This window comes from Rhinichthys klamathensis, unplaced genomic scaffold, assembly GCF_029890125.1.
Source record: "Rhinichthys klamathensis goyatoka isolate OS25496 unplaced genomic scaffold, OSU_Roscu_1.1 h1tg000121l_1, whole genome shotgun sequence".
Taxonomy (NCBI): Eukaryota; Metazoa; Chordata; class Actinopteri; order Cypriniformes; family Leuciscidae; genus Rhinichthys; species Rhinichthys klamathensis.
This window is the reverse complement of record NW_026606658.1, coordinates 6,858,763-7,001,632: the sequence shown is the minus strand read 5'-3', so window position 1 is coordinate 7,001,632 and position 142,870 is coordinate 6,858,763. Positions and strand designations below refer to the sequence as shown.

General features: G+C 37.9%; 13 protein-coding genes across 23 annotated transcripts in view; 5 read left to right on the top strand and 8 right to left on the bottom strand.

Moving 5' to 3' along the window:
- The window catches only part of gabrz (gamma-aminobutyric acid type A receptor subunit zeta), an 18,899-nt gene extending 17,472 nt beyond the window's left edge, over window positions 1-1,427 (bottom strand). The window contains exon 1 of the mRNA XM_056255756.1: window positions 1,358-1,427. Within this exon, the coding sequence (XP_056111731.1) occupies window positions 1,358-1,410 (53 nt within the window). The 5' untranslated portion in view covers window positions 1,411-1,427. The remainder of the gene's footprint in view (window positions 1-1,357) is intronic.
- A 37,129-nt stretch (window positions 1,428-38,556) lies between these two features.
- valopb (vertebrate ancient long opsin b) lies at window positions 38,557-45,184 on the bottom strand. The gene is made up of 5 exons (XM_056255757.1): window positions 44,379-45,184; window positions 43,287-43,497; window positions 42,518-42,635; window positions 42,076-42,315; window positions 38,557-38,898 (listed from the first exon to the last, which is right to left on the bottom strand). The coding sequence occupies exons 1-5, from the start codon at window positions 44,746-44,748 to the stop codon at window positions 38,638-38,640; spliced, it is 1,200 nt and encodes a 399-aa protein (XP_056111732.1). The 5' UTR covers window positions 44,749-45,184; the 3' UTR covers window positions 38,557-38,637.
- Window positions 45,185-48,462: 3,278 nt separating this feature from the next.
- Window positions 48,463-49,834, bottom strand: gall (galanin-like). Its single transcript, XM_056255767.1, has 6 exons — window positions 49,549-49,834; window positions 49,236-49,319; window positions 49,110-49,164; window positions 48,932-49,015; window positions 48,717-48,770; window positions 48,463-48,619 (listed from the first exon to the last, which is right to left on the bottom strand). The coding sequence occupies exons 2-6, from the start codon at window positions 49,317-49,319 to the stop codon at window positions 48,561-48,563; spliced, it is 336 nt and encodes a 111-aa protein (XP_056111742.1). The 5' UTR covers window positions 49,549-49,834; the 3' UTR covers window positions 48,463-48,560.
- A 769-nt stretch (window positions 49,835-50,603) lies between these two features.
- Window positions 50,604-58,825, top strand: cd37 (CD37 molecule). The gene is made up of 9 exons (XM_056255376.1): window positions 50,604-50,786; window positions 51,399-51,466; window positions 51,670-51,733; window positions 51,836-51,966; window positions 52,207-52,444; window positions 54,335-54,444; window positions 56,048-57,186; window positions 58,223-58,354; window positions 58,573-58,825. The coding sequence occupies exons 2-7, from the start codon at window positions 51,401-51,403 to the stop codon at window positions 56,117-56,119; spliced, it is 681 nt and encodes a 226-aa protein (XP_056111351.1). The 5' UTR covers window positions 50,604-50,786; window positions 51,399-51,400; the 3' UTR covers window positions 56,120-57,186; window positions 58,223-58,354; window positions 58,573-58,825.
- Window positions 58,826-59,996: 1,171 nt separating this feature from the next.
- Window positions 59,997-61,029, bottom strand: gjz1 (gap junction protein zeta 1). The gene has a single exon (XM_056255760.1). It carries the CDS (start codon window positions 60,906-60,908, stop codon window positions 60,204-60,206), a length of 705 nt encoding a protein of 234 aa, XP_056111735.1. The 5' UTR covers window positions 60,909-61,029; the 3' UTR covers window positions 59,997-60,203.
- Window positions 61,030-62,193: 1,164 nt separating this feature from the next.
- Window positions 62,194-65,342, bottom strand: znf668 (zinc finger protein 668). The gene is made up of 2 exons (XM_056255752.1): window positions 65,202-65,342; window positions 62,194-64,301 (listed from the first exon to the last, which is right to left on the bottom strand). The coding sequence occupies exon 2, from the start codon at window positions 64,289-64,291 to the stop codon at window positions 62,345-62,347; it is 1,947 nt and encodes a 648-aa protein (XP_056111727.1). The 5' UTR covers window positions 64,292-64,301; window positions 65,202-65,342; the 3' UTR covers window positions 62,194-62,344.
- znf646 (zinc finger protein 646) lies at window positions 65,336-74,653 on the top strand. Of its 2 annotated transcripts, none has more exons than XM_056255744.1 (4): window positions 65,336-65,461; window positions 68,037-70,873; window positions 70,996-72,078; window positions 72,178-74,653. In XM_056255744.1, the coding sequence occupies exons 2-4, from the start codon at window positions 68,250-68,252 to the stop codon at window positions 73,076-73,078; spliced, it is 4,608 nt and encodes a 1,535-aa protein (XP_056111719.1). In that variant the 5' UTR covers window positions 65,336-65,461; window positions 68,037-68,249; the 3' UTR covers window positions 73,079-74,653. The 2 variants fall into 2 exon arrangements, with proteins under 2 accessions (XP_056111719.1, XP_056111718.1); XM_056255743.1 differs by lacking the exon at window positions 65,336-65,461 and adding an exon at window positions 65,912-66,063.
- A 6,943-nt stretch (window positions 74,654-81,596) lies between these two features.
- On the bottom strand, window positions 81,597-95,912 carry rnf40 (ring finger protein 40). Of its 4 annotated transcripts, none has more exons than XM_056255747.1 (20): window positions 95,886-95,912; window positions 94,646-94,789; window positions 93,225-93,392; window positions 92,761-93,079; window positions 90,135-90,332; window positions 89,871-89,992; window positions 89,171-89,317; window positions 88,760-88,834; window positions 88,299-88,418; window positions 88,036-88,215; window positions 87,808-87,943; window positions 87,392-87,513; window positions 86,198-86,460; window positions 85,688-85,805; window positions 85,434-85,586; window positions 85,105-85,317; window positions 84,066-84,191; window positions 83,794-83,934; window positions 83,586-83,687; window positions 81,597-82,532 (listed from the first exon to the last, which is right to left on the bottom strand). In XM_056255747.1, exons 1-20 carry the CDS (start codon window positions 95,895-95,897, stop codon window positions 82,356-82,358), a joined length of 3,036 nt encoding a protein of 1,011 aa, XP_056111722.1. In that variant the 5' UTR covers window positions 95,898-95,912; the 3' UTR covers window positions 81,597-82,355. The 4 variants fall into 4 exon arrangements, with proteins under 4 accessions (XP_056111722.1, XP_056111723.1, XP_056111720.1 ...); XM_056255748.1 differs by lacking the exon at window positions 95,886-95,912 and adding an exon at window positions 95,741-95,784; XM_056255745.1 differs by lacking the exon at window positions 95,886-95,912 and adding an exon at window positions 95,042-95,065.
- A 367-nt stretch (window positions 95,913-96,279) lies between these two features.
- On the top strand, window positions 96,280-101,876 carry cfap119 (cilia and flagella associated protein 119). The gene is made up of 9 exons (XM_056255759.1): window positions 96,280-96,353; window positions 96,459-96,493; window positions 96,608-96,673; window positions 97,441-97,607; window positions 97,713-97,783; window positions 99,185-99,301; window positions 99,410-99,485; window positions 100,385-100,501; window positions 101,322-101,876. The coding sequence occupies exons 1-9, from the start codon at window positions 96,330-96,332 to the stop codon at window positions 101,480-101,482; spliced, it is 834 nt and encodes a 277-aa protein (XP_056111734.1). The 5' UTR covers window positions 96,280-96,329; the 3' UTR covers window positions 101,483-101,876.
- Window positions 101,877-102,268: 392 nt separating this feature from the next.
- phkg2 (phosphorylase kinase, gamma 2 (testis)) lies at window positions 102,269-107,624 on the bottom strand. Its single transcript, XM_056255758.1, has 10 exons — window positions 107,473-107,624; window positions 105,091-105,194; window positions 104,833-105,008; window positions 104,693-104,747; window positions 104,555-104,620; window positions 104,297-104,460; window positions 104,104-104,194; window positions 103,854-104,007; window positions 103,287-103,412; window positions 102,269-102,533 (listed from the first exon to the last, which is right to left on the bottom strand). The coding sequence occupies exons 2-10, from the start codon at window positions 105,183-105,185 to the stop codon at window positions 102,288-102,290; spliced, it is 1,173 nt and encodes a 390-aa protein (XP_056111733.1). The 5' UTR covers window positions 105,186-105,194; window positions 107,473-107,624; the 3' UTR covers window positions 102,269-102,287.
- A 1,146-nt stretch (window positions 107,625-108,770) lies between these two features.
- On the top strand, window positions 108,771-114,206 carry cbx1b (chromobox homolog 1b (HP1 beta homolog Drosophila)). Of its 5 annotated transcripts, none has more exons than XM_056255763.1 (6): window positions 108,788-108,870; window positions 109,350-109,416; window positions 110,220-110,394; window positions 110,564-110,714; window positions 110,861-110,955; window positions 113,812-114,206. In XM_056255763.1, the coding sequence occupies exons 2-6, from the start codon at window positions 109,371-109,373 to the stop codon at window positions 113,954-113,956; spliced, it is 612 nt and encodes a 203-aa protein (XP_056111738.1). In that variant the 5' UTR covers window positions 108,788-108,870; window positions 109,350-109,370; the 3' UTR covers window positions 113,957-114,206. The 5 variants fall into 5 exon arrangements, with proteins under 5 accessions (XP_056111741.1, XP_056111738.1, XP_056111737.1 ...); XM_056255762.1 differs by having other exon boundaries at window positions 108,790-108,870; window positions 109,331-109,416; XM_056255761.1 differs by lacking the exon at window positions 108,788-108,870 and adding an exon at window positions 109,131-109,218 and having other exon boundaries at window positions 109,331-109,416.
- An 8,756-nt stretch (window positions 114,207-122,962) lies between these two features.
- nfe2l1b (nfe2 like bZIP transcription factor 1b) lies at window positions 122,963-129,068 on the bottom strand. 3 transcript variants are annotated; one of them, XM_056255749.1, is made up of 6 exons: window positions 128,871-129,068; window positions 127,228-127,981; window positions 126,365-126,592; window positions 126,108-126,197; window positions 125,864-126,022; window positions 122,963-125,353 (listed from the first exon to the last, which is right to left on the bottom strand). In XM_056255749.1, the coding sequence occupies exons 2-6, from the start codon at window positions 127,777-127,779 to the stop codon at window positions 123,980-123,982; spliced, it is 2,403 nt and encodes an 800-aa protein (XP_056111724.1). In that variant the 5' UTR covers window positions 127,780-127,981; window positions 128,871-129,068; the 3' UTR covers window positions 122,963-123,979. The 3 variants fall into 3 exon arrangements, with proteins under 3 accessions (XP_056111724.1, XP_056111725.1, XP_056111726.1); XM_056255750.1 differs by lacking the exon at window positions 128,871-129,068 and adding an exon at window positions 128,317-128,540; XM_056255751.1 differs by lacking the exon at window positions 126,365-126,592.
- A 2,099-nt stretch (window positions 129,069-131,167) lies between these two features.
- On the top strand, window positions 131,168-136,111 carry si:ch211-194k22.8 (uncharacterized). Its single transcript, XM_056255374.1, has 7 exons — window positions 131,168-131,585; window positions 131,704-131,799; window positions 133,083-133,148; window positions 133,250-133,355; window positions 133,439-133,695; window positions 135,667-135,853; window positions 135,945-136,111. The coding sequence occupies exons 1-7, from the start codon at window positions 131,499-131,501 to the stop codon at window positions 136,109-136,111; spliced, it is 966 nt and encodes a 321-aa protein (XP_056111349.1). The 5' UTR covers window positions 131,168-131,498.
- Window positions 136,112-142,870: the final 6,759 nt, after the last annotated feature.

Below are 142,870 nucleotides of genomic sequence, written 5' to 3'. Positions count from 1 at the left end.
GGTTTCATCGACATGTAACCATGGAGGTCAATGTTCATGCATTTATTCCATGTTGCAGAAGTACAGAACGAGCAGCTTTTGCAGCTATAGGTTTCAATATATATATTTTTTGGGGGGGCTGGGAAGTAAGTTTTGAGTTCTGAAAGTTACAATATGATTTCACAGTACCTCAAGCTCTTTTACCTCAAAAGATCAAGGAACATATTTATGACATGACCCCTTTAAACACTATTGGTTCTGAATAGACCTCATTTAGACCAGGAGTATTAGATTTCAACAAACAAAAACGTTAAGGCCCTTTGCGAGACTAAGCCTTCAATAGAGCATCCTATCTTCATGTGCTAAGCACTAAGAACCCAAAGAGGAGGTATTGCTCTTGTTGTTGTGGTTTAGTCTGTTATGTGATAGAAGCTGAATGCCAAGCCAAACTATATGTACACCCACTAAATTCTCCCATCTTGCCAGGAAGAGAGACTGGAGATTGGAGAGGAAAGGAGGACAGGAAGGGGGTGGGTAAAAGCAGATGGTGAGGTGAATTGATGTTGGCACGCTTCCTCAACATCTCCCTTTGATCTTTTGCAGAGTCGTCCTGACCAGCAAGGTCCTATACATCTTCCCATCAAATTTCAAAGGTCATGCCAGAATACCAGCATCGATGATGAGATGCATATCTCATTAAATGGAATCTGCCTGAACTTTCATTGAACATGGCTGAGCGACGGCAGTTCCAGTAAATCAATGTCTTGTTTCTACACTGTCACTAATCGTGTTAGCATTGCAGCTACTGTACTGCTGCATGGAAAGATAAGCTCAAACAGGCAAAATAGAGAGGAGACACGATACGAGGGCTGGTATTTCTATCTGTAACCCGTACATTGACTCCGACGGTCTCATTCAGGCTTACCCAAAAGTCTACATGGATTAGCTATAATTCCATCCTTCCTTTAGCTACACCTTTCACCGAGCCCACATAATCTGGTGTGAATGGATACTTAAGGCATGTAGTCTTTCATTTGCTGCCAAAAGAGTAAAACCTAAATTATACAGGCTTGTCATTTCGGCATGGACGTCACTCTGAAAGCTTATCACCCGTGAGAACTTGTTGACAAAAATGGGTTTTCCGCCTCGGCTTTCCTGGGAGCGTCGAGAAATGCCATGTTTCTCAACTTTACAAAGTTACTACTGAAGTTAATGCACATCCTATTCTCTAGTTTTTGAGAAACAAATAAATTAAGGGGGAACAACACAGAAAGCAATAAACACTGTACACCCCAGTCATATTCAGCTTGCCACATCACAATAATGAGTGTACGAATAGCAAAAGTGAGTTTGAAGAAAGCCACCAGGAGTTTCTTACCTGCTGATGAAAAGGAGGAGGAGCAAAGAGCCCACAAAGCTACACAAATGCATGGCTGCTTGAGAGTTACGCGTCCCACTGAGAAATGAGAGATAAAAAAAAATGGAGAGATTATGTAGAGATTCAACAGATTTGTACATAGAGATTAAGCATTACTGACAAATTTTGCAGTTAGCATAAGCGCTCAACATTTTAGCTTAATGATGAGCCAGGAAAAATTAGGACAGGTTTTCTCAATCCTAAGTGTGTTTAGAGACTGTTAACAAAATCTAACCCTTACTCAAGTTTTGACTGAAGCTATAAGGCAATACCATTAAAAAAGATTTCAAAATGCTATCAATAATTTACATCACAGCATACTTTGAGAAAAAAAAAATTGACTAGCTAACCAATTGAGATATACAGTGGGGAGAACAAGTATTTGATACACTGCCAACTTTGCATGTTTTCCTACTTACAAAGCATGTAGAAATCTGTAATTTTTAGGTACTCTTCAACTGTGAGTGACAGAATCTAAATCAAAATCCAGAAAATCACATTGTATGATTTTTAATTAATTAATTTGCATTTTATTGCATGACATAAGTATTTGATACATCAGAAAAGCAGACCTTAATATTTGGTACAGAAACCTTTGTTTGCAATTACAGAGATCATACGTTTCCTGTAGTTCTTGACCAGGTTTGCACACACTGCAGCAGGGATTTTGGCCCACTCCTCCATACAGACCTTCTCCAGATCCTTCAGGTTTCGGAGCTGTCGCTGGGCAATACGGACTTTCAGCTCCCTCCAAAGATTTTCTATTGGGTTCAGGTCTGGAACCTGGCTAGGCTAGGCCACTCCAGGACCTTGAGATGCTTCTTACGGAGCCACTCCTTAGTTGCCCTGGCTGTGTGTTTCGGGTCATTCTCATGCTGGAAGACCCAGCCACGACCCATCTTCAATGCTCTTACTGAGGGAAGGAGGTTGTTGGCCAAGATCTCACGATACATGGCCCCATCCATCCTCCCCTCAATATGGTGCAGTCGTCCTGTCCCCTTTGCAGAAAAGCATCCCCAAAAAATGATGTTTCCACCTCCATGCTTCACGGTTGGGATGGTGTTCTTGGGGCTGTACTCATCCTTCTTCTTCCTCCAAACACAGCGAGTGGAGTTTAGACCAAAAAGCTCTATTTTTGTCTCATCAGACCACATGACCTTCTCCCATTCCTCCTCTGGATCATTAAAACTTCAGACGGGCCTGGACATGCGCTGGCTTGAGCAGGGGGACCTTGTGTGTGCTGCAGGATTTTAATCCATGACGGCTTAGTGTGTTACTAATGGTTTTCTTTGAGACTGTGGTCCCAGCTCTCTTCAGGTCATTGACCAGGTCCTGCCGTGTAGTTCTGGGCTGATCCCTCACCTTCCTCATGATCATTGATGCCCCACGAGGTGAGATCTTGCATGTAGCCCCAGACCGAGGGAGATTGACCGTCATCTTGAACTTCTTTCATTTTCTAATGGTTGCGCTAACTGTTGTTGCCTTCTCACCAAGCTGCTTGCTTATTGTCCTGTAGCCCATCCCAGCCTTGTGCAGGACTACAATTTTATCCCTGATGTCCTTACACAGCTCTCTGGTCTTGGCCATTGTGGAGAAGTTGGAGTCTGTTTGATTGAGTGTGTGGACAGGTGTCTTTGGTAACGGGTTCAAACAGGTGCAGTTAATACAGGTAATGAGTGGAGAACAGGAGGGCTGCTTAAAGAGAAACTAACAGGTCTGTGAGAGCTGGAATTCTTACTGGTTGGTAGGTGATCAAATATTTATGTCATGCAATAAAATGCAAATTAATTACTTAAAAATCATACAACGTGATTTTCTGGATTTTTGTTTTGTTTTACCCATGATAAAAATGACAGACTTCTACATGCTTTGTAAGTGGGAAAACCTGCAAAATCGGAAGTGTATCAATACTTGTTCTCCCCACTGTATATGGAAAAATGTAGTGAAAATAGCCAATTTAAATCATTTCCAATACTTATGAATGATTTATGAAACTTTCATACAGTTTGTCCTGTGAAATCCTTAACCTCAGACCTGTCTCTGTAATTGACCCTTGAAAAGATGCATTCTGATGCATATAATCCCAGAACACATAGTGAAATAATCCCTCAAAGATGTCTCTGAGAACAGATTTACTGATGGTGACATAAAACTCGATAGATACGGTGCATTTTTCCAGGGAATTATGTAAAACCACTTAAGCTATGAGACCACCAACTACGCAAAGACGACAAGATACAACAGTATAAGTAGTATTTAGGTTTTAAAATGATTCTCAATTCCCTCATTCTTGAATACTTTCCAGTTGGCTCTGAGCCGATCTGCCTGGTAAATACAATATTTATCTGGCACTATATTTCATAGATACTTTTTATCTTCTCAATGTCTATTTTGAGCCTTGATGGCAAAAAATTGTCTGTGATTCTTTGCTCAGTCTTCCAGCACCATTGCAATCTGTGTGCAGCTGCGACGATGAGTTTGAGACAACAGACGTCTGCCCTGCAGCATGTGTTCATACACATACAATGTGCAGGAAGATGTAAAAATGCTTAAATTTGAATTGCACGGGTAGTGCTTCAAAGTACTTAAAGCGGGCATCGTGTCATGTTGACATGGCCAAACAAACACAAAACTGTCATATTGTTAACATGAAAAAGGAAAATCTGTTCTTGACCCAGATTAATACATTGTTTTTTTTTTTACACAGATCAACACAAGCAAAAAAACACAAACACTGAGATGTAATACTCTTCTATTCTGCCTGTCAGTGCTATTGAATCCCGATTGCTCCACATACTGCAACTCATCTAACAGAACATTTAATTTCATTATTTATTATTTTAACACTCCTGTCTCTTTTCTACTCATCGGCTCTTCATGATGGTTTGTGGTGGAGGTGGGTAGCAGAATAAGTACCACTGTACAAAAGTACAAAATAGGTTTTCTGTAACAAATTTTGAAAGGTAAAAAAAACTTGATTCCACACAACTGAAACACACTTAAAATATCTTCTTTTATGCACAGAAGAAAGAAAAGCATACAGGGTTGGAACATCATGAGGGTGAATAAATAATGACAGAATTATTTTTAAGTGAACTTGCCCTTTCATTTTTGTAAGCACAAGTCATCAGAAGTTGACACATCCTTACAAGGAGAAAATATTGATGTCTCCAGGCTTATTTGTCCCCGCATACATGAAACATGCAGCATTCCCCCAGCTCCCCATTGCTAAAGCTGTTCTATCTAATTCCTATACCCTCGTGGTTTGTGACTCAGTGGCTGCTTGAAGGATCCTGGTCTTAAGACTGAGATGTAACTCATTTAGAGTGACAGATGACATCTTCAATGAGGTCTGGACCTTGATAGGGAAGACTCCGCGGGAAGGTTACACTGCGGACTTGTTTAATAACCTTACCAGGAAACCCAAAAAGCCTGAAGCTGGGAATGCTTTGGTGGTTATGGGTATTGGATATCCGTGCTACAGATATACTGTTCAGTCCTCTTGACTTTCTCATGTAATATACACTACCATTCAAACATTTTTTTTTCTCATGCTCACTAGGCTGCATTTATTTGATAAAAAAAATACTGTATAACATGTAAACTGTATTTCTGTGATGGTAAAGCAAAATTTTCAGCATCATTACCCCAGACTTCAGTGTCATGTGATCCTTCAGAAATCATTCTAATATGCTGATTTGGTGCTCAAGAAACATGTCCTACTATTATCAATGTTGAAAATGGTTGTGCTGCTTAATAATTTTATGGAAACTGTGATCATTTTTCTAGGATTATTTGATGAATAGAAAGTTCAAAAGAAAATCATTTATTTAAAATAAAAATCTTTTGTAACATTAAAAAACATTTTTGATCAATTGAATGTGTCCTTGCTGAATAAAAGTATATATTTTTATTATTAAAAAAAATCAAACTGATCCCAAACCTTTAAACACTGGAATAATTAAAAGACTTAACGGCTGTCTGACATTGCTAAGCTACATCCATCTAAAAAGCAAAGAGCCTCAGCTATTTTTCTTTATTGCACACCTTCTTGCTATATTGACTTCAAACACCAGATATCTCAGTGAGAATCTAGGTCAGTGAATGACTGAGTTCTGTCTCTTGCAACGGCAGGGTCCAATTACTGTTCTTTGACAAACTGAAAAATATCTCCACGAGAACCTTCTGAATTAATCATGAAAGCAAAACAGGAGCATTACGTGAAGCATTTTATTTTTAAAGCCTTTCTTAGCCTTTTAATTTACTAAAAAGCCATATTTCTTTTTTGCTGTTCATTTGTGTGCATGATGTAGCAGGGAAAACATCTCATCTTTCCACTTAGAATATTGTAAATAATAAAATATGAATGTGGAAGAGAGAGAGAGTTTGTGCACAGGGTAAATGTGATCGTCCTGCCTTTGATAGAGATTATCTGGGCATCTCATGGCACCCAAGATAAACCGCTTTCAACACAACTGATCATTTACCAGCTAAAAGAGCTCATGAGAAATGCTGATTTGAAAACCAATGGAGAGCTTAGCCTTAAGCCATCAGCTAATCACAAGATAGAAATCTGGACAGTTTCTCAAAGTTTTTCAGGCCACAGTCTATAGTAATGTATGGCAACAGACACCAATAAGTCATTATGTCACTTGAGGACGTCAGAATAATCTCAATTCAAGGGCCTTAACTTAACTTAAAGGGTAGTAAAACACAGCCCGATCTCACGGCAATTCGTACGAATTTTACGAGGTGGCTAATTCGTACTAATTCATACGACCTCACTCGAAATTCGTACGATTTTTGCTAATTCGTACATATTTTACGAGTTACCAAATTCGTATAAATTCGTACGAATGACCTACCCCTGACCCCGCCCCTAAACCTACCCATCACGTGGGTTTAGACAAATCGTACAAATTCGTACGAGTGAGGTCGTATGAATTGGTACGAATTAGCCAGCTTTTAATCACTCGTACGAATTTGTACGAATTGGTCGTGAGATAGCGTTGTAAAACATCATAAAAGTAATCCTTGTGACTCCAGTGGTTTAACCTCAATTTTGTTTGTGCAAAAAAACAAACATAAATTACAATTTTATTTACAAAATATTAAGCTCCGACGTACGTTTACACAACAAAGTCTGCTCTTGCATCAACACAGCACTCTTGCGTCGTCTTGCTGTAGTGAATGTGAGTTAGAGATTAATATTTAGTAAATAAAGTGGTATATTATGTTGTTGTTGTTGTTGTTGTTGTTGTTGTTGTTGTTGTTTTGCACAAAGTACTCGCGTCGCTTCATAAAATTGAGGTTAAACAACTGCCGTCACATGGATTATTTTAATGATGTATTTACTACCTTTCTGGGCCTTGAAATTGGTAGTCTGTCTATGGAGGGACAGAAAGTTCTCAGATTTAATTAAAAAGATCTTCATTTGTTTTCTGAAGATCAATGAATGTCTTATGGGTTTGGAAGGACATGAGGGTGAATATGACAGAAATCTTTGGGTGAACTAACCCTTTAACTCTATGCCATCTTTAACCCGTTGATATTCAATATCCGTCTCAACGCACATCACTTTGATGCTAAGTCAATCTTTGAGTGCCATATCACATGATTTTTACTAAAATACAATAAACTAAGGAAATGAAGCATGGTGGTCTATGAAACAGGGCATACAAATATTACATATTTAATAAATTATTAATCATGATGATATTTTACTTTAATATTCATTGTATTGAACAGTACGTCTAAATGCAAGCAAAAGACATGGATCTAATTGCACTTATAATGCTCTGAAACATTAAAGGCAATCTTCACCAAAACAGAGTTAGATTATCTTCAGACCATCCCTGTCAAAAGTTATTTTGTATTCAAAACTGTTTACATGCACTGACATTGAACTTTTTTTTACCAATAAATTGTAATGATCATGGGCTACTCTTTATATCACACCATAGATGTATAGTAAATTTCACAATTACAAAAAATTGCATTGAATTAAACATATAAATCTGAGAAAGACTGAATAGTTGCATATATAGGCTATTTTCTTATAAAACGTAGCCTATAGGCCTATTTAAAACGTGTATCAGATGTTAATTAGAATCTGATAACCTTATCACACAAACATTACCATGAACTGATTTTTATTGATAACCATTTGTGCCTGCATTTAAATAAATCGTGGTCATATTTTTTTGTTCCCTAAAACTTCCTAAAGGTTTAAATTTGACGATCTGTCACAGTGGGAAGTCGTTATAAATACAAACACAATATGCACAATCGACATGTGGAACTATTCACAATTCACATTAATTATAAAACGCATTTTATTTTTACAGTAACACATATTGTCCTCTATTAGGCTATATAGAAAAGCGGGTTTAAAACTGTTTACAGTCTTCTAATCTTACACTATTAATGAATCAACAAGCAAAGGATTTAAACAACAAACATGCGACTTTTCGTTTTTTTTTTTTTTTTTTTCAAAGAGTAAACTATAGCCAATAATACATCCATCATACAGTCCCGACTTTGTAGCTATGTTATCAAACATCAAAATATTTCATTCAAATTCATAAACGTAGCCTACATCATAATATGACTCACTGCGTACTTACATTTGAAAGCCGGGCAATCATTTGCATTTCCCAAACGCTTATAATATCGAATCACTCATCTACATATGTTGTATCGGTTGTAAGTCCGAGCCATTTAGTTCTGTGAAAAGAAAGACGTGACTTTAAGCGGTTTTCAAGGCACTGGAATCCGTCAGTGATGCGCAACTATCACAGCAGTCAGTCTAAACTACTGGTTGCATAGACACATTCTGCGCTGTGTGCTCATAGGAGAAGAGCCTATCAGTGATAGACTGACGATTCAGTGCTGATTGGAGGGAACAGGAAATGACATCTCACATGTTTGGAAATATACATTGAATCACAGTGGCATGCAATTATCACATAGGCACACTCACATCATATAGGCTACTACTAATCTCTAGGCTATTTTAGCCTATGCCACATGCATGCAGGCAAACCCTGTCTGTCATTGCTTTCTTTATATGTCATGTCACTTTGACCATGAGGTTATTTCTTTCTAGGCATGAAATTCTATTTTCACATGCTCGCCCACTTCTGGCAAATAAGAAATGTTTGACATTGCATCATACATAGATTATGCCATAGCACTCCATGGAATAATCAAGTGCAGAAATGCATTCGCTTCTTCTAGCGGGTTGTTAGAGACTGGATTCTGCAATTTCGGGGTAAGCTCCAGTTCCAGCACCCACGGAACTGGCAGGTCTTTATAATAAACCCGCTTACTGCTGTTCTCCAACATTTAACTGCCAACAGGCACGGATCTGATTGCAAGAGATTTCCTTTTGAAACTGATGGATTTGAAAATGTGTGCAGATCATTGTACTTTTGGCTGTAGGCTGTTGAAGTTTAAAGGAAGTTAGTTAACTAAAGCTAAAAATAAAATCTCAGAACTTATTTGTTGAAAACAGTGATGACTCTGATCTATCTTCATCAAGCACCTGCAAGTCAGTTGGTGCTAAAGCTAATTGACTGCATGCGCATCAGCATGTTGCCTGTCAGATCAAACATTACACAAGATACATTCAAATAGGATCCTCCCACATGGCTGCAGAATAAAAATTGTTTCAGGGTTGCATGCCAAACGCTGTTCCTGTCCAAAAAATTGTCTCTGCTCGCTCATGCAACTACAAGCATTGAAGGCTTCCCGCAACACTCCCACTCAAGACATTTAAATATGTCCTTTAGTGTAGCAGAGAATTGTGAACCCATGAAGGATTTAATTCATTATTCAAAATAAAGCGTGACTTGAGACAAAATGTATACTACATTAAAATAGACGAGACATTAATCGTGTAAATTTTCTGGGTGGCGAAATAAACAAAGCTAATTGCTTTGACATTCTCATACAGAAGAGAATTCTCGTAACAAAGAATTCAAATCTGGTCATAGTTGCATGTTGAATATGCAAGAACACATAAATCGTACTAAACCACAGTGGCATGGATTAGATTTGCCAGTCTTTGTTTTTGTACATAAAAAAAATGATAACCAAAAAGGTGTGTAACATAGGCCTATGTTCTGTTTTAGTTTAGTTTCATTGTGTTTTGGTTCTGTTTTCCCTGTTCGAGGGTACGTTTCTCAAAAGCATCGTTAGCCAACTATGGTTGCAAGTTCTGTCGTTATCAGCATAGTTCAACAAATCTGTGTTTCCCAAAAATATAGTTCCAATGAATATTCGCAAACAGCATCGCAAGCTGTGGTTAGAAGCATAGTTTTTATGACATGTGGACTCCTTATCGTGAGCAAAATAAGCAAGCTGACATTCAGTACAATCTATATCTTTTATTTAGAATATATACAAATGTCATTTACGTCGTTTAGTTTGTCGAGAGATTTAATGCACAGGTTTTGAAGCTTAATCTGTTGATTCTAAAGCGTATTTATATTACCTTTATGTATTTATTCATTTAAACTATGCGTAAAAATAATTGATAAACTAAAATTGTACGTGTGATCGATTAATAATTACATAAATATCTAAATCATACAAAATTATTATTCTAAATAAGTGTTACTAAAAGGTTTTTAACCCTTTTGTCTTTAAATATAATTTGCCATGTAGTGACCTTTAATTTGGAGTAGAAACAGGTGGAGTGACTTTATCCTTTGTTCACAGCTGATTGGTCCAATTTTGGTTATATTCAACCCGATCTCACGACCAATTCGTCCGAATTTGACGAGTGATTAAAAGATGGCTAATTCGTAACAATTCGTACGACCTCACTCGTACGAATTAATACGATTTTTGCTAAAACGTACATATTTGACGAGTTGCCCAATTCGTATGAATTCGTACGAATGACCTACCCCTGACCCCGCCCCTAAACCTACCCATCACGTGGGTTTAGACAAATCGTACAAATTCGTACGAATGAGGTCGTACGAATTGTTACGAATTAGCCATCTTTTAATCACTCGTCAAATTTGGACGAATTGGTCGTGAGATAGCGTTGTTATATTAGTTACCAATGATCGCGCGCGCGATCTCGACAATCGACTACTGTGGACTTCGAACGAAAACAGGAAGTAAATACAGGTATGTGAGCTGGCTGAATTAACATCATTTTTATTAATATCTTTCACATCTACTGCAGTCAGATTGACCGTGGTCACTCTTAATAACACCACTCACATGGCTGTGCACTTATAATGACAAATCAAGGATGTTAAGAGGCTAAAAGCAGGTTTAAAACTTGCCCCATTGAAGTCAACAGGGTGCGAATTTTAAAAAGAGGATAACACGGTGTAGGCAACACCGATTTTTGTCGTTTTTGTCTGTACTGACAGCACTCCAAATGTACAAAAAAATGAGCTCAATGTTAAAATTGACCGGAGTTCTCCTTTAACCTGTCCCGGACCAGGTTAGCCGTGGAGCGTAAGTTACTATGGCGATGAACACTGCAAAAAGCCAAACCACTTGCATAGTGCCTAAAACCCAGGGTTGGCGCAAACTAAACTGAAACATAGCTGGCTAGCCCCTAAACCGGCTTCTGTAGTAATTTTGCATTAACTATATATTTTTAAGGGTTTCTTGAAATAACAGCAAATCCACAATAATCTGCCACTGTTTTGAAACTATGTCCAAATAATTTTTCCAACATTACCAAATATTTGTTTCTTGGTTGCAATTTATTAAAAATTGTATCTTATCACTTTTTACTGTGTATAAGTGAACAGTGGTTGACGTGCTGTTTACAAGCAAATTTGTTCAACTTGAAAACAGTGAAAAAGCTAAATAAAAATATCTCATATACAGCACTTTCCGGAGAGAGGCAAGCTGTCAAGCGGATGCTTACTGCCAAATTCAAACTTATAAATGTGACTAAAAAGACATGTACAATGAATGTTTTATTCAAATGCCTCTTGCATTGCTGCCTGATGTCAGGCTATACACACTGCTTTTTTAAGTTTAAATTGGCTGCAAGTAGTCCACTGGGACAGTTCCTCATTTTGTTTGATAAATCTTTAATTGTAGGAAGCCATGCCTTCTGTTAAGTTGAACCTGGGCCTAATTATAACTAATTATAGTAAGCATTAATAATTGATTTCACATTTTATACAATTATATAAAACATGTAATTACACACAAGTACTGTTTACTGTTGTTTCAGTGATTTCACTTGAATTGCACACACTTTTTTAAATAATTCAGCTGAATAAAAAGTTAAAGGGCATGACGTACCCATTTTAAATTGCCAAAAATATACAGATTGTTTGCCTTGTGCAAGAGCTGATGTCATGTGAAGACACATGGGACACTAATTGAAAAAACGATGAGCCAAAGTAAAAGAAGTGGGGAAAGGGGGGAAATACGATTACTGTAATAGCAAAAGGAAACTGAGGCAACAACTGTATGAATTATTAACTGTCCCTGGTTGAGACCTGTCAAGAAGAAAGTGAAAGAGAGGAGGGAGAGAAATGGTGTTTAAAACTCAGCTCAGGCTTGCTAACATTGCTCTGTCGACACATACAACACTCTATTGCCATCATCTTGACATGGCAAGACCGGTCTCTAACATTGTAAGCTCATAGGAAGCTTAAAGGTAATCTGTCAGGCACTTAAAAATCTAGTGCCACCCACTCTTGTCCCAGCAGCTTCATGGAACGATGCACTCGATTTGCCATTCTCTTGACAAAATGTCTGCGTCATCCCTGTTGCTGTCTGTCTCCTCGAACCACACAGGGCAGTTCCCTTCATTGTGGGGGACAGGAGTTCTTGTGTATGTTGAAGTTTTAGAGCCTGATGCCCGTGGCTGAGCGGATAGACTGCGGAGCGCGACTCGAGAGCACCATATGGTAAAGCCTCAAGCCCAGTACTGACATGTATAGGGCAAAAACACTCTGGACTTACATAAGGATGTGACAAAGCGAGTGCCCTCAGTTGGGCCTTTGAGTAATATGAATCAGGAGAGGGCATGAGGTTTCAGGAGAATCTGGTGCCAGCATGCTGTCGACTGGCAGCCGTGCCCACTGCCACCACAGCGCCTGATGACAGCATGCAATATGCACGAGCCCTGCCTCATTCTCTGGCCGGTTCCCTGGGGGGGTGAGCTTATGAAGCGATTTATATACAACGCTACACTGGTTCCACAAATACTTCACAACAACAAACTCACTGCAAAAGGGAAACTGATGTGATATGTTGTCATCGATGCTTGGAAATGTTTCTCCTCATTCTGTCATTAAATGGTGAAGAACAATGTCTCAAAAAGCAGGAGGGGAGGAGGATGTTTATAGCTCAGCATAAAACCATTGAAAAATCAGCCATTTCCTCTACTATTTCCTTTTCCTCATTCTTTAACAGATCAATTTTTATGGGCTAATCTATACACCATTAAATTTCACACTAAATCAAAGCAAAGTGGTCATTGTGCCACCGGGGCCAAGCCGAAATACTCTAGAATATTCTAAAATAATTGCAACACAATAGCAATGTTAAAAACAAAAGAAAAGTCACTAGCCCTAGGCTCTGTAAAGAGCAAACAAAAAAAAAATCAGGGGATTTGTCTTCACTTTTTTAAGGCCATGTTTACACGGAAACGATCTGAAGAGAAAACGCAAAAGTGGCGTTTCGTTTTCACTTTTTATTCTGCGTTTAGACGAGCGTTATGGGGGGGGAAATCTGCGTGCATATGGAGACGCAAAAGTGTTAGAAATGCGATGTAGTATGCACTCCAGGCGGCTAGGTGGCAATGTGAAGCACTGCCACACAACAACAACAAGTCCGTGCGCCTGCGTACAACCTTCCTTCTACTTCTCTCCCTAGTAGCGCGAAATTGAAAAGACTCTTGGACGTTTATCAGAGCTGCTAGGGCAACTTGAAGGTCCGACGTATGGAAATAATCCGACATGTTGGTTGTTATTTTCCTGTACTGGCGCATGCCTGTGACGTAAATGCGTACGCGACGAGAGCCGCCATGAGCAGATTTGCGTTTTTACCCGTTTAGACGGAAACGCGACGGTGGAGCGTTTTTAAGATTTCCACTTTGGAGGGTGGTTTCACTTTTTTGCGTTTTTAAGCCCCAAAAACGCCGTCGCCGTGTAAACGAAAGGCACATCCGATAAAATATTATTACGTTTTCACCCGGAATCGTTTTCGTGTAAACAGGGCCTAAGTTAACCCCCTGGGGTCGGCTATCGCGCCGGCGCGATAGGCAGACTTTTTTTCTTATCAGTGCAAAAGAGACTCAAAATACTCTGTTGATTTTAATCTTACATGTAAGTGTTATACATCAGTCGATCCTGTTTAGTGTATATTATTTTTCTGTATACTCACAATAAAAACAAAGTGTTGTGCTTTTTGTCAAATGAAGAAAAATAAACATGATGCGAGTTTTGCCTTCTCTCTGTCAGTGCAGTCCATTCTGAAACGCGTCCGAAAAATTAACTCTAACTCTGCAAATACTTGTCACACAGGCACGAGAGATTTTTCTTTATGAAGCTTGAATTCTCTTCTTTTCAATGAAGTAATTTATATAAAAAACAAATATTCTCAGTTTATGTAATCTGTATGAAAAGAGAGTGCTGTCAGAATTTTTTTCCCCAGCTCATTACACTTCATTACGCGTTAATCTGACACGCCCACGGAGAACGCGCGCTATTCAAACGCAAATGTAGAGGAAAGCCATGACAACGCCCACATCAGCTGTTCCACCGCGGCGGTAAAATGTGGGGTGTATTTGCTACCTTTTACCGCTAAGAGGCGCTACAATCATAGACTCTGAAAAGTGTTCGTTTATTCTCTCTAATGCGTAATCTGCTGCTCATTCAGAGCGATTGAAAGCTGGTAGCAGATGAATTCAACAAGTGAAACGTAGTTAAAATAATTCATTACCACAATACTGAAATTAGGCTGAAATACTGAAATGAAATTGAATAAATAATGAAAACATAAAACGGTGGCTCAGTGATCAACGCATCAACACGAGCTTCAGGGAGCTTCAATCGACCCGAGATCGAATCTCAATGTGGCATACATGTTGTTAACCGATGTTGGCCAACAGCGTTTATATTTTACCTTCTTGATGCTTAAATAGCTAACTGTTTATAACTGTTTACTTATTTAAAGTCAAGAGTTTTGTTTAATTATCATTACAACATAAATTTGCTACATTCCAGTAGAACCGCAGCCGCTGCACAAAGGACACAAACTGATGAAGGAAGATTGTCAGCCGATTGCATCAGAAAATGAAAATGAAGAAGCTCGTCTTTAGTCTGCTAAATTATTGTGTAATGTAAAAGAACACTAAAATTACTTAAGTTTGAAACCAAGTTCGAACATTTCAAGGTTTAAATAAAGTGTTTTTTTTTATTTAAAACAGGGTTGCATCGGGTTTAGAGTTTATTTCTTTTGCGATGCAAAATAAGAAACACTAGGCTAATATTATTCTTGCGACATTTTAAATTTGTATTGCCAAATAAATGACATTAAACAATTAAAACAGTAGGCCTACAAAACGAAAATTGTCCAAAGCAACATAATTAAATTAAAACATGCGTTTTTCTTTGCCTCTCTCGCGCTGAATCTCTTTTTAACAAGTTTATTTAGTCTCCCTCGCTCTCCATATGAAAGAGGAACATTAACACCTAGGCCTATTGTCCTGCGCGCACAGCACTGAACTGTCCCCCAACCCCCCACAGGCTATCGGAGTCTGAGGCTGATTTAACACAAAGAGAAGTCGTAATTCACACTTAAATCGCTATTCTAGACAGTGTTGATAATGAAGGAATTAAATGATTTAAGTTACATGTAGCCTAGTGAAATTTCTGTCATAAAAGTTTATTACTAAATATTTCATTATTTCAATAATTGATGAAATAAAACTGGTTTGGGCCAGCTTTTTCCAAGCAAAACTAAATATAATCTGAAAAAACGCATGTTCATTTGTTGTCATGAACAAAATGTTCAACTTAATATTAAATTCTACAGGGATCTTTGGATCCTTTCAACCAGGCATGCAATTTGTGAATTAAGTTTTTATTATTTTTTTTATTATTCAAATAAATATCGAACCACGGTGCTTCGTGGTAATGTTGCTAAATTAAATAACATGTAGGCCTATAGAATAATTATGAACTTAAATGAAACAATATCGCAACATTTCGACAAATACATTATTTGATCTGTTTTTACATTTTAATTCAGGGCGATTTAGCCTGCTACATTTCATTAGAGCGAGATTTTCACCCTTGTCATTTTCTCATTGGGAAGCGCTTACATAGGCTACATGTTTGAGTAGATCCTCTGTACCTCTCGTTTTCATATGGATTACATAATCAGATAACATTTATTAGCCTGAATATTTAGACATTTAAAGGCATTAGACAGAGCCGATTTCTTATAGTGACTGAGCTGAAGTGGCTTTCGGTTCATTTTTGTGACGCGCAGTTCCCGGAGACAGAGACGACAGATAAACTTTTGTCGTTAGCAAAAGTTCGAATAAAACCCGATTTTAGAAAAATGCATAGGGCCACTCGGCGTGGTCTGCCAAAACACTTAATTATAAACTTCAATATTTCATTCAAAATAATCTCAAAACGCTTTGTGAAATTTTGAAAAGCCGTGCATGCATTAAGGCCACTTGAACTATGGACAACTGAAACGCTGGTTTTGATTTTATTGTTTATCGTTGTTTAAACGTGCTTGTTCTGTTGCATATCTCTATTTTATATTTGATATGGTCTATTGGTGAAGTAGCCTATAGCATTGATTACTGTGGAGGGAGGGGTGTGGGGATTCAAATAATTCAGCAGAAGCAGGGATGTTTAGACCAGAAGGAAATCCCCGTCCCTCCTGGCAAATCACACTTTACTTAAAACCATGTTTTTAAAAACTCTAGGTTGTAGGGAATCAAAAAAATAATAATAATAGGCCTAATAAAATATATATATATATATATATTGGCTATATATATAAAATTACTTTTTTTACAGAACTGCTTTTGAAATTACGATTGGCCTCATACGATTGGTACAGATGCAAAGTCGTTCTGTTGGATACTATTGTTCCTTAGTGTAAAATGGAAATGCATGGTAATTTTATTTTATAAATATAAGCAAAAAACTGTATGGTGTACCAGAGTTTTAGAGCTACACAAATCTCTCTGCATTAATAAATATAAAATTTACAATAGACCATGTTTGTTCGGGATTTGAACCCGTGTCATCTTGATGATCGAACCGTAAGTTCTACCACTCGGCTATGAATTTTCTCACTGAAAAATGCCCAAACGTTTGTTTGTCATGAGCGAGAAAACGTTTTGTCGTTAGCCTGTGAGTGTAGGCCTACTTTAGCCTACATGAATAAAAGTAGACCTTTTACAGTTTTAAAAGATGATATCTTATCTGTATGACCAACAATTACGCAGTAAGTTCTTTTAGCTGTTATGAGAAAAATAAATTCAAATGAACGCGCCGCCGCGTTTGTCAAACTCTAATTCAACATGCCAGAATAAAGCCAGATTTTAGAATAATGCATAGCCACTCGGCGTGGTGTGCCAAAATACCCTAATTATAAACTTCAATATTTCATTCAAAACCATCTCAAAACGCTTTGTGACATTTTAAAAAGCCGTGAATGTATTAAGGCCACTGGAACCCGGATCGTAACTGCAACGCGCTGCATGTCTCAATACAGGAGCAGAAGCGCTGGTTCAGATTGTATTGTTTGTTGTTTAAACGTGCATGTTGCATATTTAAAAATATTTGTTTAAAAATAAATGTTTGTTGTAGGCTTATTTGCAAATTACCATAACTTGTAGAATTTCATCCTTACTGTTAATTGACATTAGCCCCACTTACGTTTTGATAAATGTCCCTTTGCGCCACCTGGCGGTCATTTCGCGAACGACTTTGAAATGCGACTGGTTTATTTTTATTGTATTGGTCTACTTTAAAAAATAATACTTTATAAGACATTTATGGAAAAAGACTATTTTCTTTTCAAGATTCTGTAGAATGGCCCATATAGCATTTGACTAGAATTTGTTTCCAGGTATGACTAAAAATGTGCTTTTGGCTTTCATTTATATTTTGATTGTTTGTATATATATATATATATATATATATATATGTGTGTGTGTGTGTGTATATATATATATATATATATTTAGGCTATATATATACAAGAAAGAATGCAATGACAATATATATATATATATATATATATATTGTCCTTGCATTATTTCTTGTGTGACACCCCTGAATGAAAGGCTCATTATTATGTAGGGTCACTGTCTGAGAACCACTTAATATTCATGATAGGGGTTGGGCCGTTCCGCCCATCTGCATATTGCCTTGGCAAACAAAAAAATGTTTTTCACAATTTAAAACAATCTATTGGTTTATGTGAATGATTAGGAAGGATGATTTTCAGATCATTTTGAAGCCAGAACTCGAAGCGTCAACATCCATTTGTCAAAAGTCTTGTGGACACATATTTAGTATTTGTTTTGTGGTCTTATTTCAGCAGCTTTCATTTTAATTTTTTTCAATAACCACGCATAAACAATATTCTCTTAAAAATACAAACAATGTACATACAAGTTGCTCACAGATTATGGTAGCCCTGTTTGTGCTATATAGAGTGAATTTACACCTTTGCCATTAACATGTTTATAAATAACTGAAAAAAGCACAAATGTAAGGGCATCACAGAACATCCAAATGGCCCCAAAAACACCTCAGACCCCAGAGGGTTAACTGTCAAGATTTTCGATCGGGTTTAAGAAACATCCTGAACTGTGATGTCAAATGCTGAAGACTGGGAAAAACATAATTCAATTTCACGTTTAAAAAATGTCACTGGTAAAGCAAGTTCTATATAATTTAATAAAATATGTTTGAGTCATATTTTGATTGAAATGTATTTTATTTGAAGGCATGGCTTCTTTTGAATAACTGTCAATAGAGAAGACTGAAAGCATCTAGCTATACCAGCATTGCTTGGGCTAACTGGCCTTTACTAACCAGCCAAAACTTGACCCCTTAGGGTTTGCTGATATACAGCTTTGGAATTATACCTTAAGAGAATGAACACTTTTAGGCCCGATTTCTCATAAGCAGATTTACCTTTAGCTTGGCCCATTAACTTTTTAAGTCCTGGGTTAAGTTTAGCCTGTTCCATGCCTTTAAATTAGCTAAAGAAAAGTTATCAATTCAATTCAGTGGTTTCCACAGAGCTAACAGGCCCTAATTCATTCTAAGCTGTCCAGTCAGCATTCTCTCCCTTACACTTCCTCTGTGATAACCTGAGTTTAATGCTAAAGGGCAATGATTGCTTTCACAACCTATCATGGTGTAGTGGTGCATTTCTTGATGATGATTTCACAGCACAGTGCATTTTCTTCTGAGAGAGATGAAGTTTACATCAGCCACAGGGTGAGATTTATCCAGTCTCACATCTACTGTATCATCACTTTTCACACTTCTTATTGCTGCAGACATCCCGATGGACCCAAGAGCAGAGATTTGTAAGAGCTGAAGTGTGTAATGTTTTTCGATGTTAAAATATTTTCTCCTATCTCGGCTTAATAGGCAGAGACAGCTATAAGTAAGCCATTTGTAGGTTGTTTTGTCTGAAAAGTCTGTGTAAATACTGTGTCTCTGTGGCTTTATGTAATGGCATTCCACTGGAGGCAAGTAGTAGAGAACACAAGAGCAGTATTCATTTAAACAAAACAAGATTAAACATAAAACGTGGACATAAACGTGAACACAACAGTGTGTGACTTACACAACAGTGGTCACAGGAAACAATATTTGACAAAACACATGGCAAACATGAGGGCTTAAATACAAGACTAATGACTAGACAAGGGACACCTGTGAACAATGAACCAATGAATGACAACATGACACATCAGACAAGGGCACATGGCAGGATCACATGACTTTGAACAGGGGATCACATGACAGACATGAAACATGACAAAGACATGAAACGTGACCAAGACAAGACCAAAATCGTGACACTTTATCACAACATCACAACTGTTTGTGAAACATCCCTTCTCACCCAACCTACCAAACCAACCTGCACTTGAATTGCCTGAGGTTTAATCATTTTGGTATGAAAGGGCCATTTATCTGTTATTAAAAAACAAACAAGCAAGCCCAGTCCAGATGAGAAAAAGTAATGCAAAAGTAACGTAACGCATTACTTTCAATAAAAAGTAATTAAGTAATACAATTTAGTTATATTTTAAGGAGTAACACAATATTGTAACGCATTCATTTTAAAAAGTAACTTCCCAAAACACTTGTTAAAACACATTAAACATAGCCTACTCTGCAGGTGATCGCGTTTTAGCTTGTTCATTTGCCAACTCTGCATATGCTTATACAGGAAGCATTTTGTCATGTCATTTTTGTAATTAATTCATTATTAAAAAGAACAGCTGAACATCAGATGTTAGATTTATACTTGGTTTTAATAAATAGAACATTAATTATATTGTTAATGTAAAAATCAAAATGTTTTTATTGTTGTTGTTTTTATGTAATGTAAAGTACATTTTTATTTAACCAGGAAAATGACAACATTAAGTGTAACTGGGACATGAATTTGCATTTGATTAACTAAAAAATTAAGTGAATACTTTGCCTCCTCATTTCTGAACACCACTGAACTATATACAGTTGTAGTCAAAAGTATTCAACCCCCACTGCAAATCAGGTTTATTGGAAAAATGTACACACTTTCAGCTGTTTCCAATGACCAGATCAAACAAAAGTAATTGAAATAGCTCAACACAACAAATATTTCAAGTGGTTTCCCCACATTCAACTGTAAATGCAACTTTTAATGACTTCTGCAGTCTCGAAATTATTCACCTCCCTGAATAGAATCCCTCACAACAGCACAAATCTGCAAAAAAGGTGTTGTCTCAAGCAGACCTGATGTATCTTCAAGGGCTTCATTAGTTGCACCAGGTGTACTTGAGCTAGAACACATGCAATATCTGAACTGTCCTGGGGTGCGTTTCCCAAAAGCATCATTAGCCAACTATGTTCGCAAGTTCCGTCGTTATCAGCATAGTTGAACGAGTCAGTGTTTCCCGAAACCATATTCCAACGAACATTCGCAAACAGCATCGCAAAGTTGTGTGTTTGGAACGACAGCTCTCGACCTGTGGTTAGAAGTAGTTTCTAGTTTGCATGACATGTGGACTTAATAATAGTACAACCTGTGTCTTTTATTTAGAATACATACAAATTTAATTTACGCCGTTTAGTTTGTCGAGAGAGTGCGAATCCATGTTTGAATGTTGAATTAATGTTTCTTCAACGATGCATCGTACTATGGTATTGAAGCAGCGAGTTTGTCGTTGTAAGGGAAACGCACCCCAGGTTTGTTGAGTGACACGTTTGACTGCATGTTAGAAATATGGCTAAGTCAAAAGAATGGTCCGAAAGGTTAAGAGAAGGTATCATCAACTTTCACAAACAAGTGACAGGATACAAAAAGATAGACTACTGACCAAAAAGCACAAGAAAAATCTGCTCCAATTTGCTCAAAATCATATAAATGTTTTGGGATTCTGTTCTGTGGAGTGATAAAAAAAGGAACTTTTCGGCCCTATGGATCAGCGACAGTCTGGAGGAAGGAGAATCAAGCATTTGCTGAAAAGAACACTCTTCCTACAGTTAAGCGTGGTGGGGGCTCGGTGATGCTCTGGGGCTGCTTTGCATCCTCTGGCATTGGAAACCTGCAGCGTGTGGAAGGCAAGATGGATTCATTGAAGTATCAGGAAATCCTAAGAGAAAACTTCATTCCGTCAGTGAGGAAGCTGAAGCATGGGCGTCATTGGACCTTCCAACAGGACAATGATCCCAAGCATACCTCAAATTCCACCAAAGCTTGGTTGCAGAAGAAGTCCTGGAAGATTCTACAGTGGCCATCACAGAAAGGCTGCCAGAAGCTATAGTGTCTGGTTATACATCTCGTTTTTTTTCATCTTGTTAACCCTGTTGGTGTTTGTTGGGGCATTGTGAACCAGCCTTTAAGAAAATAATCTTCTCAACAATTACATGTCTAATAAGACCATCAGTGCAATACCGTGCACTGGCATCCATTCAAGCCTCTTGATTTAATTTCAAACAGATTTATGCATATTTTTATAGGGAGGGAGTCTCACTGAACTGGTGTAACATCTCTGTTATATCAGCTTGGCAAATCATAAATTCAGACATTCACTAATGCTTTTAGCAGTATTTATATAAGTAATTAGTGTAATTGGATTAGTTGGTAATCGTTTAGAAAAACAGACACTTTGAATTGTTTGTAGAGTCAGTTTAGCTTTGATAGATGAATATAATTTTTATGGACACATAATGACTGCGCAGGATGTTTGTTCTGGATTTATGGCTCACATGCTCACAATTAAATGTATACATTAAGCCTTGCACAGTTACACTGTTCAAGATTGTCTGTGCAAATGCAGAAGACTTACCACATTACAGTGTAGTGTTCAATAGAGCTCCACTTCATTCTTATTCCAGACCTTAAACCATGTTTCCCTCGGACACATCTCTAGTAAAACTAAAACTATACTGTTGACCAGATTTTTTTATGTATTAAAGCGGTGCATAAATCTGAAGCACACCACACTCAAAAAGTGCTACAGATTAAGCATTAGTGAAATGTCATAGATGTAATATTACTGTCTCAACACCAGAGGTCATAATCACTGAACTATTGAGATTTGGAATGACTGGTTTAATAATCTCAACCTGTTCCCAATTATGTGTTATTTGTATATGCTTCATGTAGTTTGCTTTCTGCGGTAGAACATTTTCTGTTAGTTCTCGTCATTTTCATTAAATCCTCAGGCTATTTTTTTTCTCTTACAATCTCAGTGGAGAACTTCAGACCTTATCTCCTGAAAAAGACTAATGGGTTTAGACAGGGTCGATGATAGGCTTCTACTCCCACCTCATAAGCTGATTCCTCATGCTGTCTGTTCCCACCATCTAAGGGTTTTCATCTCAAACCATGGGCCACATTGCAGTGAAGAGGATGTCTCATTAGTTTGGATAATCCACATACAGTAAATGACTGGGTCTGTCTAAGTGCCAGTTCAGAAAACAGGGTTATGATCCACTCAAGAAGCCAGAAGTGCTATCTACAAGTCATATCACTAACATCTGGGTTGAAGTAGGTTTATAATTTACTACAAATGAAAATGTCCCCTGGTGAAAAGTCATTGTAGATGCTGAAACCAGGTGTGCACACAAACACAGGCAGATATCATTACAGCAGACATGACTAAAAAAAAAAAAAAACAGTGTTTCCTGAGCTATTTTTTCATTTGCACCCTATACAGTTTTGTCCGTAGGGCTTCTTCAACACCAAACCTAAAATCATTTTGTCTGCTTTTGTATAGCTGCATACACACACTGCCCGGCCAAAAAAACAACAACAAAAAATCGCTGTTTGGATTTCAATAGGCAAATACTTCATTATTGCTGTGATCATTACGTTTCTAGCATGTTATGGGACCAGTTCTTTAGCCCTTATTAATGGAGTGTGTAGCTAAACAACCATATAGGAAGACACATCATGGCCATATTCCAGAATGACAAGGCCAAGATTCATCAAACTCAAATTGTGAAAGATTGGTTTGGAGAGAGCATGACGAATAATTTTCACATATGATTTGGTCCAGACCTTAAATTCATTGGAAGTCTTTGGGATGTGCTTGAGTACTTCCATCACAGAGTGATGGACTCTTGCATTGTCAATTTAAGATCTTGACCAAGAACTGATGCACCTTTTGATGAAAATAATATCACAACATTTATTTCCATCAAGAGGTTCCATCGATTTTTGATGAAGATCTTGAATATTGATTAAGTAAAATATATTTGTGTTGAAGTTAAAAAATATATTATTTTTTAATTAAACCATTTATAAGCCCACTAAATAAAAGATATGACGGAATGAAGCACACAATTTGAGTGCAATGTGTTCATTCTGCACAACTGAGCATGTAAGTGTCCTTAAATGGCAGGTTATGTGTCGCTGTCTTGTAGTTCTTAATGAACATGAACAACTTGCATCACTTTACTGCTGTACAAATTAGTTTTAAATATAAATCCAACCAGGGTAGAATTCTTCCTGTCAGCCACTTCATCAGTGTTTGTTTGAATCAGTTTTGTCAGCAATATCATGGTATAATGTTATTATGAATAATCCCATGGTTTCATATTAAATTAGGCTACGTATTTTGCAGGTAGAAAAAAAAACATTATAATGTCTCAAGGGAAGTCTGTGGGCTGAACAACTGTGTTGATGACATGCTGCAATCTGAATCAATCTGTATTGTAATTTTGCCAAAAGCTTTAAAAATGTGTCATGAAAATGTTTTTCTCAACCTGCATGAAACCATTCTATTAGTGTAGTAACAATTCAGCAGATGCGGGGCGGCTGTGTTTCACATTAAATAGCTACACACTCAATCGCACGATCAAAAAAGACAGCAACCGCTTATTAGTTCTGAAGTTAAAGTGAACCATGTGGGACAGGTTTGGTCATTTGCACCATGTGACCATGCAGCATGTTGGCTTCTGAACGAGTTGAGCGTATATAAAGCGGCACCAGAGAGGCGTGAGAGGCCGTTCCATCCCTGAGGGCTCAGCGTTTTGACTCGGAGCCATGAATCTCTCTCTGTCGCCTCCGCCTCCCACTCCCGTTCTACATTTTCATTTTCACTTTCACACAAACACACAAAATAGGCTACACAGACAGGGCATACTAAAAATCTGAGTATACCCACACTATCGGCTAATTTATTTAGGGGTACAGATTGGGTGAGCACATCTTTCCTACATGACAAGATGCAAGATGTGCCATCGTATTCTTTAAACAAAATAACTTATATTTCTTCTCTTCTCTGATGACGTGTTGACTGGCACGAGGGCGGAAAATCTTGTCTGTCCAATAAGGTTGCTTCTCAAATGGAAGGCTGTGTCCTAAGCTGCATATCTCGGCTGCCACGTCATCAAGCGCTGCTAAAGGCCGTCTCAATATTGATTTCGGACAGTCCAAGTGTATCCTTCGCATCCTTAAATAACCCACAATCCTTTACACACGGAAAAGAACCGATGGAAACGAGTCGGCACTGAGCTTGTCTGAGTTCATTATGAAATGTAAGACAAAAATGAAGGCATAGGCCTACATGTTATCTTTTGTTTTGGTGTAAATCAATCACTTAACACTAACTGCCAATAATGTAAGCCACTGGGAGACGACAGATGGATGTCATTCACTGTATTGTATTAATAGAAAGCCGGTTGATATAAAGATTTTTTAATACAAAGTATTTTCCAAAAATTAAGTTTTAATAGCCTACTATTTTCATACCTTGACCATGGGGGCGGGAACATTTATGACGTAGCCATGCACACTTACAAGACCTGGGGTGTCCAATCCTGCTCCTGGAGGGCCACTGACTGTCCAGCAGAGTTCAGCTCCAATTAAACACACCTGAACCAGCTAATCAATGTATTTCTAGGCATACTATTAGCCTCCAGGCAGGTGTGTTGAGGGAGCTAAACTCTGCAGGACAGTGGCCCTGCAGGACTGAGTTTGTACACCCCTGTCCTAGACCGTCTCATTCTATTAATAGCTTACTGAGAACACATATTAATGCAATAGGCTGCAGTTTCAAGACTGCATTTCTAGGACTGTTTTTTTTTTTTTTTTTTTTTTTTGTGACAGTGCCACCTAGTTGTCACTTTCATGAGATCGCAGCAATAGCAAACCACAACAATCCAACGATCAAATTAATTCCAGGTGGAAAAAAATCAAGTCACGCCCTACACTTGTTCTTGTTCTAAAAGCTGTTTCACTCTGGTAGCCTATCGTCAAAATTGGGGCGAAAAGACACAACTTCAGTTTCATGCCGTTAACTAGTCAAGGCCATACTGGTGTCTTGAGCAGGTAGGCCAGATTTTCAAAACAGCTGAAACAGACACTATCCCACTGAGCAAAACATCTCTTCCCACTATTATATATATGCCACGATCTATTCATGTTCATTTAGGGCATCTAAGTTTGTCTTTGATTCTAATCTGTGAATTATTTATCACAGAAGCCTACTGTGAAATTGTTAGATGTAAAATGCTGTTGGATTTTCTCTTTTTCAGAATGTGCCGGATATACACTCGAGGACCGCCTTTCAGCCAAAATAAATAAAGAAATAAAAATGGTAACTGCAACTGAATCTCACTATGGGCATGGTGAGTTATTGAGCAAGCCTTTCTTCTGCAGGGGGTGAAATGCTTTGATTTCATGGTTCACTGACTCATGATGCATTCATTATACAGCAGGAGTCAGTGTGTGGTTATTCAAATTGAAAATGTTATGCTTTGTGTGTAAACGTGTAATGGCTTATTGTGGCATAAATGTCTGACGTGTAATTTCTATTCAATTTCGTGAGAACAGAGCGATGGCCGCCCGGTGCAACTATGACGTGCTGCAGAAAGCTGAAACTAATGCAGATTGTAGGCATTGTGTGTGATGTAACAGTGCACTCTAGTGGACTGAAAAGGACATTCACACAACCTTTAATTAAATTTCTAACACATTACCTAGCCATTATTAATGTTACTATTAACGTTACTATTAAAATGTTATTTTAAATAATAATAATCAAAGTTACTGTTGAATAAAAAGGAATGATTTAGCTGGGTGTTGTTGAGATGTCCCTCGAAGAACTACTTGTATGCGTTATCTACTCACAGCCTTGGTTAAAAAAAAATCCACTATCATTATTAGTTGACTTAATAAAAAGAATAAATATAAAAATAATCATCATCATCAAAAAGTATAGTAATAATAAATACAAAGCAGTTGATTAAAGTTTTTTTTTAAAGCACATTAAATGACAATTATAAGTAACCAAAACTAAGCAATGATAATTAATGTTGCCTTAAAAATTATGACTTAAAAGCAAAAAATAGAATTAAATGAAGAAAAAAAACAATTCTAATGAAACTGTGACACTTTGACCTGTCCCTTCATTTATTTAGTTTTAATGTAAAAATGTATAGATGATTTACACAGACTTAATGCTGCTATATATCTTCCAGCTTTAGGTGTCATGTATGCTTTAGAGCACGTTTATGAAGTCAATCTGATTTTGATAAAATGTTTTCAATTTTTGAGTGAGTGTTGTTCATACTCATAATAGTAATGGGGGGAAAAATCATAACCTCTTTGGTCTCAGGAAATCCAATCAGATCTCAACCAGAATTACTGCAAAAACATGTAGTACTACATTAAATCAAATAAATCATTCTAAATGATCCATGACTTTCCACAACAACTTCTATATTAGAAGAGACATGCATCATTTTAAATCAAAACCGAATGGTAGAATTTGCAATTATGTAAGGACTTAGCAGGCAGAGAGTAATGAACAGACATATGAAGTTATCTTTCCGTCCCAGACTAATTTACTTGGCCACCACACTTTGATGGATTAGCTTTGATCCCAGTGGTGTTTGTTGTTCTCTCACCCTTTGGTCTGCCATTTGTACTGACTTTCAGATACTACAAACAAATTGCCAAATCACCGATGCCAGGTCAGGAGACATACTGAAATGTCATCCTTGCCTTTAGATGTACGCACCTTACGTCTATTTTAAAATGCTTATTTACTTATGAACTGTTTTTGAAGCCAAGACTATCTTTTGACCTCTTCAATGATGATGGTGTTGATATATGCACCATCACCACCACAGGCTCACGTCGACATTCATTCACAGATCTCTGCATGCCGATGCTGATTCACGTCCCAGCTAACCTCATTACAATGCCTGCTTGTTTCTCCACAGGATTCTCATCCCATTTATTTCTACATTTTTAAAGTCCACAATTTGGAGCTAATTATCCCACCGTGGAATGGCCAGATTGTGCGTAGGATGAGAAGATTTTTAAGTCCTAGAAAAAGCCAACAGAGGATTGCAATAGAGAAAATAAAAACACCAGCTATGTAAATTATAATTCCCTTTGAAGCAGAGAATGGATTAATTAACAAGTAAATCGTCAAAAAAAAAAATGAAAATGAAAAAAAAAGTAACACTGCTGGTGTCAAGATGCATTAATTTCTTATCACATCATCATCATATCACATCATCTTGTCACGTCATCCATTCAGGTCACATTTCAACACGTACTGTCATTATTGGACTAATTGGCCTATTCTCACCATGTGTCTCTCTTTTTTAAGTTATGATGAGAGGGTAATTGAATTGACAGCAAACAATGTCCTCCGTGACTTCCTCAGAAAAGTTCAATGACAAGTTAAAAAGGGAAATTTACATGAGCTAGGCCTAGGCCTACTCCTCATTTATCTGCCTAGAATCATTTTTATCTGATTCTTCTACGATTCTACGTGTTCACGACAACGAGTGTCAAAATGATCCTCATTGCAATGATCTGCGAAAACGATTACTGTAGCCTATTATGCATGCCAGGCCAGCTGTTATAATTGGCGAGGTCACTTATTAAAGAAAAAGTATGCGCCTAGACTGAACACGTAAAGGTCCTCACACTGAAGTCTGAAATTCGCGTCTGAAATTTTCGCATGTCAAAAAATAAAAACGACCTCAATAACCCTTTCACACTGAGTTCGAAATTTTCGTATGCGTTTTTTCGTATTTGTGATTCGGTGGCTCTGAATTGTCAAAACACCATTCAAACTGCTTGCTACGGATGCGAAAAACGCAGAAAATCGAACCCGATCCGATTTTTTTTATGACGGACAAAAGTTTCGGAGGCAGTGTGCAAGCGTGATTGACATTTATTTTTTAATTTTGAACTCGGTGTGACAATTCAGAGAGACAGAATGACGAATTCAAAAAAATGCATACGAAAATGTCATATGCAGTGTGCAAGAACCTTAATATGCATGCGCGTGACGACACTGTTTTCACAATTGTGCATTTGTTCAACGTATTCTCATCCCAAAGCGTAATATATTGACTCTTTTGACAAAGCGTCTATATCCAACGCACATGGCACCCTTTAGCGTCAATATAACACGCTTCGGTTTTGGGTAGGTTTAGGTCTGGGGTAGTGTTAGGGTTAGACCACTAGGAGGCGCCATATATCTGCGTCTCATATGACGCTAAAGGGTGCCATGTGCGTTGGATATAGACGCTTTGTCAAAAGAGTCAATATATTACGCTTTGGGATGAGAACGGGCTGATTTGTTTGTAGTTTAAGGCCCTTGCACACTGAGTCGGAAATTCCCGTACGGAATTTTCACACGTTAAAAAATAAATACGACCAATCAATACGATTATGTCAATCACGCTTGTACACTGACTCCGAAACTTTCGTCCGTCATAAAAAAAATCGGATCGGGTTCGATTTTCTGCGTTTTTCGCATCCGTAGAGTTTGAATGGTGTTAAAAAAATGGTGAAATGGTGTTTTGACAATTCAGAGCCACCGAATCACGAATACGAAAAAACCCATACGGAAATTTTGGACTCAGTGTGCAAAGGCCGGTATCATTTTCAAAAACTTACAATTTGAAACTCGTTTTCAACAGTTTGCGTTTTCAGGCCCCCAAAACGCATTGTCGTGTAAATGAAGTTGAACGGCCAAAATGCATAAAGTTTTCAGTTTTTAGTGGAAAACGGTGACATGTAAACTGCCCCTTAATTTATTACTGATTGTTTTGAGTGTTATCAAGTTAAGGTGCAATATGCAGGAATTCCGTTTTTGTCAAACAGCGACCCCTAGAGTCGCTGTGGAGTACTTGTACTGTCGTAAATAGCACTCATGCAGAGATGGCTCTGCACTCACGGCCTGATCCCCTCCCCCTGTACACCGGTACCTGTTCAGTAGGATGGAAGCTGTAACGAGTTGAAATAAGGTGTGGCCCCTTTAAGAGCTGTGCGCCCTGTTTAACTGTCGGCAGTCTGTATTGTTTGTGCGCCTCGAACACCACATGTAATACGGCGCCGGGTTATTTCTGTTTGATGCTTATTTTATCAGAATTTTATCAGATCTTTTTTGCCGTAAAGCAATTCGTTACATCGCGAGACCTGATATCACGCGACACTTCCTGATGCTGCGGCCGGCGGCCTGCTGGCTCAAAGTTGCAAGTGCGAAACGACCACCATTCAACCCGAAAAGTGTAATATAACCATTCCAATGACTCCGAAGCTGTTCGGTTGAGGTAAAAAAAACCTGCATAGTTCACCTTTAAGCCGACCAAGACTAAAGGAGTTGCAGGCCGATTTATGCCCAATTTACCCCTACTGACATTCAGAGAAAAAATTGCGTCAATGGCATCTGTTGGTTCCGATGTTCGGCCCAGATTGTCTGATAATGTTGGGCGTTTACAGATCAAATCTTAAAGGAGAACTCCGGCGCAAAATGAACCTTTGGTCTAATTACACATTGTTGCCTAGTCAACCGTTATCTGAGATTTGTTTTCATGATTATCGAATGTAAATAGTTTTATCTCTAAAAACAGTTTAGCCTATAAAGCTAGTATAACGGTAGTATATTGGGCATAGTGTAATGACAAATAAAAATCGCTTGTTAATACCACTAACAAGGCTCAAAATAGCCCCACACTAGCACGGTAGCATAATGAGGGTCCCTACCTTCAAACCGAAGCATTGAGAACTTTGTTAGTGTCCAGACAGTTTAATAAGAAGATATTTTTTACATAAGCCGCTTTCCGACCAAGTAGTTACAGGAACTTAGTTATAGGAACTGTCCACTTCTAAACAGTTCTAAGAACTACTCTCTCCCAAACTCGGTTTTGCTGTTTGCGTTCTCACTGGCCAAGTGGCCATAGGAACTGGTAGGAGGGGTAAGGGAGTGACGCAAGCACGGCGGCGGCGGCGCCACATACAGCAACAACAAACCAGCGTGGAGGAGGCTATCGGAATGTTCCTGTTCTGCCTTGCCGGGACCTTAATAACGAGTACGAACGGCGGCGTTTAAAGATCTTGAGTTCTGTACAGAGAAACACAGAAGACGAAGGCTCCAGCGTAATATGATCTTAAATAATATGATGGAAGAAGATAGAAGAGCAGAGCGCAGGAGGCAAACAAAACGACGGGTAAGTTTAGCAAGCATTAGCAATTAGCTGGTTGAATGCGTTATGTTTGTCTTAAGTTATGAGTTAGCATAGCCTACATAGGCGAATTGCAACAGACAGTGAAGAAAATGTGTTGACAGTGGGCGTGACTTATAAGTTGAACCAATCAACGTAGACCTAGGGAAAGGGAACTAAAAAAGTCCTCGCTCTAGACTAGGTACTGAAAGAGTTATAGGAACTACGGTCTGAGGAACTAAAAAATCCCCAACTTAGTCCGGTCGGAACACGCGAAAAAAAGGGTTATAGGAACGTTAGGTTCTAGGAACTGCAAAAGTCCCTCCGGTCGGAAAGCGGCTATACAGTCAACTTCGCGTATACAGACAGGAGCCATTTTTGAAATACAGCCTTTACCAGTCGATCTACGAACGCCGATCCAAGCCTGCTGTTCGCGCTCACCTTATCACAACTTATAGCTCGTTCACATCTCACCAGCGCACTTGGATCGGCGTTCGTAGATTGACTGGTAAAGACTGTATTTCAAAGATGGCTTCTGCCTGTATACGCGAAATTGACTGTATGTAAAAAATATCTTCTTATTAAACTGTCTGGACACTGACAAAGTTCTCAATGCTTCGGTTTGAAGGTAGGGACCCTCATTATGCTACCGTGTTAGTGTGGGGCTATTTTCAGCCTTGTTAGTGGTATTAACAAGTGATTTTTATTTGTCATTGATCTATGCCCAATATACTAGCGTTATACTAGCTTTATAGGCTAAACTGTTCTTAGAGATAAAACTATTTACATTCGATAATCATGAAAAAAAATCTCAGGGAACGGTTGACTAGGTAACAATGCGTAATAGGACCAAAGGTTCATTTTGCGCCGGAGTTCTCCTTTAAACTTCCTGATCCGCTATGTTGGGGGAAGTTACTTTTAAAAGTAATACATTACATTATTGCATAACTCCACAAAAATAAATAATTGTGTTACTTAGTTACTTTGTATTAATGCTAAGAAAGAGATAGTTACTTTGTATGGAAAGTAATGTATTACGTTACTTTTGCATTACTTTTTCTCACTTGGACTGGGCTTGCTAGATCTGTTTTTGGCAAATGTAAAGGCCTTTTCACACCATGAGTGAAATAAATAAGCTGGAGTCAAATGCAAAGTCACGCCTGTACAGCAGAGGGTGCAGCTCAAAATATTATTGCAAATATTAATGGATCATCAATTATATGTTAACATTTAATAGAGCTTTCCATTAGTCACCACAAAATCAAAATGGACAATTCTTATATTTTATGAGATATTGAAGCATTTGTTATAAATTATATATCCGTGCACATATTTTTTTTATTTATTTCATGTGCCCTCATAATCTTTAAAAAAAAATAACTTCCTCTCCCTCCTGCAGCAACATCTCTTCTTTTCTCTGATTGTGTTTACTGGTGTGAGGGCAGGGCAACCTGTCACTCACATGACATCACAGCAATATCAAACTACACTTCGTTGTCAGTCCATGCTATGGGAATGCTTAGCGTGAACCGGTGTCTGAAGCAAGTGTGAATACATGCCAATCTTGATTGGCTACTGCAGTCAGGTAACGTCAAAGCCGCGCCGGCCGACTATAAAAGGGTGCCTAGAGAAGACGTCGTCAGCTTCTTTATCTTCAAGAAGCCATGTGTTTGTGTGCGTGTGAATATCTCTCTGTGTCAGGAATTAGAAAATAATTAAACTATGACAATTTAGGGGATGTGTTGCACCATGTGTGAGATTTATTACACCAAATGACACATGATTTGTGTTTGTAGGATCGGAGCACGCTCAGTCAGCCCTCGAGGGGCTGGCTGTCCTCTCTTTGATCGCTTCACAGTGAGGAAGCTTCAATCCCACCTGGCTCTCTTTAGGGGGATGGGAGCCAGGCGTCTACATCCCGCTGCTCAGGTCCCGATGTTGCCGAGATTGTGGAGTTAGCAGTTGGAGTTGTCTGAGGAGCTTGAGATGGGTTTATCCCTTTCTCAAGCCTTTTCTCGCCAGCTCTGATGCTCTTAGGCCAGACCAGGAAGCCCGCTCTTCGGACTCTTCTGGTCCGGCAGAGAGCATGTTATTGGCCTGCTCTAGTTCTGAGAAAATAGGAATCTCTACCGGGTTACCTCTCTTCAGGACCGGCATCCTCCTGGAAGGCTTCTGTCTTGCCCTCAAAGCCCTGTCAGTTTACATCATGGCTTCTAGGCAAGGCATACATGATGATGCGCCAGGCAGGTGGTGCCGTCCACCGTTGAGATGGTGGTCCAAACGTCCAGAGAGGTGAAGGTTTAAGTTGGCAGCATTCAAGCGCTACATCCCCTGCTGTGATCGTCCTTCAGCCCCCTCTTCTGATCCTGTAGCCGGGCTCGTGGGGGTGTGCATTAGTGCTGGATATAATAGCGATATTCTCCTTCTGTAATCATAAATATTAGGCTGGTATAGATGAAGCAGATGGGCAATACCGCCGCTTGTGTCCAACTGTTTCATCTATCACCTTCCAGTACTGGTGTCTGCTCCAGTACTGAGAGTATGGAGGTAGTAGCATTATGCTCCTTCTGTATTTGCTTATGATGCAGTACTGACAGATCAGATCTGGTAGCTATGTGCTCCCTCTCTGGTAGGCTGACACTGAAGAGGAGAAAGCCGTACGCGTCAAACTTCCTCCTCAGTCACTTTCTCCTGTACAGAGAGTACGAGGTAGTAGCAATTTGCACTTTCTGCACCCGCATAAGATGATTGGATGGCAATACTGCCACTTGCATCCCACTTCTTCATCTATTGCCTTCTCTGGTATTTAGAGTCCTAGGAAGATACACTTCCTATGTAATCATATTCATATGTATGCGTGGGTAGTATGGCATCATTAGGCTTCTTCCCTTGGGAGGGAAGGGGCAGTTTACAGATTAGGAAAGATGGGCATCACTGCATCCCAGTTTCCTATCTGGCACCCATTGCGTTTACATGTGACTGGGCAGTACACAAGAGGAGATTGGGCAATACTGCTACTGGCGTCCTATGGAGCAATTGGAGAAAGGAATGGGTCTTCGCTCTTCGCCATGGGTGCCCCTCTTTATCTGTTGCTCCCGCTGTGTCAACACCCCATTTGCTGATGGTCTGCGATAGAGAGTAGAAGGTGCGGAAGCTGCTTTAGGCACTCCATTCTTAGTACTCTCTCACCAGACTTTGCGAAAGCAAATTCAGTTTAGAGGATGTTTTCCTTAGATAAAGCGGCAGTTGAGGGAGCATAGCTCTCTCAACTGAGGCCTTTCCCCATCTTTGGATGGGATGCTACCATTTTTGGCTCACTTTGGTGAGGTTGCCCCTTAGAGCAAGGCCAAGGATTCGCTGCGGCCTCCCTAACTTGCTCTGCCCTGGGACAGTTATACAGTTAAGTCTTAAGGGTATTGAGCTGTGGACCTCGGACCACAGGCACTAAAGCTCTTGGTCACTAGATGCATTATCTGGCAATGTTCTGGCTACGGCTTAGTTCACTGGGGATTTCACCGCACAGTGGGCAGGCATTTGTTCAGTATGGTGCAGTGGGTATTGTTGTTCCCATAGTATCGACTGATGAAGCAATGTAGAGTTCCACTTCAAAAGGGAATGTCTAGGTTACGTATGTAACCCCGATTCCCTGAGAAAGCAAACGAGACGGTGTGTCGTGTTGCCATACTTTAGGCATGCCTCCACTTCTTCCTTCAGACTTTTGAAGCTGATAACGTCTTCTCTAGGTGCCCTTTTATAGTCAGACGACGCATGTGAGTCACCTGACTGCAGTAGCCAATCAAGACTGACATGTATTCACACATGCTTAAGACACCGGTTCACGCTGATCATTCCCATAGCGTTGACTGACAACGCAGCGTCTCGTTCCCCTTCTCAGGTAACGGGTTACAAACGTAACCTAGACACTCTGATTGGTCAGTCTATAGCAATGCTGTAGATCAGTCCGCTCATCTGTGTCACTGAAACCGGTGCTTCTTTTAAATCTCTCGCATCGCAGCATACAAACATTTTGATTCTAGAGAAAATTACCTCAGAGAGAACTTTAATATACTGTTATATTGTGCATTAATATGCACATTGGACTGGAATTTTTTATTTATTTTTTGCTCCGAGTGAGCGTTATATTTATTTTCATTTTTGTTTAAAGATCACATTTTGTTTAAATCAATTTAAATTGAAAACAAATTTAGGTGCACATTCAGCTATATATATATGGATTATGCTGCGGTTGGCTTCTTTTTTGTGGATTGGAATTACCATGTGGCCGTGCACATTTGTAGTTGGATTTTACCTCATATCTTACTCCACAGATTTAAAAGTGTGTTAATATAAGACAGATGTGCTTTTCCTCGGATGGGGAACCCAAGGGCTGTTTCTGTGCATACTCAATGTTCTTGGACTAATTGTTTTCTCTACTAAATTGTTTTTATAAAAGGATAAATGTCTAATGAATGCATAATACTTTCGTGTTTAATGGGTTATTTTCATTTTTCTAGTGATAAAATGTTTACAAGCTGTTTCATTTATAAAATTACATCAAAATTAAAAAATGTATCGAAACAAAATCAAATCTAAATTCATAAAGCGATCCCATAATGGGAAACCCTAAAAGAGGACAGAACCTTTTAAGGTTCTATATAGAAAATTCACTTTTAAGATATACAAACATTTATAATTTTGCAAGTCTCAAAATCAATTCCAGAATCCCTGAAAGTCTTGAAAATGCTAAAAAAAAATATTGAGAGTTTAACCTATGTGTAAATATTGATAAAAGAAACATAGTATGGAAAAATACATTTATGACATTCCACTTGCATCTAATGATAGAGAAAACAGCAGAAAGTAATTAATTTCAAGTAAGTCCTGGTCACCTCATTGCTGTTTGTGTAAATAAGCATGTTGGCCTCATGACCAAGCTAAGCCTGTTCTTATCACATTGCTTTGGAGATTTCCTATTAGTAGTGCTCCACCAAAACGTTCAGCATGCCTGATGAATTCTAACCGCAGAATTCCTCATGCAGCGCAGGTTTCTACAGCAAACAATCCTGAAATTCACCAATCTAAAGGCATTATAGAAAAATACAGGCTCTAAAAATTAACATAGAAATTAGACAAAGACCGATAAAATTCAACATTCGGAGCAAGAAATTATGATAAACCAAAACTGACAAAAAGGTGAACAAATATATTTTTTATGTAATGCATGAGTAATGCATGTCAAATCATATATGCACAGTTTCCAACATTCACATTTATGTGATTTTCATGATGTTGTGCCAAAGAGAACAGCATCATAGGGTCATCACTCATCTGTGACCAAGCAAAGATTTCATTACAAACAATTAAAGCAATTAAAGAATAATTTCATGCTTGTAAAGCTGTAATGAGAATCTGCAGTTATAACGAAAAAAATACACAGTTCTCATGTTACTGGCACATAAAAAACTAGGTGGAAATCGTTATTCTGCCTGTTTGTGTTTATGTTTAACACACACATACACACAAAAACAAATGACATGTTAGGTTACCTGAAGATACTGACATGCATGTCCTGGATGTATATGTCATTTATAAAAATGTATATGCTATAGGGCATGATGCATTCACACAGCATGAGCTATTTTAATGGCTACATTACTGGTACACAGAGAGACTCAAAAGAGCTGCAAAAAAGTCATCCTTTAAACCCATCTACTTTAATCTTAAGGCTTTTGTAATTGCCATTGATCGCACAGACTTGTAGGAATACAATTTGTAAGTCCAATTGAATTCCTTGACTGCAAATGTTTCAGGGTAACACATTTGTTCAGAAGGGATCTTTGCTGAAGTGCCACTTTCATCTGCTGTATGATGTAGTATACACCATTAAAATGAATTTGAAAGCATTGAGGTAATTGCTAAAATTATTTAGTTTAAATCAAATGACCTTCCTTATTTTACCATAAGCTCTGAAAACACTGTCTTTGTTGCAGATTTAGTTAGCACACTCTTAACATCCATAGAACCTTTCCATTCCACTAAAGGTTCTTTATTGTGGAAAATTTCTTTAGATTTTTAAAATGTTCTTCACACCAAGAAAAAAATGGTTCCTTTAAGAACTGTTCACTGAAAGGTTATTTGGTGAACCAAAAATTGCTCTTCTATGGCATCGCTGTGAAAAAAAACCCTTTGGAGTGCTTGAAGAATATTCATAATGCAAAAAGCCTTGAAAATGTTGTCAAACATTCCAGGCCGAAATTGTTTACCTCCTGACTTTTCACTTTATGAGTGAGATCCGGCATGGTGGCCCTATGTTGATATTCTTCTTTTGTACTCTGATAGGTGCCTCTCGCTAGGGTGTAACAAACAAACCATGGCCAGAAGAAATTGAATTCAGATGTTTTTTACCAGGGCAATGTTGAAAGAGTGCTTCTGAGCTTAAGGGAACCTCATAACTCAGTGTTATTTCAGGTTCTCTGTGAGATGTAATAAACTCACTGGATTTGCTATATACGATTTTGATATTCGGATTTACAATGTGCCTCCGTGTATCATCAGTCAAAGTTATTGCAGGTTGTTTTATTATGTATATGTTCTACAATGCTGACATGTTTTTAAAAATAAGAAACGTGATTTTTATAATCCAAGACATTCACAAATAAATACATAAGTAAAACATTCATTGGCATGCCACAGACAAACATCAATATCAATATTCATTTTGGACAGAAACCGTGAGGAAACACCAAACATTATAGACTAATAAGACATTCAGACTGTTCACTCAAACTCACAAGCACTCGTATATCAAAGTATACAGTATAGGCTACTAAATAAATACAGTTTATAATAAACATATTTGCTTCATTAAACCTCTCAAAACAAGACTGCAAAATGCAACAACAGACAAGGATCTAATTTCATGAGATGAGGACATTAATTGCATGGTTTATTACTGTATTGCAAAGCAGATATACGCTGCCGAACCAGTCATGTTTGACCTGTTAGTTCACTAAATTAATTATGATATCAGTTACAGCAGTATGTTATATTCTGAGTCGTGTACACACATTTTTAAATAGTTTTTCTATGTAAACATGCACTAGACCAGGGGTGTCCAAACCTGCTCCTGGAGGGCCACGTTCCAGCAGAGTTTAGCTCCAACTTGCCTCAAAACACCTGCCTGGAAGTTTCTAGTATGCCTTGTTATACCCTGATTAGCTGGTTCAGATGTGTTTAATTGGGGTTGGAGCTAAACTTAGCAGGACAGTGGCCTTCCAGGAGCAGGATTGGACACCCCAATGCCAGGGAGAGCAGCAACCTTTGTATCGGCAGAATGTCAGAGACGATCAAAAACAGCAGATTTTAATTCTGCTGTTCGGCTATTTCTGTTAATTCCAGTTTTTTGCCTGAGCTCGTCTCATAAAAGCGCTGAGACCCCTGTGTTCTGCGCAGTGCTTTTTTTTATGTTCCAGCACCATGTCTTGTCATGTCTTCAGTTTGTATTGTTCAACCGATCACTTTATCTTCTGATTTTTGAACCAAACTCTTTTTTAAGTCGATTATTAAATGAGTCTGTATTTTGACCTCAGTATAGTCTGAATTTTAATATAAAATCTACTTTAGCAACTCTTAAACTGAAAGTTATTGCAATATTATTGTCTTTCATTACAATTGCCATTTAAAAGAAAACACTACATCTGCACTGATACTAGTGTGCAATCAGCAATATAGTGAGAGGAGAGTATGCACAGATCTGAAAAACAATTAGCTTTTGCTCAGAGGACTTTACAGAAATGTATTGCCTGCCGCCTCCATGTTTGGTAATAATGCGATACTGACAAAAACAGATATGCCAAGACTGCAAATCGCCACAACATAAAAAAATACGAACAACAACAAAGAACATATGAAAACACAAACCATACATTCTAACATATGCATTCCAATAGAGGTAATGACTGCAGGATTTATGCTTTAGTTAGACAACAGGTTAGACTACTATACATTAATAAGGGTATACATTTATTCCGTCAGACTAGTCCTTTTCTACAAAGGACATACTTGACTATCCGATAAAGGGAGCTGGTTTGAACCTCCATTCCCACTCTGCTCCGGCTCTTCCTCTTCATCCTTACACTTCTCCATGTTGCACATGGACATAGGCACACGAACCGCAATGGTGGACATTTCTCCAAGGTGACTGTCACCTGTGGCAGTGATGGGCCCTCTGTCTGATGTCTGGTTCAGATTGGTGGAATCCAGACTGGTGACATTTCCTCTAAACATCTGGATCAGACACTTCCTGAACTGAGAGAAAAAGCATTAGATTGAACGTTTATAAGGATCGTGACTTTACAGAAATTATGCTATTAATTATGCTCGTTATGAACTCAAGACACAAAAGAAAAGCTTTGATTAATGTTTTCTGTCTCTGTGACACCATGTAGAGATTTGTTTTCAGCAGTTAGCCCTTTGCACAACCTCTGCAATGAAACAAGGAAAAGGTCATTAAGCAATATGTATTCTATGTAAAACAAGGACATTTTGGCCTTAATTAAAGCAGATAAGGTCATGGGAAGTAAATATATTCATTTCCTCAAGGTTTTGGTTGGACTGGATGAAAATGAGGTACCCTGGGTAATTATAATACCAGCTACTGCCTGTCTCTGACAAATTTGTAATGCAGAGAGCCACTACAGTGGGGATACATTTACAGAACAATACAAGCAGAACATACTGCATCTCAACTGGAAAGTCATAGAACGCTTTACCTGCTTATAACAATACTTCTACAGTGTACTAGTCTAAAATAATGTTCATTTATAAATATGATTTTTTCAATTTAATTTAAAGGGGCTATAGCCTTTGTAATAATTCCATGTATTATTCGCTTTTGTATTGTCCATGTGTGAAGAGTTTGTATCAAAACTTAAAAAAAACAATACCTTCTCTGACTTACTAGGTTGAAAGCCTGTAGACTGATTTTTATGCAAAGGACTAGGGACATTTCCCCAGGAAAATCAAAAGGATGTGACGTTTACGTGCGTTGCCGAGAGCCTCTCTTCCGTTCTCTGACACATTAAGCGAATTCTTATACAATGTTCAGGATAATGCCGAAAAAGCCATTCTGTACCGCAATGTCAAAGTGTCATGCAAAGAAAAGGGATTAATTATTAGGGATTCAATTATAGTCTCACATAGCCAGATCTATCGTCTACAGTCTCAAATATACTTCAAAATCAGACTATCGTAATGGTATCATTTTAACTGTCGACATGATGGTGGTGCAAACATATCCACATCACTATGATCAGATGCTTTCGTAACTGCTGTTTTCTCACCACTGAGATTTTTGTTGTGTGTTTATTTTGTTATTGAGTGTAGAGCACACAGCACATATTTACACTATTAAAAAAATGATATGATCAATAAGTTATGACAACATAAGTTTTTACATTGCTTTAACTCGTCAAAATAAGTTAAGAAAAGTTATACAAGATTAAACAAATTTTTTAAGTCAGTTTAATGTCATTTTAAGTTGACATGATTTAAACATCCAAGTTGAATGTACTTAAAAATTTAAGGCAGCAACTTTTTTTACAGTGTACATATTAATCTAAATGTCGCTTTCAGCAGCGTGGACGGCATGGGATGTTCACTAACAGTATATCTCTGAAACGGTATTTACTCCTAAGCAAAGAACGAAAAAGAACTATGCTGTGACGCGAGTATATATCGGGGCCTTGAATCGCATCCAGTCTCTTGTATGTTATGTGTGCACAAGTGCGAGCACGAGCAATAAGTTGCTGGCAGCAGTTCACTTAATGGCCAAGTTTTGCTAATAAAAAGGGCTTCTGAATTCAACATATAGCTCTTTTAAGATTAACTTTTTTTTAACATTAATAGTGTTTTATGAACAAATACAAACAGCAGTATATTCATAAATTAACATTAAAAGATTAATCAATTCAAAAAGTGTTGTTCATTGTCAGTTCAAGGCATCTAATGCATTAATAAACATACATTGTACAAATGTAGCCATATTAGTGTTACCAGAACAATTGAAAAAAGACAATTAAATCTAGCAGCAAATGTTCTAGTTCAGATCTCTCAAATCGATATATGATCCATTTCACGAGTTCACACTTACATACAATTAAAGGGAATAAAGTATAATGCGTATTTGGCGTGCTGTCCGGGGGGAGGGCTCCGAGCTCGGAATTCGGCCCGAACCCAGAGTACTCCCCCCTGTATGTAAAGTGGTTTAGGACTAGAAGAGTGGAGAAGGGGTGGTGGAGGGATGCTGCTAAACTGTCAGAGAAATGAGGTGAGACTGCTGAGTCTATATATACACGTTTTAATCATGATTGCTGAGTGCTCTCCACCCGTGTTAATTATCTGAACGTGCTTCTCCCGAACTTTGTTAATAAAACATCATTTCAGAAAAGACAGTAAACTTTGCATCCTCATTGAATACGGCAAATAACAGCAAACTTTCACAAGGGCTCTTGTGATACAATGCAGCATTACCAATGCTCTATGGGTAAAAAAACGGTCACTATTCTTAATCTGAAGTGTTTGTTCTCGTCTCTCTATAATGTAGTCTGTCTCTCTCTCTCACACATCAGAAAAATTTGCGACCCTGGCTGTGACCCTTGCACTGAATTTATTCTGGGAACAGCTGGGAAGGAACTGGGTTAGTTCTGGAAGATGTGCACAGCTCAAGGGGTCCAGCAGCCTCCGCTCCAAACCACCTGGGACCCACATCCTAGGGGTGGTCATCAGAGTCACATGACTGCAAAAGATCATTGCTTCATTCTTTACATCAAACGACACACTACAGGGATACTGAGGAGAAATTTCCCTCTACAACCATGTTAAAAAAATAATGGGATATCATGGAGCAACAGTGCTGTATCGGTTATTATGCATGACTCCACTGAGAATGCAGAATATCATTCAATTGGAAATAGTCAGAGGTTTAAACCAACATTAGAGATATGATACATTTTTCATTGGGTATACATGGACCACTCTACCTCTGTGGATTTGAACTTTTAAAAATGTAATTTTTTTTAAGTAAGAAAAAACTGAATCTCCTCAACCAAAACTGTCAAGAGTAAAGAGCATCAGATGTCTTTCATTTGTCCCTGACATATAATGGAGGGGAAAAAAGTTTAGCAGTTCAGACCTCATGCTCATTCTATGACTTTTATTGAAAAGAAAACTGAATTCCGACAGGATAGCTATAATATCCATAAACCACAACATTCCCATAGTGCTATTATAAGATTCATTGCCTTTGGTCTTCTTCTTTTATTGATCGATGGCATAAAACACCAGAAATCAATTTTTAATATATAAAATATAAAATCCTCTTCGTTTTTTCTCTGCACGACACCGTAAACTCAGAAGTATTATTTTTATAAGATGTGTAGGTGATCTGAAAATGCCAGATAAGGATGATAAATGGCAAAGATGTACCTGCTTATTCATGAAGACATAGATGATGGGATTGTATACAGCTGCAGTCTTTGAGAAGAAGGCCGGTATTGAGCCCAGGCGAGGATCAATATAAATTGTGGGACAGGCTGTGACAATAATTGAAAATGCTGCATAAGGCGTCCATCCAACCATGAACGCAACTATCATTACAATGACCATCCTCGCCACCTCTCGGTCAGGCTTACGCGCATTACCCAGCCTTCCATGAGTGTTTGATACCTATTAGACATAATAAAGTTCTAAGGTTAATTACAGTCCAAGAGTAAGTTAAAATCAAATGTTAATTACAATACACGACCAAACAGAATCTCAAAAGGCTTTTAGTTTTTTGTGAGTTTTATTTGCTCTTTATTCATTTACATGATCTAAAGATTTGCTATGAAGCAAGTAATGAAAATCAAGATATGAGTATTTGACCAACCTTTCTGAGCTTCTGCATAAGTTTACCATAGGAGACAATGATCACGCCAAGAGGAAGGATAAAACATGTAGTGAAAAAGGTGATGATGTAGGTGTGGTCATAGTAATCAGTTGAGTACCTTAAAGGAGGAAAACAGAGACTTTAGACCTCCTCAATCTTACCTACATGACATCTAGAAGGTACTTTGAGCACAAAAAATGAATGGATAAGAATGCTTAGGTAATCAGTTATGCACAAATCTTTACCAATAAGAGCACATGCGTATGTTAGACACTTGCATAATATGTTTTGTTGAGTGCTTTGTTTGTCCAAAAAAAAAACATTGCAACAGAACAATTGAGTACTAAGCTCCCACTGCAAGCTCAAGGCAGTGCCAACATTTGGATCACTTGAGAATAAATAGAAACCAGAATTTAAAACGTTACATTTACTGCTTTGCTGTCAGAGATCTCAACTGCAGAAACTGCATTACTCTAATGTTGAACATCAATGTGGATGCAACTATGCCCGACAATGGTAAAAAATATTCCCCCATCCTAAGTCTTCTATGTGTCAGTGCGCATTCCCTATTCAAATGTTTTTGCACTGTTTGTGTTCCAAGGCCAAGGCCAAGCCACAGACACAAATGTTTTGTACCAGTCTCTTGAAAGCAATTTTTCAACTGATGGCTGCATGGCATGAGCCTTGGGGTTATAAGTGGTTTCTTTTTTTTCTGTCATAATATAACACACAGGAAGGGCCATTCAGTGAAATGGTATTTTGAGCTCACCAGTTGGGTTCACAGGTAGTGCCAATTTTGCTGACTGTATAACTGCTCCAACCCAGAACCGGCGGGATTGTCCAGATGAAAGAGAAGGTCCAAACAAAAACAAGACCCATAGCTGCATGCTTGCCTCCCAGACGGACATTTTTCAGAGGACGACAGATCACAAAAAAACGCTCGAATGCCAAGATTGCTAAAGACCACAAAGCCACAATCCCTAGAAAGCAAGAAGGTACACCCATTTACTGTTTACTCTTCAGAAAAGCAATTACTGCACACACAAACAATGAGTATCATGGGAGACGACTATGATGGAAGTTTACTGTAGGGAGGGGGAAACCCTTCAAGCTCAAATGAGACCGATTGCAGGTAACTAGGGAAGCCCATTTCCGTCACAAAAGGGAAATGTTATGACATTAAAAGTCTAAATTATGAGATAAAAAGTCATAATTGCACAAGTCGGAATTATGAGATAAAAGTCATACATTTTACTTTTGACTTAGTGTGTCATAATTTCTACTTTTATGAAAAAAATACACCATGGTTTTACTACAACTATTTGCGGTAAAACCACTGTATAACACAAATTTACCATTGTTACTACAGTAACCATATTTTAACAATGATTTTTGTAGTAAAGCCATGGTAATAGAAATGATAAACAATATGCCAAAAAAAATAATAGTGACTAGGCTATCTATTCAATAAGTAACTATTACTTATTCTTAACATATCCTACCTTTGCTAGCCCAACAGTGACAAGTTGGCTACTGGTAATAAATCTATTGGGAGAGTTTCTGGTAAGCAGTGAATAAGAAATAATATTAAAATGGAATGAATAAAACTCGAATATGCACTAGCAACAAGTGGAATACATACTACAACAGAACTCAATTGCAAAAAAAAAAAGATGCAATTTATTACTAATAACAATGAAATAATTTATTGTCACTAGGAGATAGCAAAGGAATAAGGGCTAAATAAACATATTTAAATGACTAAAAAATACAATAAATTGTATTAGTAACCCAAAATAATTACTATTTCGTTTAAACTAAAGGAATAATGTTACACGTCTTGGTATAGTTAATAACTCACCGAAAAAAGTGACAGCGAATCCCTCCAGCACACACGCCCAGACACCCAGGAAGAAGTAGCCTCGTGCGTTAGTTAAAAAACTTATAGTGCCTCCTGTCAGTGAAACTAGAAAATCGGCAACAGATAAATTAACAATGATGTAATTCAACGGTTTCCTTAACTGTTTGTATCTAAACGTCACGAACATAACGGTGAAGTTCTCTGTTATAGACAGTGAAGTCACTATGAACATCAGACAGGCGAGGAACGTGTAATTCCAGGGCGCAATAGACTTGAGGGGACCCGTGAACGGATCGTCCGGTGGGGTGATGTCGGTGGACTCGGTGACTAAAGACACAAACGATTCCATGACAGAGTTTAGGGCTGACATGGAAAAAACGATCAAGAAAAGTTCAGAAAATCATCACTTGGGAGCTTCTTGAAAGTCCAAGACAGGTGTTTTATAGGCTACAGCCTACTAACCGACACAGAATGTGCAGAAACACACCTGTATAATTGCAAAATGGATAGTATACGGTTTCTTAATGCTTTTAATTTCGAAAATACAACAATATTTTCAAGTACAGCAATCCACTTGAGGAGACAGCAGTCCTTAAAAAGAAGAGCGCCTTTGCACTGAGGTTGCACTGAAACGTCACAGGTCCGCTCGCTTTCCGTCCACGGCTGAGCATAGGCATGTTCCTGCTGTTCTCCTTTATATATACAGTCCGTCGGCATGGCCATCTCAATCCCTCGAGGTAATGAGAAAAGCCCTTTTCCAAGTTTACTGAGACATTTCAGAGGGGCGTCACGCGCTGTGCTCTCTTAAAGCTGAACGCATGCCGGGGCTTTTCACCCAATGAAAAAGTTTTCCACATGCACACTATCACTTAAATGATAAACATTCACACGAGATGAGGTCTCCAGACATATCGGTCTTTTAGAAACAGCTAAAAAACTTGAGGAAAAAGCTATTTTTTTCCTACATGGAGCGGGTTTCCATCACATGACCAGCTGTCATTAAAAAGGTGCAAAAATGGGGTATGCATGGGTATGCATCATATGCACTCCATAAGGGTGCAAGACAAAATCTATCTGTCTGATGGGAATGTCCTGCTCTATCCATAAAAATAGGTGGCAGTATCTGAGTCCAAATCCACTGGCAAATATAAAAAAACACTGGGAACTAAAAAAAGCCACAAAAAGTCACAAAGAAAAAATGCACAATTAAACTAAACAGATTACTGGCAGTGAGGTGATTGCATACATCAAAATTCAGCACTGATGATTATTCTTTATGCAAAGTTTTCCTTAAAAAAAGTAATGTTGAGCAAAAGATCAATTTTAAAAATTCACAGCATAATTTTGATCAGCCGAATATTTTGACATACGAGATTATTTCATGATCTTCTTCCACAGATAATGTCTGAAATGTCTCCTGCCTCAAACTGACAAGAGGAAAAAATACCAGGAGTGATTCATCCGCTACAAGATTAAACAGCACGATTACCTGTGCAGCTTTCCAATGGAGAAATAATTAAGCAAATAGGAAATGCAAAGAAACTGAGACATTTGTTCAGACATTTAGAAACAACACACACTACCACGCACTGACCTTGCACGTGTATGCATCTTATGAGGATCGATCAACACATGCAAAACCACAGGCATGATGGGAAATAAAGGTTTACAACTGTTTATCCTAATTGCTATTCTACTGTAATGAAGGGTCAATTGATCTTGAGCAAATTTAATTAGCTTGAGTATGGTTCCGGTGCAAGGAAGCTTTGAGGATGGATCCTTTTCTTTGAGGATAGATTGTGTGTGTGTGTGTGTGTGTGCCACAGTCATCGACCTTTTTGATTTCCAGTGGTACTAATTTCAGTTTGTGCCTAGTCGCTAAGTGACGTTCCTATTTGAGTCATACGGCTCTCTGGACCTTTCACAGCATAATGGGACATGTCAAAGAAAAGCCGTCTGATTTTTTTTTTTTTTTTTTTTTTACAGCTGCAGACTCTTTCATATGCTTGGTAGCAGTGGCATTAAAATGACCCTAGTCCTGCTGAGCAGTTAAACATTTTCATTTACCCTGGACCTTCTTATCAGTATTCTGGCTCAGCGCTGCAGATGACAGGCTGTCCGTCATATAAGCTTGGCCTAATTATTACCTGTGCTTTTAAATTGTGGCATTACCGTGACCCTCTGGTTAATGGATTATTGTGATGTCTGGAATTGACCCCGAGTTATTTACTTCATTAGGGATGAAGTAAATAGGGCGAGGGATTGTTTTGTTTTTTGCCATTTGTGACTTTGCAGTTGTCAAAAAAATAAACAAAACAATTGCAGCTTAATCCAACCACCTGGTATTGCATAAGTCTAATATAACCTTTACAAATCCAAGCGACCTTTATTGAGCATTATTGAGCTCGTATTGGAGCTATGAGTGAGCTGAGTGCAAGAATTTCTGTAAACACAGTGATTGTCAGTCAACCTTTTCCACTACAGAACCATTACACGTACAATCCACAGTTGATTGGCCTTTCTACCATAAAGATGAAAAATGTCAGCTCATCTTTTAGGAAGACAACTGATTGAAATCTCATTATCTTGTGAATTCCTGTTGTCTCAATCACCAATCATCAAATCAATTATTTATTTGACCACAAAAATATTGGGTAATACAAGATGCTTTTTTAGAAAACTCCATTTATGATGAGTGGTAAAAGCCTTAGCATTGGATTGATGGGATAGAGCATATTTAGCAGAGGCATACTGTTTAAAATAGTTCCTGGAAAAGCTCAGATGTTGTTATAATCATCATGTGGAAGTAGGCAGCCATCCTTCCAAGGACCCCATCTGCCCCCCCAAGCCCTAAATCGCCCCTTCCCATCTGCCTCTTTTAGCCTCCAGCTTTCTTCCGATGTCTCTCTGTTACAACAACTTCAGAATTAATCTTAATAATATACATTTTAGGTGTTGTTTTTCACTTTAGTAGCATATAAATACACACAGTGTGACATACTCCATCTACAACTATTTTTTAGCATTTATTATTATTTTAGTCTTAAGCATGAGGTTAATGAAATCACATTATATGAAAGTTTACATTTGAAAAATGAATTTACACCACACCACTATTGTGTAGGCTAGATAAATTCATATAGATTTTAACCTAAAATGTATCTTGATTTTAAAAAACAACATGGATACATTAGGCATCAATTACTTCAAATGAATGTTTCAAAATGTCATTTTCAAAATGCACTTCAATATTTCACGTTTAATTCAATGGGTTAGGCCTACTTGCAGTGAAATTTACCAGCAATTACTGAGTGAAAATCGTTTCTACACCATGTCATTTCCTTTTTCTGCCACAAGATGGCGCCAAGTGTTAAATCTTTGATTCTACCTTACATTTCGACGGAAGAGACATCCAAAACACATGTGAACGCATGGCCTATCCAAGAAATCTTGTATTAAATTAAGCTCGATCCAATGTCACTTTATCACACTTCATAGAAATATACACTCCCACTACGTTTCATTTTTTTATTAGTATTATTATTCTTTCTCTGTGTTAAGTCATAAAATGATTATTGGAATCAGCGAGCTAGTTTGCTATTTGTTTAAAAATGTTTGTAAATTGAAATGGTGAAATCAACAGGTTTCATTAGTTTTAACCTCTTATTCACCAACACAACACTGTAAAAATTACATGATCGACAAGTTATGACATCATATGTTATTACATTGCTCATTGCTTACATTAACTCATCAAATAGGTTAAGCAAGTTGTTCAATATTCAACTCATTTTTAAGTCAGTTTAATGTCAAAGTTGAAATGACTTAAACATTCCAAGTTGATTGTACTTTAAAAAAATTGTGCTTTTTTTTACAGTAAATTGCTGCTCCCAGATTAGCTACATCAATTTACTTTTTATATGAAATAAACAAAGGGCTTTTTAAAACATTTGTCATGAATTGCTTTATTTGAACTCAGAAGCAGGAAATTATGCACCAACAATGGTTCTGTTTAAAGTGGTGAGATGAGCCAAATCAGATTCATGGGATAGCCTATTAATCCTATGCATTTGAACAATTTTAACTAGTTGTTAATACATAATAAATAATAATAAATAGGATGAAATGCAAAACATTTTTAGAGGGCAGCTGTTGAAAAACAGTTAAACAGGGGTATTTCTGTTATTGCTTCATATGGGCATTAATTAAAGAGCCACTAAAATCTTCAGTCATTCCCATTTCTGAAAGAGAAAAATAGTACTTTTACTTGCCTAGAATCAGATTTCTTTCAGTTACTACTAAATGGAAACAAATCAATTAAACTATTATGTAATTCACCTTTTAATCGCAGATATGCAAGATGACCCAGCAGTGAGTGAAGATAGGAATCATCTATGGAATAGGAAAAAATTGGACTATACTTTAGAAAACATATTATTTTACAAAGAGGAATAACATTTAAGAATGGGACAGGATGGAAAATAAATAGGAATGTAATAATATTTCACATTATAATAATAAAATAAATAGTAATAAATGCTTTAAGGACTGACTATATGAAGATGTTGGCACGCTTGAACTCTCGTTCCACATGTCTTTTTTGCCCATAGCTCTGTGTCTAAGACTTCTGTGAGCATCTGCACAAAATTATAGCAATAAAACCAATATTAAATGTTGTTAAAATACACATTTGAACAAAGCTGTCAAATTGTTTGAATGCAATGCACTTACAAGGTCCTAGTAGGTACCCAGCACTGTGTAGAGTCCAGCCTTTTTTCTCCGGATTCTGTGGGATTAAAAGAGACGATGAAAAAAACAATCATAGTTAAGCTAGAGAAGAGGTAATGGAAGATGTACCGTGAGGGTCATGCCATGGATCCTTGAGAGATGTGCAGTAAATACACAGAGTGAGATACAGAGTAGAGCACAATTTGTCTGCATCTGTATAAAAAACAGTGCATGTAACATGTACATTACTATTGCTGTTGTATGCATATAGGTAGTGTTAGACTGACTGAGGTTACTTTTTACCCAGGTGATGTTTTATAAAAAATAAAGATTTTCTTTACAACATTAACTTTACCTTATTCTATGAGGAACATTTAAGACACAATCCTGAAAACAGTACAGTGGTTAAAGCACAAACACACACAACACAAATAATCCTTACCTTCTAAGAGAAGAGTTGCTGTTTAATATTAATACAAAAAAAATGAATTCCAGTGGGGGAAATGAGACAGCCTGTAACCTTCAAATAACAGGGTTGCTGCAGGTGTGTGTCTGAATGAGGGACAGTCTGTCTTTTATACACCCAGCAGCATACAGCATATTAACATAATGAAACTCTATTAGTACAATGTTCATTTGTTCATTTCTCATAATTACTGGTGCTGTTTACAGAGACGGGAGAGGGAGGAAGGACAGAGAATGATGAGACAGAATTAATCAGACTGTTAGCAAGGATACAGTACAGGAGGGAGAGAGAAGGAATGGTTCTATCTATCTATCTATCTATCTATCTATCTATCTATCTATCTATCTATCTATCTATCTATCTAATCACATGAGGTAATATTGAAATCCATTTCAATCCTTGATGCTTTAATAACAGCACTTTGCCCTACATATAATTACAGCACCTTCTGCCCCGTTCTATCCATTAACAGGGAAGCCCTAAAACATTCCACCTAATTATCTACCACTAATTGTGCTAAAGCTGTATTTGGGAGGGGGGAACAGGCCGATGAGGAAGCTTGTTGAAACAGGGAATGAGAGCCGAAATTTCAGTCTCCTGTGGGAGGCATTATAGTGACCTCAGATGAATTAACCTCGATCTCTGCCCCTGTGTTTTATTTTCATGCACTCATCTGCTGTTAAGAGCAGGTATGCTCTTATATCTGAGGTCATTTCTTTCGTTCCCTCTCAGAAATCGATATCTGGAAATCTTAGGCAGCAACTGAGATCACAATGCATATGGGAATAGTTGAAAACAAATGAAACTTTTTTTTTTGTGTTGCTTTTTTCTAAATGTCATCTCAATTATATTTTCTAAATATTGCAGACTGTGTAAAACATGCAAACATCACTAAATGTCATAGCATGACAAATCATTTACATATTTTAAATGAAATGCTGCTAATTCAGAGAAGTAAGTGGGGATATGTGGATGTAAAAGAGTCTGTGACTAGGGCTGATATTTTATTTATGGTGGGTGTTCTGTATACACCTGCTTTCTACTGAAGTAGTCAGTCATGCTTTGCTTACAGGCATGAACTCGCAAGCAATACAGCGAATCAGAATTAAACCTTTTACTTATGCAAAATTAATTTTTCACATGATATCGTGTGAGGCTGCCACGTTTCATTTACCCACCGTGTAATCTTACTGACTTTGCCCAGTTTGTTTAAGGTAAGTTTTACATCTTTATTTCTTTGGTGAAACCATTTATTCTAGAAAGCATCATAAGACATCAGTCAAATCATTAACATGTTTTGATAAATTCCAATTAGATGGTGATTATGTAAACGTTGTTTATCTGAGGTACTATTTTCTAAAAAAGTGAGATTTTATTGCATAAATGTTAACAAAAATGGTTTCTGTTGTTTAAACATTATAAATACAAATATATCACTGACTGTTTGAACCGTCTAACATGATGTAAAAAACCTGATTTTACCTAACCCCCGAAGGATATATTCTCAAATGTTCATAACAGCAAACAAAGCACTTTTGTCCCATGTGCTAGCTAGTGCTTGAATAGTTAATGCATGCCTGTAAGACGATATCTTTGGTTTCGTTACCAAAGGCAAGGAAATATGAGAGTACAAGACACTTCCTGTAACCTGTTCTGTTTTTGTCCTTTTTTAGCAGAAAATCCAAACTGATACGAAAACAAATTTAATACACGTTCTTAAAGAAAAAAGTACTGAACTGTGTGAAACCAACTTGATTCTTAGTTGTTTTCCATGGTTCTCAGTAGATGATTTCAATATTAATTTATTTTTTATTTTGTGCTTACAGATATGGCATCTGAGTGCTGTCTCAGTTTCACCAAATACTTCCTCTTTCTTTTCAACTTGATATTCGTTGTAAGTTTGCATATATGAAAATTAAATGAAATAAAGTATATCATATACATATAAGAATATAAAAAATATAACAGCACTTTCCTTGCAGTCATATATAGCCTACTGTATAACATATGTTCCCTTTTTGGACTTTTGGATAAAACTTTTACATTTTATACAATGTACATGTCAGATTGCTGTTGGACTGTGGTTTTCTCATTTAGCTCTTAGGATCCCTCCTCTTATCTTTGGGACTATGGATACAAATTTCAGAGAACAGCATTTTCTGTAAGTTTTATATTTATTTGTGTGTGGAAAGAAGAGACAGTGCTATTTGGATTTTTCGTCTATTACAAAATATTAAAGCATTTGTTCCATGTTTTTCTACAGTTTCCCCTCCTCCCTACATTTCCATCTCTCTCTTCTCCTACTTGCTGATCACCAGTGGCTCTGTGACCATGGCATTAGGCTTCCTAGGATGTCTAGGTTCTCTGAAGACTGTCAAATGCCTGCTGGCAATTGTGAGTTTTCAGAAAAATAAAACTTGATGGGATTCAAATGCCATTGATGTGACCGATTTGAGATTTGCGCCATTTAACATACGCTTGTTAGGACAACTCCTAAAATGTTAAGAGTCTATAGGAGTCACCAACCTCTTGAGAATTGTGCATGTTCTTGGTACTGGTGTTTGTAATGCAGCAGTAAGTTGATCTGCTCCACTGAGCTGTAACAGTATTAAAATAACCTTCATTTATCTACAGTATTTCATCCTGCTCACAGTTCTTCTCGCGGCTCAGATAGTGGGTGGGGTTCTTTTCTACACCCAGAAGACTGAGGTAACTCAAGCATGCAGATCTGCAGTCCCACCCAGTTTGGCATTGGGCTTTTTATACAGATCTAGCACATTACAATTAATCCTCTTTGGTGTCAAGTTTTTAATCAGTTTGATTGATTTCTGTTATTCAAATGTTATATGTCTAAAGCTAATACTTGAGACAAAATCATGACCATAACATCTTTAACTTGTTCCCCCCCTCCCTCCTCCTCCTCCTCCTCCTCCTCCTCCTCCTTAATCAGTTGGTCGGTTCACTAGAGAAGCATACTCTTAAACTAATAAAGTCATTAAGGAATGACTCCAGTCTCCAGAGTTTTAAAAAGACTCTAGAAAACATTCAGAAGGAGGTGAGAGAAACAGTACAGTACACAACAAAAAGAAAACTGTATATGAGAAAACAATATGTAAAATTGACCCAAATGTATTTTTGCAATCAGATTTTTCAAGTACATTTCACACTTGGAATTAAGTAAAACACACTTAAAGTCCATGTAAAGTAAAAAATTTGACTCTTTTAAATGTCCAACATAACAGGAACATTAAACAGGAACAAGTCTTTGCCTTTACTCAAAACTGCATAAAATAACACTCAACACTCTCCCAATTCAGTCCTATGCAAAGCATGCTGGGAACTAAATATCCACCCATGCAGTTTCAGTTAAAGGGTTAGTTCACCCAATAAATTTAATTCTGTTATTAATTACTCACCCCTGTGTCGTTCCAAACCCGTAAGACTTTACTTCAGAACACATATAAAGATATTTTTAATGAAATCTAAGAGATTTCTGTCCCTCCATTGACAGCATACGCAACTCTTTCAAGTCCCAGAAATGTAGTAAAGTATTGTCAAAGTAAACTACCACTTTTAAGCCTCACAAAGGTAGTAAAGACATCATTCAAGTAATCCATGTGACTCCAGTGGTTTAACCCTTCTTTTTTTTTTACAGTCTATAGTTTAACCTCATTTTTATGAAGCCATGCCAGTGCTTTATTTGCGCAAAGTCAACACGATACGCATGCTTCCTGGTGCTTTTGTGAACGCGCACATGCGTGTTGTGTTGACGCGTGAGTCTGACGCGAGAGCAGGCGTTGCATGAACGCGCGTTTGAGATTAATATTTTGTAAATAAAGTGTTAAATTGTGTTTGGGTTTTTTTCCGCAAAAAAAATGCACTCGCGTTGCTTCATAAAACTGAGGTTAAACGACTGGAATCATGAATTACTTTACATTTCTGGGGCTTGAAAGTGGTAGGCTGAATGGAGTGATAGAAAGCTTTCAGATTTCATTAAAGAGATCTTCATTTGTGTTCCGAAGATGAACGAATGTCTTACGGGTTTGGAACGACATTAGGGTGAGTGATTATAATGACAACATTTTCATTTTTGGGTGAACTAACCCTTTAATGCCACACAGATTATTCATGTATTCCCAACACCAATTGGTTTTATGTAAGTGGGCTAAACAGAATGAAATCAAGCATTAGCTCATTTTAATTAATTGAACAAGCAGCAAACATATTTTTTCCCAGTATACAGAGATCAGGACAGTTTCAGCCCAGTTTTGGATAATGGACATCCCATTCAGCTTAAAACATTTTAAGAGAAGGTGTTTGACTACAAAAGTATAGATTTCATGAAGATGTAATATAAAGTAAAGCTCTAGATAAAATAATCAGCACATGCCATGTGTACATAATGCATAATGCATGCTACATGCCTTGTATATGCCATGATATCAGTTGAACTTGAAAGCAAAATTTGACAACTACATTGGGAAGTTTGAAACAAAATATCACCTCCATTATTGTCTTTGCAGAACAAATGCTGTGGTTGGAATGGGAAAAAAGACTGGGAGGGTTTTATAGATTCTTCCTGCTTCTACACAGTCCATGCCACTGTCAATGCGACGAATGCAACCCAAGCTCCAAAGTTATGTCCCGAATGTTTCTCAAATGTTTCCATTTCAAATCCCACACGCATGATTTATGAGCAGGTATGGTTTCAGTTCTGCCCTGTAATCATTTTGTAAATTGTGTTTCAACAAAATGAATTGAGTTGTACCTCTTTTCTCTCTCTCAAAGGGTTGCAGTGACCATATTAAAAATTGGCTGAAAGAAAATCTCATTTTAATTCAGGTGGTTGTTTTGGCCATTTCTCTGGTGGAGGTAAGCAAACTGTCACCAAACACATTAAAACCAATTCAGATAATGCAAATAAGTACAAGCTTTCACTGTCCAAACTTAGTGTTAATGAGAATAAATTAAGTGTAATGGGAGGAATTGATGGTGTTGCTGAATGTTTTAAGTACCACCTCTGGCCATTTGTCTCATAGTGTCTACAGTGGATTTGTCTCGTATCTTACTGTTGTCTTAATCGCACTCACCGTTGCTGCCCTAGAAAGTCACATGGCAGCCATGTTCAGCTGTCCAGGTCTCTCTTTGTGACTAGTGTGGTGTGGTTGAGTGCTTCATTTTTGCATGGAGGAATAATGTACAGTCTGCACTTGTATCACCCATAAAGGCTGGAATACACTACACCAGACATTAAAACACTATACACGTGCCAACTTTGTAAATGGTTACAGAGAAAAAATGGGCTTCATACACTTAACGACTGAGCATAATTCAAAGCCAGATTACCAGACACTACCAAACTTTCAAGTCGTCCTGAATACAACAGTGTATTTCATTTCCAGCCTTAATGGGTTTATTTTGCAATAACGAAATACTGAGAAAAAATTATAACACTTATTACACAGCTCCTCGCAAATATAAAATGCATGGACATGAAATATTGATTAAAAATAATTTTATACCTATATATTATCTTAAATCTTTCATTAAGGGAAAAAAAGTTCACTACAATGTGAAACTCAGTTGGCCTAGCAGTAAGACGAACACTGCAATGAATTATTATTTTAAAATGAAGTTCCTAACTGTTAAGTCTCAAGATTGCGTTAGTTGCATTTGTTTGAAATACGGTAAACAGAGAGAGTGGTCAAATTAGTGAAATTTCTAGGGCAAAAAAGATCCATTGTGTATTCTCAATGTATGAAGCACAGCTCACACCGAATTGCATTCAATGCGGGTGCATTCATATGAACATATGAGAGCTTCTCAGGAAGACTTTTGCCCTGCATCATGCATGAAAATGAATTCTTGTTGACATGACTGTGATCGCACCTTAATATGAGTTACCCGGATGAGCGGACTGAGTTGCTATGGACGATGGTGTATATTAAGAAATGTCATGCCACTGAATGCTGCGATTGATCAGAAACGAGCATTCTAGAGTGCTGTGTAATATGTTTTGTTATAGTTAATGCATGATACTTGGTGTGGAAATGACATAGCAACTAATTAACAGGATTGTTTCTCAGATTAGATACACGGTGGTCTTATTTTAGCTATATTACATTTTCGTACGTTACTGTGTGACTTTGTTTTGTGAGTTCAGAGTAACAGAATATGACTGTACAAAGGTCTCAGTGGTTACTTTTAATTGTATCTTCCCTCACAGAGATTTCACTGTGGAGTACTGGCAAGGTATATGTTATTTGTGTTGTTATTATAGTAGCCTAGTGTGTGGTCTGAAGATTCATCCATCCTTGATCCCAGACTCCCAGCATTTGAACTTGGAATGTTTGACCAAAATCGTTAATTGAGGGCATTGCTATTGTTAGATATTAGGCTTAAATGATTAATGGTTAACTGAATGGTTGAACCATGGATGGTTAATTTATGACAAATATCTTTTTCTTTTTTGCAGATATGTGGTATGATCCTTTCGATGTGTCTGTATAAACAGGGTTCTGTGGATTACAACATCGTTTTCAACTAAGATAACCAGGATCAGTGAGGGGGAAAACGTCAAGTATTCATTTTCTCTCATTCATAAATTTGATGTTTTGTTGATGTCTTTTTAAATGAGATTATTCGTTTTCTGTACGGTATTTGATTGTTTTCTACAGATATTTTTTTTATCCTGTAAGACAGTCAATTGTTGATTTTTCTTGTTATTCAGATGTGTGTAATAAATATTATTTTTAGTAATTGTTTATGAAAAGTCAAATTAATTTGAACCTGTTCTTATAATTTTTAAATGATATAAACTTTCATCTGATTCTTAGAATTTGTGCATGTGACTATGACTTTTCTCACTTGTTCAGTTTAGCCATTGGGTAAGAAAGGACTGGAAACATTAGGGTGTGACAGTGTTATATTTCACTATTGTTGTGCACACAAAGCAAATGACCTCAATACTGTGGCAATGTGTGAGATACTGTTCTCATAATCATGTCTTTCATATCTAAAATATTAAAACTCAAATCGTCCTTAATTATATGCTGTGTTTTATGTAAGATGACAACCAGTATTACATATAAGCAATTTAAAAAAGATCTTTCAAATAGCCTATATTTAAATTTAAGTAAATTAAGTATCCAAATACACAGGGTAATTGTAATAAAACTGCTGTTGCTAAAATAAATAAAACATTAAATTATGTTATAAATTTGATTTTCATTTATTGTCATAACGACTTAATTTATGTGTTTATTTAAGCTGAGGATCTAAATGGTACATATGACATTTTATACCCCATAGCAAGTTATTAGGGCAGGGAGGAGGACACTTGTTATCAGGTGTCACATATATATATACATGCTGTATTCATCTCCTTGATTAATTCTTGGGGAACACTACAGACTAAGAAGGTAAGAAAGATATTTTATCAGATATTACAGTTATTTTAGTCTTAATGCATGAATACATATATTGATTTTACATTTATTTATTTATGTTTTCGTATTTAATAACTCATTATCATTCATTTATGTCAGTTTAATAAAGAAAGAAAGATGGGATCCCACACATTGGTTCTGATCATGATTTTAGGTGCCCTCTGTGGTGAGTGAATTTTGACTGCTTTCAGATCGTTGTTCTCCGGATTTCTCAATTACAGTAAACAGGTTGTGCTTTTTATAATATTAGGTAATATTAAAATATATATGTTAATATACATGTACATATTATATTTTAAATGTATGTAATTTAGATAGAACATCATTTACATATTTACATTCACACACACACACGCGCGTATATGATTTCCATAAAGTGGGTAAACACTAAGCTCTTAATTGTCTTAATCAAAAATTATTGGTCAGGAAATAAGCACAATTTAAGCAAATGCATAACTTAAAAAGCCATTGGCGTCTCGAAACATCAAAGACATAATTAAGTTTTTAGCAGAATATGGGAATTTAGTGTGGAGTGATAAATCACAATGAAACACGAGTTGCATGGTGATGCTCCAGAACGGTGTCTTCGAAAATCTGGTGAGAAATATAATAATAAGTACCACAGTGAAGCATGGAGGGAGAGGTGTTATTGTGTGGGGAGCCTTTTAAGCTGCTGGTATTGGTGAGCTACTTAACTGTGAAAAGACATTTAATGCTTTGGAGTTCAGGAAAATATTGCATGATGGCTTGCTTCCCATAAATAAAAAAGTTGTTTTATAAGGAGGAATGAGGATCAGATGTTATTTTAAGACAATGCTCCTGCCACACTGCAGAGACAACCAGGATCTTGAGAACAAGTCCATCAGGCTTATGTTTTGTTCAGAGTCCAGATTTGGAAGTGGGAGACATTTTTCAACAACTGAGCTGTTTGAAGCCATTAACAGAGAGTGGAACACACTGACTCGTCTTCCAGTAAAAAGCTGTCTGCAAGTTAGGGAAGGCTATTCTAAGTTACTTTACCTACAATTCTTGCTCATTTCCTGACTAGTGATTTGTGATTAAATATTTTTGGCTTAGCCGTTTTTTGTTTAGTATTTTTGCCAGAAGATTGCTATAATGAATTCAGCACACAACAGAAGCTTTTCTTAAACATTTTCCCATCACAATGATAACAAAGATACATTTCAAAATTGTGATCCTAGTTGCACAGGCACTGAGGTGCAACTACTGCAACAAGATCGACGAAAAACATCCCGACTGTGATAAGATAGAGGAGAGAGAATGCAGCAGTGGTTTCGATACCTGCATTAAGATCAAATTGCACGTTCCAGCCTGTGAGTTGACCATATTCATTTCCTCAGCTGCTAAAACATAGGATAGTGCCATACTTAAGTAACCTACTGCAGATTATAGTTCATGTTTAAACCTGAGATACAGGGGGCTCTTAATGATAAACTGATGAAGTCTAATGACAGTATTATTTTCAACCAGAGTATTACTTTTCAACCCAATCCCTTTGTGAAAGCTATTGTGTGTGTATTTCTTTTTGTAGTCGGTGAGGTGCGCAGATGTGCCAAAGCTAAGGAGTGTGTTGAAGATGTGCCTCCTCAGGTGGAGAGAAGCTGCTGCACAACAGACCTCTGCAACTGATCTGCTCTATCAGCATATATATTTTACAATTTGGTCTGTGATTATCTGCTACTTAAAATGCTCAAAACATAAAGCTAACATAGTTATTAATGGTCTTTAATATAATATATAGTATATATATGTCATTAGATATATTATAAAGAAATAAATTCTGACCAGCGGAAAAAAAAGGATGACTCTTTGTGTTTTATGAAACATTTATTCTTGTTGTGTATTGTCATAGATTTGAAAAGAATAAGTTGAACAGAACAGCTCATTCAGCATTCACACAAAATGTTATGGACACACAAAAAATGACTTCTCACCCAGCCCAAACAACACAAAACTGCAGACACAGAAACACCATGCAAAGCCAAAAAGCAATTTCTTAACACATTTTTTGTCCTAGCACAGCAAAAAAAAAAAAAAAATTCTTACTCAGTTTTTTTTCTTACTGTTTTTCATTAAAATATCTAAACATTCTTAAATCAAGATGCCGTTACTTAAGCAAAATGACTAAAGTCCTGTTTTTTTGTTTATTTAATGCTTAAATCCAGAACAATTATCAGTCAATGGGGTCAGAAAAATAAAATGAATTCAAAGGAAAAACAAGATTGTTTTCTGACCCCTCTGGGAAATAGTTTAGCTTTTTTAAAGTAAAAACCCTTAATTTTGATAAGTTTTTCAGAAAACGATACTTCTTATCAATTCATTCTGCGTCAAATGTATCCTGATTTAAGAATGTTAAGATACCTCTACTGGAAAACAACTCAAAAATACTGAATAATAAAAAAAACATTTTAGTGTGGTTTATTCCAAAGTTATTGCAAAATTACAAATTCAATCACATTAAATAAAAACACGGTCACGCTTATATTAAGTGTCTAACTACGATGTAAAAAGTGATCAGTTGCCTTAACTTAAAAAAAGTGAGGAAACCCGTTGCATTAAAATTAAGTAAATTAACTTCATGCGTATTTGAAAAAATTAAGTTAAATGGAATTGTTGTCCACATAACTTAATTTTTTCAATTATGCATGAAGTTTATTACGTAATAATTTTAAGGTGACACAGGCTCACTTTTTTAAGTTAAATCAACTGATCACTTTACAGTGTATGTACTTACATAAAAAAAAGTAATGTACTCATTGTACTGCGTTCACATTGTATTGCGCTGCTATTGAGGTGGGATACAGGTAGGTTAGGTGGTTTGGGTAGGTTTAAGTGTGGGTTAAGGGATAAGAGAAGTGTCAACAGTGTAATTATAGATGTAACTACAGAAATTAATTAATTACATGCAGGTATTTTTAAAATATGTACAATGTAAAATCATGTATGTATACAATAAGTGCATTGCATCAAATTATTAATTTAAACGTTAGTGCATAGTAGCTAAAGACACCTAAGTGGGACTAAAAATACAATCATATTAATTACAGTATCGGGCTCAGTAAGCCATAATGAAGCATTTCAGAAAAAAAAAAAAGGGCATAATTTATAAACAGTTGCATCAATGCTGCTAAATATGCTTGTGTTCACCAAGAACCTTTTTTTTTAACCATTACAGAGATAGTGGCCTATTGAGTAGAGACAAAACACACTGCTTGTAATAATAACCAGGACAGATATAAACAGCAGTCCATGGACAGACATTTTCTTTTCTGCTGCTCCTCGGACCACACACTGGTGTTCTGAACATCCCTGAAAACTTTGTGCAGCACAAACATATGACTGCCGATTCAATTTAGGCAGAACCCAGAAGAGTAAGACATATACGAAGAAAACCTCCACTGCAATCCGCACCATCACCGTCAACAGGTACACCACCACGCTGCTTTTGCTCTTGTGGAGGTCGATCACCATCCTACCACCAACAGTCATGGTGGGATCATCTCCGACACCTCCCTGCTCGCTTTGAGATGCCATTTCTCTCTCTTTCTTCTTCTGGAATGAATATCGAAGATGGGAGGAAAAAAGCTCCATGAGAAGGACCGAGAGCACAAGAAGGATGAAGAGGAAATGCCATGCCATCACTATAGAACTGTCAAAATGTATATTAAAGCAAGCTCTAATGCAGAACTCTGAGGAGCTGTTACAGTAGAAATCATCATTTAGGCTTCTCCATGGTATCTGAGCCAGAAAGATGGTCACCAGGCGGATGCAGAGCAAGCCGAACCACATGGTCCGACCTTTATAGGAGGTGGTGGAGTCCACTGCAGTGCGGAGGATTGGGATGAGCCCGGTAACTATCGCTGCCATTGCTCTCAAAGGTGGATGATTCTTCTTAATGCAAAGAATGTATCTGCACACAAAATAGGAAAACTTTTAATTAGTGTCATATTACAAATACTCTATTTGGTACATTGTGTGATACAACATTAACATGATTTCAAAGCAGCAGTGTGGAATTTTTTAAAAGAACAAACCAAACATACCTTCTTTTTTTTTGTTGAGGGAATTTAGAGTTTGTCCAATGCTGAAGTTGTTGTCATTTTGAGCTTCGCTGAATATATAGCCTTCTAAACTGTATGTGTCATCAAAAACACGTGTTTCTCACACATTTATCCACAGTTAACTTGTTTCTTCCCTTAGGGTTAGGGCCTAAGATCTGAAATGCAAGTTTTTGTCTATAACTATAATTTTAACGCACTTTAAATGTAAAATTTTGAATATAGATTTTGAATACAAGGGCATTCACCACTGGTTACATTTTTTGACACGCATACTATTTTGTTTACTAAATTAATTACTTTTTCCCCCACAATTTATATAAACAGTACAATTAAAGTAATCTAAACTATGGAACTTGTTGGCTGCTTTCTTTCATTATCCATGCCAACTCATCCATTTAATTAATCATAAAACGTAATTATAATAAATAAATGAGAAAATACCAATTTTGTGTAGAAAGCAGATCTTTACTACTTATATTTGTCAACAAAACTAGATTAAACATTTTTAAAATAATAGGAATCAAAACTTTAGTCAAGTGTGTCCAAACTTGTGACTGGGTATTGTAAATTAAATCATTTTTAAATATCAAAATACACCAAACTTCCAAAAATCCATGAAGTATAATTTAGCTTATAGGACATTGGGGGTACAGATAAAGAAGAACAAGAAGCGATATTGTTGTTTTACTGTATATCATAAGAGCATTATAGCATGTCCAGGAAGAATCATTGTCATATTTACCACCACATACACTGACTGGCTTATTGCTTAAAAAAATTCAAACAATACAAGCTGTTCAAACTTAAGAAAAATTAAATAATATATAAACTTTAATGGTCAACTTTAAAGTTTTTTTTTATTTAAAGTCATTGGTCTTGTGATTAAAATCAGCATTCAAATATTACACTGATTTCAAGTGTATAAACATGACATCAGATTAAATCTGTGATTATGATACATGAACTGACACTTTGATTCAGACATACCTTAAAAATAAAAATAAATCCTTTCAGCAATCTTGGCACAAATCTAAAGATAAATACATTTTCCTACAATATCAAGGCAAATTAAAGGCATTATTTTTTGACTATTAATGCACCGATGCATTTAATCCTATTTAAAAATTAAATTCTATTAGTGTTTAGGCTTTTTTCAAGATTCTCTTTGTTGTGTTATTATAGAACAGCAGTACCAACACATTGTTCAGGTGTTCAAAGCAGCCGACACAGTCAGCAATAAGTTCAGATCCCCTCTTCCTTATCCATATATACATGGTCTGGCATTGTCTGAAATGCAGACACCGGCACAGTCACTGGAACCGTCAGGGAAATAGCGGTGGGCTCAGATTCCGACGGTGACGCAGCACTTGGTGGAGATGGCAGGGGTTGACTGTGCACTATGTCTGTCTGAGGCAGGGAAGATGACGAGTCTGTGTCACGGTGGGTACGTAAGTGTTTGCGTAGGTAGGCGGCAAAAAGAAAAGCCTTTCCGCAAACAGCGCAACAATGTGGCCGACTGGTTGAATGGATGCGCTGGTGTTTGCGAAGCCCGGCTTTGTTCAGAAAACCCTTACCGCACTGGTCACAAACGTGGGGTCGTGGCTTGGGGTGGAGTTTCTCGTGTGCCTGCATATCAGCCAGCTGAGCAAACTCTGCCTGGCAGGTCACACAAACGTAAGGGCCGTTAGGTAAAGCCGAAACTGTAGAATCAGACGGTGGAGAGATAGTGTGAAGGCTGGTATGAGCCTGCACTTCCTCCCACGTCCCGAATATCATATCGCAGTGAGAGCAGGAGAACTGAGGAAGGGTGGTGGGAAACATTTGAGCCGATTCAGGAGTGGCCTGGACCTGTAACGGGCTCTCGGATAAGTGTGTCCTCTCATGCTTGCGCAAACTTGATGACACAACAAATGACTTGAAGCACAGCTGGCATTTGTAAGGACGCTCCCCTGAATGCACCCTTCTGTGTTTGTTCAGACTGGAGCGCTCCGTAAACGACTTGCCACACTCAGTGCAAGAGAAAGGCCGCAGCCCGGAGTGCACTAGCATGTGGCGCCGAAGGTCCCAAGAAGCGACGAAAGCTTTATCGCAACGTTGGCATTTGTAGGGCCGCTGACCGGAGTGCACACGCTGATGCACCGCAAGGTCTGCCGGCTGCCGAAACTTCTTAGTGCACTTATCACAGGGGTACGGCTTGAATCCTTGATGCGCCCGTTGGTGTCGGCGGAAACTAGAGGGATCTGAGAACATCTTGCCGCACTGTGGACACAAGAAGGGTTTTTCGCCAGAGTGGGTACGAAGGTGGGACTGGTACGAAGACAGCTGAGTAAAACCTTTGCCGCACTGCTCACACTGGTACGGCTTGCTCTTGGAGTGGATTCGCAAGTGGCACGCCAAAGAGGACGACCGGGAGAAGGCTTTGCCGCAGTCAGAGCACAGGTAAGGCTTCTCGCCCGTGTGCGAGCGCTGATGGTTCTTCAAGTCCTTCAGCTCGGTGTACGATTTACCACACTCGCCGCAAATATACGGCCGGTGGCCTTGGTGATTACGCCGATGCTTGCGGTACACTGAAGGGTCGGCAAAACTCTTCCCACACTCGGAACAAAAGTAAGGCTTTTCCCCGGTGTGTGATCGTTGATGCACTTTGAGTTTCGATAATGTGGGATAACTCTTAGAGCAATGAGGGCAGGAGTGGGGCCTCTCGCCGCTGTGTTGCGTCATGTGGATACGCAGGCAAATGGCCTGCATAAATGCCTTGCCACAGTCAAAACAAACAAATGGTTTCTCCCCTGTGTGTGAACGGCTGTGGTTTCGCAACTCTGAGTGAGTCTTATAAGCCTTATGGCACTGTGGGCACTGGAACGGACGCTGAACAGAGTGGGAGCGCTGATGCTTGGAAAGCTGTGCTCGGCTGGAGAACGTCTTAGTGCACTTACCACAGGTGTACTGCTGCTGTTTGTCTTTACCATGTACTGACAGCTTGTGGCTCTGTAGAGCTGAAGGGCTGGTAAAGACCTCCTGACAGGTCGAGCATTTAAAAGTGTGCAGAGTTTTTGACAGTCTCCCTTTGCCTCTTCTTCTTGTAGGCTGTTCTGATATGTTGTCTTGTTCTTTGTTGGGCTCGGTCTCAGAAGGAGGTGGTGTATACTGCTCTGCAGTTGGAGGGCTACCTGGTTGGGGTGAAGCCATCCTGACGATGCTGGGGAGAACAACAAAATACACAAATTAGTGCCTTGAATTTATATTTTAATTGAGAGTTTAGAGTTCAAATGTGCATTTGATAGATGATTGTATTTATTGTAACTTATATTCTTTGTTGTTACATTTGTCCCATCTTTTGTATTATTTTCTTTTAAATGAACAATACTTCTATAAACAATAACAAACAATAACTAAAATTAACAATAATATGCTACTCTTTTTAAACTGAAACTTGACCATTGCACTTGACCGAAATAAATGTGATTTGTAGTTGCAGGTAAGTAATATATTACATAATTTTACCATGGTAATCAGTTCTTTCCAAATACCATGGTCACTACACATACTGCTAATTTTGTTTTAAAAATACATTATCCCCTGTGATTTTTCTTAAATGTTTTATGACAATGGTGGCGAATGACAAGTTAACATATATATTGTAAAACTAGCCTTTTGGCAGAAACTAGTTACCACGATAAATATTTTATAAAGGATGGGGAAGGCAGCACAAAATGGCCGGCATTAGGACCTCAGGGACAAATAGGAAAGACGCTCGATCGTTCTCAAAGGAAGTTGGCATCTGGGCTGCTAATGTACAAAACTGAATTACATTTCGATGTTAACCAAAATTAAACATAACAAACATGACAAAATTGAAGCAATGCAAATGTAATTCAGCGGAAACTCAAAGAGCTTATAACCATGACTTTAACGCATACAACTACTATTTCAGCATGCACTATAACACAAAATGGCTGGCTTTAGGACCGCTGAAGATGCGAAGCAATTCGCAGTCGGATGCTTCTGTCACTTCATCATAATCGCTGCATTTTTACAATACGTGCCCGTTTATATATCGTCAGTATTTCTAAAAGAAAATATGGCTTACGTTACGTACCTTTTGTGCTACCAGGAGAAACGGTTGTATTTTTGACAATGAATTGCAAATCGTTCAATCTCAGGAGAAGGCCGGCGGCTTTAGGACCACGACGAAATTATCCTGCGAACGCGGAGATGTTAGCATTCATGACTTCCTCACTCTCCACCTGGGGAATGTCTACAACATTAACTGATTTTTTTTAAAATTAATTTAAACGCATTCATCACTCTGCTCTTTTGGTATTCTTGCTGAAGAGATTCTGCTGACTACAGTTCATGGTAAGTGGGATAGAATGGGGTGGAGAGAAAAAAGACCTGTGGGAGGGGAAATTATGCATGCTCACTTCAATGTGGATGTTCGTTTGTTTTGTGCATAAAGTTACATAACAAAGATGTGAATGGGCTAAAAAAATGGTGTGGTTATAATAACGAGTAACTGGTTATGCTTGTTCAAAAAAAATGCAGTAACTTTGTTGTAAGAGTTGCCAAAAACAGTCGAATTGAACATTTTTAATAATGCAAGCTGTCATTAACATTAATGGCAGCATTAAAGAATGAACAAACAAGGCTCATGTTAATGGTTGAACAGATTTGAACAAAGTGGCGGATGGGTTAGAAATAATATAATAAGCAACGTTTTACTATTTAAAAACGTATGTTAAAAGAAAACCGCTCTTGAGAGGAAAACGTACGGACTTTTTTCACTGATGCACATTTCCTGTTCCCTAGCAACAAAAGCAGGAAGTGAGTCGAGAGTGGGATGGGGGAAAGACAATTGTTAGAAAAGGGGGGACGAACACGCCCGTCCTGAAACTAAAATAAAGTGGACGGAGTGCCAACATTACATGCGCCAACACCACATAGGGAGACCTCAACATTCAGTATGTATACTCCTAACGTTATTTTTTGCTGTATCAGTTGGCTAGATTTAGCCGCAGTTTCTAGCCGCCAATTGCTAACAAGCTCGCAGTGGTGTGGGATGCTACTGCCTCTCCCAAAAATATATTTTATTCTGCTTATCTCAGCGTTTTGTCTCCTATATTAAATTAGACAACTACTAGAGGACTATTACAACGATCGATTAATACACTGTCGAGATTGTGCTTGCGTAGCTAGCTGTTAAGCTAATGTACTGGAGAAGTGTTTAGTGTGTCAATAGAGCTCCATTGTGTGAGGCAGCCTGTCATCTAACTAACTGCTGGAGCCCGTCAGTCAGTTGATCCTTCATGCTGTCGGATCCCGACAGATATACCGCGTTATTTTTGTGGAATGATGTTATATTTTAAAATTAGACTTAATATTAGATTAAAAACTAGAACTCAGACCAACTAACGTTTACGGGTTCACGATGGATGGTAAATGGATTTTATGGATATAGAAACCCCTCCATGTACTTTGAACTTATATAACACCTCAATTATTTGGTTTAATTGTTGCTTGTATAAAAAAAAAAATCAGATGTTTTTGCCTGTGTTTTATGCTTAATGGACACTTATAAATTAAACCATTTTTGTTTAATAAAGGAGAAATTCACCCTGACATGAAAAGTCATTATTTACAAAGAGCCCTTTGAAATGCATTTTGTTTTGTCCCAAATTATGTGGTTTAATTGTTTTACATTTAAAACGTTAACAAATTAATAATTCATTAAAAGTTTCAATAATAGGGGTCTTTGAAATCTGTTTTTATTTATTTGCGAAAATTCCATTTGGTTATTTTCTCTGGATTCTGTGTTTTCATTATGTAATACACATTTATTATTAACAACTGTGGAAATCAAATTCTGTCCTAATTTCTTTTTGAGTATGTGTAGATGAAGTTGCACATATCATTCACACTTTATATTTAAACACCGCTGTCTCTTTGTGGTTTAATCACAAACACTAGGGCTCAAGCCAAGGACTCTTCTACTTTTGTCCTGGAGGATCATTGTCCTGCAGAGTTTAGCTCTAACCCTAATTAAGCATGTCAAGCTAATCAAGGCCTTCGGGATTACTAGAAAGTTACAGGAAGGTGAGTTTGTTAGGGGTTGGACCTCAACTCTGTATGACTGTGGACTGTGGCCCCCCAGAACCGAAGTTTATGAGCCCTGCACTAGTCATAGTCACCACATGGTTTGACTTTTTATTAATTCTACAGGCCTACTTTGGTTTTATTAATTCAGTTGATAATTGTTTCAATTTGCCAAAGTGCTTGATATTACACAGTAAAATACAGTAGTCACCATTTGAAGTGGATCAAAATCTTTCATCAAAGTTATACATGAATTTTGAACTACCTGTTCTTGTCTTAGGACAGCTTTGATTAACTTTTTTGATCCACTTCAAATGTTGACTACTGTATATTTAATGACTGTATTTCACAATTTCATCTTTTTTTTTTTTTTTTGTCACGTAAATCATAGGGTCCTATTTACTCACTCATGACATTCCAAACCTCTAGGAAAGATTTTCTCCTAACAGCATAAAAAAAAAAGAAAGATGTCAGGCAGAATGACGGGTTCAGTCAACATTTACTTTAATTGCATTTTTAGTCCATACAATTAAAGTGAATGTCAACTGAGACTGGTTTTGAAACAACATGTGTAAATAATGATATCATTTGTTTTATGTTTGCATGAATTTTCCATATAAATCAGTGCAGTGTTTTATTGTACAGTAATGTTAAAATACTTCATTTTGTTTAGTTAGCCTACTTGTTTTATATAATGACTCATTGGTTTTCAACTCAGAGCTTTTGTCACATTAGAGAAAGCAATGCCAATGTTTTCTTTTTATCATTATTGATTTTTTAGTTGCAATACTGCCTTGTGTGAACTTTAATAGTAAATAATGTATGGGTTTTCCTGTTACAGATTTCATCCACTGCCTGCACTTGCACCATCCTCCCAATGACATTTTTTTCAATGGAATGGAACAGAATGTATTCTCAGCTAATTTTTTGAATGTTGCCTTCACGTTCAGGCCTCACCGAACAAGCCATTTTGATAATAGTTAGGACAGGTGTGTCCCTCACACTCATTCAAGCTGGCTCTTATTGACATTTCTAATCATTATACTATAACATTATGGCTATGCAAGAGCCAGCCATGCCCAGTCGTTTGGAGCATATAGACACTTTTCACCAGTCAGAAGAGGAACGCAAGTTCAAATGTGAGGAATGTGGACGAGGCTACAGGCATGCTGGCAGCTTGGCTAACCACAGAAAAACACACAAGGTTGGCTCTTTTCAGTGTCATATATGCTCCAGGAAGCTCTCCAATGCATTGGCTCTCAAAAGCCACCTGCGCATCCACACATCTAGAAAGAAATATTCTTGCACAGAATGCGGAAAGGCTTTTCGTCTGGCAACTCAGCTGGTCACCCATCAAAAGGTCCATCGCAATAAAGAGTCTCATATCATGACGAACGATGTTGCAAAAAGTCATATTGAAAGTGGTTATAAAGATGATGAGTTGCTGCATCTAGATGATGTGGATTTTGACATTATGCCAGATTTGCAGCCAGACATGAAGCTGAATATTGCTCCAATGAGCAGCCTTTGTAATGATGCAGAGTCCGAACACATTTCAAACTCAACCCCAGAAAGTGACACAGCAGCTGAAGATGATGCTGGAGACAGGCCGTTTAAATGTGACTCATGTGACAAGACCTACAGACATCATGGCAGCCTCATAAATCATAAGAAAACTCACCTAATGGGAATATTTGAGTGTCCAATCTGTTTTAAACAGTTCAACAATCTTGCTGCCCTTAATAGTCACCAACGAATCCATAGTAAAACCCGAGGTCGTCTCAGTGCACAGAACTCTAAAGCTGCCCTCGCAGACTGCAAGAAAGAACTTGCCCCGCAAGTTATGCCACAGAATGGTGATACTAATATACATTTTTGTCACCTTTGTCAGGTTACGTTTGCTAATGATGATGAGTTTCAAAATCATATTCTGTTGCACAACTCCTCTTCTGTGTCATTTGAGCTCCCTACCAATTTGTCAGAGGAGCACAATTTCTCGTACAATGATAGTGTTACTCATTCCCCAGAGTCTAATCCTTATCCCCCCACTAGTGACACTCCACCATTGCCTCAGTTACTCAATAAAGTTGTTGACTATGACCAATCAGATGGGCCAATGGAAAATGGTGATGTGTATCTACCTAACTCTTTGGATGACAATTCATTGATCGTACATGCTCAGGGACAGCCTATGGCCCTACCATCAGAGGACCTCAACCCTGATCATTCAAAACAATGTCCTGATAACATCAAAGTAGAAGATGATGACGGTTCTGGTCGCCGCTTCCGGTGCCACATTTGTGGCAAAAGTTACAGGCATGCAGGCAGTCTTATAAATCACAAACGATCCCATCAAACCGGGATCTTTCAGTGTTCCATCTGCCGCAAGAGCTACCCACATTTGGCGGCTCTGCGAAGCCACCTTCGGATTCATAAGGGAAGACCCACGTCTTTGCTTGCTAGTTCTGAGGGTGACTGGCTTTCCTCAGAACCCTTAACACATGAGAACCAACAGGGCTGCTTTTCATCACATGAGGGAGATGTAAGTGAAATATTAGGCCTTCCTCATGACCTGGTAGACTCTGCGCAGGATAAATCAGACGAGGAGTATGTGGACGAGACAAATGCTACCGAATTTCATGAGCAGTTTGACAATTCCTTCCCAGATGAGCATCTACCTCAGGACGAACACCTCATGGAGAGGCACATGTGTGCAGACTGTGGTAAGACATTTACTGATATTGCAGGAGTCAAGTCACACACGTGTCCCCACCTGATTCAGCAGTATCAGACCATGACGAACAACTCATCCGGTCACATGGACTTTCAAAACAAAAAGCATCAACATTTCTTAGGAGAGTCGGGTGAGGATATTGGTTTTGAGGAACACAATGGCAGTGCAGCTGAGGCCTATTTTAGACAGCAGACCTTTCATGACAACATTCATGGACAAATGAGTGACAGTGAAGATCAAGCTGAGTGTGAAGAGGATGAAGAAGAGGATGATGGAGAGATGTATCAGTGCTCAGTTTGTGGGAATCACTATAGTAGCATGCGTGCACTGCGAAGCCATCTCCGAGGTCACACTCAAACCCATGCTGCACCTTCAGCATCTGGCCCGTCATCTGTGTCTTCTCTAGAGGTCAAGAGAGATGAACAGAGTGAAAATCAGCAGAGTGAATGCAGTCTGATTATCTGCAGCACTTGTGGAGAGAGCTTTACAAAGAAACAGGACCTACAAGCCCACCAGCTCTTGCATAGCAATATTGAAGTTAATACGCCAGATCAATTTGTAACAGACCACCAGAATGAGCTCAAACCAAAAGTGGAAATGGAAGGTATTATTTGTGGGAAATGTGGCATAAGCTGCAGCGATCTTTATCACCTCAATAACCACAAGTGCACGGGACAACGAGATGGACAAGTGGGGGAGAAATGTACGGAGAAACCGCTTCTTAGAAATACATTTCAACAAGAACTTTTACAGGAGAGTCCACATGATGGAGAACGACAGTACAAGTGTGACCAATGTGGTCGTTCATACAGACACGCTGGATCTTTGCTCAATCATAAGAAGTCTCACAAAACTGGAGTGTTTCGCTGCTTTGTTTGCCAAAAGCGTTTTTATAATTTGTTGGCCCTCAAGAATCACCAGAGGACACACTTCGATGTTAAAAAGTAAGTATTTAACATTTCAGAATTTGATTGCTTTGCAAAAAGTTATTGTAATACATCATACTTCATCTGTATTGTTTTATAGCCAAGTTCTGTTCTGATTTTTTGTTCCCTTTCTCTACCAGGCATAGTTGCACAGAATGTGGGAAAGCATTCAAAATCTATAAACAACTATTGAACCACCAGAGGGTACATCAAGAAAACAAGGCTAAGATTGAAGAGCTCAACAAACAAATTCAGACACTCATGCAGATGAGTGGAAATGCCTCAGGGAGTGGAATGCAGGCACTTAATTTCGGCAGAAAGAGAATGAGCAGACGCCATAAGCAACGGCAGACCTCTAACAGTGATAAGTCTAGCCAAGAAAAGAAGGCCCAGATAGGAGATCCTAAAGACCCTCGGCCTTTTGTCTGTGATCAATGTGGGCGAAGCTATCGGCATGCAGGAAGCTTGGTTAACCACAAAAACTCACACAAGACAGGTGAATATTACTGTGCTTTGTGCAACAACACGTACTCCAACCAGCTAGCAATGAAGAACCATTTACGGATACACTTTGCCGTCAAAAGATACCGCTGCCAAGAATGTGGAAAGGCCTTCAGAGGAAACAAACAGTTACTCAACCACACTTGTTCGACCACTAAAAGGAATTCAGCAGCAAGAAGAAAGGTCAAGGGCCACAAACAAGAAAAGGATTTAAAATGCAAGAATTGCCGTCTTGTATTTCCAGATAATGAACTACTTGAAGGACACACCTGTCAAAAAGAGACTGTCTCAGATTCTGTCCCCCCAGGAAATGTAGACCGTACGGCCCTAGGAAAAGAGGAACGACCATTCAAGTGTAACATTTGCAGTCGAAGTTACCGTCACGCCGGTAGCTTGTTGAACCATAAGAACACTCACAAAACAGGCCATTTTACCTGCTCCTTCTGTGCCAAGCCCTTTTCCAATCCCATGGCTTTAAGAAACCACACACGCATTCACACGCAGAAGAAAAAGTATGTCTGTCCTACTTGTGGTAAAGCTTTTCGTCTCTCCAGTATCCTGTACAACCATCAAAAAATCCATGCACGGGGAGCAACTCATTACAGCTGCCAAACGTGTGGTAAAAGGTTCCAGGGAAAGTCTGGGCTAAAGAGACATCGCTGTTACCGAAACGGAAATCCGAACTCTACTGTAAATCAAGATGGTGTGGACAAATGCTATACGTGAGTCAGATTTTTTTCTTAAATGTTATCTAAACACCTATCCTTTTCAATCCTTCATAATTTCATTGTATCTTATGCCAGTATTGTCCTTTGTTACAGATGTGATCAATGCGGACGCTCTTATAGACACGCCGGTTCCCTTCTCAACCACAAGAAGACTCATTCTGCTGACCTCCTGCACTGCACTCTCTGCCTCAAAACATTCACAGATCCTCTGGATTTAAAGAGCCACTCTCAAATGGCACGCCACTGCTGCCCAGATTGCGGGAAAACCTTCTGTGAGTTTTCACACATGCAGAGCCACATGGAGGTGCATAGTAAGGGACTCCCCTATTACTGCAACATATGTCAACAGAACTTCCCAAACCTGGCTAGTTTTCAGCAGCACCAGGAGCTCCATGGCAGCTTACAAGGGCAGTCGCACCATGAGCAAGGTATGCAGATGCAGCAGGATTTAGACTGGGACTCTACACTGGACCAGCAGATAGGAATTCAGAGCCTTCCTAAGATCGATTCAGCTTTCAGCCGAGTACATGGATTTCCTGAGCCGCAAGACCAGCAGGAAAGTAGTGAGGAATACGGTAGGGAGGAGAAGAGTCATGTGTGTGAGCACTGTGGGCGCACTTATCGCCACGCTGGTTCACTGCTCAACCACAAGAACAGCCACAAGACCGGCTCCTTCTTCTGCTCGGTCTGTCAGAAGGAGTTCACCAATCTCATGGCACTGAAGAATCACCGGCGCATTCACACAGAACCCAAACGCTATCAGTGCCTGGAGTGTGGCAAAGCCTTCCGGGTCTCCACCCAGCTTATCTGCCACAGGCGCATCCACACCAAAGAGAAGCCCTTCTCTTGCCTCCTATGCGACAAACGTTTCTCTAGCAAGTCTAACCTCCGGCACCATCAGAAGATGCATCAGAATACCCAACAGACCTACGAGTCATCCTTCAATATGGATGATAATGCATTAATAGGACTGGGTGTGGACCCTTTCCTCTGAGGCCTCACTTCAGTCTTGTCACCCCAAGGGAAGATTTCAAAACAATATTCTATTACAAGAGGAAGACTCTCTCCACCCAAGGCCTAATGCCAATAATCGTACAACATCAGGTTTTTTGCAGTGCTTGTCCAGATGGTGTCGCACACAGATGCTAATCTCAGCGAGGCTTGCCTCCTTTACTGTTGTGTTTTTAAATATAGTTCTTCAAAGGACACTTAAAGCTGGCATTGATAAGATACTACCTCTGGTAGGAACAGTAATACTGTAGACATTTTAGAATAAGTGACAGTGCCTGTCAGAGACCATTTTAGATTTTTTAAAATTTTATTTCATTTGTTTTGTGTTCCCACACAGTGCACAATTTGTATGGTACTATGATAGATCTCAGACTGAGAGCTTGGATGAGTATTTCTGTCCAAACTCTTACCCAGTGCTGCCTTCAAGAGTCCGACCGATTAGTTGGCGTAATCGGAGGGGGAACAGAGTATGGTGTTCTGTTTTTAAAAAAAAAAGAAGGGTATTATGGGGGTAAAAGGATACGTGCTATCCTTTTCATTATGTTTGTATAAGTGCTTCCGTTTTTTCAGGTTATCGTACTGCTCATGGTAGATTTGCTGTTATCACTTCATCTTCTCATTAAGACCACTGTACACATGATGTTCCTGCAGTTTCACAATGGATGACACTGGTAAAGCTGTTAAACAGCAACCTACCCTAAGGCCTGTCCTGTAGAAAATCTCAAAGATATTTATTTATTTAAAAATAACCATTTATACCTTAAGCATATTTCTTGTCTTTATTACTGTTAAATGTGGTACACATTATGCATGGTATTAAATGTGTGATAAATGCTAGATTGGTTGATTACGTAGGTGTTTTAGATAATGGTTGTAAACACTTAAGAAATACCTCTTTACCTCTTTAAAAGCATTCAAAACAGTGTATTTGAAAGAACAACAGAAATATTTCAGTTTTCTTAGCGCATTCTTTTTTACTAAATGTTTTATGAAGTGGAAGCATTTTCTTCACAAGATAATATTGGAGCACAAAAAAAATTAATAAACCCAAAAATCCATAATCGGTCGGGCTCAATTAGGGCAGGAATTCACAGACTAAACGTTTTGCGACAGTTTTTTTTGTTTTAAATGCTCAGGTCTTGCAACTTTACTAGACGCAATGTAAGAAAATACATTTAGCTTGATGCTTCTGGCATCAAGGCTTCTATGTCTGTCTTTAATGCCAGATTGAATTTCAATGTGCCATTTCATATCGCCACCCTACTTGGATTAGACTTATTTGTTAGATGGTTTCCTATTAAGCCTATAGATCAGTGCTTACTGATTATTTAAGAGTAGGAGTTGCAAACCTTTATGTATTAATGGCTTCATTAGAACTTAAACTGACAATTGAGACTCCATGTAATCAGATGCATATATCTTAAATATAAATTATTTATTTTTGTTCACATGATCAATGTTTCTTTCTCAAGTAGGGACCTTAATAAGCAGATGATGTTTATTTGTAGGTGTTGAATACCCTCACTTTCTTGAACTGAATAAAAACAATATAACAATGTGTTTTGGCTTCTTTTTCTGCCTTCCCTTATCTTTATTTTAACACTTGAATCCCTTGCAGTTGCAGAGCATGACATGATTATTTTAGAATATGCAAATGAGAAATGAGTTCGCTTTGCTTTCGTATTTTCTCTTAAAGTGTGAATACTGAAATTAGATGCTTTCAAGAACCCATTTAGGAAAAATAAATTGTCAACACATTAATAAAATACATTAGTTATCTTTATTGCATAAAAATGCATAGTTTCCTCTGCAGTCTGTTGGAGTAATCTTGAATGAGTAAAGGTGTATACACAACCAACTTTACTCAAGACTGTGTCAGCGCTGTGCATGCTTCACAGGTTTATGTTTAGCAAGAATCTGGACTAGTTTCTTGCCCCCGGTTTCACAGAAAAGATTTAAGATTAGTCTCAGACTAAAATGCATGTTTGAGCTGTTTTAACTGAAAGCAACTTGCACAGACATATCTTAACCTATGTCAGTGCTATTGTTTTGTCTCAAGATGCACATCAGTAATGTTTGTTTTTTTTTCTTCCAAGGCATGTTTATAAAAGCTACTCATGTCCTAATTAAACTTAGGCCTAATCCTGGCTTAATCTAAACCCTGTCTGTGAAACCAGGCCTTGATGTTCTAGATTTCTGACAAACATGGCAGTGATTCGCAATGAGGTACGTAGTCTTCTTGGGCATTGGGGTGTAAAATGTGCTTATGGTTTTCCTGGAAACAATGTAACAATGCAAAGAAAACAGATCATTTCTTTAAGAAAAATATTCATGTTCTTTTCAGGTTTGGTGAGATTCACCCCTTAAACTCTTGCTAAATGTGCTTGAAGTCATTCAAACAAGTAACTTTCTCCTTAGCATCCGCTGTATATAAATATATACATTTCTTAATGCCCATTGCTATAGCTATTCATCAAAAATTGGTGATTGTATCCTTTAGTAATGTTTTACTAAGATGAATTGATTAGACACGAGAGATTAAATGTATTGAGATACAAGTATGTAAATATGGCTCTAAACTATCTAATCTCTTATGCGCATAAAGGCAGGAAAATTTAATCTGACACATGTGGCTCTTAGAAAATCTGTTAATGTCAGCTGCCGACTCTTCTCTTTCAGGTAATCGGCTGCTGTGTCTTTGCAGACTGGTCTTCAGTGTCTCCACATCTCCAGAATGTTCATCAATGCCATCGACAGGCTGCTATGCTGAGCCAGTCGGTGTCTGTCAACATTGTTATATGGGCTACATCTATACAGTGCTTAGTATTCCAACACTATAAAAATAGATAAACTGTACAGACGATTATTACAAATACATTCAAATGGCTATGTGCCATACTAAATCTGTTAAGGAGGCATAATTGTGTAAAAAGGATCATCTTTGACTAATTCTACTATATTAAACAGGTTAAGGTTATTTGTGTTTATCATATTCACAAATCTAACTAACAATGGATATTCAAGTGGAAATGCATCTACAATGCGCCATAAGTGCAACAATAATGGCCTCAAACTAAATTCTGCAAAAACAGTGTAGCATTTTAAGGGTTCCAACAATGGAATATAAAATATGCTAGCATGCTGTCCATAAGATGTCACTTAGCACCTAAGGTTTGCAAACCCATTCTGCACAGTGAACGACAATGTCTCAGTGCAGCTTTTGTGCATAACCATTCGCTATGCATGACATAGCCTACTAATGTAATAAATTAGACAAATCAGATGCTACTCAGAACACTCTGTGGTTGAGGTGCCAGCCAGTGTTCCACCAACTGGAGCATTAATTCACTGGAGTAACAGTCCATTTTCATATGCTGTCAGCTTGAGTTCCTTGAGCTGCAAACATTTAGAAAATTAATTTCCTTAATGCATTTCAAAACATACTAAAATACGTTGCATTTTTTCACTCTTACCTTTTGAAGAACCTATACTGGATAGAGGGGTCCTGTTGTCTCTTCAATCGGCTCTGAATTGTGGACAGAAAAAGTTGGGTAAGTTCTGAGTCCTGCTCTGAAAGAGTGTTTTTGTTGTTAAAAAGAGGATATAAAGTTAACATCTCACCACGTAAGGTCCTCCTTGACCTGCGATGATGTACTAGAACTCCTATGATCAAGGCTCCGAAAACAATTACGGCTGCCAGGACAGACAAACTGGTAATTGCTGCCACCCTCCAGGAATCTGAAGGCTCTATGGGTGGGCCTTAAAAACACAGAACAATGTTACTGGAAGTCCTCCAGCCTCATTTAGATCATACAGGAAAAATCTGGCCACTCCTTCTCTGTATGTAAGCTCTGACCTATTGCAAAACCATGTAGGCCTACTACTTACAATGCATTCCCATGAGTGTTCAAACTTATTTGTGATGGGAAGGATGGACCATTTTACTGATTTGGAATCAGTATTTGGAAATTCAGTATTTGGAAATTCAAGTTATCTCTTTCATTTGAGTGGAGTTATTTTAAATAGCCAAATTAACCATGGGGAGATTAGACCAAATCTACCAACTTGAACCAGCTTACTAACTTTGAATCACTTGAGCAGATTTTAATTAAAATGTTAGCCTATTTTAAAAACCCAAATTCCGTTTCATATGCAATCTTTGATCATATTAGGAATTAGAGAAATCATAATGCAATGATGATAAATTATGAGTCGTTCGTTCATTTGGCAGGTTATATAACGCGATAAATATCGCTACTATACTTAGAACAGTTTTAAATTTGATACATTACTCACATGTGTCACATGATGGAGTTTTCGGGTACTGTTTGCATTCAGAACAAGCTACACACACTGCGCCATCTCTATTCCAGAATTCAGATTTCTCACAGGGGGATGAACCTGACAAAACTGAACAAAGAAGCGCACACAAAAAGGTGTCAGGTAACGGTAGCCTACCACATTACAGTGAAACGGTCAAAAACAACTTCTCTGCACAGGTTTCCTGATAACTTGGGGTGTGTTCGGGGTTTTGCACATGGTTGAAATATGTTTTACCACTGAATAAGATCCAAGAGCTTTCTTTGCTCTGCCTCTTTTTCATATGAAATGAGATGGGAAATTCCGTTGAAGTGATGTGGTGGTGCACTCGCGGGGAAACGATATTACTCATGCTCTGTGTGCGTAAGCAACTCTAAGCTGGCGGCCAGACTATGATGTGGCCCCTGAGTGCATGCAAAGTGTCCCACTGCGAGAACTGAGGACATGGAAAAATGACTTTAAGAGAATTAATGGGTTGGTGTGTCGTCAGTGAGAGTTGAAGTTTGTCTTGCGCACATGCTTGCTATCAGGGGAGGTACATAAGGGAAAATGCGGTAAAGGCAGGTACCACAGAATGCCTTTCACGAAAAACTCACAGCTGCGGTCTAGATGATAAACATCTGCAAGCTATAATGTCACCTGTTGCAGTACTATGTGACGTGACTGAAGATACATGCCATCAAATGTAAACGATTGGCATGAGCAACCAAATTAAAATGAGTGAAACTGCATAGCCTAGCCTACTGAATGTGAAATCTTTTCTTGAGGTGTCGTGGGACATAACAGAACAACGTGCACTACTCACATTGATTTATAATCTGACACTGACTGGAGACTTTTAAGGATGCATGACTCATCAAGTGTTTCAAGGACACTATGCATACGTCATAAATTCAAGCACATACATTGATTTGCATTAGTTTTTTTTTTTTTAAATAACAGCGTAACTACAGGGTATGAATGACACTTCAGTGCATTCTTATCTGATGGTTGAGGTTGAGAATGTGGGCTGCTCATAGATTGTGGAGATATAGAGGCACACTGAAATCATGCTATCACAACTGCACACTTGAGAAATAGACAATATGTTCAAAGCCTTGCATGTTTTAGCAAGCTTAATGATCAGTAAAAATAAACTTGAATTTCAGATCACAATGTATTTAGCTCTTAGCCTTTGTAATCCAAGGACCCCCATTGTCAAAGTTAATATTTGAAGGCCCCCAGGCAAGGATTCTTCCTCTTGTTCTTCTGCTGAAATGAGAGGTGCTTGTTTTTTTTCTCACTTCTTGAAGATAACATATCTTTATATAAAGTATAGGCTATACTCACTACACACTGCTCCAGCATTTATTTTAAATAAAACATTAATTATTTGTGGGGATGAAATAAACATTGTCAGTTTTGTTTTCAAAGTTTGTATGTTGAGCAATGTGGAAAATTCCTTTATGTATTCATATAATTCATATTATATGTGTTAAATAATTATGATATCTTGAGGGCACCTTAAAAGTTTACTGAGGCCCCCTATTGGGCCTCAGCCCCCCTGTAGAGAACTACTACAGTATATTGATGATCTAAGCATGTTTTGATGTGCATTATTAAATCCATAAGACTTTAAATCTAATTTTCTCATTATAATGTAACTGTGACATGACATGAAACAGTTTACTGCACTCAATTACTGCTTAACTAAAACCACTGAATATAACAAGGGCATGTGGGCACCAATGCATTGCCTAATACTTTCCCATAGCAGACAATGCACTTTTTTTCTTTCCTGCAAGTGTTTTTACAATTAAAACCGTTCCAGCAGTAACATACACATGCCAAAGTAACAAAGACACTACAAGCCTCATGTTCCTCATGGAAAGCTGAAGCCTTGTGTTGCACTGTTCTCAGCTGGGCACAATACAACCCATGGAGTGGGTGGGAGTGAAATAAGAGCATTGGAATGCGGAACCGGTGGGAACTGCAACTGGTAAAGGAAGCTATTACGAATGAGGCAGTTCATCGTCATTAACTCCACTGACTCCACGTCTTCCCATGTTCGTATAAGAGGACAAATGAGACAAAAGTTTGGAACTTTCTTCGGCCACAGAAAATCCATAAGATACGTCATAGATATGCTAGGATATGTTATAACATGAAGATATTAAGCAAGTAAATGTGAATATTCTTACTTTTATCCGCGTTTATTCCATTAATAAGCGTGGCGACCAATAGAGTAATCCAATAGATGCAACGCAGCGCACCGGAATCCATTGAGCTTTATATATAATGAAATCTCACAGCGATTTCAAAAGATTAAAAGCCACAAATGGGTTTCTAGCATAGCAAGAGCAGCGTGTGTGAATGAACCACCCCAAACTTTCAGTCTTGTTTTAATAGCGCCCACACCCACGCGTTGGGTTCAACTCCTCTATGAGTCATTTCCTATCTACTGTACTGATTCGTGGCTGTGTCTCCAGAAGCCCGTGGGCTGCCTATGCAGACCGCGTTTATCCGTGTGAAATCAGGGCTGAGAGTCGACAACTTTTACTAAGAATTTATTAGAGAACAATTATTGAGAAAATATTTGATTTGTGCATGCATGCCTTTCGGTTTGTTGTTAATTCATAGCCTAACGTTACTGTTTATGGAGCACGCGAAATATTCAGCTCGAGTTGCGACCTAGAGCCTGTTCCTGGCATTTTTGAGCATGGAAAGACACCAAGCCTATTATTTTAGTGATTCAAAAGCATACTTAATAACTTGACCACCATACAGTGCATCAGATTCCCAAAACGAATGACGCCGAGTCGATTCTTTTTAGTGAATCGAACACATTTAACGCAACAGTCCTTTCCCTGCAAAATAAATCGGTTCTCTTTAAATCAAAATTCGCAGTTGTTACTGAATTAATCAGAATGAATAAAATTGTAAATTTTGTAACACTGCTGATGGCATTGGATGTTATAAGAATTCAATTGTTTCAGAATGTTCATTGAACATTCAAAAGTAACATTCTCACAATGTTTGCAAAATTATTAAATTGAACGTTGGTTTAACCTTAGCAAAACCAATAATTTTTTATTTTAATAATTTTTTTTTAACGATGATTTGAACGTTCAGAGAACATTCAGAAATAACGTTTTCACGAATTAAGATTCGAAAAAACGTTCTGTTTGATGGATAGGCAGTTGCTAGGTTTTGAAACACGGCCACCGAATCTCTATTCACAGCACGACGAGTATGAAACAGTCAATGATGGTAGAGACGCACAACAACACAGCATGTTCTCTGCGAAGTTTCGTTTTTACTTTCAAGAGAGGCTACATTTACGTGAAAGAGTAACCAATTCTCTATTACTAGGAAACATCCGCCATTATAATATTGGTGATCTTACTGACGTGAATATTTGATGTCAGAATTACCAGGAAAAACAACTTCAAGTAATAAGAGTTTAAACGAAGACAATATGTGAAAAATAAAAGTACTTTCTGTAAAAGCACAAACGAGAGACCCCAGTCTCCCCGTGCAAAGTATGTTTGGGCAAAAAAAGCACATTAAAGTCACCCCACCCAACTACGTAATTCACTGTCTCTGGTCCAAGGGAGCAAACAACAGTTCGGTGTTTGGCAGGCAGACTCACACAACGCAGACTGAGAGGAAAGCAGCAAGACAGTTATTATTAATACGATCAGAACAGCAAGACCATGGGCGTGGGGAATAACATAAGGTCAATTGCGAAATATAATGGAAAATATTTACATTCATATTCCGGGCAAGAATTTGCAGTAAGAAAAAGAAAAAAAAAAAAAAAAAAAAAAACACACAGGGTAGTTTTTTTTTCCTCCTGTGATCCTCTTCTGATGCCTAACCATATGCAACTATGCATATCTAAACCATCTGAAGTTACTAAATCAACATGCATTATGGAAATAGGATTGTATTGGCAGAAAGCATATGGACTGGACTTTCCATGGACATACCCTGAAATATTACAGTTTCATATTTTTTTACATCACTCTTAAAATGAAAACTCAGCTTCATCTACCCAATCAATCTTCATTGCAAAATCAAAACAAAAAACTTAACAATAGCTTTAACTGCCTAGGAAAAACAATGCTTAAACACATTGCGTAATGACTCTATAAGATGTGTATAGGTTTGACATCAAAGCAAAGAGCTGAGTTCACAAATACTTGTATCCAGTTTTTATTTTTAAAGGAAATTGTGCAATAGTTATTGACATATTGGTGATATATTATCTGCTGGGTGTTTGGGTATTAAGGGTACCTGTCTAAAGCTGAATCAGTTGAGACGAATTTTCTTTTGCATGAATATTTCTTGGTCTCTCTGTTTTGTCTTTTTAAAGTCACTGCACCACAATCTTATGTTTCTAATTCTGCAGCTCTCCTCAGTCCACCCAGTACTCATCACATCTGTTCATTACTAACTTTAAGGGGTTCAATAACATTGAGTGTCACCATAGAAACTGACTGACTTACTAACTACATTACTGGATAGAGTTACTGTATGACTCAAACGGATAAGGCCATAATTGTCAAAACAAAACAGTTTCTGTGAACTTTAAAAGTCTGTCATATTCTGTGGGATTATGACATTTATGATATTTAGAAATTTGAGCAGTCTTTTTTTTTTTCATGGTGATTCAAAAATGCAAGTATAAAACAAAAAAGTAAGAGAAAAAAAACCCTCAATGAATTCCTCTGCAATGAAGGAGCACTGCTTGTGTGCTATAGACCATGACTACTTCACAACTGTTTCCATTCTGTCACTGTCTGTTTGGTCACTAGCACCACCTATCACAGATGGGCAAAAGTGGCCCTTTAGAGCATTTTAAAATACCACAGCATGGTAATCCTGTGCTTCAAGACCACTTTCATCCCTTCTTTTCTCATCTATTGTTTTCAGTCCATCAAGAAGTCCACTCTAAATTAGGTGATGTAGATGCGGTGGAAGTCATTTGCTCCGAATGCAGCATTGCATTTGGGGCACTTCCTCTGGCGAGTATCATAGCGAGTCTTCAAGCATTCATAGCAGAAGACGTGGAAACACTTGGTGAGGACAGTCTCCTTATCTCGTGTATTACAACAGGGACAACGCAATTTAGCCTAGAATGGAGACAACAGAAAGGTCAGGCACAAATAATACACTTATAAAGCTACTCTACCAGTCAAAATGTCAAATGTTTGAAAATGATTTCATAGACACAAATTCTGCTTATGTAAATTCTCCATAAAACTAAAAATATTTTTTTATTTTTTTATTTTAAAGTATGAGTTGGACTAAATAGTACAGGAAAACAAGTGGCCAGCACACATGGGAACTCCTTTGAAAAAAAAACACCATCCCAGTTGGATTCCTCAAGATGAAAGACTGGTTGAAAGAATGGCCAGTGTGTAATCTACGCAAAGCAGGCCTACTTTGAAGCAGCTAAAATTATATGATAGTTTTTTGGTAACGACAAATTTCACATACTTCCATTTCTATTTTCAGTATTTTGATGACTTCACTATTATTCTTAAAAAAAAAAAAAAAAAATTTACAACATACAATTAAAATAAATATAATATATTTTATACACACACATATTTATATACATTACACACATATATCATCTTTTAATTGATATATTTCAATTAATAAATATTGTATTCACTACTGTTCAAAGTTTGGGATTTTTTGTTTTGTTTTGGAAAGTCTCATGCTCCCAAGGATGCATTTATTTGCTCAAAATAATAGTCAAAACAGTAATATTGTGAAATATCACAATTTTGAATAACTGTTTATTCAAAGAAAAAGAACTTTATTCCTGTGAATTTACAGCAGCCATTACATCATTTTAGTGGCACATGATCCTTCAGAAATCATTCTAATATGCTGATTTGGGACTCAAGAAACATTATTCAACAATGTTGAAAACAGTTGTGTTGCTGAGTATTGCTGAGAATTCTATGATGAACAAAGTTCAAACAGCATTTATTTGAAATAGAAATCTTCTGGAATATTATAAATCTCTTTACTGTCACTTTTGATCAATTTAATGCATCCTTGCTGAATAAAAGAGAATCCTACTGACCCCAGTAAAATAACTAGTTGAGGGCACTAGTTTATGTTTGACTGGTTGTCTACATGAAAAGAATCTTTGAAAAGCCAATCCTCACCTTATACTGATTAATTTCTTCTTGCAGAATCTCATCAGCATCTGTGTACACCTCAACTTTCTTCTGTTTCTCCAGCTTACGCCGCAGCCTGGACAAGTCCTCCTGAAAAAACAACAACAACAACCCAGCATAGTAGAAGAGTTACACACACACTGTTCCCACTCATTTGTATCCCTGAAACATATCTACAACACACGTGCCCATGTACCTGTGCTCTCTTGAGGTTGGCACTCTCCCTTTCACGGGCAGTGCGGTTGTCTAATACGGAGGCTTGGATTTCCCTCAACTTGGTCTGAGTGTGTTCCAGCTGCACTTTAAGGTCCTCGGCCAACTGGGCCGCCTCCACCGCCTGAGCCATTGTGCAGAAAAAGCAGCATTAAACACACATCTGGAAATACATGCTAATGGTTTGCTAAGCTGAGTCATGGTTGTCATAGACATCAGAACAGAGGTGGGCGTCTGTGATCTTTCCGGTTTTACCTTGCGCTTGTTGAGCTCCAGTGCTTGAGTGCGCAGCGCCAACTCTTTCTCCAGAGAAGCCAGTGTGCTCTGCAGGACACCTTCCTTCTCTTCTAGTTTCTGTACTACCAGCAGCTGAGCGTCCACCTGGGAAGGGCAGTAAAAAGAGCAGATGATACAACTACATCATTATTGCAAAAACAGAAGTTATTAAACATATTACATGCAGATTTACTGCCTCAAAAATGGAAAGGCTCATCAATTTTAGCTTTCATTCTGGGCCGACTAGTTGTCTATAAACCAACTAGTCAATTAGTTTATCTAGATTTTTGCTTTATTTTTTAGTGGCAGTACTTCAAACGGGATAAAATAAGAGACTTTTAGCTGATTTCCGTTGGTTTCCATTTTGAAAACTTTAAGGATATTTTTGAAGGACAGATTTGTGTATTTTTGAGTAAAGAGGAACACTAAGCTAAAAAATATTTCAAATTAAAAAAAAGTTGAGACATCTGTTGTGCTCCCTACAGCTATTCATAAGAACGGCAAACAGACCCCTGTCTAATTATATAGGGCCAATTTTACATGGACAGCATCTAAAAGCTGAAAAATGCATGTCCGAATCTTATGATCGTGTCACATCCTGTTTTCTAGGATACCTTCAGATACCGTTGCAACCTATGATATCCCACTATCCTGTGCGTTCGATTTCGTGACAGTTGAACTAAAAAAATAAAATGGCATCTGAAAGTTGCAGTTGGTAGTCCGTTTGTGTAAATATATGTTTTTAAACAACGTTTCCCACTTTTGGTGTTACTTCGAGCGTGAAGTTATGACTAAAGCTATCTCTATTTTTTCTGTAAATCATTAGACCATTATACTGCTTCAGAGGCCTGTCCAACAACAGGTGGTTTCTAAGCTTTTGGACGCAGCCATAGTAGACTAGTTTTTCATAAAACCCACCAACTAGTAGATTATGAGAACATGTTTGTTTTTGTACATCCGTAAATTCTTGCCTGGATGCATGGGGATTGTATGAGGAAATGCTTTTTTTCTTGCACACCTGGGTTTTGAAAGTGAGCACTTGGTCCGCCAGCTCCTCTTTTTCCTCCCGCAGAAGCTTGTAAATCTGGTTGGATTTGATTCTCTCACTCATTAGTTTAAAGTTGGCATCATCTTTCTCTCGGAGCTGCTGCATGAGCCTGCTGTTCTGCTCCTGCATGTCTTCAAATGCCTGACCCGTCACATCCATCTCGCTCAGCAGAGCCTCTTCCTCCTGAAAGGTCCACACGGGCTCTGTCAGAGTACTAGCTTCAAAGCTACAGAGGTTGTTGAACTAGAAAGATTATAACACAATTGTTTACAATAACTAGGTATACCAACTAGACACACCACCTGTTTAGTAGCAGCCAGTTTTTTCTGCAAGTGTTCGATGGTCTCCTCTGCCACACGGATCTTGCGGAGGGCATCTTCATCTGCCAGTTTCTTGCTTTCTTTCCTTTCCCTCTCCTCGAGTTCCCGCACTCGCTGCCTCAACTCTTCCACCTGCCAGACAATGTTGATATTAGCATTAAGAGAAGGACCACCCCAAGTGAATTGCATGTTAATGGTTTTGCCTCACAGAAAGACAGCAAGGCTTCACATACCTCTGCTTTGGACTTCTTTTCTGCGGCCATGAGTTGCACTTTATCTCGCTGCTCCTTTGGGGCTGATTTGTACATGTCTAGCAGTAGTTTCATTTCCTTCTGAGACTCCTGAGCTTTTCTGTTGGTGTGACACACATGATATGGGGGTAAGGTGACAGATCTGAAGTTCATTAAATGCTATATAATAGCATTTAAAAGACGATATTATAGTTGCCTAAAATAAGGCACATTAAGATACAACACAAAGTGTCCAAATGCTTTTTGTCTTCATTTTAAATGTATGTTTTATTATTAAATATTTATAAAAATTTAAAAAAAGAGCATGTGTGTGTGTGACTTGCATTGATATTTTGTTATGTAATGCAATGAATTTTTAGGTAAGACCAAATACTTCTTGGGCCACTGTATATTAATTATGATTGTCCATTTATATCCAGCATGATTGATAAAATAGCAGATAATATTAAATCAAGCAGTATTGAGAATCATAATTCAGGCTGAAAGATGTACTTGAGCTCTCCTCTCAGCATCTTCAGCGCATCAGAGTCCTTCCTCTTCAGCTCGTCACTGCGCTGTCTCTCCCGCTCTCTTTCTCGCTCCCTTTCTCTCTCCGCCTCCCTCTCTCTCTCCCGCGCCCGTTGCCTTTCCAGCTCTCTCCTCCTCTCTTCCTCCTCCTCCTGGTCCTCATCTTCCTCTTTCTTTACCTCCAGTCCTCCATCACCCACGCTTTCTTCCAACATCAGCGCACCTGTATCTCCACTCTGGCACTTCAACTGAAAAACAACAGTTGTGACATTTTACAGAGAACAATATTTAGTGAAAATTCAATTACTTTGAGGAAAGTAACAGGTCACATATACAATAACATAAGTGCACTGAGAGGTATATTAGCTAGTAAACAATTTTTTTCTGGGTGGGGGGATCATGCATGGATACTTTACATTTAGAAAACACTTGAATTACAAATGAAGAAAGGTAATTTATTATACAAAAATATGACATAATAATAATAATAAATATATACACACACACACACACACACATTTGTTGGTTCTCTTTTTGTTTTCACATGTATTCATAATTTATTTGTGATATCACAAATAAAACAATTGACTTCACAACTATGAACAACATTTTTAATAATATATTTGAATAAAGGGGGAAGATGGGCTTTGATAAATATGGTAATTTGATAATTTTGTTGCAGGAGCTTACACAAAGCCCAGGAATGCTTTATTTTAAACTATGCACTAAATTTACAACAACAAAAAAAACAGTAAAGTAAACAGTCAGTAATAAAATAAGAACAAATTACAAACGATGGCACAAATAAGTACAATCGAAAAAAGAAAAAAAATTAAATAAACACTACTTAAAGTTTTTCATGCGAGTCTAACAGTAGTATTTGGGTAAGAAATACTACAGAAATGAAAGCAATCAAATGTATAAATAACACTGAATAGTCTTCATTGTAAAATAAATACAGAGTAATGCTTACAATTAGTTACAAAAAAGTTGCAAAGAGTCACTGACTTTCTCTTTGTCTATTGTTCTACTGTACTGTGTATATACATAAAATATATATAATAATATTTATATAATAATAATAATAATATTTGTAATTGAACTACTGAATACGCCGCAGCCAACTGAATATTCTGTGATTGTGGGAAAACTGTCAACGAAGACCAGCATGAGAAATACCTTGTTTATTTCCATCTGTGTCTCACGTAGTTTCCTCTTATATCTCTGCACATCCCCTTTCAGCTGATGATTATGGTTCTGCAGACTGCTGATTAAGTGTCTCATTTCTCTGTTTATTGGGCCTGAAAGAAAAGAAAAAGAAAAAAAGAGAGAGAGATAGTGATGCTGATAGTCATTCGAATACAATTACAGACGTCTCGGTTTATGATGCTTAGATAAAAAGTGAACACCAGCCAAAACTGAACAATCAGAGAAGTGATGACAGGATACACCACCCCCACGGACTTCCTCTTGAAGTCATGGTTACTGTAAAACAAATGGGCTTTGGGAAATTCACCACTAAGGAATCCCACCTCACCCGCAGGGCATGGCAACCGAAAAGAATAAAATCATGTTACTTGTATGAGTGACGTTACCTGCTTGCTCATTGGCAGCAAGATTCTGTTCAAACTCTATCCGTAGCATTTCATACTCCTTGCGCACCTGGGCCAGCGTGTCCTCAAGCTGGATGACCTCAGTGCGTAACTTCTTCTGAAGAGACAACTCATCACTCTACAAACAGAGAGAATGACATTCAAACAATCACAAAAAACATGCTCAGATATGACTACCGGCAATCATTTCTGTCCAATCATCCCTCACACCTCCATGTGCTCTATCTGCCGCAGGTGTGCGTTTTTGGCTGTGAGCAGCAGAGCTCTGGCTTCATCCAGCTGGGTCTTCACACTCAGAGACTCATTGTACAGCAGAGAGAACTGTGATTGGAGGCACTTGTACTCTGGCGTCTCCTTCAACACTTCCTCTGGTATATTCCTCAGATCCATCTACAAAGAGATGTAGAGGTCAGTAATACCAGTCAGTAAAAAATCTAATTCTTTTTTGACCTCTCATTGAACTCTCATTGAACCTTCAGTTTCTCGCTCTCCCGAACAGCTTCCTGTAATTCTTGCTGAAGTTTCTCAAGCTCTGCCATGCGGCTGTTAGCAAGTTCCTGGTTTTGCTCTAACTCGGCATTCAGAGATTCAAACTGATAGTAGAGAAATACTCGTTAGACAAACTGACGTACAAATCACAGATTGGAATCAGGTCTACGTCATTTTTAATGATATGTTTGTTATGGTTTGTTATGGTTAACTAAAACTAACATAAACAATTTTAGACAACTGAAATAAAGTGGAAATAAATTAAAATAAAATATAAATATTACTGAAATAAAAAACATTCAATAGAAATATAAAACAATAAAAATGACAATCACAAAGTTATAAAACTTTAAAATTATAAGAAAAAAAAGCAACATTTCTAAATGTATTTACATTATATGATTTATTAATAAATACTACAGTAGTTTATAAATAACACTGTTACCTTCTGTATACTGAGTGTGATTTGACCACCTGGTAACCCACCAGAACTGCCAGTGGCATGGTAACCGGAATTAAGCTAATTTGGGGGGAACAAAACATATGTAGTCAAGAAATTAATAAATAACAATCGTATTGCTAGTCATACCAAACTGTGTTTTCTGTAAATGACGCAACAAGATAAGTAGTATAATCTCCTGCAGTACAATTTCCTTTCTCACAGGAAGTACTGCTAGAGGAGCACACAGCAAATAATATATTGATTACTACGAAGGATCAAGAATGGCAAAGAAATATATAGCATGAAACCTGAAAATGTATGTTTTATTTCAAATTCAGGGAAGTTAAATAAAATAAATTGCTTAGCATTAAAAAGGATGAAACCGTGATTTTCTGAGATGAAGGGAAAGCTGACCTGCTCCAGAGCTTCTGCTAGGTGTTTATTCAGCTTCTGCTCTCTCTTACGGAGTTTTTCAATGTCCCACTGCAGGTCTTCCACAGCCGTTTCCATTTCAGACACTTTAGTCTCAGAACTCGTAACTTTGTCAACCAGTTCATTATACTGTGAAAGCAAAGACTGGTCTTAAGGACAGCTAAGACACATATCACACATCACTTTCACAACTGTTAAAAGGTTTGGGGCTGGTAAGATTTTATTAATGTTTTTCAAAGAAGTCACTTATGCTCACCAAGGCTGCATTTATTCAAACAGTACAGTAAGAACAGTAATATTATTACTTTCATTTTCAGCAGACATTAATGTATTTTCAGCAACCATTCTTAGTGTAAAATGATCTTTCAGAAATCATTCTACTATTCGGATTTGGTGCTCAAGAAACATTTCTTATGAAACCAATGTTGTATTGCGTAATATTTTTGTGGAAACCAAGATATTTTTTTTCATGATTTTTTGATGAATAGAAAGTTCGGAAATAGTATTTATTTGAAACTATTTTTTGTAATAATATGATCAATTTAACGTTTCCTTGCTGAATAATAGTTTTAATTTGTTTTTAAAAAAATCTTACGGACCCCAAACCTTTCAATGGTAGTGTATAACTTAGTAAATATACAGTAAATAAAATTTGGTCAAACAAAACTAGGCTAACAGATACCTCTAATGACATTTTGTGGTGTTTCCCTTGAAGGGAGGAAGCAAGGTCTTGCAGTCGAATATTTTCCTCTAGAAGTGTGCGGTTTGTGGCAATTATCTCTCGCTGACTGTCATCTTCACAAACTGATTAGAATGTAAATTGCAAGAGCGATAGTTTAGTGTTTGTTCAAACAGTGATCAAACTAAGTGCTTTCGGGTACTTTTTTTTTTTTTTTTTATAATCATTTTGTGCTTTGAAAATCACAGCAAATTAATTGTATTTTACCAGCTGACTCCACTCTAGTACACAGCTCGTCAATGCTGCTATGCAGGCGGTCAAAGATGCAGACCATGCAGGCCACAGCACCCTTGCTGAACTGCATCCTGTCCTGTAGCTGCAGTGTCAGCTCCTCTTCACTGCTGTTATCCAGAGTTGCCAGAAAAGCCTTTGCGCTCACACTGAGAGGTGGTGGAGGTGGAGGGGCTACAAAACAGATCAAATACAATATGAATGTAAATGGAAAAAGCTGCTATATGCAGGCTAATAGACACTAGATGCATTATTGTTTTATGTTTTGTTTATGGTCTGAGTATCTTGAGTATTTATTTTGTTACATCAGGCTTTTATGGCTTATAAAGTGTTATATTACGAGAATATGGAGCTCACACTCGAAGAAAAAAAATAACATCTAAATTTTACCAAGAAGCCAAAACTGAGCGAAAATATGCAATTTGGTGAATTTGCTGTTATTTATATGGTCAAAAAAAGATGAAATTCTGACCGATTGTAATGTAAATCAATAGCCGCATTTACATTACATGGTTCAAGCGACCCAATTCCGCTTTTTTCCTCCCATGTGGCACAGATCGGATATGACCCACAAACGTGTAAAGGTCCGTGCACACCAAGGAAGATAACTATAAAGATAACAAAAAAGATATAGTTCTAAAAATCGTTCTCAATATTAAAAAATAGGAGAGTTCACACCACAGCTAAAACAATCACGGCACAGAGAAACTATATCGTTGGAATCACTTTCAGGACGATTTTATCCAGCTGATGAATGTTAAAAACATTGACAGCCAATCAGAATCCAACCTGGTGTAACAAGCTCAAGCTTTTACAGTGGTAGACAAGCACACGCTTAGAATAAACAGAATGACATCGTCTGCTTGTGTGGACGGCCGCTAATATAGTTATCTTTATAGTTATCGTTCTTGGTTTGAATGGGCCTTAAGCAGGAAAAAAGCACATGGATTCTGATATTCTCAGATTGGTTTTAGGCCTCATTCATATGTGGAAATAAATCTGATATGAATTGGATACGAGCATTTGCGTCTGCCATATAAGCTGCCAGATCAGATTTTACGATCAATGTGAGTCGTACATCATTGAAAAACCACCAGTGGCATATGACAACAACTCAGGTGTACACCAACTGCAATTACATTATTTTTTTTCAATGCCCTGGCTGCAACAGGGGCTCTCCTCTTTTTTTCTCCACCATAAGATACCAATGTTTTGCTGACCTTTTAAGATGGTGCAGAAAGCAAAAGCTTGTATTATCATTTTATCTGCGTCCATTGCAAATCGTGTCGTTTTTACTTCCTTTCAGCCTAAGCTTTTCATGGACGCTAAGTTTTCACATTTACATTTCACATTTATTCATTTAGCTGACGCTTTTATCCAAAGCGACTTACAATTGCTTTATATGTCAGAGGTCACACGCCTCTGGAGCAACTAGGGGTTAAGTGTCTTGCTCAGGGACACATTGGTGTCTCACAGTGGATTCGAACCCGGGTCTCTCACACCAAAGGCATGTGTCTTACCCACTGCGCCATCACCACCCCTATATAAGTTTTATAGGGTTAATATGATAAATGTATAAACTAATGTTGTAGTCAAGACCACATAAACCAAATCAAGACCACCGTGTGTCGAGACCAAACCAAGACCAAGACAGGGTGAGACCGAGTCAACACCAAGACCAGACCAGCACTCCTAAATTTCATCCTAAAGGTCCACATTTACTACTTGACAAATGTATTATAGTCATTCAATATACAGTAAGAATAAACAGAAGTTTGCATCTGAATTGGTACAATTACAACTGCATAGATAATGCTGAGATTAATGTTTTAAAAATAACCTTTTGAATAAAGAAATATGATGGAAAAATAAAATTATACTTTTTTTAAATATGAAACTACAACTGCCAGTAGGTGGCGGCAAATCATTTAATGAGTCACGGAATCATTTATTCAAACGATTTTTTCGAAGCAGCTGATTCATTCAGTAAGGAAACACAGATGTGTGTTGCTTGAAAATGCACAACAGTTCTGCTATGGATTCATATTTAAAAGTATAGTAAGCAATCATGCTCATATTTGCTCTTGTGATATTGCTTAATTATATAATTTGTTATAATATAAAGATCTCATAGAAGTACTTTTTTGCAATCGTATCTTGGATTTTGTAGGCATTTGTATGAATTTTGGTGACATTTTTTTTTACATAATCCCTCATTGATTTCTGACCAGGCACAGCAGTAACAAAATAAATCAAAATAGACATTTTTAAGAAATATAAAGTTACTGGCTGCATTTGAAGCAGGAAGTTTTACATCCAATCACATTAATGATGTTAACAAATAAATCATACAATGCACCGGCAATTTAGTGATATCCCCATGGTTGTGGCCCTGATCGGTCTTGAGACAAAATCTCAAGTCCTCTTAGACTGAGACCGAGACAAGACCAAGTACAAATGTGGTCAAGACCGAGACCTTCAAAAAAAAAAGTCTCGAGACCAAGACCGGACTCGAGTACAACAACACTAGTATAAACTATGAATAAACGCTTTATTTTAAATATTGTGCAAATGGCATCGGAATCTAACTCAGTATATTTACCGGGAATTCCATCCTTCACTGGTACAACAGTCAGCTTCTCCTCAGAGTCAGGCTGCTGTTGCTTCTCTTGCTCCTGTGTCTGTTCCTTTTCTTGCACTGGTTGTGGTGGTTCTTCCACCCCCTCAGGTGGCGGCCGGGGGAGGCCACCATCCACTTCCATTGGAGCCGGCAAAGGAGCAGAAGGTTCAGGAGCAGGTGATGGAGCTACAGCAGGAACTGGGACGTCTGTCGGAACAGGAGGGGTGGCAGGGGTCTGGACAGGAGCGGGGGCATCCTTGGGTTCTACATGCTGCAGCAATTCATGGATATTTTCCTCAAGCTGTGAATACAGAGTTCAAATAAGTCCTTACAATATTACTATTATCTGGTATAATAGATGTCATATAAGGAATGTATATTTTGATTCGTTCAGTATTGTTATTATTGTCATTGTATAGCATTGGAAGAAAAGAAGAGTGGTGAACCTGAGTCCAACAGCGGTTGACGATAAGCAGGGTGGTGTCATCAGTGGCCTGCCTCTTCTCCAGTTTCTCAATCTTCTCCCTCAACTCATCCTCCAAAGCCTGCCTCTGTTCAAGGCGTTCGCAGAGCTTCTTGTTCTTGAACTGAATGACCTTCATGTCCATCTCCTCCTGCACAAAAATATTTGGGGCAAAATTACACAAGTCAATCTTATCTACAAAGGTTTTGAAGGTTATGACAGAATGTTTAAAACACTACCAATCAAAAGTATTGGGTCAGACTTTTATTCAGGAAGGATGCATTGATCAAAAGTGACAGTAAAGACATTTACAATTTTACAAAAGATTCAAATATTTCTATTTCAAATAAATGCTGTTCTTTCTATTCATCAAAGAACCCTGAAAAAACGATCACGGTTTCGATAAAAATATTATGCAGCACAACTGTTTTCAACACTGATAATAAAACAGTGATCAACACACATGCTGTAGTAAAGTGCCTACTCGCATACTTGTGCATGAGAATGACATGAGGGCGAGTAAATTAAGAAACAATTTGAAGTTGGGGAATAGTCATTTGACATGCTTTGCGATTAGAACTGTGATTGATAGCATTGATCATCTAAAGTGTATATGTGCTGGAGTGCCACTCCTCAAAATGAAAGCACAAACATCATTTAAATCACCATATCACATTTTTAGTCTTTGTAGTATGACGACTTTTAGATAGTTTATTCTTATAATTTAAGTGGGATTGAGAGAGAGGACATAGTGAAACTATCAGGAGTATCTGTGCTTGAGCTGCTTGTCTGTGTAAGAGTGTACTACTGAGAAAAAATGAAGTTTACGGAGTTTCAGTGACATAACTACATTAAACTACTATATAATGTTGAATATAATGTATAATAATGCAATGGTGGAATATTTGCAGGTGCTGAAAATGCCAAATGTCTGATTTTAAAAAGGGGCCAACATATTTTAATATATGTATTCAGTGAACGAGTGCAAGCATATGTGTCTAACATAATTCTGTATTATTAGATTCAGAATCATGAATATTTTTATTCTGGTGTCATCATTGCCCTGTGCATTGGGGACCAGGACCAAGTCTAATCCTAGTCAAGTTTATCTTGATTAAATACTAAATATTAAATAAGGTTTTGTAACTTTTTACCATATGTCTTAGAAGTAATAATAATAATAATGATAAAAACTCTTTATTTTGGCTTAAAGTATCACAATAGTATCGTGTCATGAGTTCAGTATCGTGAATTGCATCAAATTGTGACATGAGTGTATCGTTACACCCCTAATTGAGTGATTGTTTTTAATGATGTCCATGTTAAAAACACACAAAATATTGGATATTGCAAGACTGCTCCCAAAAAGCTACAACGCATTTTGTTTTGGTACATGAAACATACCGTAGAAGAAACTCCTCCAATGCGGATGGGCTCAATGAGAGTGGTGGTAGTCTTCTCCTCTTTCTTCATCTTTTTTTCAGGTGCGCCAGGAGGACTATCCCCTCCTGAGGGGCGCTTCCCACCCCCTGTGCCAGACATGCTTCCCTACAAAATTCAGTGTTAGATAGACTATTATTATATTATTCAGAACTACAACAGATGCAAATTTAAGGGTAAGCATCAATTTCTTCAAAAGCACAGGCAGTTTTGTTAAAGGTTCAACCAAACTGTCATAATTTACTCCTCATGTTGTTCCAAAGCTGTATGACTTTTTTTCATTTGTGGAACAAAAAAAAGAGCCAGTCTCTCAGTTATCATTCGCTTTCATTGTATGGGGAAAAACAAAGATGCGATTACAAGTGAATGATGGCTGTCACTCCTAAAATAATCTGCATAACGTCTCCTTTTGTGTTCTAAAGTAAAACATACAGTCATACGTATTTGAACATAATGGTGAGGAAGTGATTGATATTTTTTAGTTTTGGGTGAACTATCACTTTAACTAAATAATTGTACATTGCATAGTTCCAAGACAGCTATATTAGTACTGACAATATCAAACAAAGACCACTGTTAAAGAGATTTAGCATAGATCATTTCTATCTGGCCTAAAATTAAAAATATTATTTAACGATAACAATAAGAAGATTTAAGCTGAAACACTTGTGATGTAATTAACTGTTTTGAGATATGCTGGTTAAAACGGCAGACGTCTTCGATCTAATTCATATTTATTGGATTATTTCATAATGAAACAAACTATAAAGACGATATTATCGTCATATTACGCAGGGCACATATTTATGCAGTAAAAACTTTTTTTCCCAATTAATTTAAGGCAACAGTGGCGCTTTGAGTGAGTTTAGCTTCGATGCTAGCTAAAGCCTAGCAAGCGAGACACAACGGTCAAAAACATGGGGCTTTTTTACATTATAAATTGCATTTTGTTAGAACTATATGTCGCACGTCATACTACAACGTTTTAGGTACTCTGCGGTTAAAAATGTGTTTTAAAATAGATTTGTGTTAGTGACTTTTTTGCAACCAGAAACAAACCTCCGCTCCGACCGGAAAACAGGAAGAACAGTAGATATGTGAACACTGACACCACAGGACAAAATTAGGTCTATCAAAATAAAAGTGAGCGGGAATAGACAGGCCCTAACATATGTGTAAAACACTTTGTTTGTAGCACTCATACCTTTTTGGACATTTGTTGTGATCACAGACGTATTTGCTCGAAGTGAGCTATTTGAACAACGTATGGTTGTGGACTCTTTCGTGCTAGTCTGATATACTTTACGTCACTTCCTCTACATCGCAGGGTGAAAATAAAAGTTCTTAAATGTTGTTCTTAATACTAGTTTATTCATTGATTTGTTTAAAACACGTGTAATTACAACAATATTTACATTTGTTTCCTATTTTTGATCGTTCCAATGTCATATTAAAAATAATGACGTGCATCCTCATGTGAAGTTTTCGTGGCTTTTAAGTTGGCGGTACTGATCAGTGGTTTGGTGGTTAGTGGTTTTTTTTACAGAAGAAAAAATGTAGTTGCTAGGATACGATGTAACACACACACACACAGGTGGTTTAGATTAATGTTTATTGAGCCGTTTTCAGAGGCTGTCCGAGGGGAGAAATGAAGCCTTTTGAGAACATTAAGGTAAAAGCTATAAGTTACTTTTTCATGGAATCTAGAGATCAGGAATAACTTGTGATTTCCCCAAAATATTTTTCATTTTTGTACATTATTTGTAATCTTTTCTAGGAGCCCCAGCCTCCAAGAGCACGGGTGTTGTTATGGTAACGTTAGGCCCCAAAAATAAATAAATAAATAAAATCCAATGCAGTTTGCATTTTAAGCATCAGACTCAAACAAACAGCCTCAATAATTATTGTTGTTGACTGCATTTCTAGGGCAGATCTGAAACACAGTGATATGGAAGAGATAGAGAAGACCAATTCCATACCTGAGATTGAAAGGTTTACATTTATATTACAAATATTGCTTAACACATGTATATTATGCTAATTTGTATAGACCTTATTCAGAGCAGCGCCATGCCCATGCCAAGTATGAAAGCGAGTCTGTGAGGGATAAACTTACCGTGTTTTCAATGGCATCCGCTGAATAAAGCTCTTAGATCACTTATAATTTTCCACAGCTCATGTTCTTTGGAGTTTTTTGCCTACTGAAATGTCTTGTTAAAATATTTTGCTGGGTTTCGTCAGCAGAACAATCCAAAAACACAAAATTATAGTAGGCTACCTACAACAGCGCTACAACCCACTGACGAGATGCATGTAAGTTATATCCCTCAGTCACAGCCTCGCTTTCATTCCCGTTAAACATCAAAGTGAATAACGTCTACAGCATTATTTGATTTTAAACAGTCAGTCATGCTATACTATTACATAAATTAGTGTGACATTATAAAATATAATAGTTAAAAATATCAAGATTAACTTCAAGGTGATGCCTTCATAGGCTAAACTATCTTTATGTCCATCGCTGAACAGTGGCTAACTTTACCTCTTGTATCTTGTTAGGCAACTTGCAAATTTTCCTGCCATTTTGTAAATAACCAAGCTATAATTAACAAGTTTAAATGCCTGAGATAGACCAAATACATTTTTATAGAAAATCTACCCTGAATTACAGAAGGTGCTACAAAACAGGAATGATGCTAATCATAATTGATAACATTGCTTGATCTTACGTGAATGCACATTGTTTGCTTCCCCTCTAGGATTTTGTGCCGTGCATTATTGGTCTCTGATGTGCCTCAGCCAAAACAGGGAGTACTTCTTGAGTTGTATACAAATCTAGTGCTGTTCTGCAGAGAGAGAAATTTCAACAGGGAACAAACTTCTGTTCTCATCTCCATTATAAAAAACGTGCATCAGTTCAACACAGGTGATGCAGCCATAGTAATCATGTAGAATTAACAATATCTTTATCATTTTTTTACAAGATAATATTCTCATACTTTATTAAAACATTATTGTAAAACATTTTCAGAAACACCCCTGGATAACACAGATCACTGTTTGACCTACTGCAGTGAACTTCTGCTTTGCCATTCAGTCAGGGTATGTCAATACAATATACCATTCAAAAGTTTGGGGTCAGTAAGATTTTATTTTTTGGAAGAAATCAATCTAAGAATTTAATTCAGTCAAATTTTATTCAGTCATCAAATTGATCAAAAGTGACAGTAAAAACATTTATGTTACAAAAAATGTGTTTCAAATATTTTTTTTTCTATTTATCAAAGAATCCTGAAAAAAAATGTATCAATGTATTTCCACAAAAATATTAAGCAGCAAAACGATTTTCCTCATTGAAAAAAAAATGTTTGCAAATCAGCATGTCAGAAGGATTTCTGAAGGATCATGTGACTAGAGGTGGACAGTAACAAAGTAGCCTACATTTACTTGAGTACTGTACGTAAGTACACTTTTCGAGTATCTGAACTTTACTTGAGTATTATTTTTTTCTGGAAACTTTTTACTTTAACTTCATTACATTTGAAAGCAAATATCGTATTTTTTACTCCACTACATTTCTGTCAAGGTCCTTGAGTAGAATGTAATAACATCAGTCAGGGGATGATTTTAGTTGCAGGGGTTGCATTGTGGTTGGAAATGAAAGTCATATTGACGTCAACCCGTTGTTCATTTTCAACCACAATACAACATCTGTCCAACGTTGGAGATTAACGTAAATCTGACGTTGGATTCTGACATCAACCTGATTTTCATTTTCAACGTCGGGTTTGGTCTTCTAAATGCTAATTTTGTCGTTGTTATGGAGCATAGCTTATAGATAACAATAAGGCTAACGCATTCATATTAAAAGTCAAAACACTTTAAATAGAGCACTATTTGAGGGAACAGGCATTTGGGTGTCCGAAACCATTGTGGATGTTATTGAGTGCACTTATTCAATTTCACATTCAATCCCACTACTGGAACGGTGTTCTAGAAATACATTTGATATTGATATAGCCTAAGGGTAGGTAGGCAGGCATAGATTCAGAGGCATAAGGTACTGTAAGTATTAGCCTACATACAACAATAAAACAATGCATTGACATTTACTTTTGATACTTAAGTACTTTTAAAAATGAGTACTTCTGTACTTTTACTTGTAACAGAGTAAGATTTGACCAGTAGAATTTGAACTTACACTCAAGTAAGGAAGTTGTGTACTTTGTCCACCTCTGCACGTGACACTGAAGACTGGAGTAATGATGCTGAAAATGCAGCTTTGCCATCACAGGAAAAATTACATTTAAAATGTATAAAGAGAGAAAACAGTTATTTAATTTTGTACTGTATTTTAATCAAATAAATGCAGCCTTGGTGAACATAACCACACATTTTGAACAGTAGTGTAATCATATATCTGCTTTGAAATAATAACTGTTGGGAAGTTAACAAATGTTTTTGTGCTCAAACCTCTTTTGTTCTTTCCCCCTTTAAACACAGAGGCCTCCTTTCAGTATCGACCTTTTCAGCTCGGAGCAAATGACACAAATTTTATACTATTTCATCAACACATATATGAGACATTATTTTTTATACAAATACATTTTTACTCCAGAGGTGAGTTTATGGATTTGTCAGGTCAGATACTATATAGTATTAGTACTAAATTCAAATTTATGTTGACAAAGCAATTAACTTTATGACCTCTTCCTCTTGCATGGTAAGGTACAGTTGGATATATCCATGTCATATATTGGAATACCTGAGGAGGACGCCAATATAGAGGAAACTGCCCAATCTGGTACCTGATAAAATAACACTAACTCACTCTCTCACTCTCTCTCTCTTTCTCTTTCTGGTAAACACAGAGGCCTCCTTTCAGTATCGACATTTTCAGCTCGGAGCAAATGACACAAATTTTATACTATTTCATCAACACATATGAGACATTATTGTGTTCTCTCTCTCTCTCTCTCTCTCTCTCTCTCTCTCTCTCTCTCTCTCTCTCTCTCTCTCTCTCTCTCTCTCTCTCTCTCTCTCTCTCTCTCTCTCTCTCTCTCTCTCTCTCTCTCTCTCTCTCTCTATATATATATATATATATACACTACCGTTCAAAAGTTTGGGGTCAGTGAGAATTTTATTTTTATTTTTTGGAGGAAAGAAATCAATACTTTTATTTATCAAGGAATAATTAATTTGATCGAAAGTGACAGTAAAGACATTTATAATGTTACAAAAGTCTTTTGAACTTCCTATTCATCAAAGAATCCTATAAAAAATAAATAAAAAAACTGTACAACTGACAGACCAACAACTGTTTCAACATTGATAATAATAATAAATGTTTCTTGAGCATCAAATCCTCATACTATACTGATTTGTGAAGGATCATTTGACACTGAAGACACTGACACTGGTGATGCTGAAAATTCAGCTTTGATCACAGGAATAAATTACACTTTACTATAGATTACACAGAAAACAGCTGTTTTACACTGGAATAATATTTTATTGAATATGGAATAATATAATATTTGTTGTATTTTTAATCAAATAAGCGCAGCCATGGTTAGCAGAAGAGAATTCTTTTAAAAGTATTTAAAATCGTACCGACCCCAAACTTTTGAACGGTAGTGTATATATACACACACACATATACAACTGATATTTGAAAGTATATCTGTCATTTGTTGTTTAAAGAAAGTACTGCAGATGGAGAAAAAGAAACTGAGAGGGAGACAGAAATGGATGGAGAAGTTCAACAAAGTGCTGCACTACCAGAAATGAAGACCACAGAGACAGACAGTCCCAACCAAGGTAGTTATATATTCTAGTATGTTTTAATTCAACTGGTTTAATTTAATTCCTTAAGTACATAATACAACTCGAAAAACAAACCAGCACGCATAAATAAGGCATAGGCTCAAAATATCTATTTCTGTTACAAATCAGTGTATAAGTTCATCCATTTCTCCTCCCACTTGACAAATGATTAGGTAACACTTTACAATAATGTTCCATTTGTTAACATTAGTTAACTATATTAATTAACGTGAACTAACAACGAAAAACAATTCTAAAGCATTTATATATCTCAATTACTGTTAATTTCATCATTTACTAATACATTATTAAAAACAAAAGTTGTATCTGTTAATATTATTTAATGGATCTGAGCTTACATGACCCAACATTGAACAGCTGAACAGTATTTTTTTTTTAAATTAAATAACGTTAATAAAGATTCTAACAAATGTATTGCCCATTGTTAGTTAAAGATAGCAAAATGCATGAACTAATATTAACTGACAAGACCTTAATGTATAGTGTTACCAATTATTATTAATGCATAATGTAATATTTTAGTTATTATCTTTGTTTATTTATATATATATATATATATATATATATATATATATATATATAGTTTTTAAAAAATTGCAACATTTACATGTTTGAGTGGAATTATACCTTTGTGCCCTTTGTACACTAAATTGTTGTTTTTTTTTAGCAAAAAAAATGTTTTTAAATAGAGATTACATATTTATGCCAGACTGCATGCTCTAATATGTAATACTCACTGCATACCACAAATAAAATAAAAGTATGTTTATGTATGATTTTTTTTTTCCACAAGGGTCTTCTTCAAAGTCTGAACTTAGGTCCATAGTTCAAAAAGAAGTGAGGGATGAAGTGATGCGCTTGAATGATCAGCTACAAAAACGTCTGCAGGACAGTGCTGATCAACTTAATGATACCATTAGTAAACTGGAGGCCAAGATTCAAGTTAAGAAGTAAGAAAATATGTTCCACATCTTTAGTTTAGTTTTGAAACCACTCATTTCAAAAGTAAAAACACATAAAATACAGTAATTATATTATTCATATATGTTTACCTGTTTAGATTTACTACAGTACCTTGATGATGAATGGATAATGTCTAGTCAACTGTGATAAAAAGAAACAAGTGGTAAAACATGTAGAGGTTAAAAAGGAATAAAACCTGTACACACAATTTTGTAAGGATTTTAAAACAACTCTCAGTAGTAATGCGATGTTTCAAGTATGTTATCCTTTGTATTGAAAGTCTTAAAATCCTGTTAAATGTTCCCTGTTGATCTATGGTTTAGGCCTCAACAATCTGGAATTGTTTTCGAAGCATAACAGTAATAATAAATTCAAATACAATCTGCTTTGTGTCAATAACAGACAAAGGCTAAAGAGCTTGACTAGGAAACAAGCTCTGTCCAATCTGATAGTTAATTGTAAATCCTAGTCATTAAAAAAAAAAAAAAAAAAAAACTGTTATCTCTTTATATCAAGCTGGTCCATACAATAAGCAATATCAGAAGCTACCGCCCCCAATAAGTATGTGATAAAACCATACATTTAAAAAATAAAATCCACAGTGAGTGGTTAAAATGAGGTTAAAATGCTGTTAAAATCAAAAAGCACCATCCATCTTTGAAGACAAAAAAAAAATCATCTATAAAAATCAAACAGCTGTGTTTTGTGTGACTTTTTGACAGGCAAGCTAAAACCACAAAAAAAAACTCAAACTGTAAATGGACAGATGAGGGAACATAAGGGAAAACCATGACCTTTAGTTTTCAAAGTCTTCAAGGCCCAGTAGAATGATTTTAGCAGTGTTCTGGAACAGAGCAGCTCGATTCTGTTGCTCCCCTTTCTTGACCCAGTGTCCATATATGCGGAAAGCACAGCCGTCAATGAGCTTGCGCACACCGCGGATGGAATAAGGGTCTCTTGCAAGGAGCTCCTTTGTTAATGGTCTGGCTCGGTAGTAGCGGCACTGCATTCGTATACAGGCTAACACTGTCAAGATCAGGGCCTGAAGATGCAAAGAACAGTTTTGAATTACAATTGGAATTATACTTGTATAGTATAATTACACCGTTGTCCACAAAAAGCTATTTTTAAATGTAGGTCTCTTTTTTCCCCTTTGTAATTTAGAAAAACCTGAAATTACAAGTGGAAACGATTTTTAAAACAGCAATTACATAGTAATATGCCAGACTGCATGCTCTCATTTTAAATCCTTACAACCAAAAAAAAAAACAAAGAGAGAAAATAAATAAACATACACTACAGTTGAAAAGTTTGGGGTCAGTAATTTTGTTTTAAAGAATTGAATATTTTAATTCAGCAAGAATTGATCAAAAGTGACAGTAAAGACATTTATAATGTTCTAAATGCTTTCTATTTCAAATAAATATTGTTCTTTTGAACTATTCAAAGAATCCCCCCAAAAATGATAATACTTAAAAAATAAAATTTCAACATTGATAATAATAAAAACGTTTCTTGAGCAGCAAACCAACATATTAGAATGATTTCTGAAGGATCATGTGACGCTGAAGACTGAAGTAATGCTGAAAATTCAGCTTTGCCATCACAGGAATACATTTTTAAATGTATAAAAAAAGTGATTTTAAATTATAATAATATTTCACAATATTACTGTTTTCACTGTATTTTTTGCAACCTTGGTGAGCATAAGAGACTTCTTTCAAAAACATTTTAAAAAAATCTTACCAACCCCAAACTTTTGAATGGTACTGTATATAAATGAAAAAAAACGCACCTTAAATGTTTTCCTGGGGCTAAAGATCCGCACATCCTCCTTTTGGTACTGACGGAAAAAAGGATGAGCTAAAGCTTGCTCGGCCGTGAGGCGAAGAGTGGGTTCCAGCACTATAAGCCTTGAGATCTAAAGGAATTTCAACTTTTTAAGCAAAGAGTGTAATGCACATTTCTCAATATTGGCAGTTAGCCTGTATGCTCCAGGCTAAAGGCCTGTTCACACCAAGAACGATAACTATAAATATAACTTTATTAGCGTCCACACCAGCAGACGATATCATTCAGTTTATTCTGAGTGCACTCTGAGTTTTGTTGACTGCTACTTTAAATGCTTGAGCTCTTTAAAGCAGGATGGATTCTGATTGACTGTCAATATTTTTATCGTTCATCAGTTGAACAAAAACAAAAAAATAACTCTGAAATCAATTCCAACGATATCGTTTCACGGTGTTATTATCGTTATAGTTGTGGTGTGGAGTCTGCTATTCTTTTATATTTAGAATGAATTGTTGAACTATATCTTTATAGTCATCGTCCTTGGTGCGAACGGGCCTTAAGACAATCTCACCAAGTCTTTGACGGTGTCAGACCGGTCATCCCACTCTGGAGAACTAAACTGGTACCGGCCTTCCATAATCATTCTCAGCATCAGCAGCTGTTTGCGATGCCAGAACGGTGGAGACCCAGCAAGAAGTGTGAACAGGATCACCCCACAAGCCCACCTGTGGGAAAACATGGGACAGACGATGAACCATCCACAATGCTTTTTTGACCCAAAAGAAAGGTTTAATAGCAGAATATGAGTATTATTTACTCACAGGTCAACCTCTTTCCCATATCCCTCATGTGTCTCATCCATGGAGCACTTCAGAATCTCTGGTGCCAGATATCCTGGTGTTCCACACAACTCTAACAAGGGAAATTGACAAAGACCAGTGTTCAAACAATGTATGTGGTAAATGGGCTTTGATTTGATTTGTCGCCGTGAAAGGACAGTGTTGATTTTCTCACCTCTTAGTCTTTCATTAGGCCCCAGCTGGACTGAAAAGCCAAAGTCCGAAAGTTTGATGTGTCCCTGGTCGTCTAGCAGCACATTTTCAGGTTTGAGGTCACGATGTACAATATTTCGAGAATGTAGATACTGGACAGCCTCCAGAAGAGCACGCATCATACTCCTAAAAGCAAGAACATTTGCAACCAAAATATGGTACGAGAAGAGAAATTCGCAACCATAGAAACTTTAAACAAGATTTGAGAAAAAAAATTCACCTGGTTTCCTTTTCACTGAGAGTGACTTTTTCAGTCAAGTAATCAAATAGTTCTCCTCTCCTCATGCTGTACGAAAAGTTGTGTGTGAATTTTGTTTGGATTTTTCAGTGTAAATATAATATAATATAATATACTTACAGGTCAAATACCAAAAATATGAAGGTTGTTGACTCATAAGAATCAATAAGTGTGACTGAAAAAGCACAAATAAGGTCAGTCATTACTCAGAAAGGGCTGAACACATCATTTCAAACATTAGCAGTAGCATTCAGACTCACTGATGGACGGGTGGCCCTTCACCACAGTAAGTACATGGATCTCCTTCAGCGTGGAGCTCTTCACCTCCTCTAACTGCTTTTCTGTCATTTTCTCTGCAGTGATCTCAATGATCTTCACTGCAAACTCCTGCCCCGTGTGTTTGTGGACACATCTGCGCACCACACTGCTCACACCTCTGCACACGGGACAGTTTAGTTACGCACAAGACATCTCAATAAATTACATTAAAACGCTTGCTGAATAGTACAAATACTCACCTGCCAATCACCTCTTTGGGATCATACTTCTGATAAAACTCTTTTGCCCCAACCCAGTCAGGCAGCTCATCTCCAAGAATGATATCGCGAGTCATAATGATAACCTAAAACAGACATATTTATTAACCTTGAGTGAAGAAAAGATATGCATGTTTGCTTTTTGTGTACTAGAAATCAGTCAGTCATGCATGGGCCATCACGTTAAAGGTGCTATATGTATTTTTTAGCGGCCTCTATCGGTGATGTTTCAGATTGCAACCAATTTTTAAAAGAGCGCTCGTGCTCTTGCGCATGCTCGAACTCAAGAGCAAGCGCACACGGCCACACAGACTTTCAACACACCGGAGAAAGCATCACACAACATACTGGAAACTCATGTAAACTCCCACTGCAACGTTACAATAATAGACATTATCAGCTTGACGTTGAACTAATGCTCCATGCTTGTAGCATGATAACGTTACATTGACTGCATTTAGCCGACATGTGGTGTTAGCATAATAAGGCATTTCACTGACTATTCGTGTATCTTTCACAACCAGCAATGGCAACATAGGTGAATGTATAATATGATAACGAAAACGGTTAGCGAACTAGACTGAACAATTTCAGTGTAACAGTAAGATCGTAGGAAGTAACATTACTGTACTGAACATGTCTGAAAATTATAAACAATATGATAGTAGTGGGATGAGTGACGTTAGACGGTAGATCTAGTACATAAAATAAAAGTTACATCCTTGTTATCCTGGAACAGTCTTTTGTATTCATTTCATATCTCATATATGTTGTAGTTTACCTTGCCATTTCATTACAGTTTACCATTATTTATTTCAGCATATCTGAAAACTTGTAATTTATCACAATAAAAATAGTGGAGGTCTCTCCATAATTCAAACGCTCTGCCGATGTTGATCGTGTTTTCGTCCTAAGTCGATCCGATTCACGTTTGGCCTGACGAGCTTCAGCAGATACATTTTTGTTTTGTTTTGTTTTTTATATTTATGTGGAGTGCGTTTTGTGCTGGAGGCAGGTCGTTTTTGGGGTGTTATCAGACTCCATGTCGTTAGCTGCAGTGCCGTCGCATAGACTGTATATAAAAAGGAGAGAGGCTCGGGAGCGCGCATGCACGTCACATCCGATGGATTTCGCAGAAAATCCGACCCGGAGACTTCACATAGAAATAGGAATACTGGCCTTCAGAGGTAATAGCAAAACCCGACAAGTGGATCATTGTAATGTGTGATTACAACCCCTTCACACACAGGCAATAAAAAAAGGATTCATTTTAGAAGAAAAGTTACATATAGCACCTTTAAACCCTACGATGCACGACGTCCACTACAATGTACATTTATTTAAAAGCCATTTTTGACAATTCAGGGCGTGATATTACATCCAAGCCATCACAATTGTTTACCTGAAGCCTTTCCCATCATTCTATATCAGTGTCCAATTTTAAATGTCAACAAAAGTGGTGAAGCACATTTTTCATTTGCTGATTTTCTTACCATTAAAGGCTTTATGTGATCTTTGGACATTTCTATGGGGGTTTCCATTAAGCTCTACTGTGGCTATTAAAATCATTATTTAAAAATAATCATAATAATAAAGTATTATTAGTAGTATAAGTATTGGTATTTAAAATGTTTTTACCAGTGTTTATAAGTATAATGTATATATATTTTAAAAATAAAAATGTTTAAACAATATTGTGTGCGTAATTCTAAGACTTACTCTCCAGTGCTTTGAGAAGCTGCTTTTAAAGGCGCTTTATAGAATTAAGTTTATTATTATAATATTTTGTGGAAACTAAGAAAATGGACATGCAGGAAACAGCACGTACACAAGAAGGACACGTGCATGTGTGGTGGGGGGGTTCTGCAATCTTTTCTATCCAGGATCGATCATAATTAATTATATAGCATGTTAGTTTGCTTGTTGCAAGTTAATTATTATAACGGACATGCTTTCTTACTAGTTGCCACTGGTTAATATAGGTTTACATTACAACCCCAAATGAACGGTGTCGACTCCAGCGGACAAATGTGTACCCCTATCAAAATACATCGTTTAAAAATATATTCTGAATAATTATATTCTTGTTTTGAAGCAAAATACAATCACTCCCTTAGTGATTTATTAATTCATGCATCAAAAAGTAAATGATAAAAATCACTTCCCTAGTTTTTCAAAAATGAATGCATCAAAATGCAAATAATAAATCAGCGTAATACCCACATACATGTGAAATAACAGCTAACTTCAGCAATAATTGAGCAAAACAAACAGTCTAACGTTAACTGTTCTGAGAAACGAACCGTTGCGATCATTGACCTCGTATCATGCTGTCTTGTCCCAACCCTGAAAAACAGAACGTACCCACAACCACTTCCACAAAATCAGCCGAAGTGCACAGTCATCTGACGGTTCTGTGTTTTCAACTGTCCGGCTGAAGACATGTATTTGAAGCGGTTGACAATACTGCCATATCACTGTTGAGAACTTTTATAGTGCTACTGGACAATGTCAACAACACCGTCGACACCCACTTCTCTGCCTTGTAAATGACAGCTGCAGTACACTCGGTATTTACCACTGCCCCCTACAGGATGGAGCGGGTAACGGCACAGACTATTTAATAAAAATGTAATTTTGGCTGTTTTGTTACATTGAGTGGGTCACCTTATGGGGGCCGACATGTTGAGATCACATGACTAGCTAAATACTACTTACTTTTTCTTGGTAACCACCACTTTCAATGGTAAAGCAAGACCATTTTCATGGGAACTCACTCACAGATTTAAACTGCTATGTTTTGGGCTTTAAACTGAACAGCTCTATTGCTAAAGAATTGACGAAATTGACAAAATAATAATAATAATAAGTGATATAAACAGCAGCAAGGCAAGCGCATGGGTTGGACCGATTGGGTCTGTTTCTGGGTGTGCTATTCCTTCTCTCATTGCTTGATCTGTCATCATTCCCATGGACAAAACACTCGCTTCTATGGGCTTGAAACAACAAGTTCAATGCTTCACAGATGTGGCAGTGGCACAGATGCATTTACATACAATTCCAAAAATAATGTTGTGAAAGTAACATTTTAAATATGAAAGTATGGATATTATAACATGAAATTATAAACTGCTGTGAAAAAAATAAAGCATACATGCTGCATCATTTAAACAGAAGCCAAGAAGAATTGTGTCTATATGCAGAATTTGGAGGCGAGTCAGGCGACACATACTGTATGCTCTCAGAACAGACTTAACTCAGTCAAATGAGTAAAGAAAGAAACGTAAATACCAAAATCACAAGGTAGCCTACTGCTGTGTTCAAGTGTGAAGCCTACATTTTACACATTCCCTTCTGATATTCATGAAAGGAAGCTAAATATCAACCAACACCTTTGCACTGCAAAGGCGGCACCGATGCTGCATCACGGCGGTGTAGTAAAGATCCCTCTACAGCTGCTTTGTTAAAGCAACATGGGGAGAAATGATTTTCAATGGACTAACTGGTAGGTATTAAGCTGTAAGACAAGTATTGATCAACACCAGTCATAATTTAATCCTCCAAAACATCCAACCATAGAGATAATTACACCGGAAGTCACCGTTTTGTCTCATTTCTAATACGGAAGTGGGCGTGAATAACAGCCACATTCAGCAGCATCACATCACTAGACGTCCCACAATTAATCACTGCAACCTATTCATTTCGGACTTAAATATATGCAGATCAGCTTTATTTCATCTTTATCTCCGCGAGATACAAGTAAGTGCGTTTGTTTCTGGGTACCGCCGATATGCGGGCTCGTGCACATAACGTTAGTGTTTGTTGTGGTAGAATCGCAGCGATCAAATGTGCTGCGGCAAGGATGCAAGATGTTTTGACCACAGCAGACATTGAATAGCGTGATTGTCCCTCTAAACAACATGGAGGAACAAAATTCAGTAAAAGAGTGGCGTCCTGCCCTATCCATCCCATCGAGCACAGCGCGTGAAGCATGCAATGCATATATTCGGAATGGGTTTTGGCGCTGGCCTCCAGTCGCTAATGCATAACAGTCCTAGTGTTTGCCATATTATGCATGCAGATGTGTCGTACAGCTGCATCCCTTAGGTAAACCAACACACGTTCAAATTAAAAGATGAGTGTAGTGTGTTTACGAAATATTTCTGATCTATATATCTAATTGATACTATTTTTTATTTGTTTTATTCATATTTATAAGGATCTTTATATATTTCCAGCTGTTAAGAGCCCTTGGAAATATGAGCCAAACGTCAGAGCCTTCAGCCGATGCTGCTGTGACTGAAGGTTTGGATTTTTTTTTATTAGTTTGCAATGGAAACCAAAATACCATAGTTTTTATTATTGCTATAAAACCATTATAATTTAATAATACATCTCATTCGTATATATAAGAAGCGTTTAAAGGGATAGTACACCCATTATTTATTCACCGCCATGTTTCAGACTGGTAGCACATCTTCAATAAGGTTCCATTCGTTAACATTACTTAACTAACAGTGAAAAATGCTTCTAAATCTTGGTTTGTTGATTTTAACATTTACCAATACAATTATTAAAATCAAAAGTTGTATCTGGTAATATTATTTAATGGAATTGAGCTTACATGAAATAACAATAAGCAGTTGTATTTTTATCACCAAACGCCAACAAAGATTAATAAATATTGTAACAAATCTATTACTCGTTGTTAGTTAATGCATTAACTAATGTTAACTAATGGGACCTTATTGTAAAGTGTTATCTTCAAACCCGTAGGCTTACTTTCTTCTGTGGAGTTGTTATGGAGAATGACAATCTCTTTCATTGTATGGAAAAATATTAAATGAAAATGAAAGTGAAAAATAGGGAAAGGCTGTCCGCCTCTAACATTCTACCTAACATTTAACTTAGCATAAAATGGATTAATTATTATTTTTGAGTGAACTGTCCCTTTAATTTTTTTAAGGCAGCAGTTGCAAGTATCACATTTCCACTATTTTGTTGCCAAAACAACAGTTGTAGTAACTTTGGTATTTTGGCATAAACTGTGGTAAATGATTTAGGTTAACTTGAACGCTTATTTATTTACCCGCCATTCTTGTATCCAGCTCCAGTTTCTCAATCTGAAACCAAGCAATCAACAGCAGGGAAGAAACAGAACAAAAAGAAAGTAGAAGAAGTGGTGGAAGAAGAAGAAGAGGAGTATGTTGTAGAGAAGGTCTTGGATCGGCGCGTGGTGAAGGGAAGAGTGGAGTATCTCCTCAAGTGGAAAGGCTTTTCTGAGTAAGTAGCTGCAGTTAGATTTTTACGGAAGCTTGTTTCTGCCACGGAATAAAAAATAAATTAGGTAAGTCTGACCTTTTTTTTTTAAATCTGTGGTGAAGACAAGCTTCCATAGATTTCAGCTTGATTTTGGGTGTAAATCCTAGAGCTTATTTATTTTTTTGCTCAGTGAGGACAACACCTGGGAACCTGAGGACAACCTGGACTGTCCTGACCTCATAGCAGAATTCCTTCAGTCGCAGAAATCGGCTGAATCTGGAGGCAAGAGGCGGGCCGAATCTGACGGAGATGGAAAGGAGACCAAAAAGCGCAAGGATGAGGTAAGAGCCATGAAGATCTGAGCATCTGAGATGTCTACATCATTCCATGTCTATAAGCTGGTCAGGAAGTGTCTTTAAAACATTAGAAAACCAAAAGAGATTGAATGGGCTCAACAGTGTCTTACATGCCATCTCTCTTAATTTAGCCTGAGAAACTCAGAGGTTTTGCACGTGGTTTGGATCCTGAGAGGATTATTGGTGCTACAGACTCAAGTGGAGAACTCATGTTCCTCATGAAATGGTTTGTATGGAAATTGTTACCCGTAAGGTACAAACAAGTATTGGATTAGAGGGACAGTTCCTGAGCAGCATTAGGAGAGATCGGGGGCAATTGTAACACACTAAATTTCTTCAATCACACCTACACTCACCTAAAGGATTATTAGGAACACCATACTAATACTGTGTTTGACCCCCTTTCGCCTTTAGAACTGTCTTAATTCTACGTGGCATTGATTCAACAAGGTGCTGAAAGCATTCTTTAGAAATGTTGGCCCATATTGATAGGATAGCATCTTGCAGTTGATGGAGATTTGTGGGATGCACATCCAGGGCACGAAGCTCCCGTTCCACCACATCCCAAAGATGCTCTATTGGGTTGAGATCTGGTGACTGTGGGGGCCATTTTAGTACAGTGAACTCATTGTTATTTTTCAAGAAACCAATTTGAAATGATTCGAGCTTTGTGACATGGTGCATTATCCTGCTGGAAGTAGCCATCAGAGGATGGGTACATGGTGGCCCTGGATGTGCATCCCACAAATCTCCATCAACAGCAAGATGCTATCCTATCAATGTGGGCCAACATTTCTAAAGAATGCTTTCAGGACCTTGTTGAATCAATGACACGTAGAATTAAGGCAGTTCTGAAGGCGAAAGGGGGTCAAACACAGTATTAGTATGGTGTTCCTAATAATCCTTTAGGTGAGTGTATTTAGCATATGGGGGATTGTATCACTTTGTTAGATTTTTTTTTTGTTGCTTTTGCTATCTTAAGTTTTGATGCCTTCATATTGTAACATATCTATGTTATCTTGAGGTTGTTGGTTAAAAGTTAACAGGAATGACAGATGGTAGCTACCATGCAACATTTGATCATAGCTGAGGTCGGGGGTAATTGTTGACTGCAAAATTGAATCTTTAAAATGTGTAATAAATTTTATTTCTAAGCATACTATCGTTTCAAAAGTTTGGGTCAGTACGATTTCTTTTTTAAGATAGGCTATAACACTTTTATTCAGTAAGTATGCTTTAAATTGATCACAAATGACCATAAAGACATTTATAATGTTACAAAAGATTTCTATTTCAAATGCCGTTCTTTTAAACTTTATATTCATTCTATTCCACTGTTCCAACATTGATAATAAAAAGAAATGTTTCTTTATCACCAAATCAGCATATTAGAATATATTAGATTTCTGAAGGATCATGTGACACTAAAGACAGGAGTAACATCTCTCTCTCTTTCACTCTCTCTCTCTCTCTCTCTCTCTCTCTCTCTCTCTCTCTCTCTCTCTCTCTATATATATATATATATATATATATATATATATATATATATATATATATATATATATATATAAATATAAATATAAATATAAATAAAATGTAATAATATTTCACTGTATTTTTGATCAAGTAAAGGTGTGCATAAAAGACTTCTTTCAAAAACATAAAAAATACTCGCCGACCCCAAACTTTTGGACGGTAGTGTTGCATCTAGTTGAAGATCGACTTATTAGCCGGTCAGTATATATTTTATTTAAAAAAAAAAGTTATTTAATTTATAATTATGTTGTGTAGGTACCATTTAGACTTGCTTTAAACACATATTATTCCTTGCGAATTAAACCATTGGCACTTTCATGGTGTTTTTAATTAACATAATTTTAATTCAATACAAATTTACTTAAATGTATTCATCTTTTAAAAAAGTGAATTTTGTGTTAACTCTGGTTCTCATGGAACCAGAACCATTGGAACCATTCACTTTGATAAATATGCAATATCAAGGAAATCATAAAGGGGCAAATGCTTTTTCTGGACACTTATCTGAAAAAAGCGAATACAGCATATTTGAGATTATACGTTTTAGAAGTGTATGCATTCCTTGGGAATCAAAGCCATGAACTTACCGAGCTTTGCTAGTGCTGTGCTCTAAACTTCAGGATTGCGGTAATATGGTTTATTTGTGTTACAGTTTCCCCCAAGCACTGTTAAAGGGATAGTTCAACCAAAAATTAAGATACTGTCATCACATACTACTCACCATCATGTCATTCCAAACCTGTGACTCTTTTTCTTCTGTGAAGCACAAAAGCAGAACATTGGGGTCCAAAATAACATTGAATTCCATTGATTTGCATTGTATGGGGGAAAATTTTTAATTATCTAACGAGAATATTTATTTATATATATATATATATATATTCTGTGTTCTGCCAAAAAAAGAAAGTCATACAGGTATGACATGAGAATGTGTAAATGATAACAGAATTTTCATTTTTGAGTGAACTGTCCACTCCATTCACTTTCATTCATACGCATGTGAATGTGAAATGCAAGCTTCATCTTCCTCTGCATACTAAAGGTCAAGTTTGGTGAACTGTGATCTACACATTCATACAGAAAAAACAACGTTTTTAATTATGTTAGTCACAAAATTGACCTCTAAGCTCAAATACTAAGAGCAGAGTTTTGTGGAAAGTGAAGTGGATGGGATATTTTAACATTTTCTTAATGATTATTTATTAAAAACAGTTGGCATCCTATCTTGTTGCCAAACTTCATTGCAAATCAATTTTGCATGCTCTAAAAGCATTCATACCTTTACAGTCACCTCCATAACGGGGACAATTGTAATGTTATTGACTTCTGGTATGAAATTTGATATGATGTAGTCTATACAATATATTTAGGCACAAATGCACTTCATATACCAAAAGATAGCTGGTATATTTTGAGTTGTCTGTGAGTTGAAGGAAAATGTAATTGTTACAATTGCCCTCGGTTTCCTCAACTTAGAAATCCATCTCGGATGAGAAATAGCTGAGCTGTTGGTTGTTAATGTCTTCTGTATTTTTGTATACTACAGGAAAAACTCTGATGAAGCTGATCTAGTACCAGCCAAGGAGGCGAATGTAAAGTGTCCACAAGTGGTCATCTCCTTTTACGAGGAACGCCTCACCTGGCATTCATACCCCACTGAAGAGGAAGAGAAGAAGGATGACAAAAATTAGACGACAACAACGGAAAAAAAAAATTTGATGTAAGGACAGTCGATATCAGTCGTGGCCATTGATCTGCTTATTTGTTGTTGTTGTTTTTTAAAGATGGCAAAGGAAAATTGTCAGAAACAAACTTGTACAAAGCAACAGTATAAACTGTAATCTACATAGGTTTCAGCGTATTTTAGTTTTGGCACCATTGCCGTAGATGAAGCGAATAGAACACTAGAAAGGTGACTTTGCACCTTTAATGTACTCTTTATGCTTTCTATTGACAAAAACATTCAAATCATATTCAGATTTAAATCCATACAACATATTGAAAAGCATCACAGTCTGATATTCATACATGTGATTTAAAAACAAATAAAAAAATCTTTACATGTTAGAAATGCCCCCTACCCTGTGTAGATTACAATGTTTTAGTCTATCATATACTGGGTCGGTTTCATTTGATGCTGTAGCTGTCTCTAAAACGTCCTGATGTATTCCATGATCCTTCATTTTATGTTTATATAACTAATGTTAAAATATTACTGCCTTAACAGATTATTAAGAAAATGTCAATTTTATACATCTGTCAATGCAGGTGGTCATTGAATGCATGACTGTATCTGGGCCCATGGAAAAAGGTTTAGGATATAAGCCTTATTAAACATTCGGAACTGGCTTTGATATATTTGGTTTTATAAAGTCATGCCAGCAGCTGTTACTCTTCAGTGTTTATTTGCCCATGAACTATTACGTGTCTGGTCTTACCATAGGTGCTATTTGTGAGTCAGCCCCATTGGATATTAACAGTCTTTCTTGACAGTTGTGTTTGTAAATATACCATTTCCTTGCACATCAGTATCACTGTGTACAGTCAGCTGAAGTTTTGTTTTTACTTTGGTACTCTTTTGTCTTATTACTGTTACACAACAAAGTAGAAGAACTGTAACCTCCTGTTCTCCTGAAGACATTTAAAGTATGTTTTTATGTTTTGAGCTTTAACGATTGTATGCTAGTTTGGTTTAACCATGTTATTATTGCATATTATCAGAGCATTTGCCATTGAATTACCATTTTCAAAAATAAAAATCTTTGTTGTAATTCTGTCAAAACTGGTCATACTTACACTTATTTATGCTTATACTCTCAATAAGGTAAATTTATTAGTTTATTGTATATAATATTTTCTACAGGGATTCCCTTTTTTTTTTGTCACCCAAACCCCTCTGACAAAACATTTTCTTTAGTACCCACTGAAGGTAATATTTTAATAATTTACCAAAACATTTGCTTGTTTGCATCTTTGTTAGTGTTTTTTTTTTAATGATTTACTTTGTGCATTTTTATTATTTATTAATTAGAATTTCATTAACTCATGAAAAAGCTTGTGGTCAGTAATATTTCTTTCAATAGAACTTAATACTTTTATTCAGCAAGGATACATTACATCGGTAAAAAGTGACAGTAAAGAATTTTCTCGATTTTTTAAAGTTCGATTCATTCTGTTCTATTCCAAAAAACATTAAGCAGCACAACATTTTCAACATTGATATTTCTTGTGCACCAAATCAGCATATTAGAATGATTTATGAAGGATCATGTGACACTGAAGACTGAAGTAATGGCTGCTGAAAATTCAGCTTTGCCATAACATTTTATCATTTTAATTTATGACATTTCATAATATTACTATTTTGCTGTTTTTTTTATATATTTGTTAAATAAATTACGTCGAGTGACTAAGTTATTTAAAAAACAAATTCTTACCGACTCCAAATTTTTTAGCGTAAATAGTGAAACAGTAAGTGATAATCCACGGTTATCCACGGAGGCATTTGCCTCCACGTCTTGCATTAAAATAATTTAATACACAGCTAGCCATGGATTATCCCGTTTACCATGGACATTTGCCAGCATTGACAATTTAAAGCTGTCATTGATGTTTGCAGCGCTAAATTTTATCTGGAAGGGTTAAAATGACGGTTATTTTCATCAGCTACCACTCATCTGCATTATAATCAGACAGAGAGATAAAGTAGTGCGTTAAATGTATATGATTGAATTATAACATTTATTTGAACGAATTACCCTTTCGAGAGAGGGGGAAAGATAGAGACTGTTAAAAAGAACACTTATTTTGCACTGTCATCACAACATTCGATCTGCTACTTCACAAAATTTCAACAAATAGCACCAAATTTTATGGTTTTACCAAATCCAGAAAAATTCAGACCTATTTTGATCACAACAGCAGCAAAATATGTAGCAGCCTGCCACAAAATAAGTCAGGCAGCAGATAAAACTAAAGTCAGAAATATTCTTACATCTTACCACGTCTGAATGTATGTACAGGTTTTTTTTTTTTTTTTTTTTTTTTTTTATCATTTTCTTGTTTATAAAGAAATCATAATTTTGTTCATTGCTCATGCAATGGCCAATGCTTTGTGTTTCCATTTGCTCAAATAGCAAAAGAAAAACTCCACAATAGTGTTTTCACAACTTTCAAAGAGGATTGATAATGGCAGTCAGAAAGAGAAAGATGTCAATTTTACCACCACTCCCACAGCCACTGTATTAGAAACACCCTCACAGCAGCGTTGACTAGTTTTTTTTGTAATTTGATGCAAAGATAATATAATACAAAGTACACTGTTATAAGTGTACATACATTTAAAAAAAATGAAAATATAAAAACATTGCAGGATTTACGATGCTGATGTTCCCCCTTAAGTGTCACGGGCCCACCGGTGGGCCCAAATCCTTTACATTTTTAAAACAGTAATATCCTATACTAAACCTAAACTAATCTTGACAAACTATATATCATTTGAAAGCTTACAATCTCTAGTTTCCATATTTGGTGATTGATTTTCAAAATAAATTACAGAGGAGCCGTAATTTATCAATTTGCAACAATAATATTTTCATACTCTTAGACCTTTATTTTGAAATAGTGATGAACATGAAAAATCATGAAAGAAGGTAGACGGTGGGCCGAGGCCCCGTATCTGCTTTACTTTTCGAAATGAATGATCCCCATGGAGGGAGAACCTGAATTTGTAAAGTTGGGACGTTTGTTTTATCCTCAACGATATGAAAAGTGTTGCCACTCCCATTTGTTGCACATTTTCCCCCGAAATCATAATGCACGACCGTAAATATGCAGGCAAACGCGGTTGCCTACTATATCAGTCGAGCCAATAGCGTGGCAAGATACTGACATAGGATTATTATTAACCAATCAGATGTCGCTTATTTAGAACAGTTGTTACGCGGATGATTCAGCTGTCAGACACGAACAGCATCTGCGGCGGCAGCACAGTGACAATCGCCAAGGACATTGTTTTTGTGATTGTAAGTATTCATTTAATTAGAATATGATATCTATGACAAATGTTTGTTTTGTACACTGTGTTGTTCAAACGTATGTAAGCGTCTCGTTAGTGTCGTTTTAAGTAGGGTAGTTTCAGCTGGCTAACTGACATAGTAGCTAGCATGTCTAACGTTAGGTCACAGCTCTGAACCAAAACTACAACATTACTAGTAGATTAATGCATCCTTCATTTTAATTCCAAAATCTAAACCAAGCTAATCTCCTGCATACGATCTCTTGCGATCGTATGCATGAGATTAGCTTGGTTTAGATTTTGGAATTAAAATGGATGTAAGCGTCTCGTTAGTGTCTTTTTAAGTAGGGTAGTTTCAGCTGGCTAACTAGCAGTAGCTAGCATCATGCGATTACATATTTGATTTGGTGTAAAGTTTTAAGTACTTAATTCTAACGGTAACACTTCGTCCAACTCACATAGGCTACAGCTCCACTGTATGTCCCCGGATAATTACCTCAGACTGTTTTGCAAACGTTCGCCAAAAACTCAAGGTAAACATGAACCTCTTGATATATAAAACATATTTAATTATCAGTTATATCTGACATAACATTAAAGGGTCAGCAAGCAGCCAATATTATAACCAGAGAGCTAAGAGCTCAAGAAGAACGGCATGTAATAGAAATAAGATTAGACTATCAAAGAACATATGCTATCAAACAGAGCAGAGTTATAATGTACATAAACATCGTACAGATTTACTTCTGCTGGAGTAGCCAACACACACACACACACCCCTCCCCACATGTGCATTTACATAACCACATGTGCCCTAGTCATCTTCAAGTGACTTATTGTCACAGTTTACACACTGACAGAGGTTTGTACATGGCAGCTCATGCAGTTTACATGTGCATCTACCCTTAACACAATTTGTTTTTTTACATGAGCAGTGCACAAGTTCCAGAATGGCCTCTGGAGCTGGCGGAAGTGTCATCCAGTCCACTCCGTAGAAATCCCCTACCATCTTCCAGCCATGATTTACAGGAGGAGGAATGTCTGGCATGCACTCAAGACTCCTTCTGTGTATTGCAGCCTGATAGCTTGCCCGCTGGATGTATAATGTATATATATAATATAAATATAATATATTTATATTATTTATATTATTTGTACTATTATACTGTTACTGCTATTACACTGCACATAACTGTATGTGTTTGATCGTACTGGAAATCCATATCTATTACACTCTTATAAGGCTACTGCTAATACATTGCACATTTATATTTAATTAATATTACTGTAAAACATACTACTTTCTTAAATGTATACTACTGTACCGAATGTCTTATACTGCGCCACCTATCTATACAATATAATACTGCACTGTAATATACTGCGCCACCTGTCTATACAATATAATACTGCACTGTATGTCTTTTACTGCACCTCCTGTCTGTACAATATAATACCAACCTTCATTTGCAGTTTCTTCAACTAATACTGCCTTCTCTCTTCTCCTTTGTGCTCGTTCTATCTTCGTGATATTTGTGAAATGGCTGTAGCACTCCCTGTGGTAGCCAATGTTAGCTGGTTTGACTAACTGGTTTGTAGGCTCCTGGCTTTGTAATTTGTATGCCTGTACTGCCTCTTCTGCTATAATACTTTCTCTGCATTCAAGGTCTTTCCACAGAAACACAGATTTAATAAATTTCTCCCAACTTATGTCTGTGAAGGGAATGGTGGGTCTATTTCCCTCACATATATGCATGCAGCACTTCATGTTTTTGCGATTTCATCCATAGTAAAAATGTGCGGGAAAAAGAGAAATGTGCGTTTTTATCATAGACATAATCAATACATAGACGCCCAATTGCCCGCTGGAGCGTACGTCAACGGTGCGGCCATATTGCGGAGGGCAACTTTCCCATAGATTTCATACCGGGAATTGAGAAAAATGTGTTTCGTGTGCTGCTTGGGGCTGTACAAATCGCCACACAATTGAAAACAGGTCTCGAGCAATTACTTTTCACAAGCAAGACTGAAAATTTGTTTCTGGTTGTATTTGGCCATTATATAATTAGAAATTTCAAAATACTACTGTTATTGTGTCACGAAATGTAGTTTTAATAGTTTTTCAGTCGACAATGTAGTTGTCTAAAGCTCAAATCTATGGTTTATTCGTAAAGATAGAGCCTATTTAAAATTTTTATCTGACGTTTTTGGAGTGAGAGATCCGGGCGCTCATGTACCCCACCTGGAACAGCCTTACCTCGGCTATAGTGCTTCTGACGTTTGCCGCTGGCTCTGATGTCTAGTGGTTAAACATGATATATAATTCGACTTGTGTATATCTAACAGGTAATCTTTGGTCTCATTAATCTATAATTTGTTCCTTGGCAAATCGTTTTGGCTGAGGGCAAAGTAAAGTTTCATAACTTTATATTTAGGCTATTTTAACGTTGTATTCTGCTGTAGATGTCTATGGTTTTCATGATGTTGTGTTTCCAAGCAATACCATGGATTAAATGTGTGAAATCAGAACGGTATATTTATTAAAGATTACAACGAAATGACAGGACATCGTATGACAAAAGATGGTTACATAAAATAAAAACAGTGACAATGCATAACGTTACCTCTACATTCACATTTTGTGTCAAACTGAATACGTAGCATAAGTGGGCAAAATTAGTTAACAAGTTCAATCTTTCCTGGGCTAAAATCACTTCTCGAAAAGATGTGCACAGAGCATAGACTGTAGGTCAGACAGCAACTTCATATCAGCGCGCCCGTGTGTTGACAAACGCGTCACCAACACCGACACTTTCCCACGCACGCTATTGGATGAAGGCAACAAATACGTCACGCATGTCGGACCCAACACGTAGCCGCCTGCTCTATTCGCCGGGAAAATAACCTGGACAAAGTTACCGATATTATAGTAATGTGCAAAGTATGTGAGTGGCAACAATTTTTATTTGCTTTGTTGAAAAGTGTAGTGGTTATATATAAAAAACTGGGTTATCCATCCCCAGAGATCGTCTGAAAACACGAAATCCCCCCTCGGCCCACCGTCTAAGGGTAGAAACCTCAGTTTGTTTTCATGCCAAGAGTTCAAAAGATAGCATCCATTCAATTATTTAAAAAAAAAAAGGTCTGAATTTTTTTTTTATATAAAGAAAAAAATTATATGATGTGGCAGGAAGCTAAAACGCACATGCGTGTTCTTTTTATGTTTCTTAGAGGTTGAATTCATATCAAAATCTGCCAAACTTCTCATATTACTTCTGAATAGGATGTCTACTTCATAAATTGTATGAAAATTGTGGAAATAATGGTTCATATCACTCAAAACACATATGGAAATGGAGGCGCCCTTATATGGGCAGTAATGGAGTCTGGTTGTCATCTAGTGAAAAAGTTTGGTACTGCGCCCAAACAAAATCTTACTGAAAGCTCATTTTTTGAGATATCAACCTAAAATTTGAAACACAACTTGTTCAGATTTTTGGCTTTGATTTTTTTGCAGTTTTAGAGTCGCCCAGGTTTTGAAAATATGTATTTTATATAAAATATGAATAATTAAATTTTTTACATTGTACATTTTCATAAACTCAAACTTCTATAACTTTTTTTCTGTTTCACTTTCTTAATTTATTTCACTTCTACAAAAATCTGCCAAATGTCTTCTTTAAAACAAGACCAATCTTACGTCTATATTCCAAAGCATTCTTGAATTACAACCATTTAAGTTCGAAATGTGCATTTTCATGTATATTCAAAAAAAGGGGGGTGACACTTAAAGGGTTAAAACGCATCATTAATCTGTGAAAAGGGTCAGAGAGAGAGAGAGAGAGAGAGAGAGAGAGAGAGAGATGCGCGTGTGAATTACCTGTCTGTGCAGCGTCTCTCTACTAGCAATGAAGCTGCGAGTTTAATTACTTCAAAAACAGCAATGTTACAACCTCCTTGCTAAGTAATACAATGTACCAATTGAGTAGAGATATTAATTTATTAATAAAAGTCATGGGGCAGCATTGACAAGGAGCTTCTGTGCTCTTGTTTCTGTGTGTGCAGCGCCATCTCCAATCTCTGGAGTGTGTGTATGTGCTTTAATGAAAGCAGTGCATTAATATAGAACAGTGATTAAATTGACTTGGAACTACTGTTTTTCAACCACTCTGGGAACTACCTGTGCCTATCAGAATGGAGTATTCAGACAGACCATGGTATATGAACCAAAATTATTGAATGCTGTAAATATTGTAATTAAAAAATGTAAATTTATCTTAGAAGCGATATAAGGAAAAATTGAGCTTCACCAGCACAGAAGACAAAACATCTCATATTTATATAGCTATCATGAGAGTTTTTGCAGCATTACCAAATCTAACCATTTCATTTTATTTTTTGACATTCATTTAGAATCACAAATCCTCTGCCTTTCAAATAGGAAAACCAAGGAAATGAAACAAAGGTTTATTATAATTAATAAAAGAACAATTCCAGATTGCCAGCAAACCTCATCTCAACATAAATCATATAGGAATACTCAACAGGCAAATTCAAAGAAGGTGCAAAAAGGCCTGGCTGAACCAAACAATTAGGACGAGAGACATACAGAACACAAAAATATTTACAAAACGAACAAAAACAACAGTGCTTAATGGCAAGTAGTTATGACATTGTAACAGGGATTCTCCAGTCAGTGCTTCTCAAACCTGTCCTAGGGACCCCCACCACTGCACATTTTGGATGTCTCTCTGATCCAACACACCTGATTCGACTCACCAGCTCATTAGCAGAGACTGCAAGACTTGAATTGGGTATGTCTGAAGAGAGAGACATCCAAAATGTGCAGTGTTTGGGGTCCACAAGGGTAGGTTTGAGAACACACTGATCTAATTGAACGAATCACTCATCTTTTTTCATTATCTCTACCCAAACTATGCTAAGTATTTGTAACCGGTAACACAAAGATTGTCTCTTTTCCATTTCTGAGACAAAAACAATGACTTTTTCTTGCATATTTATTCATGTCGCACCAAAACGGACACTGACCGTGTCTCATGGTGCTTTATGAACAGTGTAGATGGAAACGACAGACTGACAGAATAGGATGAAGTTGAACATTATGTAAATTAGACATTCACATCAGCATTGCTGTTTTTTTTTCCTACCCATTCATTGATATGTCAGTGTATAAGGTCAGCTGTGTCCTCAGGCTGAAGTAAAGCACGATCCAGTTGGTTATTGGCACAAGCGTAACCTCTTTTTTTTTGCCAGGAGATCATTCATGGCTTCACTCAATTACTTTTACTAAAAGTAGTGTATTTGGTAAAAAATAAAAATAAAAAAATAAATAAATTCAGGTTCACATCAAAGCTAATTTGAATTTGTAGTTTAAACGTAAGAATGACCTGTGCTGTGCCTGCTACTGTTTGTGTATTTTGGTGCGCATTCTGTTCCTTTTTTAGGTGACAGTACAACTGAAACAAAAGCACCTTGTTACATTCCTCCACTACAACAGAAAAAAAGTCACTGGCATAAGTTGCAATAGCAACACAGCATTTTGACCTGCAACAAAGGCTAAACATGACCTTTAAAAGCAAATGAATCAGTTCGCTTCAATTAAACCAAGACACACCAGACCTAATCACGATTCAAACTGCACTGATGTCCATGTCCGATGGCTTATTAAAAAGTTTATGCACATGGGAGAGAGTAACATTAAAAGCTGATAGGAGGGCCTGAGAGACCCTTTCCCCAGCAGAAGAGGAAAAGCTTATAGGCAAACTACAGTGTTGATTTACAGTGCTGAAAAGGGTACAGAAGCGGATTTATTAGTAATGCAGTGTGTATCCATCCTCTATCAGTACCTCCAATGCTTTTCCTAAAGCCAAAGCTAAATTCATACTCACTCTTTAGCACTATTTGTTTCGCTGTCCAAGTTCCTTGGCAAATGGCATTCACCCTCCAGATAAATTTCAGGTGACTTTGTTGTCCATTAAGACAAACGGACTTATTTTGTTCTTTTTTCAAGTGAAAACGGGAATTTAGATCCACGGAGTGACCTGTATGATTCATTATGAAATCAAGAGAACTGCGCAACACAACCTTTGGTTAGTATTGGCATGCCTGGAGTTTCTTTTGGCTTCACTTCTAGCATTCAGAATCCTCTTTTTCAACCATCTCACAGCATCAAGGGGTTCTTCCTCACCCACCATGACCAATGAAATCCCAGGGTACGCACAAATACAGCATGGGCTAATGCTGAAAATGTAACAATTTTTGCATCCTTACAGTCAACATCATCTTAATATGGTGTATTTTTGTCATCGACTACATTTTTGGGAGCATTACCGAATAGTTCTTTCAATTAAGAACATCTTGTCGGTGTCCTCCATGACCTCACGTTCCTTGACAGTTCCTTCAGTTGGCATCTGAAAGTATCCCTTTGCTCATATCTTTTAAGTAAATCAATGAGAAATCAGTACCACAAAAAGCATGTCTGCTTCAATGCCGCTTTCAAGAGAAAACTTCTGAACCGAAAAGGAACAAAGAAAACCCAATGCAGGAAGAGTAATCAATGATGCAATTTTCTTCACCTCCCTACAATCGTTTCAAAGAAAAAGGCTTCCTTTGCCTTCCGAAATACTTTGTATGGTAGTGCCTTTGCGAAAAATAAAAGGGCAGCAGTTTGAGCTCCTCACTTCTTTTTGTCCTTCTGCTTCTTGTCAGGCTTGTTGCTTTGTTCTGTGGTCATGTTACGAGGCATAAGGAGAACGCCGTCTGGGCCGTACTGCAGACAGTACTCGCTGGCTGAGTAGGGCCTGCCTTCCTCGTCCCGCAGCTGTGCAAACAGTTCCCGAGATAGGCTCTGAACCTTCTGCTTCGTCTGTCTGATGCACTTATCGTACTCCATCTTCTCCTTCAGCAGCTGAGCCTTTTCGCGTTGCAGGTCTTGCACACCCTGCTCGAGGTTAAGGATGGTGTCTAGCTTGCGTTTGCGGCAGTTCTGCGCTGCCATTTTGTTCTTTCCGCGACGGCGGATGTCGCGAATGAGAGCGAGCTGGTCCTCATTGAGATGGTGCTTGGCCAGAAGCTCGTTGAACTCCTCAACGGGGAGGTTGATGATCTTTTCATTGGAGAATGGGATGTCCATGGCCCTTGCCCTACGTTCATCACGGCTCGACTGCCTGTCAGCATAGTCTTGTGGTGGCTGGAGCTTTGTCTGCTGCATTTGCTTGTCTCTGCCTTTCTTGCTGCAGGATGCCGACAGCTGAGAGCGCTCAGAGTAGGATGATACCAGTGGTAGATTGTAGGTGTGGTTGTGATTGACACTTTCCAACTGCGGTATGCCATGGAACTTAGATGCATCTTGGTAGCTCATGCGGCATAGTTTGCTATACTCCGGTTGGTAGCCTCCGACGGCTCCTTCCTCTGTTTCTGCTGCAGCTGCCTCCGAATCGGTGCTGTAGCCCACAGCTCCTTCCTCTGAGAATGTAGCAGAGGTGGATGAAGATGACGCGGCTGACGAGCAGGATGTCTCCGAGTTGCTAGGAGAGGCCGGGCTATGGCTGGAGTCCAGTGAAAGACCCGAGTCTGAATCAAGCTCATCCTCGAGCTGAGAAGCCTGGGCTTGGCTGAAGCCCTCTTCCATCGCAAGGTCTAGCAGGCTAATTTCATCCAGCATAGACTCCTCCAGCAGGCTGGAAAACGGATCTGGCAGTACCGGAGTGGTGGTTAGGTTGGTTGTACTATTTAGAGGTGGTGGAAGAAAGAGTCCGGTCAAATTAGTAGCTCCAAATGTTGAATTGATGTTGGAGGAGTTGCTGGAAGAGACCCTGACTAAGGTAGGCCGCTGTCCACCAGTGGAATCCAACTCAGGGTTGAAGAGTGTAGGAAAGTCCTGGCTGCAGCTGGGCAGCGAAGCCTGGTGGAGACTAACGTCCTGGTTAATGAGAGTGGACCGTGGGAGTCCAAAACTTCCTATTGTGACTGATTCTGTGGTGCTGGCATTGTTGTTATTGGGGTCATTATTCATGCTGACATTTACTGCAGTATTGTTTACCTCCATGTCCTAAAAAAGAGGTAATAAATGTTAGATAGGGTTCTATTATTATTGTTGTTGTACTATCTGTTAATTTACTAAAGAGTACACTAAAATGCCAGATTAAAAAATGTAATACCTGAAAAGACAACTTTATTAAGTGGTTTGGCAGCATATTTTATTATTAATTCTTAGGAAAAAATATATTAACACTTTCACTGCTTATTAATATTTAAAACCCTAATTTGTCTGCCAAATCAGTCGTGTAGTAAGACCAACATGTGTAAAAACAATATAAATTAGGAAATTATATCATATCATATAGCACCCTACAGATCCTCATGACATTTTTAAAATAATGATTTAGATGCATTCACATATTCAAGACAAAGAAAACTTTATTACTTTTTACTCAACGGATACATTATATTGATTATTTTTTTAACTTTACCATAGAAATTCATTATAATCATTGTCCCTGACACATAAATTAAGACTTCATATTTCCTCTATTGACTTGAATGTAATAAATGTACAAACCTGCAGTTCCATAATGGACATTATGTCCTGCCACTGCTGCTCCAGGTCTAGTGGTGTATCAGACTGCGGCAGAGGGCTTTGTAGGGTGATCCCTTGTGACGTTGAAGGAGCTTCCTCAGTTGAAGGTCTAAGCTGGGAGGTGGATCCTGTGGCCTGGAACTAAAAAAATAGAAGATGACAGCGTAAAATGACAGTCAACAAAAAGTCATGTTTTAATATGCACATTAATATGAATTTTCACTACCTCTGGCTCTTCTCCAAATGGAAAGGTGGCCTCCAGAAGCCTCAGACATTCCTGCAGGGATAATGAAGTCTGAGCACCGAGACTGGTAAGCTAGGAAATACGACAAGACAAATCCATGTAATTACAAGGTTAACAAGAATTCACTTGCATCTACAACTAAGCTACCAGCCTTTTTGAATAATCTACAAGCATTAATAACCAAAACCTTGCTGTGCTCCTCACACCTTCCTGTAATCCTAGCATATTATAGCACATACCTCTTCAGGTATGCTCTCTCCTGTCTCTCCATCAACATGAGCTTGGCTCTGCACTGCTTGGAGATTAAGTCCATTTCTCCAGCTTTCCTCTCTTCCACCTGTCTCCTCGTTCTCTTCATTAGGTTTATCAGCCTCACTCTCCTTCTGCCGATTGCTATAGTTAAATACTTCTCGGCCAGCACCAAGGTCAATATCCTGCTTCCAAAGGATGTCTATGAGGTCAATGTCCTAGAAATATATTTATTAAAAGGGAGGGTCATTAAAGGGCTAAGATTACAGAAAATCATCAGATAATTACATTTAATGAGGGACATGATGCAGATAACATCAGCTGAGCTCTAATTTTGTCTAACTGTTCCAAGCATATATTCATAAATATATAGGCTAACAAAGGAACCAATTCTCTCTCAAAAAATGAAATGCTACATATCCTGTAAGATCCTGACAACCACAAGAGTCGATGACCTCTATTTAAATGGTGAGTCTACTGAAATCACTACTACTAATCTCTATTTTTAATTCAGTGCACTGTTTGTTCAACATGTCAAAGCAGTGACATCACTAGAAAAGTAGTGTTAACATTACTAATAGCTTAGAAACATAGGCCTACACAAACAGTTTTAAGAGATAGAAAGCCCTATTGATGAGACCACACCCTGTCCAGCCACTATTGTAAGGCCCATAATGTAGAGTAAGAATACTACTAACTCACATATAACACTCTTAATACCACCCACTATACAATACACTTAGTCTAATAGCTAAAGATAAAAGCATAACACTGTTTTCTTTTTGAAGAAATCAAATACAAACCGACGTCAATCTAATTACAGTATGCTAAGCTAAAAACACAGCTACTGTACCTCTTTAGAGAGGTCGTCACTGCTCTCTCTCTCCCCTTGCTCCTGACTGTCCTCGGGGGCCACGGCTCCCAGGCTGTCCTCTCCGCTGAGGCTGTAAGTGGTCTCAGAAGCACTGCCAGCCCCTCTCATGGCCGAGGCTTCGGAGTTGTTCACGTCCTCCAGGCTGCCCCCATTGTCCAGGGCAATGCTGGGGCCTGACTGACTGGTTGCTGAAACCACAGTCTCAGGATCACGATGCACCAGCCAGGCACTCAGCTCGGTGCTGGGCACACGCAGATGATCCAGGGAGCGCACCTGGTTCAGCAGCCGACGAGTTGCAAAAAAATGGTCCAGGTCCACACTTTTAGGATGGATGCCATAGCCGTCCAGGGTGTTACGGAGATTGTGGAACTGCGTCTGGGTGTAGGCCGAGCTGGGGCCCAGGATGATCTCACGGAGTGGGGGGAGCTGATTGTTAAAATAAGAGTCCAAGTCCACCCGTACCCCAATTAGACTCAGGAGGATAGTGAACTGAATAAGACCCTCTGTGAAGTACTTTTTCAAGTAAAGCATTTCTTTGCAAAGGAACAAAAAAGAAAAAACTCAAAAAGAAACTAAAAAGCAAAAACAAAAAAATACACACAAACAAATTAGGTTATGGTCAGCCTTGTATGACAGAAAATCCTCTTTTTTTGGTCCTTGATGTACGTTTTTTTGCCCAAATGATATCCAGCTTATATATCTATAAGCATACACTTTCGAAAGTTTGACCAGCCTGCATAGAAAGAGAAGGAACAATTAACCAAAAAAAAAACTAAAAAACAAATTATTAGCAAATTATGCTTTTCAATATTGCATTTACAGCTAAATCAAAGTTAAAATAACATGTAAGATCACAATGAAATGCTTGCATCACAGCCTAGCATAATATACAAATCAACTTTTACTCCAATGTTAACACATCAGGATTGACAAAAGCTCATCAAATATCACAACGAACTGCTTGAAACACAACCTAAATGCAATTTTGACAGTGACAGTTAACTGCCTTACAATGAAACTTACTATAAAACCTAAATGCATTAATGACCTCCCACCAAATACACCCACCTCAAAATCACACCCACATTTACAGCAATCCATCCATCCATCCCTGTAACCCTCAAATAACAACTACGTAAAGACATCGCGCATGATCGTCACCAATCTGAGCGTCGGCCAAATGTTATTCACTGCCTAATTTCATCTAACTATTCTAAATCCTCATCTTAAAATACTGTAGTTGTCCAAGCACTGTGGAGTATTGACCTCTTACACTTCCGCTATCAGAGCCCAGCAGCCCGTTAGCAACAAGTGGCGCAACAGCCTCTGATTGGCTTAGATGCCTGTCACTCATTTTCTCTCCAAGCAACAGCCAATAAGGAGGCGGGCCCTGGCGGGGTTCTACCGGGGACATAGAATTACTAATAACAACTTTTATTAAATACCCAGTTCAGTCTAATGGTTAAACTTAACCGCTAAAAATAGTTACTTCAGTTCAAGCAAAGCTGTCTTGTGCATTTGCAGCAGCCACACTGACACACACTCCCACATTCGCAATTTCGAAAGCTATAGCTAACTTAGCCCGCTAGCATAGCATCAAAATAGTCCTTTTTCATACTTACTCAAGAAGAGTTTACTGACAAATGACTCAAAATGTATCCACGTGCATACACAGCCCACTGTCATCAAACACTTCTAACTAACTACGAACTTATTCCCTCAGATATCTCAATGGCTGTCACTCCCCTCTCGCTTTGAATGGCCCACCATGACTTGCAGAATTTCCTCTTGCCGACAACTTGGCTGAAACTGAGGCGCTGAAACATGCTGCCACTGCGCACGCGTAGAATATTCTAGTGCACATACGGGATGAGATCATTTATCAAAATTCCCCGTTGTATACAAAACCTATAATACGACTATATATATATATATATATATATATATATATATTGTTTTTTTTTAATTGTATAACATAATTTAAAATGTGTAGCTGGCAATTTAACTTAATTTTTTTACCCTGCCTTTGTTTTTCTTCCTTTTTTTGTTGATGAGCTCAGAACCGTGGGAATACAAATTTTGTAATAATTTGCAATATTCTAAAGTGGTAGGCTACCCTACCCAAAATCACAAAATTATTGACAATCACTAAAACACAGCAAATGTGAATGTCACAATAATTATTATTATACAGCCATTATATAAATATTCTATTATAAACTTGTCATCAACATTTCAACATTAAAACTATTATGAAGCACACAAATCAGCAACCAGATAAAAAATAACTTATACAAATGTATACACAAATTACATTGTAATAAACATTGTAATCAATAAACTGTATTAAATGAAAACACTTTGACTCAACACAACTTGACTCAATAAAAAATTTACTATAAAAAAATGTATTTACTTTTAACCACTGGATGGCGCTCATTGAACGTGTTAGACGGGCCTGAACTTGTTTGACAGGCCATAGGTCAGACCGAATAACTTCCTCCATATCGTAACATTCTCTCTTTTGCTAGAAGAATTTTAAAATACAGCTATTTTGTTCTTCTATAGATATCTACATAAAACATGCTTCTATGTGTCAAATGCTTGCGTCAGTCAGCCTTGAGAGGCAGTGGGAAAGAGAATTGAATATGCTCTAGTTTCTCTCTCTCTCTCTCTCTCTGAGATAAAAAAATATATTTATGCAACAAAACTTGTTTTTCTCAAAAGCTCATTAATTAGCTTTTTGGGCACATTAGTTTTAATTTCACACTGTGGTTTCTTGAAAGGGCACACTGAATGCTTAAATTTTGAAGTTTGACCATAGTTGATTGCCTAATAACAAAAACAGAACTAGTCAGGAGTTGCAGAAGAAAGCATTACAATTGATTACTAAAGAAAAAAAAATCTTGTTAATGGAAATGTGATTTGGAGACTGTAAGACGTCAAACTCTCATTTGGTTACTGGATCAGACAGACAATATTTCAAAGAATGTCTTTGTTCTAGGAAGCTACTGATACTTGGAAATTAGTCTGTGAGACTGCATTGATCTAAATAGTGTTACTGTGTCCTCCATTACCTTATCAATCAATCTATGAACATTTATTGCAGGCTTAAGACTCTCTGACACTTTGTAAACTAATTTTAAGACATGTGAATGTAGGTTACTAATAATTACAAAATATAGAAAGCTCTAATTGAACATGGGATACTTTAAATTAAAGCATGTTCAGAAACAAGTTTGTTCCCAAAATTAATACAGCAAGGCTTTTGTGAAGGAATTTCAAGGTTACAGGATGAGCTATTGTGGGAACATGGTGGGAACAGAGCAAGAATCTTAGTAATTTTAATGTATTTTATTTATGATGTGATTTTATTTAAGATAAGAAAGATACCACATCTTTTGGTATTTGGAGGGAAACTATTTGGTAGACTGTTTTATTTAAAGCCACAATTTGTCCCTTCCACAAACAGTCTTAACTGATCTTCCTCACATCAAAGCCGTGTTAAGACAGCAAAGTAATACTAATTATTACTCGGGAAACCCCTCTTAAAACTGCATGACGAATCTAACTTTCTCAATTGTCAGGTTAATTGCTCTGCAAACGTGTAAAAGACAAGACCGTCGGTGCCCCTTTCCTTTTGTTTAAAAGCGCGTATACAATATTTTACATGTCGAGGGGAAACATGCGTTATTAGAGCACCCCTTATAAACATTTACTATTACCATAGTTTCCGCAGACATACCATAATTACTGCATTTACTGTTACTACAATAATACTGTGGTAGCAGTGTCATCAATAAAATAAAATAAAATATTCTAAAAGCTTCTTGAACTGTTTTAAAGAGATTCTATATTGATTTATTACAATTTTACCGCAGTCACTATGGCATTTTGGCGGAAACTAAGGTTACCATGGTAAAAAAAAATGCAAGGGATTTCCTGTTGTTGCTGCCTTTAGATTCAATCTAGACGGGACTCGAGCTCGTGCCACGTTACGCTACGGTGCGTTAGCCTCAAATGTGTTCCCTGTCATTTCTCGGGAAAGTGCTGCCCTTCCATGGATTGACTCAAGTATTTGAGCTGAAGTAGAATAATCGCTAGGAACATAGTTGTCGGCATCTGTAGTAGATCTGCAGCGTCTGAATCTCAAGAAGAGCGACAGTGTTGTTTTAGTCTGATACAGTGTAACTGCATTAGGCAGAGTGGAGCTTCTTTTTCTCGCTCGCAAATAAAATAATGGGAGAGAAATGAGAAGGAAAACAAAAGCGCAGCGGATTCTTGATTACGAAAATGAAGAGGATGAGGAAGAGGAACAAAAACCGGACTGCTTCAGTGTAAGATGATCGACGGAAACGTTTTTTTAAGTGTTTAACGTCTCATTGTTTGTTTGTAACTGTTAATGTTTGATCCCAAAATAATAATTAGTATTATGTCAACCCGACTGTCCAACAGAATGGTTCACAGAAACGAAGAAAAATGTATCCCTCCAAAGAAAAAGCAGAAGAAAATAGCTCATCCGACGCCGGGCTTCAGAAGTTAGACATGAAGGTTTGGGCTTTTTTGTCATTATTAGTGTTTAATCGTTGTTTTTTTATGCATTTCGGCGGAGGAGGCGGACAGCGAAACATTTCGCTTATGATTCTCCCAGTTGTTCCACGTCGGCTGTTATAAGCATTTTACGCAATCTAACCCACAATTGACTGTTGTTGGTTTACTGCTGCACTTTTCGCACCGTATAGCGAGATTGAACGCTTTCCTATCCTGCAGCAGTGGTGTGAGGCAGGGCAGGCGGCCATGCCTGTCCGCTAATGAAGAACAATGGGGTAAAGCATGGTACAATACATCATTTGATCGAAAGCTCATCAGGCGCTTGCACAACTTAAGCCCAGTACTCACTTTCATTGTCCAAGTTAAAACTCGCCAGCTAGTTAAAAGTTTTGAAATGTGAAACTTTACAAAGTTTGAAACCATCTTCTTTTCAAATTATGTTGTTGGTACGCTTATAAAAATGTACCATGGTACTTGGAAAATGGAAATTTTCATGGAAAATACCAGCATTGTGACTGTTGGGAAGCCACAATATGGGTTCTCATTTAAATATTTTAAGGACATTCAGAAGCTTGAGTGTTTTATTTTTTTATACAATAGTGGCTAACTTTGCTGACAAAGTCTTAAATCGGCCCAAGTTGTTTTGCTGGTCTTTTAGTCTCCCATGCTGGACTGCTTGTTGGTTTCAGTGGGGTTTTGGGTGCTTTTCAGCTAGTCAGGCTTGGAGGTCAACTGAACCAGTTTAGGATGTGTTTTTTTTTAAACAGGTAAGTTAGGTCACCACCGTTTTATTTATAACATAGACTGACATTTAAGTGGAAACCGCTTACTATGGTATATTTTTGTAAGGGTAACAAGATTTGAACCTTGTCAGTGTATATGTAAGCAATATTAAAGGTGCTTTTATTCTGAATATCAGCATAACTGATTTGGCTGCACTTTTAATTATTCCTCAGTAACTGACATTTGAAAGATTACCCAGCTAGTTTGCATATTTCTGCTTTGCCAATCGCCAACGTAAATGGTTCTAAATAATACTTGATATTTCAAAGATGCAACACTGTATTAAAGCTTGATTGGAATCGTGTGGAGTGGAAATGTGTGAGTAACTTTAGTCTAAATGGTCATGAAATGAGAGGAAACATCCACGCTTTGACTTTCAAAACCTGTTCCTTGTTGTCAAATGCAATCAGTTTTGAGGACCGAAATGAACTGTTGTATAATTATCAATGACAACTGACTGGGTAAATAGAAAATATTAGGACTCTTTCTTGTCATGACAGGTTAATGAGCTGGATTGTTCTTCCGCAGACCTCTACACTGACAGTGCTCCTGCTTCTGAGTCTGAGGTAGGATGAGAGTCACTTGTGTTCAGTATTCAAGACACTTGCTTGTTTGCTTGCAAGACATTTACTTTTAGACCTGAGCTTGTGTACTTTTATGATGGCAGGAGGCTCATTATTTACAGTCCTATTCGAAGAAGGAGCTCATTGCCATGGTTTTGTGCATGCAGAGGGAAATGGAGGACATGAAGGAACAACTTAGGTGCCTTACAGGTCAAAATTGTTTGTTTCTGCTTGGTATTTTGATGTATTGAATTGAATGAATCAAATCTTAACATTCAATTTACTCACTACAGCATGTGGAAAACTAGCAAGAAACCTGGAAACGCTGATCGAGAAGACCCAAGTGTGGTCAAACGGGAACCACGGGACCTCTCTCGGGACCCCAGTTTCTCGAGGCACGGCACAATCACCTGCCAAGGCGGATGCTGTGATACCAGATGTGCGGTCTCCTCCAGCTGTTGTGAATGGACAATGGCTGAATCAGGGCCAAGGACCACAGAAACCTCTTGAGACCACTCAGAATGCTCTGAAGGATGGACTCTTCACAGAGGTAGGCTATATAAATCAGTCAGATTGTGTTGTGCAACAAATAAACATTATCCCTAAGCAACCGATTGAGTTATGTGTGTGTATATATGCAGTGTTGGGGAGTAGTTAACTACAAGTAGCGACGCTACTAACTTAACTACGTTTTTCAGTAGCTTGGCAGTAGCTCAGTTGCTTTTTAAACAGTGTAGCTTTTCCAGTAGCTAACTACTTTTTGCAGCAAGTAGCGGTGTAGCGCGAGCAAAAGCTACATTGTGTTTTGTTGAGCCTGCGCGAATGAGCGCGATGCAAGGATATTCTTCTTGTTAGATTACAAACTAATTTGTTTTGCCATTACTGCCACCTGTTGTTTATTCACGCATCTTGCGGCTAACGGTTCACTGACGTACAGAAGACCTCAAGCTCAAATTTAAGGACGCACTTACAGGTGATTAATGGCCACTTTAAATGTATTAATTATCCTGCTTTATTGCTCTATATGTTACATGAAATTTCTATTTCTGATTTAATTACAATGAACCGCCATGATCTGTCCGCCAGTTTGGTAATGAACATAAAAGACCACTAAACTAAAGTTTGCGCCATCGTGTTTGTCAGTTGAACAAAAAATGTAATCTTAGTTTGTTTATCGCACGACAAAGGCTTTGATCTAATTAAATTGGTGTATAGATGTGTTGTGACTGGTTTCAGAGCGAACCGAACTGTGCTCACAAGCAGCTTGTGATTCAGGTTCTTCTTTCACAGTAAATTCTGCGAGCTCCATCACTGCATGTGAGCGAGTTTAACGTGCATTGTCAGTGCGACATGTGAGCGGTTGTTCAATGTATTTTCTTGCCAAAATGCAACCATCTCACAATCGGTATTTTTGAGAAAAAGTCTATACATGCAATTTACGTTGGATGTATATTTTGTTCTTGCAATGTTGTATTTGTTGCAATTTTGCACTTTTGACAAACAGTCTGAGATATTTGAGTGTTGTGTGTAATAAAACAATAAAAATCATAATTGTATTGCATTGTTTTAAACACTAAATATTTTACTTAAAACATTCCTCAGACACTTATTCAGTTATTTATAATATATGTTGTTCAAAAAAGCAAAAGTAGTTTCAATGTAGCTAGCTACTTTTTGATCGTAACTTGTAGTGTAGCTAACTACTTTTCCAAAAGAGTAGCTTGACTGTAGTTTAACTACTTTAACTAACGAGTAGCTTGTAGCTTGTCAAACTACAGTTTCAAAGTAGCTTCCCCAACACTGTATATATGAGATGACGTCACACCTTTATAGGAATGCTCACCTGGAGGGCAAAACAAGGCTTTCCTCCATTGAGTGCCAGTTATTTTTTTACCAGGTTTGTGTTAAGTACTAGTAAGACAGTGATATTAAAAGATCAAATTTAATATGCACCTTATTGATGATGCAATAAGGCATCACAGGCAAACCCAGAATATAAATGCAACAGTTTTTTTGTTAAGTTTTTTCATAGAAAACCATTATACAGAAAACGCTTAACCATTTTGCACGCTTGCGTTAAGATTCTGGGCTCATCTGCTTGCCTGTATATGGTATCATGCATCATCAATAAGGTGCATACTGAATTTGATTCGATCTTTCTTTTAATATCACTGTTTTTGAACATCAAGCCACTTTAAGTGTTTTTCCCATTAAGCGTATTAGAATGTCAGTGCTAGTTTACTGCAGCAGGTATTGTATATGGACCAAAAGTGCCCAAAATGTGTATTTTGTGTACGTGTTTTTCTTTGAAATATTCGTGGCTTGAGAAAGATTTTCAAAAAATGTTAGTCTTGTGCTGAAGTTCAGGGCATTCGGATGCCTTCCAGGTGTGACATTATATATATATATATATATATATATATATATATATATATATATATATATATATATATATATATTTGTTGACATACACAGCAGCAGTTTTTAAACAGAAAATATAGTTCTGTTTTTTTCCTCTCAGTTTATCACTCCTGACCTTTTGGAGAGGTGTAACACAGGCACCACTGCCCAAAAACTGACCAACGACCTTCTCCGTGGACTCTATGAGAGAGAATGCCTTGCATCTCACTCCATATCTGGAGTCGTGTTCAACAAAAAAGGCAAACCCAAGCCTGCTCTCCCCACCGAAGAGGTCCAGGCAGTCCTGAGTAAGATGCTTTTCAGTCATTTTGATCAGTGTTAAAATTTACACTTGCACAAATGTATTATACCTAATTTCCTGAAACATTTCCCATACAGGAACAGTTCAGTATTTCTTTCCTCTCAAGACCGACGCAGAGATCAAGGGCTACATCCGACAGAAACTGCAAAACGAAGCCAAGAGTTTGAGGAAGAAACCTTCGCTCTCAGGCCAATATGAGTCTAGAGGTCTCAATCTACTGAGTCCCATGTCCGACCAGAATTAAAACATACGGTTTGTGGATATCAGTTGTGTGTTCTCTATTAAATTAGCCTTATTCTGTGTTACTTACGATTAAAAGTCCTGGACTCTAGTGAAATTGATGTGCATTGACAATAGTCTTCAAATAAAGTCACAATGATCTTTTGTGGCAGTCGTTCGGCTGCTGAAGGTTGTGCCGTTACTGATGTGAAAATGCAAATCAGTGATTCCAGATAAATCCAAATGTTGCATTCACAAAGGCCTCTGGCTGCTACAAGCACAGTTGACGCTTAGATATCGAGATGTTTAGATATTAATGATGTGTCTCTGTGAACGTCTGTTTTTTTAATACTTTGTATTTAACAGATGTAGGATTTCAGGATGTTCCAGGGTCATAGGGTGTGACCATTATTTACATTGTATTTTTTATTTGATGATGTTCTTTTGTCTATATGACAACCGCTTTATGTATGTAGCTTTTTGTTATTAAATTGCAAAAAAACAAATGGCTGAGGTATGCTTATTCGTATAAGCTTTTTTTTATTTAAAGCTGTTTTGCTTAATATGGTTTTTGGTGGGGAATGTGTGACACTATGAAATGGATGTGGGAGAGTTGGTAGGTGTATTATCGTGTACAATGCCTTCTCAATGAGGGCCATTGAGAACAATACAAGCTGCATGTGGAGAGCTGGTGAGATTGGAGAGAATCAATGACTGAGCGACACAGGCAGAGTGACAACAGCAGGGGTGCTGGGCCAGTTGTCTTGGCAACCTCAGTCTTCTGGGCCACAGCAGTCTGGGTCTCACCCTGGCCATCGCCTCAGAGCATCTGCCCGCTGCAGGGATGAGGGGGCTTTTTGATAAACAAATGAAAGGCAAAAAGCTTTTAGGGCCCCCAAAAAAGGAGATTAGGTCTGTCATCCAGTGACAATTTTAGTCTTAATTTCATCATCAGTATGATGTTTCAGTGGAATATTTGATAAATGCACAGAGCTTTGTCTTGTTATTCCGCTCTTGTCGACTGGGTGGAAAACAAAGTGTTTTGTAATGGCTGCTCTTTGAAGCTTCTGTGTCAGTAAACAGCGGTCTGTCTGGCCTGATTGATGGCACAGGCAATGATCGGGCCGAGCGCCACCCTCTACTTATCATAGCTTCATCAGAGACAGTGGAGGAGATAGGCGGAGACAGACAAAAGAATGGATTGCATGTGCATTTTGCAAATCATTGAAGGGTAGGGAGAATGTGCCACAGATATTATCTTGGTTAAATGTCGTCATGTCAATGACGCAAAGTCTACAATACCGATGTGTTTTAAAACTTGTGTCTGAAATTGAGCTTTAATGCTTCACTGTTCCTTGCATTAGATGTAGGGGGTGTGCAAAGATTATGTCCATTAGATCCTCAATCTTGTGAGCATAATGTGTTTTTGCCATGTGATTTAACCAGCTGCCCCAAGGCAAAACAGAGACAACATGGTAATAAAGCATCAAGGGTGACTCACTTAGTTGAGGTGCAATTCCTATAACAATCATATGCTGTAATATTTCACTGTATCTCTGTTAGAATACTTGCAAAAGGAATTCTTTCAAAACATTTTTGGTTATGTACACTACTTTTCAAAAGCTTGGGGTCAGTAAGATTTTTTTTAATGTTTTTGAAAGAAGTCTATTATGTTTACCAAAGCTGATGTGATTTATTCCAGCATCCATTACTCAGAACTTCATTGTCACATGATCCTCCAGAAATCATTCTAATATGCTGATTTGGACTTTTTATGCTGAAAACTGTTGTGCTGCTTAATATTTCCCCCCTAGAATTTATTTCGTGAATAGAACATTCAAAATAACACTTTTTATACATTTAATATTAACAATATTCATTTATTTAAAAGAAATCTTACTGATCCCAAACTTTTAAATGGTATGTGTTTAACCCTGCCTTTGGCAAGCACCACTAATAAGGGTAAAATGCATCAGCTGCCTATATCTCACCCTTAATAGTGATTTTGGCATAGTTTTGACAATCTGGTGACATGACATTCATTTTAATGTTTTTTTTTATTTCATTTATGAAAAATGAGATTTTTTAGATATGCCCCATATTTTGCATACACCCAGTTATTGCATGAATTTCACTACATTACTAAATGGTTAAAATATGTTGTCTACAGGTTTTTACAAATAAACCTTGTAACCCAATTTACTGTATGATTTTTTTTTTTTTATCTAACACATTTTTCTTTAAGGGAAATATGTTAATCAACATCTAAAAACAAACCAGCATTTTTTTTTTTTTACTTAAAGGTGCTATATGTAACTTTTCTTCTAAAATGAATCCTTTTTGTATTGCCTGTGTGTGAAGGGGTTGTAATCATCACACATTACAATGATCCACTTGTCGGGTTTTGCTATTACCTCTGAAGGCCAGTATTCCTATTTCTATGTGAAGTCTCCGGGTCGGATTTTCTGCGAAATCCATCGGATGTGACGTGTATGCGCACTCCCGAGCTTCTCTCCTTTTTATATACAGTCTATGCGACGGCACTGCAGCTAACGACATTGAGTCTGATAACACCAAAAAACGACCTGCCTCCAGCACAACACAGACTCCTACGGAAGCCTCTTCACCGTAAATACGTTCTGGCAGACTGATCTCATGAAATGGCGTATGTATGACACGCCAATTCGTATTTCCATTTTTGGCGTGCTATCAACACGCATAATCGCTTTTCAGCGTGTTTATCAACGCCGTTGACTTAACGTTACATTACTGTATATATAAATATATTACCTACCCCAACCCCGTCCCTAAACCTACCCGTCACTGGGGTTAATACCATTTATGAGTCTTCGCCTACCATCCTAGGAAAAAAGATATCGCTCCCCAGATGTAGATCTACATTTTGGTTTGTTTCGCTCGGACATTTAACGGCGTACACATACACGCGGAATCACTCGGACATTTAACGGCGTAGACATACACGGAAAAGATGACGGTTCGTTTCGGCGTGGACATACACACGGATAGCTCAAAATGCGTATAGATAACACGCCGCTTGACTTGAAAGTGGCGTGTATGTTTACGCAAAGTCATGATGCCATGTTGGTTCTGGATACATTTTATCATTCTGTATCCAATCATTTGGCCGGATCCCGTGATTTCCTCAGATTTAATAACCACTAATGGTGGTTGAGGAGAGATTCTCTGATATGATTGTAAAGCGCTTTGAGTGTAGACATATGAAAGCGCTATATAAATGCCTCATTCATTCATTAATTCATTCATTCATTCATAAAGCCGGATATCTCCATCCAGTCTGAAAAGTGTTTTCCGGGTTGGTTTTCCTATAGGCTAAAGTCTATTCCGGTGCAGTATATTTTATAACGTCCTATAATGGTAGCCTAATGCTGGTAGATTGGCACCTGTTGAATTTCCTTTTGTTGAAACAAAACACACACACACACACACACCGTGTGAAACGTCTCCGGTTACTTACGTAACCTCGGTTCCCTGAAAGGCAAGGAACGAGACATTATGGATGTCATATATGGGAACTCCTCTCCTCCTTCACTTCCGCTGAAATCTTATAGGCTAACGCCAGCAGAGCTGGCCAATTGACGCAAATATGCAAATACTGAACCATGCAGTATAAATACAATGCAGCGTCAATTCCCTTTAGAATCGAATGAACGCTAAATCAAATAGCGAACACGGCGGCGAGCGTAATGTCTCGTTCCTTGCCTTTCAGGGAACCGAGGTTACGTAAGTAACTGGAGACGTTCCCTATCAAGGCTACGGAACTTCGACATTACGGATGTCGTATATGGGAACTGTATAAAATCCCGCCGCAGCAAAACAAGCCACAGACAACAGACCCAACAGAAGACGGCCCCCCAGTATGCAAGCCTCCGATAGGCTGAGATTGGCCAATAGCGAACCTCTAACCTCTGATAGGCCCAAAGGGACCAATCACAAGCTCGCAAAACACTGCCAGAATTTGCATATCCTTAGCAGTATAACCGGGGAAAGTCTGCACTAACTATCAGTCAGAGCAACAACAACAGTAAGAAGGCCAACGCACAGCGGTGACACAGTAAAACACACAACACACAGAGCAACTCATGAGCGCAGCGCAGAGAAGCTCTCATAATACTGTGCATATAATCAACTCACCGAAAGTACACGAGACGCTACAGAGGGCAAGTCCAACTTATAAAATCTGGCAAACGTGTTCTGAGAAAACCAGCCAGCCGCAAGACATAAATCCTGAATGGACATACCCTTAGTCCAGGCCCACGAAGAGGCTACCGCCCTAGTCGAATGAGCCTTGACGTTAAGGGGGCATTCCTGCCCCTGGCAAACATAAGCCAAAACAATAGCGTCCACGATCCAGTGAGCAAGCCTCTGCTTAGAGACCCCCCGTCCCTTGTTGCACCCACCAAAGCACACAAACAGCTGGTCCGATTGTCGAAAAGCGGCCGAGCGAGAAATGTATTCCCGGAGCGCTCTGACTGGGCAAATAGCACTCTGAGCATCCGAACCCTGAGAGGACGATGGCTCAGCAGACAGTGCAGGCAGAGAAACGATCTGCGCTCTGAACGGGGTATTGAGCGACTTAGGGACATAGCCCGGCCTCGGTCTGAGAGTTACATTACAGTTTCCCGGTCCAAAGCGAATACAGTCATCACTTACGGAGAAAGCCTGTAAATCCCCAACTCGCTTCACCGAAGCGAGAGCGAGAAGCAGTGCCGTTTTAACCGAGAGCTCCTTAATAGCGATAGAAGCTAATGGCTCAAAGGGCGGACGCGACAAAGCCTCCAAGACCAATGCTAAATCCCACGGCGGCACCGAAGGCGGACGCGCAGGGCATAATCTCCTAGTTCTCTTGAGGAACCGTGTCACCGACGGATGTCTACCGATAGACTGTCCGTCAACAGGGGGGTGAAACGCAGCAATAGCAGCCACATACACCTTCAGAGTGGATGGCAGGCTCCCTTCATCCATCTTGTGCTGCAGGAAGCGTAAAATAACCGACACAGAGCAGTTAGCTGGGTCTGTACCGCCATCCTGGCACCATTTAGAGAAAACACCCCACTTCAGAGCGTATAGGCGCCTGGTGGACGGGGCTCGCGCTTCCACGGCTGATTCGGCCAGTTCGGGGCTATTAGAGTCACCGCCGCCCTCTCCTCCCTTATTTTGCACAACACCATGGGCAAAATCTTCACCGGAGGAAAAGCATAGAGACGGGCTTTCGGCCAACGCGCAGTTAGCGCGTCCACCTCCCGAGAGGAACGGGACAGCGAGAAGAACGTCCGACAATGCGTGTTCTCGCTCGTCGCAAAGAGGTCGACCTCCGCCCTGTCGAAACGATTCCATATCAGCTGAACCGTCCCAGGGTGAAGCCTCCATTCCCCTTGAGGAATTCCGCTCCTCGAGAGCATGTCCGCCCCGCGATTTAGAACACCGGGAATGTGAGCCGCTCTCACAGAGAGGAAAAACTGGTCCGCCCACAGCAGAAGGGATTCCGCCTGCTTGAAAAGAGCTTTGGAATGTACACCACCTTGACGATTTATGTACGAGACCACTGAAGTGTTGTCGCTTCGAATCAACACATGTTTCTGCTCCAGCCGAGACCGGAAGGTTTTTAGGGCTAGAGAGACCGCTCTTAGTTCCAGGCGATTTATGTGCCATCCCATCTGCTTCTCTGACCACTGACACGAGGCGGGCTTTCCCAAGCAGACCGCTCCCCATCCGGTGGACGAAGCGTCCTTCAGGACCTCCACGCGCCGTGTTACTATACCCAGAGGGACGCCTGAGTTGAAGAGATCTGGGTTCCTCCACAGGGCCAGGGCGCGGGCGCATCCGCGGGTGACCATAATGCGCATGTGGCCGGAATACCACGCACTCGGGGCTTTCCCGAGTGCGCTTTCAGCCAGAGTTGAAGCGGTCTCATATGCAGCAGCGCTTTCAGCCAGAGTTGAAGCGGTCTCATATGCAGCAGCCCCAGATGACACACTGATGAAGCCGCTGCCATTCGACCCAGTAGTCTCTGAAATTCTTTCAGTGGGACGAGCCTGCCAGGTCTGAAGAGACCGAGAGAAGAGCTCAGAGCCTCCACCCGCTCGGGGGAGAGGTGCGCTCTCATTCTCACCGAATCCAAGCATACTCCTAAGAATGAGGAAGTCTGACTCGGTGTGAGCACACTTTTCTGGGCGTTCACCCTCAAACCGAGCATCTCCAGGTGCCGAAGGAGGGTTTCCACATGGCTGACCAGCGCTTCTTTCAACTGGGCGAGAACCAGCCAGTCGTCCAGATAGTTCAAGACACGCATCCCGCTCGATCTGAGGGGTGAGAGTGCCGCCTCCACGCATTTCTAAAAAGTTCGGGGAGCGAGGTGTAAGGATTCAGGGCGGATCTAATCCGTGGGAAATTTGCATATCATAATTAATAATTGGTAATTAATAATTATTCATACATGTTTGGATTAGATCAGTCTTACATGTTAATAAATCTCCCGATAAGGGAGGATCTGTCATTTTACCTGCATGCATGTGACTCCTTGAAATTAACCACAAGTTGATTGCAATTAATTACACGGACCACGTTTCACAAAACAGGTAAAATGAATTAGCTCAATTGTCAGGATAATATTTGTGGGATCCACAATATCATCTTACTTTATAGGATTTCAGGAAACGCAATTCTCTGGCCAGAAGAATTGGGTTTCCCGCCCTATAAACACAACACATACTCTTTAAGGTATTTTTAATTTTAGTAAGCATGT

Coding starts and splice junctions, on each gene's coding strand:
- si:ch211-194k22.8 (XM_056255374.1), top strand. CDS start 131,499: ATGAGAAGGAAAACAAAAGCGCAGCGGATTCTTGATTACGAAAATGAA. Junction 131,800..133,082: donor TTCAGAAGTTAGACATGAAG/GTTTGGGCTTTT, acceptor TTGTCATGACAG/GTTAATGAGCTGGATTGTTC. Junction 133,149..133,249: donor CTCCTGCTTCTGAGTCTGAG/GTAGGATGAGAG, acceptor TTATGATGGCAG/GAGGCTCATTATTTACAGTC.
- cd37 (XM_056255376.1), top strand. CDS start 51,401: ATGGCATCTGAGTGCTGTCTCAGTTTCACCAAATACTTCCTCTTTCTT. Junction 51,467..51,669: donor TTTTCAACTTGATATTCGTT/GTAAGTTTGCAT, acceptor TTTCTCATTTAG/CTCTTAGGATCCCTCCTCTT. Junction 51,967..52,206: donor TCAAATGCCTGCTGGCAATT/GTGAGTTTTCAG, acceptor ATTTATCTACAG/TATTTCATCCTGCTCACAGT.
- rnf40 (XM_056255747.1), bottom strand. Junction 89,318..89,870: donor ACCACAAAATGTCATTAGAG/GTATCTGTTAGC, acceptor TTGCTTTCACAG/TATAATGAACTGGTTGACAA. Junction 87,514..87,807: donor TGCTGCCAATGAGCAAGCAG/GTAACGTCACTC, acceptor CTTTTCTTTCAG/GCCCAATAAACAGAGAAATG.
- cfap119 (XM_056255759.1), top strand. CDS start 96,330: ATGAAGCCTTTTGAGAACATTAAG. Junction 96,494..96,607: donor AGAGCACGGGTGTTGTTATG/GTAACGTTAGGC, acceptor CTGCATTTCTAG/GGCAGATCTGAAACACAGTG. Junction 99,302..99,409: donor AATACATTTTTACTCCAGAG/GTGAGTTTATGG, acceptor TTGCATGGTAAG/GTACAGTTGGATATATCCAT.
- gjz1 (XM_056255760.1), bottom strand. CDS start 60,908: ATGGCAGCGATAGTTACCGGGCTCATCCCAATCCTCCGCACTGCAGTG.
- znf668 (XM_056255752.1), bottom strand. CDS start 64,291: ATGGCTTCACCCCAACCAGGTAGCCCTCCAACTGCAGAGCAGTATACA.
- cbx1b (XM_056255761.1), top strand. CDS start 109,187: ATGCAGATGTGTCGTACAGCTGCATCCCTTAG. Junction 109,219..109,330: donor CGTACAGCTGCATCCCTTAG/GTAAACCAACAC, acceptor CATATTTATAAG/GATCTTTATATATTTCCAGC. Junction 110,715..110,860: donor CCAAAAAGCGCAAGGATGAG/GTAAGAGCCATG, acceptor CTCTTAATTTAG/CCTGAGAAACTCAGAGGTTT.
- znf646 (XM_056255744.1), top strand. CDS start 68,250: ATGGCTATGCAAGAGCCAGCCATGCCCAGTCGTTTGGAGCATATAGAC. Junction 70,874..70,995: donor ACACACTTCGATGTTAAAAA/GTAAGTATTTAA, acceptor TTTCTCTACCAG/GCATAGTTGCACAGAATGTG. Junction 72,079..72,177: donor GGTGTGGACAAATGCTATAC/GTGAGTCAGATT, acceptor CCTTTGTTACAG/ATGTGATCAATGCGGACGCT.
- nfe2l1b (XM_056255749.1), bottom strand. CDS start 127,779: ATGCTTTACTTGAAAAAGTACTTCACAGAGGGTCTTATTCAGTTCACT. Junction 126,593..127,227: donor GTGACGACCTCTCTAAAGAG/GTACAGTAGCTG, acceptor ATATATTTCTAG/GACATTGACCTCATAGACAT. Junction 126,023..126,107: donor CATTTGGAGAAGAGCCAGAG/GTAGTGAAAATT, acceptor CTATTTTTTTAG/TTCCAGGCCACAGGATCCAC.
- gall (XM_056255767.1), bottom strand. CDS start 49,319: ATGCAGACAAATTGTGCTCTACTCTGTATCTCACTCTGTGTATTTACT. Junction 49,165..49,235: donor TCCATGGCATGACCCTCACG/GTACATCTTCCA, acceptor TTAATCCCACAG/AATCCGGAGAAAAAAGGCTG. Junction 48,771..48,931: donor CGTGCCAACATCTTCATATA/GTCAGTCCTTAA, acceptor CCTATTCCATAG/ATGATTCCTATCTTCACTCA.
- valopb (XM_056255757.1), bottom strand. CDS start 44,748: ATGTCAGCCCTAAACTCTGTCATGGAATCGTTTGTGTCTTTAGTCACC. Junction 43,498..44,378: donor ATTCGCTGTCACTTTTTTCG/GTGAGTTATTAA, acceptor CTTGCTTTCTAG/GGATTGTGGCTTTGTGGTCT. Junction 38,899..42,075: donor ATGTCTTCATGAATAAGCAG/GTACATCTTTGC, acceptor TTTTTCTCTCAG/TTCAGGAAGTGTCTGATCCA.
- phkg2 (XM_056255758.1), bottom strand. CDS start 105,185: ATGACTCGCGATATCATTCTTGGAGATGAGCTGCCTGACTGGGTTGGG. Junction 105,009..105,090: donor CCCAAAGAGGTGATTGGCAG/GTGAGTATTTGT, acceptor TCCCGTGTGCAG/AGGTGTGAGCAGTGTGGTGC. Junction 104,195..104,296: donor GCCTAATGAAAGACTAAGAG/GTGAGAAAATCA, acceptor TTCCCTTGTTAG/AGTTGTGTGGAACACCAGGA.